The 144,179-nt window shown below is 45.5% G+C and overlaps 3 protein-coding genes across 4 annotated transcripts; 2 read left to right on the top strand and 1 right to left on the bottom strand.

The window, feature by feature from the left end:
- The first annotated feature begins 36,641 nt into the window (after positions 1-36,641).
- Positions 36,642-42,050, top strand: si:ch211-142k18.1 (uncharacterized). Its single transcript, XM_055885772.1, has 4 exons — positions 36,642-37,106; positions 37,281-37,457; positions 38,517-38,618; positions 41,902-42,050. Exons 1-4 carry the CDS (start codon positions 36,682-36,684, stop codon positions 42,041-42,043), a joined length of 846 nt encoding a protein of 281 aa, XP_055741747.1. The 5' UTR covers positions 36,642-36,681; the 3' UTR covers positions 42,044-42,050.
- Positions 42,051-47,517: 5,467 nt separating this feature from the next.
- LOC129825575 (neuronal acetylcholine receptor subunit alpha-2-like) lies at positions 47,518-78,823 on the top strand. 2 transcript variants are annotated; one of them, XM_055885770.1, is made up of 9 exons: positions 47,518-48,320; positions 56,981-57,132; positions 61,129-61,173; positions 61,641-61,750; positions 70,393-70,594; positions 72,566-72,788; positions 76,420-76,788; positions 77,075-77,493; positions 77,676-78,823. In XM_055885770.1, the coding sequence occupies exons 1-9, from the start codon at positions 48,245-48,247 to the stop codon at positions 77,799-77,801; spliced, it is 1,722 nt and encodes a 573-aa protein (XP_055741745.1). In that variant the 5' UTR covers positions 47,518-48,244; the 3' UTR covers positions 77,802-78,823. The 2 variants fall into 2 exon arrangements, with proteins under 2 accessions (XP_055741745.1, XP_055741746.1); XM_055885771.1 differs by having other exon boundaries at positions 47,519-48,311.
- A 39-nt stretch (positions 78,824-78,862) lies between these two features.
- LOC129825574 (protein-tyrosine kinase 2-beta-like) lies at positions 78,863-134,841 on the bottom strand. The gene is made up of 29 exons (XM_055885769.1): positions 134,708-134,841; positions 119,433-119,672; positions 118,713-118,891; positions 117,593-117,680; positions 116,164-116,243; positions 115,964-116,026; positions 115,791-115,845; positions 114,673-114,813; positions 113,520-113,594; positions 111,079-111,180; positions 110,435-110,552; positions 110,242-110,281; positions 109,931-109,968; positions 109,719-109,760; positions 108,150-108,247; positions 107,886-107,967; positions 105,195-105,295; positions 104,033-104,148; positions 98,940-99,040; positions 98,557-98,646; positions 87,359-87,563; positions 87,140-87,248; positions 86,499-86,681; positions 85,777-85,926; positions 85,061-85,096; positions 83,827-83,851; positions 83,513-83,691; positions 81,335-81,415; positions 78,863-80,001 (listed from the first exon to the last, which is right to left on the bottom strand). Exons 2-29 carry the CDS (start codon positions 119,628-119,630, stop codon positions 79,780-79,782), a joined length of 2,997 nt encoding a protein of 998 aa, XP_055741744.1. The 5' UTR covers positions 119,631-119,672; positions 134,708-134,841; the 3' UTR covers positions 78,863-79,779.
- Between the last annotated feature and the right edge of the window lie 9,338 nt (positions 134,842-144,179).

Genomic DNA, 144,179 nt, shown 5'->3' with positions numbered 1-144,179 from the left:
CACTATACACTATGATATAGATACACTATGGTATAGATACACTATGCTATAGATACACTATGATATAGATACACAATACACTATAGTATAGATACACTATGGTATAGATACACTATGATATAGATACACTATACACTATGGTATAGATACACTAAGATATAGATACACTATGGTATAGATACACTATGATATAGATACACTATATACTATGGTATAGATACACTATGATATAGATACACTATGGTATAGATACACTATATACTATGGTATAGATACACTATGATATAGATACACTAAGATATAGATTCAATATGGTATAGATACACTATGATATAGATACACTATATACTATGGTATAGATACACTATGATATAGATACACTAAGATATAGATACAATATGGTATAGATACACTATGATATAGATACACTATACACTATGGTATAGATACACTAAACACTATGGTATAGATACACTATGGTATAGATACACTATGATATAGATACACCATACACTATGGTATAGATACACTATGATATAGATACACTATATACTATGGTATAGATACACTAAACACTATGGTACAGATACACTATGATATAGATACACTATATACTATGGTATAGATACACTAAACACTATGGTATAGATACACTATGATATAGATACACTATATACTATGGTATAGATACACTAAACACTATGGTATAGATACACTATGATATAGATACACTATATACTATGGTATACATACACTATGATATAGATACACTATACACTATGGTATAGATACACTATGATATAGATACACTATATACTATGGTATAGATACACTAAACATTATGGTATAGATACACTATGATATAGATGCACTATGGTATAGATACACTATACGCTATGGTATAGATACACTATGATATAGATACACTATGGTATAGATACACTATACACTATGATATAGATACACTATGCTATAGATACACTATGATATAGATACACTATACACTATGGTATAGATACACAATGTTATAGATACACTATGATATAGATACACTATGATGTAGATACACTATACACTATGGTATAGATACACTATGATATAGATACACTATACACTATGGTATAGATACACTATGATATAGATACACTATACACTATGGTATAGATACACTATGATATAGATACACTATAGACTATGATATAAATACACTATTGTATAGCTATTGTGTTTATGCACTTCTGTTTTCATAATAACACTGCCATATCTATGATTGCCTTTGAAAGTAAGATACACTAAACATTATGGTATAGATACACTATGATATAGATGCACTATGGTATAGATACACTATACGCTATGGTATAGATACACTATGATATAGATACACTATGGTATAGATACACTATACACTATGATATAGATACACTATGCTATAGATACACTATGATATAGATACACTATACACTATGGTATAGATACACTATGTTATAGATACACTATGATATAGATACACTATGATGTAGATACACTATGATATAGATACACTATGATATAGATACACTATACACTATGGTATAGATACACTATGATATAGATACACTATACACTATGGTATAGATACACTATGATATAGATACACTATACACTATGGTATAGATACACTATGATATAGATACACTATAGACTATGATATAAATACACTATTGTATAGCTATTGTGTTTATGCACTTCTGTTTTCATAATAACACTGCCATATCTATGATTGCCTTTGAAAGTAAGATACACTATTGTCCTCCCAATATAGTGCAAGGTGAATTATGTTTGAAAGACCAAATGTAATGTCAAGTTTCAAATTCCATTGTAGAATGAATAGAATGGAGTTGATGGAGATCAGTCCGTTTGCTATGCAGCTCCTTCCTATCGCCAGCGAGAGCATGTGTTAACCTGTCCTACCATATCTTCGGCTGCATAATAAAACATTAACTAACCCTAACCCTAACCCTAACCCTTCCTATCGCCAGCGAGAGCATGTGTTAACCTGTAGTACCATATCTTCGGCTGCATAATAAAACATTAACTAACCCTAACCCTAACCCTAACCCTTCCTATCGCCAGCGAGAGCATGTGTTAACCTGTAGTACCATATCTTCGGCTGCATAATAAAACATTAACTAACCCTAACCCTAACCCTAACCCTTCCTATCGCCAGCGAGAGCATGTGTTAACCTGTAGTACCATATCTTCGGCTGCATAATAAAACATTAACTAACCCTAACCCTAACCCTAACCCTTCCTATCGCCAGCGAGAGCATGTGTTAACCTGTCCTACCATATCTTCGGCTGCATAATAAAACATTAACTAACCCTAACCCTAACCCTAACCCTTCCTATCGCCAGCGAGAGCATGTGTTAACCTGTAGTACCATATCTTCGGCTGCATAATAAAACATTAACTAACCCTAACCCTAACCCTAACCCTTCCTATCGCCAGCGAGAGCATGTGTTAACCTGTAGTACCATATCTTCGGCTGCATAATAAAACATTAACTAACCCTAACCCTAACCCTAACCCTTCCTATCGCCAGCGAGAGCATGTGTTAACCTGTAGTACCATATCTTCGGCTGCATAATAAAACATTAACTAACCCTAACCCTAACCCTAACCCTTCCTATCGCCAGCGAGAGCATGTGTTAACCTGTCCTACCATATCTTCGGCTGCATAATAAAACATATTTCCAACGGAGATGTGTTTTCATTGCCAACTGTAAGACACTATTAATAAGATGGGGAAAAATGACACTCGACTGTATATGCCGGTACCTTCCTGATCCTCTGTGTGATGTAGTGTGTGTGTGTGTGTGTGTGTGTGTGTGTGTGTGTGTGTGTGTGTGTGTGTGTGTGTGTGTGTGTGTGTGTGTGTGTGTGTGTGTGTGTGTGTGTGTGTGTGTGTGTGTGTGTGTGTGTGTGTGTGTGTGTGTGTGTGTGTGTGTGTGTGTGTGTGTGTGTGATGAAGCACCTTGCTCTCAGCCTGTAGAGATGTAGACTAAACATGGCTCAGGGCTCGTTCCACTGTCAGACCTGACATATCCCATCTGGTCCTCATGTACCTAATGGAGGGGGAGGTTTTGCTTCAGCCTGGCCTCAGAGCCATACGGAACATACTTTACGTATTCATGAGAACCTCCGAGATGTATGGTCTGGACGTATGCTATCTACTAACGTCTATTCACTTTAGACAGAAACAAAAAGAGGGAGGTTGGTCGTGGAAGACGGGTGGAAGTAGTCCGTAACCATAGCAATCCAAAGGTTACTCGAGTCGCATCGGGGAAAACTGTAGAATTTAACCCTTGCCCTGATCCTTCTTCTAACCTTAACCCTATTCACCGAACCTGCTGCTATGTAAATTCTCCTAATCTATGTCGTTAGTTCTCCTAACAGCCACCGTAAATTATCCCCGTAATTCCTCCGTCGTTGTTGTGAGCCAACAAGTAACCTGGTCTCAGAGAATGACGTATAACACAAAATGTCGGATCTTCATTTGAGCCAGTTTTCTACAGCAGGTAATGAATCCTGCAGCAACGGGAAATGTGAATTATTATGTGGATTAAAATTATTGGACATTTTTGAAGGGGGTGCTACTTTTTTGCAAAGGAAAATCAAGTGGAAATTAGAAACTTCGGAAGCCTTTTTAAGCCTCAAATACACTATCCCTCCACTCCTCCACTCCTCCATTCCTCCATCCCTCCATCCCTCCACTCAACCACTCCTCCATCTCTCCACTCATCCACCCTCCCCCTCCACTCATCCACCCCTCTACTCCTCCATTCCTCCACTCCTCCACCCCTCTACTCCTACATCCCTCCACCCCTCTACTCCTCCATCCCTCCATCCCTCCATTTCTCCACTCCTCCACCCCTCTACTCCTCCATTCCTCCACTCCTCCACCCCTCTACTCCTACATCCCTCCACCCCGCTACTCCTTCATCCCTCAATCCCTCCATTCCTCCATCCCTCCATCCCTCTACTCCTCCACCCCTCTGCTCCTCCACCCCTCTACTCCTCCACCCCTCTGCTCCTCCATTCCTCCACCCCTCCATCCCTCCACCCCTCCACCCCTCTACTCCTACATCCCTCCACCCCTCCACCCCTCCACCCCTCTACTCCTCTAGCCCTCCACTCCTCCATGCCTCCACTCCTCTACTCCTCCACCCCTCTACTCCTCCACTCCTCCACTCCTCCACCCCTCCAATCCTCCACTCCTCCACCCCTCCATTCCTCCACTCCTCCACCCCTCTACTCCTCCACTCCTCCACCCCTCCACCCCTCCACTCCTCCACCCCTCCATTCCTCCACCCCTCCACTCCTCCACCCCTCCATTCCTCCACCCCTCCACTCCTCCACCCCTCCACTCCTCCACCCCTCCATTCCTCCACCCCTCCACTCCTCCATTCCTCCACTCCTCCAACCCTCCACCCCTCCACTCCTCCACCCCTCTACTCCTCCACCCCTCCACCCCTCCACTCCTCCATTCCTCCACTCCTCCACCCTTCCACCCCTCCACTCCTCCACCCCTCTACTCCTCCACCCCTCCACCCCTCCACTCCTCCATTCCTCCACTCCTCCACTCCTCCACCCCTCCACGCCTCCACCCCTCGATTCCTCTACTCCTCCATTCCTCCACCCCTCCACGCCTCCACCCCTCCATTCCTCTACTCCTCCATTCCTCCACCCCTCCACGCCTCCACCCCTCCATTCCTCTACTCCTCCATTCCTCCACCCCTCTACTCCTCCATTCATCCACCTTTCCACGCCTCCACCCCTCCATTCCTCTACTCCTCCATTCCTCCACCCCTCTACTCCTCCATTCCTCCACCCCTCCACGCCTCCACCCCTCCATTCCTCTACTCCACCATTCCTCCACTCCTCCACTCCTCCACTCCTCCACCCCTCCACTCCTCCATTCCTCCACTCCTCCACCCCTCCACTCCTCCACCCCTCCACCCCTCCACTCCTCCATCCTTCCATTCCTCCACCCTTTCATTCCTCTCCGGTAGTTAATGTTCCAAAGAATACATTTCCCCAAAATGGCAGCAATTATCCCACATTATCCATGCTTTTCCTGGATAGATAGAAATGGGTCTTCTTTGAAAGTGTGTATTTTTATCTTGTGATTTTCTATAAAGATATTATAAAACCACAGCCTGCTTCAAAACTATGCTGCCTTCTCACTTAACTGTGTTCCTCTCTTCTCTCTAAAAAGACATTGCACAGACAGCTGTCTTTCCTTTACAACGTGTACCTCCATCTCACAGGCCAGTTTCCATATAATTGTCAGGTGTAAATGGCTTTTATTATTACTTTAAAAGATAAATACACTAATAATAAGACCTCTTTTTCACATAATCCAGTCCTCACTAATTATTTTCACATGCCTACCTCACTAAGGTATGGGGAATGGATATCCAGCTGGCTGTGTCATAACAAGGGCTTCCCCTTCCCTTTCTAAATCTCTCCCTCTCTCTCTCTCTCTCCCTCCCTCCCTCCCTCCCTCTCTCTCTCTCTCTCTCTCTCCCTCTCTCTCTCTCTCTCCCTCCCACCCTCTCCCTCCCTCTCTCTCTCTTTCTCTCTCTCTCTCTCTCTCCCTCTCTCTCTCTCCCTCCCTCCCTCCCTCCCTCCCTCTCCCTTTATAAATCTCTCTCTCTCTCTCTGATACACCTCTCCCTCCCTCTCCCTCTCTCTCTCTCCCTCCCTCCCTCCCACCCTCTCCCTCCCTCTCTCTCTCTCTCTGATACACCTCTCCCTCCCTCTCTCCCTCTCTCTCTCTCTCTCTCTCTCTCTCTCCCTCCCTCCCTCCCACCCTCTCCCTCCCTCTCTCTCTCTCTCTGATACACCTCTCCCTCCCTCTCTCCCTCTCTCTCTCTCTCTCTCTCTCTCTCTCCCTCCCTCCCTCCCACCCTCTCCCTCCCTCTCTCTCTCTTTCTATACACCTCTCCCTCCCCCTTCCCTTTCTAAATCTCTCTCCCAACACACCTCTCCCCCCTCCCTCCCTCCCTCCCTCCCTCCCTCCCTCCCTCCCTCCCTCCCTCCCTCCCTCCCTCCCTCTCCCTTTATAAATCTCTCTCTCTCTCTCTGATACACCTCTCCCTCCCTCTCCCTCTCTCTCTCTCCCTCTCTCCCTCCCACCCTCTCCCTCCCTCTCTCTCTCTTTCTATACACCTCTCCCTCCCCCTTCCCTTTCTACATCTCTCTCTCTCCCAACACACCTCTCCCTCCCTTCCCTCCCTCCCTCTCTCTCGATCTCGCGTTCTCCCTCCCTCCCTCTCTTTCTCTCCTTCCCTGTCTCTCTCTCCCTCCCTCCCTTCCTTCCCTCCCTCCCTCTCGATCTTGCGCTCTCCCTCCCTCCCTTCCTCTCCTTTTCTCTCTCTCCTTCCCCCTCTCTCTCCTTTCCTCCCTCCCTTTCCTCCTCCTCTCTCATTCTGCCTCACCTGTCCCCCCATCAGATGGCAACTAGATTACTAGGCTTTTCCACCGCATAGAAAGAAATCATTGAGTTTCAGCTCTTTCTCCAAACATCTCCTCCCTTTCCCAGACCCAGACAGGGGCACACACACAGACCGGTGACCGACCACGCTATCTAGCCAACCGTTAAGTGTGTGTGTGAGGAAGTGTGTGTGTGTTTTTTTCTTCTTTGAGTAGAAAGAATGAAGCAAGGAAAATAAGTTAGGGGGGGTTTTGCGCTCTGTGCCCGTGTTTGGTCGCCCAAGATCCCTTTTAAATCATTTCACTTGACGGTGAAACCTGGAAGTGGAAAGTTTATAACTGTGAAAAATCACAGGACTTGGGTGAGTTTCATTTTTCCCTTTCATTTAATTTGAGTCTAGGGTCTTGATTTAAACTGGGAAGTTGCTTTGTTTCTCTGTTTGTTTCAGTTCTTCTGGTTATTTCTTTCACTGTAGTCTACAAAGCAGGAAAACCTACAGATGCCGTATAATCATTTGAACCAGTTTCACGCAGCAGGAAAATAATCCTGCAGCAACAGGACATGTGAATTATTATATGTATTATAATTAATGGATTTTTTTGGAGGGGTTGATATATTTCTCTTTAAGGCAAATCAAGTTTGACATTTAAAAAAAGGAATTTACAAACTTTAGGATACTTTTTAAAACTCAAGTTCTCCTGCAACAGGGTGATCAAATTGTTTGTCAGCCAATCAGCTGTGACCTTGGTGTTTGTCCGCCAATCAGCTGTGAACCTTGGTGTTTGTCAGCCGATCAGCTGTGAACCTTGGTGTTTGTCAGCCGATCAGCTGTGACCTTGCTGGGCCTCATCTCATTCTCGTCTCTTCAGACTGAAACCAGACACACGGCTGCTGCCAGAGAGACAGAGTTTGTTGTCATAGCAACATTAGCTGGATTGAATGACACGTAGGTTTCTGTCTGATGTACACCTACACCTGTTGAGGGGCGGAGTCTCTCTGTTCAGGTGCAACCAAGGTGTGGGTCACAAATGGCAGTGCACTATTTTTGACCGGTGCACTATGTAGGGAATAGGGTGCCATTCTGGATGCAGGTGAGGTCTATCCAGGTGGACCCTATACGAGAGGGCTGAGTGCTTGAACAAAGTATAAAACAGACGATCTCATGTTTTTAATCGCTGATCTGTTTGAACTCGTTCTGTAATTCATTCTCTCTGCAGTCCAAGGTACGTGTTCTTAGAATGCTCTGCTTTACAGGCAGAAAGGGAACCATGTTATTAAAATGCTCTGCTTTACAGGCAGAACAGGAACCATGTTATTAGAATGCTCTGCTTTACAGGCAGAACAGGAACCATGTTATTAAAATGCTCTGCTTTACAGGTAGAACAGGAACCATGTTCTTAGAATGTTCTGCTTTACAGGCAGAACAGGAACCATGTTATTAGAATGCTCTGCTTTACAGGTAGAACAGGAACCATGTTATTAGAATGCTCTGCTTTACAGGCAGAACAGGAACCATGTTCTTAGAATGCTCTGCTTTACAGGCAGAACAGGAACCATGTTATTAGAATGCTCTGCTTTACAGTTAGAATAGGAACCATGTTCTTAGAATGTTCTGCTTTACAGGCAGAACAGGAACCATGTTATTAGAATGCTCTGCTTTACAGGCAGAACAGGAACCATGTTATTAGAATGCTCTGCTTTACAGGTAGAATAGGAACCATGTTCTTAGAATGCTCTGCTTTACAGGTAGAATAGGAACCATGTTCTTAGAATGCTCTGCTTTACAGGCAGAACGGGAACCATGTTCTTAGAATGTTCTGCTTTACAGGTAGAATAGGAACCATGTTATTAGAATGCTCTGCTTTACAGGCAGAACAGGAACCATGTTCTTAGAATGCTCTGCTTTACAGGCAGAACAGGAACCATGTTATTAGAATGCTCTGCTTTACAGGCAGAACAGGAACCATGTTATTAGAATGCTCTGCTTTACAGGCAGAACAGGAACCATGTTATTAAAATGCTCTGCTTTACAGGTAGAACAGGAACCATGTTCTTAGAATGTTCTGCTTTACAGGCAGAACAGGAACCATGTTATTAGAATGCTCTGCTTTACAGGCAGAACAGGAACCATGTTATTAAAATGCTCTGCTTTACAGGTAGAACAGGAACCATGTTCTTAGAATGTTCTGCTTTACAGGCAGAACAGGAACCATGTTATTAGAATGCTCTGCTTTACAGGCAGAAAGGGAACCATGTTATTAGAATGCTCTGCTTTACAGGCAGAACAGGAACCATGTTATTAGAATGCTCTGCTTTACAGGCAGAAAGGGAACCATGTTATTGGAATGCTCTGCTTTACAGGCAGAACAGGAACCATGTTATTAAAATGCTCTGCTTTACAGGCAGAACAGGAACCATGTTCTTAGAATGCTCTGCTTTACAGGCAGAAAGGGAACCATGTTATTAGAATGCTCTGCTTTACAGGCAGAACAGGAACCATGTTATTAAAATGCTCTGCTTTACAGGCAGAACGGGAACCATGTTCTTAGAATGCTCTGCTTTACAGGCAGAAAGGGAACCATGTTATTAGAATGCTCTGCTTTACAGGCAGAACAGGAACCATGTTCTTAGAATGCTCTGCTTTACAGGTAGAACAGGAACCATGTTATTAGAATGCTCTGCTTTACAGGCAGAACAGGAACCATGTTCTTAGAATGCTCTGCTTTACAGGCAGAACAGGAACCATGTTATTAGAATGCTCTGCTTTACAGTTAGAATAGGAACCATGTTCTTAGAATGTTCTGCTTTACAGGCAGAACAGGAACCATGTTATTAGAATGCTCTGCTTTACAGGCAGAACAGGAACCATGTTATTAGAATGCTCTGCTTTACAGGTAGAATAGGAACCATGTTCTTAGAATGCTCTGCTTTACAGGTAGAATAGGAACCATGTTCTTAGAATGCTCTGCTTTACAGGCAGAACGGGAACCATGTTCTTAGAATGTTCTGCTTTACAGGTAGAATAGGAACCATGTTATTAGAATGCTCTGCTTTACAGGCAGAACAGGAACCATGTTCTTAGAATGCTCTGCTTTACAGGCAGAACAGGAACCATGTTATTAGAATGCTCTGCTTTACAGGCAGAACAGGAACCATGTTATTAGAATGCTCTGCTTTACAGGCAGAACAGGAACCATGTTATTAGAATGCTCTGCTTTACAGTTAGAATAGGAACCATGTTCTTAGAATGTTCTGCTTTACAGGCAGAAAGGGAACCATGTTATTAGAATGCTCTGCTTTACAGGCAGAACAGGAACCATGTTCTTAGAATGCTCTGCTTTACAGGTAGAACAGGAACCATGTTCTTAGAATGCTCTGCTTTACAGGTAGAACAGGAACCATGTTATTAGAATGCTCTGCTTTACAGGCAGAACAGGAACCATGTTCTTAGAATGCTCTGCTTTACAGGCAGAACAGGAACCATGTTATTAGAATGCTCTGCTTTACAGTTAGAATAGGAACCATGTTCTTAGAATGTTCTGCTTTACAGGCAGAACAGGAACCATGTTCTTAGAATGCTCTGCTTTACAGGCAGAAAAGGAACCATGTTCTTAGAATGCTCTGCTTTACAGGTAGAACAGGAACCATGTTCTTAGAATGCTCTGCTTTACAGGCAGAACAGGAACCATGTTCTTAGAATGCTCTGCTTTACAGGTAGAACAGGAACCATGTTCTTAGAATGCTCTGCTTTACAGGCAGAACAGGATCCATGTTATTAGAATGCTCTGCTTTACAGGCAGAACAGGAACCATGTTCTTAGAATGCTCTGCTTTACAGGTAGAACAGGAACCATGTTCTTAGAATGCTCTGCTTTACAGGTAGAACAGGAACCATGTTCTTAGAATGCTCTGCTTTACAGGCAGAACAGGAACCATGTTCTTAGAATGCTCTGCTTTACAGGCAGAACAGGATCCATGTTATTAGAATGCTCTGCTTTACAGGCAGAACAGGAACCATGTTCTTAGAATGCTCTGCTTTACAGGTAGAACAGGAACCATGTTCTTAGAATGCTCTGCTTTACAGGTAGAACAGGAACCATGTTCTTAGAATGCTCTGCTTTACAGGCAGAACGGGAACCATGTTCTTAGAATGTTCTGCTTTACAGGCAGAACAGGAACCATGTTCTTAGAATGCTCTGCTTTACAGGCAGAACGGGAACCATGTTCTTAGAATGCTCTGCTTTACAGGCAGAAAAGGAACCATGTTCTTAGAATGCTCTGCTTTACAGGCAGAACAGGAACCATGTTATTAGAATGCTCTGCTTTACAGGTAGAACAGGAACCATGTTCTTAGAATGCTCTGCTTTACAGGCAGAACGGGAACCATGTTCTTAGAATGCGCTGCTTTACAGGCAGAACAGGAACCATGTTATTAGAATGCTCTGCTTTACAGGCAGAACACTTCTCTTACAGTTTTTCCCAATTGGTTAACACACGTCTGCTGAAACTACTTCTCAGGTACACAAAACACAAAAAAAGTTAACCAATTTCCCCAAACCCAAACCTCTATGCCAGGCGGTGTCAGAGGAAGGTCCTAAAAATTGTCAAAGACTCCACCCACCCAAGTCATAGACTGTTCTCTCTGCTACTGCACGGCAAGCGCCAAGTCTAGGTCCAAGAGGCGTCTAAAGAGCTTCTACCCCCAAGCCATAAGAATCCTGAACAGCTAATCAAATGGCTACCCAGGCTATTTGCACCCCCCATACGCTGCTGCCACTCTCTGTTATTATCTATGCATAGCCACTTTAATAACCCTACCTGTATGTACATAATTACCCCAATTACCTTGACACCTGTGCCATCGCATATTGACTCATTGACTCTGTACCGGTACCCCCTGTATATAGCCTCCACATTGACTCGGTACCGGTACCCCCTGTATATAGCCTCCACATTGACACTGTACCGGTACCCCCTGTATATAGCCTCCACATTGACTCTGTATGGTACCCCCTGTATATAGCCTCCACATTGACTCTGTACCGGTACACCCTGTATATAGCCTCCACATTGACTCTGTATGGTATCCCCTGTATATAGCCTCCACATTGACTCTGTACCGGTACCCCCTGTATATAGCCTCCACATTGACTCTGTATGGTACCCCCTGTATATAGCCTCCACATTGACTCTGTATGGTAGCCCCTGTATATAGCCTCCACATTGACTCTGTACCCCCTGTATATAGCCTCCACATTGACTCTGTATGGTACCCCCTGTATATAGCCTCCACATTGACTCTGTACCAGTACCCCCTGTATAGAGCCTCCACATTGACTCTGTACCGGTACCCCCTGTATAGAGCCTCCACATTGACTCTGTACTGGTACCCCCTGTATATAGCCTCCACATTGACTCTGTACCGTAACACCCTGTATATAGCCTCCACATTGACTCTGTACCGGTACCCCCTGTATAGAGCCTCCACATTGACTCTGTACCGGTACCCCCTGTATAGAGCCTCCACATTGACTCTGTACCGGTACCCCCTGTATATAGCCCCGCTATTGTTATTTACTGCTGCTCTTTAATTATTTGTTTTTCTTATATCTTTCTTTTTTTAAATGTATTTTCTTAAAACTGCATTGTTGGTTAAGGGCTCATAAGCTTCTACACCTCCTACTACACCTGTTGTATTCATCATTTCACTGTAAGGTCTACTACACCTGTTGTATTCAGCATTTCACTGTGAGGTCTACTACACCTGTTGTATTCATCATTTCACTGTGAGGTCTACTACACCTGTTGTATTCATCATTTCACTGTGAGGTCTACTACACCTATTGTATTCAGCATTTCACTGTGAGGTCTACTACACCTGTTGTATTCAGCATTTCACTGTGAGGTCTACTACACCTATTGTATTCAGCATTTCACTGTAAGGTCTACTACACCTGTTGTATTCAGCATTTCACTGTGAGGTCTACTACACCTGTTGTATTCAGCATTTCACTGTGAGGTCTACTACACCTGTTGTATTCAGCATTTCACTGTGAGGTCTACTACACCTGTTGTATTCAGCATTACACTGTGAGGTCTACTACACCTGTTGTATTCAGCATTTCACTGTGAGGTCTACTACACCTATTGTATTCAGCATTTCACTGTGAGGTCTACTACACCTGTTGTATTCAGCATTTCACTGTGAGGTCTACTACACCTGTTGTATTCAGCATTTCACTGTGAGGTCTACTACACCTGTTGTATTCAGCATTTCACTGTGAGGTCTACTACACCTGTTGTATTCAGCATTTCACTGTACGGTCTACTACACCAGTTGTATTCAGCATTTCACTGTAAGGTCTACTACACCTGTTGTATTCAGCATTTCACTGTAAGGTCTACTACACCTGTTGTATTCAGCATTTCACTGTAAGGTCTACTACACCTGTTGTATTCAGCATTTCACTGTAAGGTCTACACCTGTTGTATTCAGCATTTCACTGTAAGGTCTACTACACCTGTTGTATTCGGCGCATGTGACAAATACAATTTGATTTGATTTATTATACCATATATTGTATGTGTATACTCAAACAAGAAAGGAACACAAATGCATAAATGTAAGTTTTATATTTCAACATGATTCAATACATGTCAAACAGCATACTGTAAGCACACACAGAGTAAAAATGCAAACATACAGTAAATATATTTTTGAATATTCAAAGGAAGAAAAATAGGCCTATTTGTACTACTGTACTCTATATTCGATCAATTGTACGGAATAGATAAAGTAACTGTCAAAATCAAAATCATAAGTCAAGAAACAAATACTCCTTTTGCGAAAACAAAATCAGTCATGTCTGTTGTTTTGGTCCGGCCACAGATTTTCATCAACATCAGAGGCGATATTCTCCTTGGCCAGACAGCGGGGGAAATATATTCTGGCATGACGCATCAACCCCTGACAGGACTCTGCTGGAATGTCACCACAGGCCTCCTCCATGGCCTGGAGAAGTGCCTTAAATGGGGTTTGCGATCATACACCTTCCACAGCCATGCTGCAAACAACTCCTCAGTAGGGTTGAGAAATGAGGAATATGGTGGGAGATGATAGACAATTGCAAACCTGGGAAGGTCATGGAACTAGTTGCGGAACTGAGCAGCCCGTTGGAAAATAACGTTGTCCCAAACTAGAACATACATTTTCTGCTCAGGATCACCTGGCCCTCTCTGCTCAGGATCACCTGGCCCTCTCTGCTCTGGATCACCTGACCCTCTCTGCTCAGGATCACCTGGCCCTCTCTGCTCAGGATCACCTGACCCTCTCTGCTCTGGATCACCTGACCCTCTCTGCTCAGGATCACCTGGCCCTCTCTGCTCTGGATCACCTGGCCCTCTCTGCTCTGGATCACCTGGTCCTCTCTGCTCAGGATCACCGGGCTCTCTCTGCTCTGGATCACCCGGCCCTCTCTGCTCTGGATCACCTGGCCCTCTCTGCTCTGGATCACCTGGCCCTCTCTGCTCTGGTCACCTGGCCCTCTCTGCTCAGGATCACCGGGCCCTCTCTGCTCTGGTCACCTGGCCCTCTCTGCTCAGGATCACCTGGCCCTCTCTGCTCTGGATCACTTGGCCCTCTCTGCTCAGGATCACCTGGCCCTCTCTGCTCAGGATCACCTGGCCCTCTCTGCTCAGGATCACCTGGCCCTCTCTGCTCAGGATCACCTGGCCCTCTCTGCTCAGGATCACGTGGCCCTCTCTGCTCAGGATCACCCGGCCCTCTCTGCTCAGGATCACCCTCTCTGCTCAGGATCACCTGGCCCTCTCTACTCAGGATTACCCGGCCCTCTCTGCTCAGGATCACCCGGCCATCTCTGCTCAGGATCACCCTCTCTGCTCTGGATCACGCTCTCTGCTCAGGATCACCCTCTCTGCTCAGGATCACCCTCTCTGCTCAGGATCACCCTCTCTGCTCAGGATCACCCTCTCTGCTCAGGATCACCTGACCCTCTCTGCTCAGGCTCACCCTCTCTGCTCTGGATCACCTGACCCTCTCTGCTCTGGATCACGCTCTCTGCTCTGGATCACCCTCTCTGCTCTGGATCACGCTCTCTGCTCAGGATCACCCTCTCTGCTCAGGATCACCTGGCCCTCTCTGCTCAGGATCACCCTCTCTGCTCAGGATCACCTGGCCCTCTCTGCTCTGGATCACGCTCTCTGCTCAGGATCACCTGGCCCTCTCTGCTCTGGATCACGCTCTCTGCTCAGGATCACCCTCTCTGCTCTGGATCACGCTCTCTGCTCTGGATCACCCGCTCTGCTCTGGATCACCTGACCCTCTCTGCTCAGGATCACCCTCTCTGCTCAGGATCACCCTCTCTGCTCAGGATCACCTGACCCTCTCTGCTCAGGATCACCCTCTCTGCTCAGGATCACGCTCTCTGCTCAGGATCACCCTCTCTGCTCTGGATCACCCTCTCTGCTCAGGATCACCCTCTCTGCTCAGGATCACCCTCTCTGCTCAGGATCACCTGGCCCTCTCTGCTCTGGATCACGCTCTCTGCTCTGGATCACGCTCTCTGCTCTGGATCACGCTCTCTGCTCAGGATCACCTGGCCCTCTCTGCTCTGGATCACGCTCTCTGCTCAGGATCACACTCTCTGCTCTGGATCACGCTCTCTGCTCTGGATCACCCGCTCTGCTCTGGATCACCTGGCCCTCTCTGCTCAGGATCACCCTCTCTGCTCAGGATCACCCTCTCTGCTCAGGATCACCTGGCACTCTCTGCTCAGGATCACCCTCTCTGCTCTGGATCACCCTCTCTGCTCTGGATCATGCTCTCTGCTCAGGATCACCCTCTCTGCTCAGGATCACCCTCTCTGCTCTGGATCACCCTCTCTGCTCAGGATCACCCTCTCTGCTCTGGATCACCCTCTCTGCTCTGGATCACCTGGCCCTCTCTGCTCAGGATCACCCTCTCTGCTCTGGATCACGCTCTCTGCTCAGGATCACCCTCTCTGCTCAGGATCCCCCTCTCTGCTCAGGATCACCTGACCCTCTCTGCTCAGGATCACCCTCTCTGCTCAGGATCACCCTCTCTGCTCAGGATCACCTGACCCTCTCTGCTCAGGATCACCCTCTCTGCTCAGGATCACCCTCTCTGCTCAGGATCACCTGACCCTCTCTGCTCAGGATCACCCTCTCTGCTCTGGATCACCCTCTCTGCTCAGGATCACGCTCTCTGCTCAGGATCACCTGACCCTCTCTGCTCTGGATCACCCTCTCTGCTCAGGATCACCCTCTCTGCTCAGGATCACCCTCTCTGCTCTGGATCACGCTCTCTGCTCAGGATCACCCTCTCTGCTCAGGATCACCCTCTCTGCTCAGGATCACCTGACCCTCTCTGCTCAGGATCACCCTCTCTGCTCAGGATCACCCTCTCTGCTCAGGATCACCTGACCCTCTCTGCTCAGGATCACCCTCTCTGCTCAGGATCACGCTCTCTGCTCAGGATCACCTGACCCTCTCTGCTCTGGATCACCCTCTCTGCTCAGGATCACCCTCTCTGCTCTGCCTGAAAAAGACTGTCATGTAAGGTGTTGAGGAAATGAAGGAGATGGGCTGTGTTGTATGGTCCAAGTGTAGCATGGCGGTGGAGGACCCTTTTGTGGCTCATAGCTGCGCATATGGTGTCATTAACCCCACGCTGGCCAGTTACCTCAATGATGGCGCATTGACCAATGATGTTCCTTCCTCTCCTCCTCGTCTTTGCTAAATATAATCCATCCTCATCTATGAATATAAGTTCCTGCGGGATAGGACTTGCATCCAACTCCATGATTCGCTGTGGATATATTGAAGCAACATCTCAAGACATCAGTCAAGACGTTAAAGCTTGGTCGCAAATGGGTCTTCCAAATGGACAATGACACCAAGCATACTTCCAAAGTTGTGGCAAAATGGCTTAAGGACAACAATGTCAAGGTATTGGAGTGGCCATCACAAGGCCCTGACCTCAAATACTAATTGAATGTATGTGATCTTCTGACCCACTGGGAATGTGATGAAAGAAATAAAAGCGGAAACAAATCATTCTCTCTACTATTATTCTGAGATTTCCCATTCTTAAAATAAAGTGGTGATCCTAACTGACCTAAAACAGGGAATTTTTCCTCAGATTAAATGTCAGGAATTGTGAAAAACTGAGTTTAAATGTATTTGGCTAAAGTGTATGTAAACCTCCGACTTCAACTGTAGTAGAGAGGTCCAATGTCTGCAGTAATTACCTATTCACATACCTGTTCTCATTTTGGAACGTCCAGATGATGGATGCTAGGTTGAGGCGGCTCAGATCGGGCAGCACTCTCTTCCCAGCCTCTCTCAAGGTCAAACCATAGTTGATCACATGTGCCACCGTAGTCGTCCGAATTTCATCAGAGTACTCTCCTTGTTCTTGGTCCACCTCTAGCTCTAGCTCTAGCTCTAGCTCTAGCTCTACCTCCACCTCTACCTCTAGCTCCACCTCTACCTCTAGCTCCACCTCTACCTCTACCTCTAGCTCCACCTCTACCTCTACCTCTAGCTCCACTAGCTCCACCTCTAGCTCCACCTCTACCTCTACCTCTAGCTCTAGCTCCAACTCTACCTCTACCTCTACCTCTATCTCAATCAATCAATCAAGTTTATTTTATATAGCCCTTCGTACATCAGCTAATGTCTCGAAGTGTAAACCTTAGAAGTGTAAACCTTAGCCTAAAACCCCAAACAGCTAGAATGCAGGTGTAGAAGCACGGTGGCTAGGAAAAACTCCCTAGAAAGGCCAAAACCTAGGAAGAAACCTAGAGAGGAACCAGGCTATGAGGGGTGGCCAGTCCTCTTCTGGCTGTGCCGGGTGGAGATTATAACAGAACTATGCCAAGATGTTCAAAAATGTTCATAAGTGACAAGCATGGTCAAATAATAATCATGAATAATATTCAGTTGGCTTTTCATAGCCGATCATTAAGAGTTGAAAAACAACAGGTCTGGGACAGGTGGCGGTTCCATAACCGCAGGCAGAACAGCAGCAAGGCCAGGCGGACTGGGGACAGCAAGGAGCCACCACGCCCGGCAGTCCCGACGTATGGTCCCAGGGCTCAGGTCCTCCGAGAGAAAGAAAGAGAGAAGGAGAAAATTAGAGAGAGCCAAGATTTTCAAAATGTTCATAAATGACAAGCATGGTCAAATAATAATCAGGAATAAATCAGTTGGCTTTTCATAGCCGATCATTAAGAGTTGAAAACAGCAGGTCTGGGACAGGTAGGGGTTCCGTAACCGCAGGCAGAACCGTTGAAACTGGAACACCTCTACCTCCACCTCTCTCTGCCAAGTTTTGTTTCCATTGTTCTCCAAACACAGGAGTACTCACCTGTTGTCTTCTTATCCATACCAAAGGTCTGATTGCAAACATTTACGCAATTAGTGTTTGAACATGTGAAGAGTGAAAGTGGTCAATGGGTAATTGAACTTAGCTTGTTGAACAGTGTTGCTTTGCATTTGCACACAATATATTTTAGTTGTGAAGGTTGTGCCAAAGGTAGAGAATTGTGTGTTGTGTTTTGCCAAATGTTTGTTATAGAATTACAATCTGAGTGTAAAGCAAAACGTGTCAGTAGTATTGCAGATTTGGTGTCTGGTTCTGCTAAATGAGTTACAGATTTCATGTATGGTTCTGCTAAAGGAGTTACAGATTTGGTGTCTGGTTCTGCTAAAGGAGTTACAGATTTGGTGTCTGGTTCTGCTAAATGACTTACAGATTTGGTGTATGGTTCTGCTAAATGAGATACAGGTTTGGTGTCTGGTTCTGCTAAATGAGATACAGGTTTGGTGTCTGGTTCTGCTAAATGAGTTACAGATTTACTGTATGGTTCTGCTAAATGAGTTACAGATTTGGTGTATGGTTCTGCTAAATGAGTTACAGATTTGGTGTATGGTTCTGCTAAATGAGATACAGGTTTGGTGTCTGGTTCTGCTAAAGGAGTTACAGATTTGGTGTATGGTTCTGCTAAATGAGTTACAGATTTGGTGTCTGGTTCTGCTAAATGAGTTACAGATTTGGTGTCTGGTTCTGCTAAATGAGTTACAGATTTGGTGTCTGGTTCTGCTAAAGGAGTTACAGATTTGGTGTATGGTTCTGCTAAATGAGTTACAGATTTGGTGTCTGGTTCTGCTAAATGAGTTACAGATTTGGTGTCTGGTTCTGCTAAATGAGTTACAGATTTGGTGTATGGTTCTGCTAAATGACTTACAGATTTGGGTCATTGTGCCTCATTGGCTAGTTTTAGTGTGTAAACCATTGGGGAAAATGGAGTGGACGATGCACTGGCTATATAGTTGTCGGTGGTCAATGTCCTATTTCAAGCCGTCCTATAAAATACATCACACAAGGACAGAACCATTCTTCAAAGCCCAAATATGTTGCCACTCGCCATCCAACAAACTGACAAAGCCCGGCCCAAATGTTTATGGAGAGACAGACAGTCTAACAATGGTCTGTCAAAACAGACATCCTATTTAATAATAATTTAAAGATGGCCTAAGTATGGGGAATGTGGCAGACATTTTACACTGATGAAGGCTGTTTCTCCGTATTGCCTGTCTTAACCAGACTGAGTCTTATTGCCTGTCTTAACCAGACTGAGTCTTATAGCCTGTCTTAACCAGACTGAGTCTTATTGCCTGTCTTAACCAGACTGAGTCTTATTGCCTGTCTTAACCAGACTGAGTCTTATTGCCTGTCTTAACCAGACTGAGTCTTATTGCCTGTCTTAACCAGACTGAGTCTTATTGCCTGTCTTAACCAGACGGAGTCTTATTGCCTGTCTTAACCAGACTGAGTCTTATTGCCTGTCTTAACCAGACTGAGTCTTATTGCCTGTCTTAACCAGACTGAGTCTTATTGCCTGTCTTAACCAGACTGAGTCTTATTGCCTGTCTTAAACAGACTGAGTCTTATTGCCTGTCTTAACCAGACTGAGTCTTATTGCCTGTCTTAACCAGACTGAGTCTTATTGCCTGTCTTAACCAGACTGAGTCTTATAGCCTGTCTTAACCAGACTGAGTCTTATTGCCTGTCTTAACCAGACTGAGTCTTATAGCCTGTCTTAACCAGACTGAGTCTTATTGCCTGTCTTAACCAGACTGGGTCTTATAGCCTGTCTTAACCAGACTGAGTCTTATTGCCTGTCTTAACCAGACTGGGTCTTATAGCCTGTCTTAACCAGACTGAGTCTTATTGCCTGTCTTAACCAGACTGAGTCTTATAGCCTGTCTTAACCAGACTGAGTCGTATAGCCTGTCTTAACCAGACTGAGTCTTATAGCCTGTCTTAACCAGACTGAGTCTTATAGCTTGTCTTAACCAGACTGAGTCTTATTGCCTGTCTTAACCAGACTGTGTCTTATAGCCTGTCTTAACCAGACTGTGTCTTATAGCCTGTCTTAACCAGACTGAGTCTTATTGCCTGTCTTAACCAGACTGAGTCTTATTGCCTGTCTTAACCAGACTGAGTCGTATAGCCTGTCTTAACCAGACTGAGTCTTATAGCCTGTCTTAACCAGACTGAGTCTTATTGCCTGTCTTAACCAGACTGAGTCTTATTGCCTGTCTTAACCAGACTGAGTCTTATTGCCTGTCTTAACCAGACTGAGTCTTATTGCCTGTCTTAACCAGACTGAGTCTTATTGCCTGTCTTAACCAGACTGAGTCTTATAGCCTGTCTTAACCAGACGGAGTCTTATAGCCTGTCTTAACCAGACTGAGTCTTATAGCCTGTCTTAACCAGACTGAGTCTTATTGTCTGTCTTAACCAGACTGAGTCTTATTGCCTGTCTTAACCAGACTGAGTCTTACTGTCTGTCTTAACCAGACTGAGTCTTACAGCCCGTCTTAACCAGACGGAGTCTTACAGCCCGTCTTAACCAGACTGAGTCTTATAGCCTGTCTTAACCAGACTGAGTCTTATTGCCTGTCTTAACCAGACTGAGTCTTATTGCCTGTCTTAACCAGACTGAGTCTTATTGCCTGTCTTAACCAGACTGAGTCTTATTGTCTGTCTTAACCAGACTGAGTCTTACAGCCTGTCTTAACCAGACGGAGTCTTACAGCCTGTCTTAACCAGACGGAGTCTTACAGCCTGTCTTAACCAGACGGAGTCTTACAGCCTGTCTTAACCAGACGGAGTCTTACAGCCTGTCTTAACCAGACGGAGTCTTACAGCCTGTCTTAACCAGACTGAGTCTTACAGCCTGTCTTAACCAGACTGAGTCTTATTGCCTGCCTTAACCAGACTATGTTTGACCAGAGTCCATAGGACCGTGGTCAAAACGAGTGCACAAGGGAATATGGTGAAGTGAAGCAATGGTGAGCACTGAGTTGAGTGGTCATTGGCTCTGTCTTAACACACTGATGTCAATAAAGGGCCAAACCAGGATATGGAAAACAACAAAGTTGTCATCTTGCAACTTGAGAAGAGAAGACATAAGTACAAGTGGTCCTTGGGGCTGGTATGGTCCTCTGGGAGGCTAGTTGGTATGGTCCTCTGGGAGGCTAGTTGGTATGGTCCTCTGGGAGGCTAGTTGGTATGGTCCTCTGGGAGGCTAGTTGGTATGGTCCTCTGGGAGACTAGTTGGTATGGTCCTCTGGGAGGTTAGTTGGTATGGTCCTCTGGGAGGTTAGTTGGTATGGTCCTCTGGGAGGCTAGTTGGTATGGTCCTCTGGGAGGCTAGTTGGTATGGTCCTCTGGGAGGCTAGTTGGTATGGTCCTCTGGGAGGCTAGTTGGTATGGTCCTCTGGGAGGCTAGTTGGTATGGTCCTCTGGGAGGCTAGTTGGTATGGTCCTCTGGGAGGCTAGTTGGTAAGGTCCTCTGGGAGGATGGTTGGTATGGTCCTCTGGGAGGCTAGTTGGTATGGTCCTCTGGGAGGCTAGTTGGTATGGTCCTCTGGGAGGCTAGTTGGTATGGTCCTCTGGGAGACTAGTTGGTGTGGTCCTCTGGGAGGTTAGTTGGTATGGTCCTCTGGGAGGCCAGTTGGTATGGTCCTCTGGGAGGCTAGTTGGTATGGTCCTCTGGGAGGCTAGTTGGTATGGTCCTCTGGGAGGCTAGTTGGTATGGTCCTCTGGGTGGCTAGTTGGTATGGTCTTCTGGGAGGCTAGTTGGTATGGTCCTCTGGGAGGCTAGTTGGTATGGTCCTCTGGGAGGCTAGTTGGTATGGTCCTCTGGGAGACTAGTTGGTATGGTCCTCTGGGAGGTTAGTTGGTATGGCCTTCTGGGAGGCTAGTTGGTATGGTCCTCTGGGAGACTAGTTGGTATGGTCCTCTGGGAGGTTAGTTGGTATGGCCTTCTGGGAGGCTAGTTGGTATGGTCCTCTGGGAGGCTAGTTGGTATGGTCCTCTGGGAGGCTAGTTGGTATGGTCCTCTGGGTGGCTAGTTGGTATGGCCTTCTGGGAGGCTAGTTGGTATGGTCCTCTGGGAGGTTAGTTGGTATGGTCCTCTGGGAGGCTAGTTGGTATGGTCCTCTGGGAGGCCAGTTGGTATGGTCCTCTGGGAGGCCAGTTGGTATGGTCCTCTGGGAGACTAGTTGGTATGGTCCTCTGGGAGGCTAGTTGGTATGGTCTTCTGGGAGGCTAGTTGGCGTGCCTCAACTCAGAGAGACTGTGCTTCACTGTGTAGAGTTAACACTCAACATTTAAGAAACAGACAAGCAGTGGTCCTCGGCTTCAACAGGATCTCACGGTCTCCGTTCAAAATCCGACATTTTATGGAAAAACGTCAAATATTGCAGTCAATCTTTAATGATCTCCCTGCTATCTTACAGTGACACAGAGACTTGAGCTAACAGCATTGCCCTTTGCTCTTGTAAACTGCAGTCGAAGACAGACAGACACAATAAAAATCACATTTAATATGACTCCAGTCCTAAATGGGTCGGATGCTGTCATTTGGCATGGCATTCAGTTGTTCAAATCTGAGGACTGATGTTTGGTTTTTGGAGAGTAGTCACATGCTGTTAAAATGAAAGGTCAGAATTATGGTTTGAATTAGTTTTTCTCCTAACAGTACTGTATTCCAAGTGAACTCTTGTTTTGTGTTGTTGTGGGATTAACAAGATCTCAAACGAAATGGTGAAAATGACTTGAGTCCAACGTTTGTTCACGGGGGGGATAAATGTAGATGTTGTTACGGTTATGCATATGCATTCATTCCGAATGGTTAAATTATTGGTTACATTTTGACTAAATGTAAATTAGTAAAAAAAAAATATATATATGAGTGCCTAGCACTGGGATTGAACCTGCGAGCCTCGGAGAAAGACTTCTTCGTCCACAGCACCCTATCTAGCCGCGAGCCTCGGAGAAAGACTTCTCCGTCCACAGCACCCTATCTAGCCGCGAGCCTCGGAGAAAGACTTCTCCGTCCACAGCACCCTATCTAGCCGCGAGCCTCGGAGAAAGACTTCTCCGTCCACAGCACCCTATCTAGCCGCGAGCCTCGGAGAAAGACTTCTCCGTCCACAGCACCCTATCTAGCCGCGAGCCTCGGAGAAAGACTTCTCCGTCCACAGCACCCTATCTAGCCGCGATCCTCGGAGTAGGACTTCTCCATCCACAGCACCCTATCTAGCCACAAGCCTACTTTATGGTGTTGTGTCTTTGGCTATGCCAGATTAATTGCTATGATAATTGCTATGACATACTACATACTATACTATTCTATAAAAAATAATATTACCTGATTGAACTAATCATGTGAATGTAATTAACTAGAGAGGGACACCATGTCACGATCGTGTGGTGGATTGACGGACCAAAACGCAGCAGTAGGAAAGTAAGCCATATTCCTTTTAATGAATATGATGGCAAAACGAAACAAAAACACTTACACACTAAACAAAACAAGAAAACGATCGTGAAGCTAAATAACGATGTGCACACACAGGCTACAAACGTATCACATAGACAATTACCCACAACCAATGAGAGCCTATGGCTACCCTAAATAAGGCTCCCAATCAGAGACAACCGAAATCAGCTGTCTCTAATTGGGAACTCATTCAGGTAACCATAGACTCTCCTAGACAACTAAACATACATAGACAACGCTAGACACCTGAACTCCACACAAACCCATATACTACACAACAACCCCTTTACCATAAAAAACACCCAAAACCAACAAAACACAAACATTCCCCATGTCACACCCTGACCTAACTAAAATAATAAAGAAAACAAAGAATACTAAGGCCAGGGCGTGACATAACCCCCCCCTTAAGGTGCGAACTCCGGGCGCACCATTACACAGTCTAGGGGAGGGTCTGGGTGGGCTTCCATCCACGGTGGCGGCTCCGGCTCTGGTCGTGGTCCCCACGTCACCACAGTCCCTAACCACCTCCTTAGCTTCTTCAAAATGACCCCTCTCCACATTAACCCCATTGCATTAAGGGGCAGTTCCGGACTAAGGGGCAGCTCCGGACTAAGGGCCAGTACCAGGGTAAGGGGCAGTACCAGGGTCAGGGGCAGTACCAGGGTAAGGGGCAGCACCAGGGTAAGGGGCAGCACCAGGGTAAGGGGCAGCACCAGGGTAAGGGGCAGCTCCGGACTGAGGAATGGCAGCTCCGGACTGAGGAATGGCAGCTCCGGACTGAGGAATGGCAGCTCCGGACTGAGGAATGGCAGCTCCGGACTGAGGAATGGCAGCTCCGGACTGAGGAATGGCAGCTCCGGACTGAGGGACTGCAGCTCCGGACTGAGGGACTGCAGCTCCGGACTGAGGGACTGCAGCTCCGGACTGAGGGACGGCCCATGGCTGGCTGACAGATCTGGCTGCTCATGGCTGGCTGACGGATCTGGCTGCTCATGGCTGGCTAACGGATCTGGCTGCTCATGGCTGGCTGACTGATCTGGCTGCTCATGGCTAGCTGACGGATCTGGCTGCTCATGGCTAGCTGACGGATCTGGCTGCTCATGGCTAGCTGACGGATCTGGCTGCTCATGGCTAGCTGACGGATCTGGCTGCTCATGGCTAGCTGACGGATCTGGCTGCTCATGGCTAGCTGACGGATCTGGCTGCTCATGGCTAGCTGACGGATCTGGCTGCTCATGGCTAGCTGACGGATCTGGCTGCTCATGGCTAGCTGACGGATCTGGCTGCTCATGGCTAGCTGACGGATCTGGCTGCTCATGGCTAGCTGACGGATCTGGCTGCTCATGGCTAGCTGACGGATCTGGCTGCTCATGGCTAGCTGACGGATCTGGCTGCTCATGGCTGGCTGACGGATCTGGCTGCTCATGGCTGGCTGACTGATCTGCTGCTCCTGTCTGGTTGGCGGCTCTGGCAGATCCTGTCTGGTTGGCGGCTCTGGCAGATCCTGTCTGGTTGGCGGCTCTGGCAGATCCTGTCTGACGGACGGCTCTAGCGGCTCCTGTCTGGCTGGCGGCTCTAGCGGCTCCTGTCTGGCGGACGGCTCAGTGGGCTCATGGCAGACGGGCGGCTTTGCAGGCTCATGGCAGACGGGCGGCTTTGCAGGCTCATGGCAGACGGATGGCTCAGATGGCGCTGGGGAGACGGATGGCTCAGATGGCGCTGGGGAGACGGATGGCTCAGATGGCGCTTGGCAGACGGGCAGTTCAGTCATCGCTGTGCAGACGGCAGACTCCTGCCGGCTGAGGCGCACTGTAGGCCTGGTGCGTGGTGCCGGGACTGGTGGCACCGGGCTGGGGACACGCATCTCAGGGCTAGTGCGGGGAGCAGCAACAGGACGCACAGGACTCTGGGGACACACAGGAGGCTTGGTGCGTGGTTTAGACACTGGTGGTAAAGGGCTGGAGACACGCACCATATAGCTAGTGCGTGGAGGAGGCACTGGTGGTACTGGGTTGGGGCGGGGAGGTGGCGCCGGAAATACCGGACCGTGCAGGCGTACTGGCTCCCTTGAACGCCGAGCCTGCCCAACCTTACCTGGTTGTATGCTCCCCGTCGCCTGACCAGTGCGGGGAGGTGGAATCACCCGCACCGGCCTATGTAGGCGAACCGGGGACACCATGCGTAAGGCTGGTGCCATGTACGCCGGCCCGAGGAGACGCACTGGTGACCAGATGCGTTGGGCCGGCTTCATGACATACGGCTCAACGCTCAGTCTAGCCCGGCCGATACGTGGAGCTGAAATGTACCGAACCGGGCTATGCACGCGTACAGGAGACACCGTGTGCTCTACTGCGTAACACGGTGTCTGCCCGTACTCTCGCTCTCCACGGTAAGTACAGGGAGTAGGCGCAGGTTTCCTACCTGACTTCGCCACACTCCCTTTAAGGCCCCCCCCAAGAAATTTTTGGGTTGTACTCACGGGTTTCCAGCCTTGTCTCCGTGCTGCCTCCTCATATCGCCTCCTCTCGGCTTTAGCTGCCTCCAGCTCTTCACGAGGAAGGCGATATTCTCCCGGTTGAGCCCACGGCCCCTTACCATCCAGTATCTCCTCCCATGTCCATGAATCCTGTGTAGGTAGGTCCTGTTGCCGCTTTCCATGCCGCTTGGTCCTATGGTGGGTAATTCTGTCACGATCGTGTGGTGGATTGACGGACCAAAACGCAGCAGTAGGAAAGTAAGCCATATTCCTTTTAATGAATATGATGGCAAAACGAAACAAAAACACTTACACACTAAACAAAACAAGAAAACGATCGTGAAGCTAAATAACGATGTGCACACACAGGCTACAAACGTATCACATAGACAATTACCCACAACCAATGAGAGCCTATGGCTACCCTAAATAAGGCTCCCAATCAGAGACAACCGAAATCAGCTGTCTCTAATTGGGAACTCATTCAGGTAACCATAGACTCTCCTAGACAACTAAACATACATAGACAATGCTAGACACCTGAACTCCACACAAACCCATATACTACACAACAACCCCTTTACCATAAAAAACACCCAAAACCAACAAAACACAAACATTCCCCATGTCACACCCTGACCTAACTAAAATAATAAAGAAAACAAAGAATACTAAGGCCAGGGCGTGACACACCACAAAATAATATTTATAGAGCTGTTAACTTCCGAATAAACTCTTAAAGATATAGTAATATTTTACATCCATAGCAGTCATATTAATCGTCATTTTATTCAGTCTCATCTGAAAGTGGTAAATCCTTGGTTATCTGCAAGAATCCTGGCTAACAAGTTGAATCAGCAATACAAAATTGGGTTTAATTATTTATTTGCTAAATACCTAACTAATCACACAGAATCACACATACACAATTAAATCATAACTTGATCACAAACTGCCGTCATAAAGGCAAACGTCCCTAGCGGGCGGAATAGATATGACAGCTTGTTACACAAAGAAAATGGGCGGGATTTTAGTGAAAGAGCAGGAGACTGGAACATAGGCGAAACTGTGTTATCGTAAATACAGTATCTTATGCATTCTAAATTACCGTCCATTTGAAGAAGGAAAATGCAATAAATATTTACTCTGAGCTGCGCTTCAGTAGGTTGGTGGTAGATGGAAGACCGTCTTGCCAAACCGAGTCCTCTGTCCTTTGAAGAATGTCTCTGGTGGTCACTGGATATGTGGTAACGTCGTTGTGGAGTAGACGGGATACTCTGACTGTCCTTCCTAACCTGCGTTTGTAGCAACTGTTGCCAACTCAACGGCTAGGAGGTATCACTTCTGTAGTGAATACGAGTTCAAAGTTCATACCATTTACGACCAAAGTCCATGTTGGCTTAGTTCTGTAGTTATTATCTGAACCATTCTGACATCGGATCGTCATCCTAAATGTACCCGGAACAGGAAGTTATATTTGTGTCAATGGCTTTTATAGTGGAGGGAGAGTGGTGTGTCTGAAAAGTTTATAACCCATGTCTCTTCACAGGGGCGGGCCCCTGGTTGAGCAGAAGCCAAACTTATGAAAACCCAAATCTCTCATTTGGAAGCTAAAATTACATTTCTTCTTTTCACAAATAATTTCATCTTCAAACATTTGAATTAAACAACAACTCCATGTGAATCCGATACCTCTGACGTTTAGACTTTCCACAGTAGAGTTTATGTCATTCTATCATTGATGAGAATGTGTCAGAGGGCAACCGAACTGACATAATACCTTAAGTACCACCGCATATTTACATTTTACATTTAAGTCATTTAGCAGACACTCTTATCCAGAGCGACTTACAAATTACATATGTTGGTCGGATTACCAGAATATAGTTAATTTCCCCCCACCTTCTGATGTTCCCAGAATCTCTATGTTAACCAAGCAGTTTTCTTATGTCACATCAGTAGGGAAGAGGAACGGGGGAGGGGGGAAAGAGGTATTTATGACTGTCATAAACCTACCCCCAGGCCAACGTCATGACAATGGTAATAATAATAGTGTTCATCGTTGACTCTAGTGGCCAGTTTTCAAGGTGATTCCTGTGCTGGGGATTTGGACCGACATTGGATTTGGCATTGGAACTGGTGCAACCTGGCTGGTGGGATAGGAGACCCCTACACAGTCTAAGTTCAAGCCCTGTTAAACACAATATTACTTATCTGTTCTCAATACCCCAACATGTATTGATATGTCATGTAAATGAAAAGGGCCATATAAATACATTTAAAAAGCAATTTCCCAAATGTAGCAATTACATTTTTTTTTAAAACATAAAACTATTGAAATCAGATCATTTTCTGAAAGGTAAACTGAACCAATTTATTTTCCCTAGAGATTTTAATTGGTTAAGCACGAACAATCTGTGAAATACATTCTCATCATTACATGCATAAACAAGCACCCTCAATATAACTGTATCAGTCCAATGGGCTAGAGATAACATCAGACATATTCCTCACTCCGCATACGTCAATCACACAATCATGGACGCGCACACACACGCACACACACACACACACACACACACACACACACACACACACACACACACACACACACACACACACACACACACACACACACACACACACACACACACACACACACACACACACACACACACACACACACATACACACACAACAATCACTACACTCTTAAAAAAGGTGGTGTGTGTGTCTGAATAAAAGGTGCTATTTAGAAACTTAATGGGTTATTCGGCTGTCCCCATAGGAGCACCCTTTGAAGAACCCTTTTTGATTCCAGGTAGAACCCCTTTTGGGTTCTGTGTAGAACACTTTCCACAGAGGGTTCTACATGGAACCAAAAAGGGTTCCTTCTAGAACCAAAAAGGGATTCTACCTGGAACGAAAAGAGTTATCCTATTGGGGAAAGCCTAATAAACCTTTTGGGACCCTTCTTTACATAGAGTGTAGTAACGAACTGACGTAATAGCCTGGCGCTGTACGGACAGACTCCTGGCGTCTGGCAACTAGCGTGTGTCTGCGTGTGTTTATTGCGTGAGTGTGCGCGAGTGTGTGTTATGTGTGTGTCTGCTGGCAATCTGGGCCACTTGAAAGGTTTCTGTTGAACTACTGTTCCCACAGCTTCAGTAAGGTATGTGAGGTCACCACCATTCAAACTAATCACAAACAACAGACACGGGGAGAGACTGTAGAGAGAGGTTTTAGAGAGAGGGTGTGTGTGTGTGTGTGTGTGTGTGTGTGTGTGTGTGTGTGTGTGTGTGTGTGTGTGTGTGTGTGTGTGTGTGTGTGTGTGTGTGTGTGTGTGTGTGTGTGTGTGTGTGTGTGTGTGTGTGTGTGTGTGTGTGTGTGTTGGAAATAAAACATAAAACTGTTATTATTTCCAAACAGTTATTATTTTAGTGCTGAGAAAGAAAAAAAATAGTAGATGGTGAATATCATTTTTCATACAATATCTGACTATAACTTGACATGCACATTTAAAAATAAAATGGTATCCAATGCCAGGTTGTGAGCATGTTGAGAAACGTGTCAGTCTTTCAGTTTCATTATCCTTATAAAGTACATACGTTGATAGGTAGGACAAATCATCAGAAATAAGGGTGTTGTAAAGCAGTAGGCTACTGTACAAAACGTGGCACAGTGTTGCAGGCCGTTTCTGCCCCATGCAACATTGTACAAGATCACCTTTTCTGTCACGCCTGCTCCCGCTAGAGTGTATTTTCCGTTGGTGACGTCGGGGCCTGTTGCCGCCGTCGATGGAACCGGGGGTGCCTCAGCTGGCTCATCGGGCTTCCACGCCGTAGCTGGCTCATCAGGCTTCCACACCGTAGCTGGCTCATCAGGCTCTTACGCCTCAGCTGGCTCTTCAGGCTTCCACACCATAGCTGGCTCATCAGGCTTCCACACCGTAGCTGGCTCATCAGGCTCTTACACCGTAGCTGGCTCATCAGGCTTCCACACCGTAGCTGGCTCATCAGGCTCTTACGCCTCAGCTGGCTCATCAGGCTCTTACGCCGTAGCTGGCTCATCAGGCTTCCACACCGTAGCTGGCTAATCAGGCTTCCACACCGTAGCTGGCTCATCAGGCTTCCACGCCTCAGCTGGCTCAGGCTTCCACACCGTAGCTGGCTCATCGGGCTTCCACACCGTAGCTGGCTCATCAGGCTCTTACGCCGTAGCTGGCTCATAAGGCTTCCACACCGTAGCTGGCTCATCAGGCTCTTACGCCGTAGCTGGCTCATCAGGCTCTTACGCCGTAGCTGGCTCAGGCTTCCACACCGTAGCTGGCTCATCAGGCTCTTACGCCGTAGCTGGCTCATCGGGCTTCCACACCGTAGCTGGCTCATAAGGCTCTTACACCGTAGCTGGCTCATCAGGCTTCCACACCGTAGCTGGCTCATCAGGCTCTTACGCCTCAGCTGGCTCATCAGGCTTCCACACCGTAGCTGGCTCATCAGGCTTCCACGCCGTAGCAGGCTCTTCGGGCTTCCACACCGTAGCTGGCTCATCAGGCTTCCACGCCGTAGCTGGCTCATCAGGCTTCCACACCGTAGCTGGCTAATCAGGCTTCCACGCCGTAGCAGGCTAATCAGGCTTCCACGCCTCAGCTGGCTCATCAGGCTCTTACACCGTAGCTGGCTCATCAGGCTCTTACACCGTAGCTGGCTCATCGGGCTTCCACGCCTCAGCTGGCTCATCAGGCTCTTACGCCGTAGCTGGCTCATCAGGCTCTTACACCGTAGCTGGCTCATCAGGCTCTTACACCGTAGCTGGCTCATCAGGCTCTTACACCGTAGCTGGCTCATCAGGCTCTTACACCGTAGCTGGCTCATCAGGCTCTTACGCCGTAGCTGGCTCATCAGGCTCTTACACCGTAGCTGGCTCATCAGGCTCTTACACCGTAGCTGGCTCATCAGGCTCTTACGCCGTAGCTGGCTCATCAGGCTCTTACACCGTAGCTGGCTCATCAGGCTCTTACACCGTAGCTGGCTCATCAGGCTCTTACACCGTAGCTGGCTCATCAGGCTCTTACACCGTAGCTGGCTCATCAGGCTCTTACACCGTAGCTGGCTCATCAGACTCTTACACCGTAGCTGGCTCATCAGGCTCTTACACCGTAGCTGGCTCATCAGGCTCTTACACCGTAGCTGGCTCATCAGGCTCTTACACCGTAGCTGGCTCATCAGACTCTTACACCGTAGCTGGCTCATCAGGCTCTTACACCGTAGCTGGCTCATCAGGCTCTTACACCGTAGCTGGCTCATCAGGCTCTTACACCGTAGCTGGCTCATCAGGCTCTTACACCGTAGCTGGCTCATCAGGCTCTTACACCGTAGCTGGCTCATCAGGCTCTTACACCGTAGCTGGCTCATCAGACTCTTACACCGTAGCTGGCTCATCAGGCTCTTACACCGTAGCTGGCTCATCAGACTCTTACACCGTAGCTGGCTCATCAGGCTCTTACACCGTAGCTGGCTCATCAGGCTCTTACACCGTAGCTGGCTCATCAGGCTCTTACACCGTAGCTGGCTCATCAGACTCTTACACCGTAGCTGGCTCATCAGGCTCTTACACCGTAGCTGGCTCATCAGACTCTTACACCGTAGCTGGCTCATCAGGCTCTTACACCGTAGCTGGCTCATCAGGCTCTTACACCGTAGCTGGCTCATCAGGCTCTTACACCGTAGCTGGCTCATCAGACTCTTACACCGTAGCTGGCTCATCAGGCTCTTACACCGTAGCTGGCTCATCAGACTCTTACACCGTAGCTGGCTCATCAGACTCTTACACCGTAGCTGGCTCATCAGGCTCTTACGCCGTAGCTGGCTCATCAGGCTCTTACACCGTAGCTGGCTCATCAGGCTCTTACACCGTAGCTGGCTCATCAGACTCTTACACCGTAGCTGGCTCATCAGGCTCTTACACCGTAGCTGGCTCATCAGACTCTTACACCGTAGCTGGCTCATCAGGCTCTTACACCGTAGCTGGCTCATCAGACTTCTACGACGTAGCTGGCTCATCAGGCTCTTACACCGTAGCTGGCTCATCAGACTTCCACACCGTAGCTGGCTCATCAGGCTTCCACACCGTAGCTGGCTCATCAGGCTCTTACACCGTAGCTGGCTCATCAGGCTCTTACACCGTAGCTGGCTCATCAGGCTCTTACACCGTAGCTGGCTCATCGGGCTCTTACACCGTAGCTGGCTCATCAGGCTTCCACACCGTAGCTGGCTCATCAGACTTCCACACCGTAGCTGGCTCATCAGACTTCCACACCGTAGCTGGCTCATCAGACTTCCACACCGTAGCTGGCTCATCAGACTTCCACACCGTAGCTGGCTCATCAGACTTCCACACCGTAGCTGGCTCATCAGACTTCTACGACGTAGCAGGCTCTTCGGCCTTCCACGCTAGGGGGTTACTGTCACGCCTGCTTCCGCTCTCCCACTCTGGTTCACAAGGAGAAAATGTACATTGTTTAGCAGTTATCAAACTATCTATGTTAACTAAGCACCACATCGTTTTGGTTCAGTAGTCATCTGTTTTGAGCAGTTTGATAAGTGCATTGTTAACAAATGACAAGAACATCATATCAAAAGTAAAGTGAATATTGCATTTTGAAAATTCAGATACTTAGATTGAATATGTATCCAAATTGAAAGAGGGATTTGGTCAGTGAACAAGTGACTTTATGAATTTGATTGTTGTACTCGGTCAATTGAAAATGTGCTTAGAGTTTTGAAACATGAGCCAGTTTGATGACCTGTTTCAATTTTTGTGCTTAGTGTTGTGAAAATGTACCACATACTGAAAATTGCACCAAAGTGATTGAAAAAAAAAAACTACAATAGCATATAAAGACCTCGCAGCCAATAGGACATAAAGACCTCGCAGCCAATAGGACATAAAGACCTCGCAGCCAATAGGACATAAAGACCTCGCAGCCAATAGCACATAAAGACCTCGCAGCCAATAGGACATAAAGACCTCGCAGCCAATAGGACATAAAGACCTCGCAGCCAATAGGACATATACAAATACATTTCTCATACTGCAGGTTATATGCAAGGTTTAACATCAGCTATTCTATTCAGGAAATGAAAGAATCAACTTGTTTCCCGTACTGCGAAATTAAACTTAGCGTGTTACCACCAAAACCAAATGTGCTATGGAAGCGGAAAACGTCTGCAGTTTCTCTCTCTGTCTCTCTCTTTCTCTCTCTGTATCTCTGTATCTCTCTCTCTCTCTCTCTCTCGCTCTCTCTCTCTCTCTCTCTCTCTCTCTCTCTCTCTCTCTCTCTCTCTCTCTCTCTCTCTCTCTCTCTCTCTCTCTCTCTCTCTGTATCTCTCTCTTTCTCTCTCTCTGTCTCTGTCTCTCTCTGTATCTCTCTCGCTCTCTGTATCTCTCTTTCTCTCTCTCTCTGTATCTCTCCTCTCTCTCTCTGTATCTCTCTTTCTCTCTCTCTCTGTATCTCTCCTCTCTCTCTCTGTATCTCTCTCTCTCTCTCTTTGTATCTCTCCTCTCTCTCTCTGTATCTCTCCTCTCTCTCTCTGTATATCTCTCTCTCTCTCTCTCTGTATCTCTGTATCTCTCTCTGTATCTCTCTCTCTCTCTCTCTCTCTCTCTCTCTCTCTCTCTCTCTCTCTCTCTCTCTCTCTCTCTCATATAAGGGCTTTATTGACATGGGAAACATGTTAACATTGCCAAAGCAAGTGAAATAGATAATAAACAAAAGTGAAATAAACAATAAGAAATGTACAGTAAACATTAAACTTACAAAAGTTCCAAAATAATCAAGTAATTATCGTTTTGTTTTCTTGTGATTTGGTTGGGTCTAACTGTGTTTCTGTCCTGGGGCTCTGTGGGGTCTGTTTGTGTTTGTGAACAGAGCCACAGGACCAGCTGGCTTAGCTTCTCCAGGTTAATTTCTCTGTAGGTGATGGCTTTGTTATGGTGTTATGGAAGGTTTGGGGATCGCTTCCTTTTAGGTGGTTGTAGAATTTAAAGGCTCTTTTCTGGATTTTGATAATTAGCGGGTATCGGCCTAATTCTGCTCTGCATGCATTATTTGCACAGAGGACATTTTTGCAGAATTCTGCATGCAGAGTCTCAATTTGGTGTTAGTCCCATTTAGTGAATTCTTGGCTGGTGAGCAGACCCCAGACCCCCTCACAACCTCTCTCTCCTCCCCCCCCCCCCCCCCCCCTCTCTCATTCCTCTGCTATGTATGGCGCTACAGAGACGTCTCCAGATGCTGTGTGGCAAAATATGAAGGTTAGATTGGTGGAAGTGACCAAGGAATGTGTCCAAAATGATACAGTGTTCCCTGTACAGTGCACTACTTTTGACCAGAGCCAGTGCACTATATAGGGAGTAGGGTGCCATTTCAGATGATCCTGTTGTTAGGCACATCTCTCTGTGCAGACATTACTGTTGAAATGGAATCCTCTCAGCCTTATGGAATCCCCTCAGCCTCTTGGAATCCCCTCAGCCTTATGGAATCCCCTCAGCCTTATGGAATCCCCTTAGCCGCATGAAATCCCCTCAGCCTTATGGAATCCCCTTAGCCTTATGGAATCCCCTCAGCCTTATGGAATCGCCTTAGCCTTATGGAATCCCCTCAGCCTTATGGAATCCCCTCAGCCGTATGGAATCGCCTCAGCCTCATGAAATCCCCTCAGCCGTATGGAATCCCCTCAGCCTCATGGAATCCCCTCAGCCTTATGGAATCCCCTCAGCCTCATGGAATCACCTCAGCCTCATGGAACCCCCTCAGCCTTATAGAATCCCCTCAGCCTTATGGAATCCCCTCAGCCTCATGGAATCCCCTCAGCCTCATGGAATCCCCTCAGCCTCATGGAATCCCCTCAGCCTTATGGAATCCCCTCAGCCTCATGGAATCCCCTCAGCCTCATGGAATCCCCTCAGCCTCATGGAAACCCCTCAGCCTTATGGAATCCCCTTAGCCTCATGGAATCCCCTCAGCCTTATGTAATCCCCTTAGCCGTATGGAATCCCCTCAGCCTTATGGAATCCCCTCAGCCTTATGGAATCCCCTCAGCCTCATGAAATCCGCTCAGCCTTATGTAGTCCCCTTAGCCGTATGGAATCCCCTCAGCCTTCTGGAATCCCCTCAGCCTTATGGAATCCCCTCAGCTTTCTGGAATCCCCTCAGCCTTCTGGAATCCCCTCAGCCTTATGGAATCCCCTCAGCCTTATGGAATCCCCTCAGCCTTATGGAATCCCCTCAACCGTATGGAATCCCCTCAGCCTTATGGAATCCCCTCAGCCTTATGGAATCCCCTTAGCCTTATGGAATCCCCTCAGCCTTATGTAATCCCCTCAGCCTCTTGGAATCCCCTCAGCCTTATGGAATCGCCTCAGCCTTATGGAATCCCCTCAGCCTTATGGAATCCCCTCAGCCTTATGGAATCCCCTTAGCCGTATGGAATCCCCTCAGCCTTATGGAATCCCCTCAGCCTTATGGAATCCCCTCAGCCGTATGTAATCCCCTCAGCCTTATGGAATCCCCTTAGCTGTATGGAATCCCCTCAGCCTTATGGAATCGCCTCAGCCTTATGGAATCCCCTCAGCCTCATGGAATCCCCTCAGCCTTATGGAATCCCCTCAGCCTTATGGAATCCCCTCAGCCTCATGGAATCCCCTCAGTCTCATGGAATCCCCTCAGCCTCATGGAAACCCCTCAGCCTTATGGAATCCCCTTAGCCTCATGGAATCCCCTCAGCCTTATGTAATCCCCTTAGCCGTATGGAATCCCCTCAGCCTTATGGAATCCCCTCAGCCTTATGGAATCCCCTCAGCCTCATGAAATCCGCTCAGCCTTATGTAGTCCCCTTAGCCGTATGGAATCCCCTCAGCCTTATGGAATCCCCTCAGCCTTATGGAATCCCCTCAGCCTTCTGGAATCCCCTCAGCCTTCTGGAATCCCCTCAGCCTTATGGAATCCCCTCAGCCTTATGGAATCCCCTCAGCCTTATGGAATCCCCTCAACCGTATGGAATCCCCTCAGCCTTATGGAATCCCCTCAGCCTTATGGAATCCCCTTAGCCTTATGGAATCCCCTCAGCCTTATGTAATCCCCTCAGCCTCTTGGAATCCCCTCAGCCTTATGGAATCGCCTCAGCCTTATGGAATCCCCTCAGCCTTATGGAATCCCCTCAGCCTTATGGAATCCCCTCAGCCGTATGTAATCCCCTCAGCCTTATGGAATCCCCTTAGCTGTATGGAATCCCCTCAGCCTTATGGAATCGCCTCAGCCTTATGGAATCCCCTCAGCCTTATGGAATCCCCTTAGCCTTATGGAGTCCCCTTAGCCTTATGTAATCCCCTCAGCCTTATGGAATCCCCTCAGCCTCATGGAATCCCCTCAGCCTCATGGAATCCTCTCAGCCTTATGGAATCCCCTCAACCTCATGGAATCCCCTCAGCCTTATGGATTCCCCTCAGCCTCATGGAATCACCTCAGCCTCATGGAATCCCCTCAGCCTTATAGAATCCCCTCAGCCTTATACAATCCCCTCAGCCTCATGGAAACCCCTCAGCCTCATGGAAACCCCTCAGCCTTATGTAATCCCCTCAGCCTTATGGATTGGTGTTGATGTGAGACATGACCAGCCTTTCAAAGCATTTCTTGGCTGCAGATGTGAGTGCTATTGGGGGATAGTCATTTAGACAGGTTACTTTGGCGTTCTTGGGTACAGGGACTATGGTGGTCTACTTGAAACATATAGGTATTACAGATTTACTTCAGGGTTGCCATGGGGCGTTGGTGGTGCTGGCTACTGGCCAGTCACTCCACTCTCATCCTCCTCTCTAACTCCAGGGTTGCCATGGGGCGTTGGTGGTGCTGGCTACTGGCCACTCACTCCAATCTCATCCTCCTCTCTAACTCCAGGGTTGCCATGGGGCGTTGGTGGTGCTGGCTACTGGTAACCTTGCTATGGGTTTCCACGATAACAAACCCATGCCTTGGCCAGAGTGGTGACAGTGGCGACTGGGGCTCGGGCTTCGATGTCTCCATGACGACCCTCTGCACCAACAAGAACACGTCCTCCTCCCAGGAGCCAGGAGATTACCCTGCGGGGTCAGAAACAGAGACAAGAGGATCCTGGGTAAAAATACTTCCACCTAAGCCAGTGTTCCACTACAAGCCAGAGCCAGATGAGTGCTCTGTCCACTTCAGGTGTGATACTATTTAAATCTCAACGTCTGTTGTTTACTGTTGTGTTTCCTGTTGTGTTTCTACGTGATTTGTGTACGCTATGTAATGTGTGAGAAAATAATTTCCTCTTGTAGGATAACAACATGTCAATCAATCAATCAATCAATCAATAAATGAATCAATCGATCGCTTCAGCACCAGTCAGGTTTCCGCCAGGCGCCTCAAGGCCCAGAGAGAAGAGTTGGCCTACCTGAAGGCTATACAGCATGGGAACCAGGCGGTGGTGGAGAACCTAGTCCAGTACATAGGAGCAGAGCTGGGGGAGGAGCAGCGCTATGAGGACGTCATCGAGGAAAACATAGCGGGCATCAGGTTGGTGACTAATCCTTTGCATTTTACATGTCATTATATTTTAGTCAGCAGACGCTATTATCTTACTGGCAGTGTATTGAAAAAAGTTAGGTTAAAACAACCACATATCATTGCAAGTAAAACCTACAAAAATAACCATAATCTGCTAAATGAGTACTTTGGAGTGTGGTTCATTTAGATTTCTACACATTTAACAAACGAGGACAGAATCATGATTGAACGATAAGGTGAGTGAGAATACAGTGTGCAATGCCATCAGGGAAGAGGAGCAGAGCTGTGACAGTGTATTATGTCATTATGCTGTGTATTATGTCATTATGTCGTGTATTATGTAATCAGGGAGGAGCACCAGAGCTTTGATGGTGTGTTATGTCATTATGTTGTGTATCGTGTCAGTATGTGGTGTATTATGTAATTGTGATGTGTATTATGCCATTAGGGAGGAGCACCAGAACTGTGATGGTGTATTATGTCATTATGCTGTGTATTATGCCATTATGTTGTGTATTATGTCATCAGGGAGGAGCACCAGAGCTGTAACGGTGTATTATGTCATTATGTTGTGTATTATGTCATCAGGGAGGAGCACCAGAGCTGTGACGGTGTATTATGTCATCAGGGAGGAGCACCAGAGCTGTGACGGTGTATTATGTAATTATGTTATATATTATGTCATTATGTTGTGTATTATGTCATCAGGGAGGAGCACCAGAGCTGTGACGGTGTATTATGTCATTATGTTGTGTATTATGTCATAAGGGAGGAGCACCAGAGCTGTGACGGTGTATTATGTCATTATGTTGTGTATTATGTCATAAGGGAGGAGCACCAGAGCTGTGACGGTGTATTATGTCAGTATGTTGTGTATTATGTCCTAAGGGAGGAGCACCAGAGCTGTAACGGTGTATTATGTCATTATGTTGTGTATTATGTCATCAGGGAGGAGCACCAGAGCTGTGACGGTGTATTATGTCATTATGTTGTGTATTATGTCATAAGGGAGGAGCACCAGAGCTGTGACGGTGTATTATGTCATTATGTTGTGTATTATGTCATAAGGGAGGAGCACCAGAGCTGTAACGGTGTGGTCCAGAAGGTGATGGAGGATCTGGAGGGACAGCTGGAAGGAGATGTACTGGAGGCTCTGACTGAGATACTGAAGTAAGTACATGGATGAAACCAGTTAGTTATTCATCTCAATCTGTCACAGTCTATTATTATAATAAATCCATGAATGTAATGTGTGTCTGAGACTTAAACACCCAAAGAGCAAACATAGGGCAAGGAAAAACCTTGACACAGCCATCCTCCTCCGGTCTGCCACTGAGAGGACCATTCCATAGACTGGACAGGCAGCCAGAGAGGAAGAGAGACATTCACATACTGTATTAGTGTGATCTAATCTACTGCGAGACAGGAACTCCTCCCGGCTCATTGATTAGTTTATACAGAGCTCTATTAACAGTCACCTTAGCAACCACTCTTTTCCCCCGGTCCATTAACGGGCACCTTATTGACTCAGACTCTCTGTTCTTCCCAGACATTCACAACCCTACTGTGTCCTCATCAGAACAAAGATGTGGCCTGGGTCTGAGTGACGTATTTACCTTAATAACCATCATCAAGGCCTCTCTGCGGTTTAATTACTGTAATAAATCCTGTGTTCTCATCAGAACCCATTATCCTACGTCAAACAGCGTGCGTTCATCTGCACTATGTACCGGTACACCGCCATTTCCCTCTTCACCGTGTGTTTTCCAAAACTTTCTCTACGTTTCCTGCCTCCTCTTCTTCTCTCCCTCCTACCCTTCTTCCCTCCCTCCTACCCTTCTTCTCTCCCTCTTACCCTTCTTCTCTCCATCTTACCCTTCTTCCCTCCTTCCCACTCTTCTCCTTCCTACTCTTCTTCCCTCCCTCCTACTCTTCTTCCCTCCCTCCTACTCTTCTCCCTCCTACCCTTCTTCCCTCCCTCCTACTCTTCTTCTTCTCCCTCCTACTCTTCTCCCTCCTGCTTTTCTCCCTCCTGCTTTTCTCCCTCCTGCTTTTCTCCCTCCTACTCTTCTTCCCTCCCTCCTACTTTTCTTCTCTCCTTCCCACTCTTCTCCCTCCTACTCTTCTCTCCCTCCTACTCGTTTTCTCTCCCTCCTACTCTTCTGCCCTCCCTCCTACTCTTCTTCCCTCCCTCCTACTCTTCTTCCCTCCCTCCTACTCTTCTCCCTCCTACCCTTCTTCCCTCCCTCCTACTCTTCTTCTTCTCCCTCCTACTCTTCTCCCTCCTGCTTTTCTCCCTCCTGCTTTTCTCCCTCCTACTCTTCTTCCCTCCCTCCTACTTTTCTTCTCTCCTTCCCACTCTTCTCCCTCCTACTCTTCTCTCCCTCCTACTCGTTTTCTCTCCCTCCTACTCTTCTGCCCTCCCTCCTACTCTTCTTCCCTCCCTCCTACTCTTCTTCTCTCCTTCCCACTCTTCTCCCTCCTACTCTTCTTCTCTCTCTCCTACTCGTTCTCTCCCTCATACTCTTCTTCTCTCCTTCCCACTCTTCTCCCTTCTACTCGTTTTCTCTCCCTCCTACTCTTCTTCCCTCCTACCCTTCTTCCCTCCCTCCTACTCTTCTCCCTGGTACCCTTCTTCCCTCCTTCCTACTCTTCTTCCCTACCTCCTACTCTTCTTCTCTCCCTCCTACTCTTCTCCCTCCTACTCGTTTTCTCTCCCTCCTACGCTTCTTCCCTCCCTCCTACTCTTCTTCTCTCCTTCCCACTCTTCTCCCTCCTACTCTTCTTCTCTCCCTCCTACTCTTCTCTCTCCTACCCTTCTTCCCTCCCTCCTACTCTTCTCCCTGGTACTCTTCTTCCCTCCTTCCTACTCATCTCCCTCCTACCCTTCTTCCCTCCTTCCTACTCTTCTCCCTCCTACTCTTCTTATTTCCTTCCTACTCTTCTCCCTCCTACCCTTCTTCCCTCCTTCCTACTCTTCTCCCCCCTACTCTTCTTATTTCCTTCCTACTCTTCTCCCTCCTACCCTTCTTCCCTCCTTCCTACTCTTCTCACCCCTACTCTTCTTATTTCCTTCCTACTCATCTCCCTCCTACCCTTCTTCCCTCCTTCCTACTCTTCTCCCTCCTACCCTTCTTCCCTCCTTCCTACTCTTCTCCCCCCTACTCTTCTTATTTCCTTCCTACTCTTCTCCCTCCTACCCTTCTTCCCTCCTTCCTACTCTTCTCACCCCTACTCTTCTTATTTCCTTCCTACTCATCTCCCTCCTACCCTTCTTCCCTCCTTCCTACTCTTCTCCCTCCTACCCTTCTTCCCTCCTTCCTACTCTTCTCCCCCTACTCTTCTTCCCTCATTCCTACTCTTCTCCCTCCTAGTCTTCTTCCCTCCTTCCTACTCTTCTCCCCCCTACTCTTCTTCCCTCCTTCCTACTCTTCTCCCTCCTAGTCTTCTTCCCTCCTTCCTACTCTTCTCCCTCCTACTCTTCTTATTTCCTTCCTACTCTTCTCCCTCCTACTCTTCTTCCCTCCTTCCTACTCTTCTTCCCTCCTTCCTACTCTTCTTATATCCATTCTACTCTTCTTCTCTCCCTCCTACTCTTCTCTCTCCTACCCTTCTTCCCTCCTTCCTACTCTTCTCCCCCCTACTCTTCTTCCCTCCTTCCTACTCTTCTCCCTCCTAGTCTTCTTCCCTCCTTTCTACTCTTCTCCCTCCTACTCTTCTTATTTCCTTCCTACTCTTCTCCCTCCTACTCTTCTTCCCTCCTTCCTACTCTTCTTATATCCATTCTACTCTTCTTCTCTCCCTCCTACTCTTCTCCTTCCTACTCTTCTTATATCCATTCTACTCTTCTTCTCTCCCTCCTACTCTTCTCCCTCCTACTCTTCTTCCCTCCTTCCTACTCTTCTTCCCTCCTTCCTACTCTTCTTATATCCATTCTACTCTTCTTCTCTCCCTCCTACTCTTCTCCCTCCTACTCTTCTTCCCTCCTTCCTACTCTTCTTCCCTCCTTCCTACTCTTCTTATATCCATTCTACTCTTCTCCCTCCTACTCTTCTTCCCTCCTTCCTACTCTTCTCCCTCCTACTCCCCTTCTGTCCCTGCTACTCTTCTTCTCTCGATCTTGCTGACACTGTGTTTGTCTTGTGTCCCTTCATGGCAGAATCAAAGAGGTGTCCCTGCCTAACCCCTCCTCCATTCATACCTCTTTCCCTATTTTATCTCCCTCCCTCCATCCTCCCTCCCTCCCTCCATCCTCCCTCCCTCCCTCCATCCTCCCTCCATCCCTCCCTCCCTGCTAACCCTGTTTGTCTTGTCTCATTTCATGACAGAATAAAAGAGGAGTCCCCTGCCTAACCTCCTCTTCTCCGTTCCTACCACCTTTTCTCTCTGTCTTTGAGCTGACACTTCTCTCCCCGCTGACACTGTCTATTTAACTTGTCTCCTTTCATGACAGAATCAAAGAGGAGTCCCTGGCGTTCGAGGGCCTCTTCCAGGCAGCAGCGGACATCGCCATGAGGCTGGATGCCTTGTCTCAGACCCTCCACGCCTCCTTCACCAAACAGCTCAAAGACTCTCTCAAAACTTTACATCGCTAAAGAGACTTACTATCCTCCATCGCGAAGGAGATTGTCTGGTCTCAGATCTGTGTGTGTGGTCTCTCCAGTTCCTATGTTCTGTGCTGTGACTCTTTTGTAGCCTGGTCTCAGATATGTGTGGGCGGTCTCTCCAGTTCCTATGGTCTTTGCTGTGACTCTTTTGTAGCCTGGTCTCAGAAATGTGTGTGCGGTCTCTCCAGTTCCTATGTTCTTTGCTCTGACTCTTTTGTAGCCTGGTCTCAGATATGTGTGTGCAAGAGAGCACAAACAGCTATTGGACCAGGCAACTAAGACCTAGATTAAATCAGATCAAGTGTAAAGCGGCAATAGCCGACACCCACATAGATGATGTTTTGGCGGTGTCGGAGGTGTAACTGCGTAGGAGCTTGTCAAAAATCGGTGAGCAGCAGCTCATGTGATCATTGTCATGAAGTTCAGGACAAGAAAGTATAGGCCATATAGAAATAATTACACTGAAACTAAAAAATCATTCAAATAAGTAATAAAGATGTTTATTAGCCTTATCGAGGTGTAGATTACATCTCAAACTCCAGTGTTCGAAATTTCTCTTAATGCTACTCTGTGCAGCCAATTGCAATGTCCACCTTAGGTATAAATCTGGGAGCTGCTTTTGGATTTGACAGTTCTAATGCATTCCACCTCTGCCGCAGCCAAAACAACCGCTATGCAGATGTCTGCTAGCGCAGATCTGATGGAATCTAGCCCTAAGGAGAACTCTCTACTCTTCTTACCTCCCTCCTACTCTTCTTCCCTCCCTCCTCTTCTTCTCTCCCTGCTACTCTTCTTCTCTCCCTGCTCCTCTTCTTCTCTCCCTCCTACTCTTCTTCTCTCCCTCCTACTCTTCTTCTCTCCCTGCTACTCTTCTTCTCTCCCTGCTACTCTTCTTCTCTCCCTCCTCCTCTTCTTCTCTCCCTCCTCCTCTTCTTCTCTCCCTCCTACTCTTCTTCTCTCCCTGCTACTCTTCTTCTCCCTGCTACTCTTCTTCTCTCCCTCCAACTCTTCTTCTCTCCCTCCTCCTCTTCTTCTCTCCCTCCTACTCTTCTTCTCTCCCTGCTACTCTTCTTCTCTCCCTCCTACTCTTCTTCCCTCCATCCTACTCTTCTTCTCTCCCTGCTACTCTTCTTCTCTCCCTGCTACTCTTCTTCTCTCCCTGCTACTCTTCTTCTCTCCCTCCTACTCTTCTTCTCTCCCTCCTACTCTTCTTCTCTCCCTGCTGCTCTTCTTCTCTCCCTGCTGCTCTTCTTCTCTCCCTCCTACTCTTCTTCTCTCCCTCCTACTCTTCTTCTCTCCCTCCTACTCTTCTTCTCTCCCTCCTACTCTTCTTCCCTCCCTCCTCCTCTTCTTCCCTCCCTCCTCCTCTTCTTCCCTCCCTCGTCCTCTTCTTCCATCCCTCCTCCTCTTCTTCTCTCCCTCCTACTCTTCTTCTCTCCCTCCTACTATTCTTCTCTCCCTCCTACTATTCTTCTCTCCCTCCTACTCTTCTTCTCTCCCTCCTCCTCTTCTTCCCTCCCCCCTACTCTTCTTCTCTCCCTCCTACTCTTCTTCTCTCCCTGCTACTCTTCTTCTCTCCCTCCAACTCTTCTTCTCTCCCTCCTCCTCTTCTTCTCTCCCTCCAACTCTTCTTCTCTCCCTCCTCCTCTTCTTCTCTCCCTCCTACTCTTCTTCTCTCCCTGCTACTCTTCTTCTCTCCCTGCTACTCTTCTTCCCTCCCTCCTCCTCTTCTTCTCTCCCCCTACTCTTCTTCTCTCCCTCCTACTCTTCTTCCCTCCCTCCTCCTCTTCTTCTCTCCCTCCTACTCTTCTTCTCTCCCTCTTACTCTTCTTCTCTCCCTCTTACTCTTCTTCCCTCCCTCTTACTCTTCTTCCCTCCCTCCTCCTCTTCTTCTCTCCCTCCTACTCTTCTTCTCTCCCTGCTACGCTTCTCTTTCCCTCCTTCAAGCTACTAATACAACCTTCAACATTTGTGTCTCTCGTCAAAACCTAAATCTCTCTGGTCTGAACCTAGAGGTGTGTAGTGCTCTACTAAACAGATGCTCTGACAGGAATGTTCTTTCTGCTCAGTGTACTTTAAGTGAACCGTGAGAGGGTTGACAGAGCTATGGAATAATTGGTAGAGGATTTATGCAGAGATTTTGGACCACAGATTTGTAATGAACAGTCAATGTACCATAGCTGTTTAATACAGTAGCACTCATGTGTGACCAAAACGCTAGCGTAGACAAAACGCCATGTCAGTACTTTTTCTGTTTACAATTATTTCAAAAACATTAAGTTGTTCATACTGAGCAGTTCAGCGTATAATTATATCATAGTATGTAATGTATTTCAAACCAGAGTTTCCATCCAGTAAATTGCTGTTATTACTGGATTTAAAAAAACAACAACAAATATGTCAGTTGGAAGTTTTGAAACCAAATATACTTGGTTACGTCCCAAACGGCACTTTATTCCCTGCATGGTGCACTACTGTTGACCAAAGCCCTAAGGGCCCTGTTCAGAAGGGCACTATATCAGGAATAGGGTGGGATTTGTGACACAAGCTCTATTTCTGTCATAGTAGTACAGGCAGTTCTGGTTAGCCAGAGTATTATGGTACATCTGTTTTGGTCTGTCTAGGTACCAGGGTAGTATGGTCTGTCTGTATTGGTCTGTCTATGTACCAGGGTAGTATGGTCTGTCTGTATTGGTCTGTCTAGGTACCAGGGTAGTATGGTCTGTCTGTATTGGTCTGTCTAGGCACCATGGGGTAATGGTGTGTATGGTTATGGGGATAATGGTGTGTATGGTTACATGGGGTAATGCTGTATGATTACAGGGGGTAATGTTGTGCATGGTTACATGGGGTAATGCTGTATGGTTACAGGGGGTAATGCTGTGTATGGTCACAGGGGGTAATGGTGTGTGTGGTTACGGGGGGTAATGGTGTGTATGTTTACATGGGGTAAGGTTGTATGGTTACATGGGGTAATGGTGTGTATGGTTACGGGGGGTAATGGTGTGTATGGTTACATGGGGTAATGCTGTATGGTTACATGGGGTAATGTTGTGTATGGTTACAGTGGGTAATGTTGTATGGTTACAGGGGGTAATGCTGTATGGTAACATGGGCTAATGTTGTATGGTCACAGTGGGTAATGTTGTATGGTTACAGGGGGTAATGCTGTATGGTAACAGGGGATAATGTTGTATGATTACGGGGGTTAATGTTGTATGGTTACAGGGGGTAATGTTGAATGGTTACAGGGGGTAATGCTGTAAAGGAAACATAGTACCACCATGACACGGTGGGGAGGCCATGGTGGTTATTGCGCGAGTTACGTTGACCCCCGTCCCTTTAAGAGGTCAAACAACGACATGAGATAATTCATCTCCAAGTCCGACTCAGTGGGAGTTCCAACTTTAGTCTATATCAGTGTCTGGTCTGTCCCGAGTTCTCGTTCTGTTGTAGAAAGATATATGCACTTGTTATTGCAATCTTTTATGGGAGATGCCATCACCCTTTCTCTTTTAGGGCCGTATGTTTTTAAAGTATGTTTTTACGAAACGATAAAGACAAAACATGTTATGTCAAAATGTAGTATAATTATTTTTTTAAATGTAACTAAATGTAATCTAAAAATGTAATAATCTATGTAATCCCCAAAGGTAATTATTTATCATGAGATATTAACTAGTGATGCTGCATATCCACAGAAAGGTTTCATAGCTCAGCTTTCTGGTACAAATCGTTATAAATTGCTGAGGTGTCGTCACTTTGGAGGACACGAGCTCAAGTACACAGTAGAAATATGATACATATTTTATATTACGTAATTCCTTTTCAACAAAACTAATATGAATAAGTCTTGAAATGACTGAATATGTTTTCTAGATGTATTATAATCAAATTATAAAATCACTAAGTATACGATTTCACCTTCCTTACAACTGTAAAATACTTGTTTGTATGTTAAGTGTTTTGAGAAAATGTGCATATTTTCTAAAGGTCTTCTCTTTTATTTAAAACATCTGCCCCCGTCACCGTGACCATCTCACAGAGCTCTAGTTTGGCTTCCTGAACTCGTTAGTAACTCGCCTTTCATCTCACATTCATAGGACAAATCTGTGAAAAAACAAACGTTTTTTTTTTTGTTTGTTTAAAATCTATGAATTATTTTTTAGATGAATGGCTATAAATCAATCTGTGATGAAACCACTCTCTCCTGGTGCGCTACGGTGTCAGGATTTCAGGCATGTGTTTTGTCAGTTGCTGTGACGTAGGGTTCAGCCAGGAGTTGATGGACAGTCAAAAGAGTGAATGAAGGACATCCCAGCGCCAAGTGGTTTCAGATTTCACATCCTACGTCACACAGGCTCAGAAGATATACTACCGTGTCCGTGGGAAACAAGGACTGTCGTTCACAGCAAGCCATTTCCATCTATGTTGTCTGCAGATCGATTTCTAAGCGAAAATGTTGCTTGGGACCGGTACCAGAACAACGCAGGTCCCCCAAACAGGGGACTTTACGTCCGTATAGGCCATAGGTTTATGTTACAGTTGTTTTATTTAATCCAGATGAAAATAAAGTTGTATCTAAAATACGTTTTTTTGTTTTGTGTGTGTGTAAAATGTTTTTCTCAATGCATTAATTCACCTGTGCTGCCCTCTAGCTGTCTCTTGCAGTAACAACAACTAACTCATAGCCATGAGCACTTCTTCAGGTGTGTCCCAACTCTTTTCCTATCAGTGGTCCATCCACTATCCAGTCACTGAGAAGTTAGTCTTTGGTCCTAGAGACTCTCGAATAGAACATATCATACCTGCATAGCCCAGCATTACACATTCAAGTAGCACTGCGCAAAATAAGTACCAAAAAAAATACTGTTTTTTGTATATTCACATAGAAAAAAGCTCATTAACTTGTATTTAAATGAAAGTTATGCCTAGTCTGCAATGACATTTTAGTTGCCTCCTGTTTTATTCTTTTTTTGACTCGTTCTTTGAAAGTACACACGTGTTTAATGTTGACATGGCCGTGTCGAGGCTTTATGGAGACAGCTCAATCTAGTTCCTCCTGTGTCTCTTACCATATATGGATATATGGACCCCCCCGTGGTCCCGTGTGGCTCAGTTGGTAGGGCATGGCGCTTGCAACGCCAGGGTTATGGGTTCAATTCCCACGGGGGGACCAGGGTTCAATTCCCACGTGGGGGACCAGGATGAATATGTATGAACTTTCCAATTTGTAAGTCGCTCTGGATAAGAGCGTCTGCTAAATGACTTAAATGTAAATATATATGGGCAGCAGGGGAGAGAGTCAGGAAGGAGGGAGAGTAGACTCAGTGTCAGTCAATGACACCGTGCCTCACATTTCTTATTCCCCAGAGGTGCTCGTGAGGTTTGTTCTGGTGAATCAGGAAGAAATAAAATGCTCAAAATGGAAAATTACAATAGAATTGCACTTCTGGATACGTTAACCCGTCATGTAGACGTGAGAATGGAGACCAAGTAGTTGTGTCTGCTTAGAAATGTGTTTAATAGCTGTTCCATGGATAATTGTCTCCATCCGTGCAGACATGAGATGAGCGTGCTTGTGAGAAAATGTGTAATTACCAACCAAAAGTCCAAACTTCGAATACTGTTGTTAAAACATCTCGATATATGGTAACTTTATAAAATAGCATATTCACGGATCGTTTAGGCGCGTCTCTATTTGTATTTGAGCGGCGGCACGGGATGAGGCGGCGCTCTGTTTTTACGCCAAACGCATTTGGATACATACAGCTGCTACACGGAAACGTTGGTGAGGACAGAGACCCAGAGTTGGGGAAACGACGGAGTCAAAAGTTATTCAATCAGTTCAATGAATGATCATCTCTAAAAGAGCTTATCACTAGAAGTGGCGTTAACGTCACTCTCTCCCGCCTATCAAGCGCCTAGTGTGCGATATCTGAAATGAGGCACGGCGTCCGCTTGTCCTGATATGCCTCTCATACGCGAAGATGACACAGGACGAGAGAGCATCTCAAGAATTGACACGGAAGCCGACTTTCTCCCCACGTCATCATTGTTTCAAGATAACCTTTCCGGAGAGGAAATCATCATATAACAAAGGCAATGGTTTTTGACTGAAGAGAGATGTAGATAGAAACTAGATGCTTTTCAGGGAAGTAGAAAGATAGAAAGTCACCGGGGTGAAATATGGAGCGTGGAGTATTCAACCACCTGTTCTCAGCTAGGACCACTGCTATCTGTTGTTTCTTCTTATGTGAGTCAAGTAAGTTTGTTTTATTATTTAGTTTGGGCTTAGACTTATCTCCTGACATTTATTCGCGTTTTTTTTTTTTACCAAGGTGTGTGAATGCCATTGCTATGCCAATCAATGATGCAGCCATTTAAACCTACCATGTCAGTTCCTTCATTGACAATGTGCCTACGTCGATTTCATCAAATGATCTACCATAATAAGAAATGATCTACCATAATAAGAAATGATCTACCATAATAAGAAATGACCTACCATGATAAGAAATGACCTACCATTATAAGAAATGACCTACCATGATAAGAAATGACCTACCATGATAAGAAATGACCTACCATGATAAGAAATGACCTACCATGATAAGAAATGACCTACCATGATAAGAAATGACCTACCATGATAAGAAATGACCTACCATGATAAGAAATGACCTACCATGTTATGTCGTTGTGTGGTTCCATCGTTCCAGAACTAAATTGGAATTCTCCCGCCTTTTCAATCATTTCCTTGTGCTTAAATCGACTGCTACGGCAGGTGCTCTGTGGTCGGGATTTAAACCGACGTGCTCCTCGCCTTCTCTTTACTTTCTAAATGAACCTGAGCCCTGTCCGCCACTCTTGATTTCTCATGAATTAAATAGCTTATTTCTCATTAAAGCTGCGGGCCAACACAACAGTTGAATACCTCCACAAAACACCTACATGTGGCAGCCGCAGACACATTGACGAGAGTTGTGCAGTTGGCTACAGTGGCTTTATGCACTTCGAAGTGGAATGAGAGGATTTTCAGCCAATTTCTCCCAAGAGCACGTTTGGCCCGAGAAGTTGCTGACTCGTTCAGATGGAGCCACTCTAGGGTACTCTCTGAAACAACACACACACACACACAACACTCTAACGTGCTGCCCAAAGGGCTACACGCATTGCCGAAACAATTTGATCAGTGTCCAAGATCCCAAAGATCCAAGCGCTAGGCATGGAACTGAGGTGTCATCTCTTCTTATCTCACTCCGTTGACGAGGCGGGACTTTGATCTGCGGTGTTCGATGGCTTTTTGTCAAACCCGGAGCATCTGGTTCTCCGATAGTCTCTGCAGCGTGCTGGTCTTACTCCAGACGGAAATGACACATGCGCAGTCACAGCGGAGCTTCAAGTACGCGCATAATTGAAGCATGATGTGATGCAAAGAAGATGCCTTGCCAGAATTAGAACACGTGCATTTTAGTAGACTGTGGTAGACCAAATATATATATATATTTTGCAACGTATCCTATCTACAGGTTACAGAAATAGTGACATGGCAGTTTGTACAGGTTCCTGATCTCCAACCTCAGCGAGGTCATTTGTTCATAACGCCATGAATGACTTTAATAGACTTTAATAGTATTACATTCAGCCCACGGGTCACTATTAGAGGTTTGAATTGCCACAACCTCCCCTTCAATGTCTTTTAGTCCTTTCCCATCTAAACTCTCCTGGTGCTTGCCTTCTTCCACTGACCTGACCGACTGACTGACTGACTGGTTGGATGACTGACTGACTGGCTGGTTGACTGACTGGCTGACTGGGTGACTGACTGACTGGTTGGCTGGCTGACTGACTGGTTGACTGACTGGCTGGCTGACTGACTGGTTGGCTGGCTGACTGACTGGTTGACTGACTGGCTGGCTGACTGACTGGTTGGCTGGCTGACTGACTGGTTGGCTGGCTGACTGGCTGGTTGACTGACTGGCTGACTGACTGGTTGACTGACTGACTGGTTGGCTGGCTGACTGACTGGTTGGCTGGCTGACTGACTGAATGAATGACTGGTTGGCTGGCTGACTGAATTACTGGCTGGTTGGCTGACTGGCTGACTGACTGGTTGGCTGGCTGACTGACTGACTGGTTGGCTGACTGAATGACTGGCTGACTGACTGGTTGGCTGGCTGACTGAATGACTGGCTGGTTGGCTGGCTGAATGACAGGCTGGTTGGCTGGTTTGACTGAATGATTGACTGGTTGAGTGGCTGACTGAATGACTGGCTGGCTGGCTGACTGGTTTGACTGACTGGCTGATTTGACTGACTGACTGGTTCTCTGGCTGACTGATTGACTGACTGGTTCTCTGACTGACTGACTGGCTTTCTGACTGATTGACTGGCAGCCTGGCTGTTTTGCTGACTGACTGGCTCTCTGACTGACCGTCTGACTGGCAGGCTGGCTGTTTTGCTGACTGACGGGCTGGCCGACTGGCTTGCTGGCTGGTTGGTTGACTTGCTGGCTTTGGCTGGCTGGTGGGCTGGCTGACTGAATGACACAAAATGTAAAAGGAGAAACTCAGTCAGGGGAAAGGGTTTGTACCAGTTAAAGGGGACTGCTGATATATGTCTCAGTCAGGTGTCACACAGTAAACTGGCAGGTGTCACAGAGTAAACTGGCAGGTGTCACACAGTAAACTGGCAGGTGTCACACAGTAAACTGGCAGGTATCACCCAGTAAACTGGCAGGTGTCACACAGTAAACTGGCAGGTATCACCCAGTAAACTGGCAGGTGTCACGCAGTAAACAGTCAGGTGTCACACAGTAAACTGTCAGGTGTCACAGAGTAAACTGTCAGGTGTCACACAGTAAACTGGCAGGTGTCACCCAGTAAACTGGCAGGTGTCACACAGTAAACTGGCAGGTATCACCCAGTAAACTGGCAGGTGTCACCCAGTAAACTGGCAGGTGTCACACAGTAAACTGGCAGGTGTCACACAGTAAACTGGCAGGTGTCACACAGTAAACTGGCAGGTGTCACACAGTAAACTGGCAGGTGTCACACAGTAAACTGGCAGGTATCACCCAGTAAACTGGCAGGTGTCACACAGTAAACTCGCAGGTGTCACACAGTAAACTGGCAGGTGTCACGCAGTAAACTGGCAGGTGTCACAGAGTAAACTGTCAGGTGTCAAACAGTAAACTGGCAGGTGTCACACAGGAAACAGTCAGGTGTCACAGAGTAAACTGTCAGGTGTCACACAGTAAACTGTCAGGTGTCACACAATAAACTGGCAGGTGTCACCCAGTAAACTGGCAGGTGTCACACAGGAAACTGGCAGGTGTCACACAGTAAACTGTCAGGTGTCACACAGGAAACTGGCAGGTGTCACGCAGTAAACTCGCAGGTGTCACACAGTAAACTGGCAGGTGTCACGCAGTAAACTGGCAGGTGTCACAGAGTAAACTGTCAGGTGTCAAACAGTAAACTGGCAGGTGTCACACAGGAAACAGTCAGGTGTCACAGAGTAAACTGTCAGGTGTCACACAGTAAACTGTCAGGTGTCACACAATAAACTGGCAGGTGTCACCCAGTAAACTGGCAGGTGTCACACAGGAAACTGTCAGGTGTCACACAGTAAACTGTCAGGTGTCACACAGGAAACTGGCAGGTGTCACGCAGTAAACTCGCAGGTGTCACACAGTAAACTGTCAGGTGTCATGCAGCAAACTGGCAGGTGTCACAGAGTAAACTGTCAGGTGTCACACAGTAAACTGTCAGGTGTCACACAGGAAACTGGCAGGTGTCACGCAGTAAACTGGCAGGTGTCACAGAGTAAACTGTCAGGTGTCACACAGTAAACTGTCAGGTGTCACACAGGAAACAGTCAGGTGTCACACAGTAAACTGTCAGGTGTCACAGAGTAAACTGTCAGGTGTCACACAGGAAACAGTCAGGTGTCACACAGGAAACAGTCAGGTTTCACACAGTAAACTGTCAGGTGTCACGCAGTAAACTGGCAGGTGTCACACAGTAAACTGGCAGGTGTCACACAGTAAACTGTCAGGTGTGACGCAGTAAACTGGCAGGTGTCACACAGTAAACTGGCAGGTGTCACACAGTAAACTGGCAGGTATCACCCAGTAAACTGGCAGGTGTCACGCAGTAAACTGGCAGGTGTCACCCAGTAAACTGGCAGGTGTCACACAGTAAACTGTCAGGTGTCACTCAATAAACTGGCAGGTGTCACCCAGTAAACTCGCAGGTGTCACGCAGTAAACTGTCAGGTGTCACGCAGTAAACTGTCAGGTGTCACGCAGTAAACTGTCAGGTGTCACACAGTAAACTGTCAGGTGTCACACAGTAAACTGTCAGGTGTCACACAGGAAACAGTCAGGTGTCACACAGGAAACAGTCAGGTGTCACACAGTAAACTGGCAGGTGTCACACAGTAAACTGGCAGGTGTCAAACAGTAAACTGTCAGGTGTCACGCAGTAAACTGGCAGGTGTCACACAGGAAACTGGCAGGTGTCACGCAGTAAACTCGCAGGTGTCACACAGTAAACTGGCAGGTGTCACGCAGTAAACTGGCAGGTGTCACAGAGTAAACTGTCAGGTGTCACACAGTAAACTGTCAGGTGTCACACAGGAAACTGGCAGGTGTCACGCAGTAAACTGGCAGGTGTCACGCAGTAAACTGGCAGGTGTCACAGAGTAAACTGTCAGGTGTCACCCAGTAAACTGTCAGGTGTCACACAGGAAACAGTCAGGTGTCACACAGTAAACTGTCAGGTGTCACAGAGTAAACTGTCAGGTGTCACACAGGAAACAGTCAGGTGTCACACAGTAAACTGGCAGGTGTCACACAGTAAACTGTCAGGTGTCACGCAGTAAACTGGCAGGTGTCACACAGTAAACTGGCAGGTGTCACACAGTAAACTGTCAGGTGTCACGCAGTAAACTGGCAGGTGTCACACAGTAAACTGGCAGGTGTCACACAGTAAACTGGCAGGTATCACCCAGTAAACTGGCAGGTGTCACACAGTAAACTGGCAGGTATCACCCAGTAAACTGGCAGGTATCACCCAGTAAACTGTCAGGTGTCATGCAGTAAACTGGCAGGTGTCGACCAGTAAACTGTCAGGTGTCACACAGTAAACTGGCAGGTGTCACCCAGTAAACTGGCAGGTGTCACAGAGTAAACTGTCAGGTGTCACACAGGAAACAGTCAGGTGTCACACAGTAAACTGGCAGGTGTCACACAGTAAACTGTCAGGTGTCACGCAGTAAACTGGCAGGTGTCACACAGTAAACTGGCAGGTGTCACACAGTAAACTGTCAGGTGTCACGCAGTAAACTGGCAGGTGTCACACAGTAAACTGGCAGGTGTCACACAGTAAACTGGCAGGTATCACCCAGTAAACTGGCAGGTGTCACACAGTAAACTGGCAGGTATCACCCAGTAAACTGGCAGGTATCACCCAGTAAACTGTCAGGTGTCATGCAGTAAACTGGCAGGTGTCGACCAGTAAACTGTCAGGTGTCACACAGTAAACTGGCAGGTGTCACCCAGTAAACTGGCAGGTGTCACAGAGTAAACTGTCAGGTGTCACACAGTAAACTGTCAGGTGTCACACAGTAAACTGGCAGGTGTCACGCAGTAAACTCGCAGGTGTCACCCAGTAAACTGGCAGGTGTCACACAGTAAACTGTCAGGTGTCACACAATAAACTGGCAGGTGTCACCCAGTAAACTCGCAGGTGTCACAGAGTAAACTGGCAGTAGTCACGCAGTAAACTCGCAGGTGTCACACAGTAAACTGGCAGGTGTCACGCAGTAAACTCGCAGGTGTCACCCAGTAAACTGGCAGGTGTCACACAGTAAACTGTCAGGTGTAACTCAATAAACTGGCAGGTGTCACCCAGTAAACTCGCAGGTGTCACGCAGTAAACTGTCAGGTGTCACGCAGTAAACTGTCAGGTGTCACACAGTAAACTGTCAGGTGTCACACAGTAAACTGTCAGGTGTCACACAGGAAACAGTCAGGTGTCACACAGTAAACTGTCAGGTGTCACACAGTAAACTGGCAGGTGTCACACAGTAAACTGTCAGGTGTCACACAGTAAACTGTCAGGTGTCACGCAGTAAACTGGCAGGTGTCACACAGTAAACTGGCAGGTGTCACACAGTAAACTGTCAGGTGTCACGCAGTAAACTGGCAGGTGTCACACAGTAAACTGGCAGGAGTCACACAGTAAACTGGCAGGTATCACCCAGTAAACTGGTAGGTGTCACACAGTAAACTGGCAGGTATCACCCAGTAAACTGGCAGGTGTCACACAGTAAACTGGCAGGTGTCACACAGTAAACTGGGAGGTGTCACGCAGTAAACTGGCAGGTGTCACACAGTAAACTGGCAGGTGTCACCCAGTAAACTGTCAGGTGTCACGCAGGAAACAGTCAGGTGTCACACAGTAAACTGTCAGGTGTCACAGAGTAAACTGGCAGGTGTCACACAGGAAACTGGCAGGTGTCACACAGGAAACTGGCAGGTGTCACACAGGAAACTGGCAGGTGTCACGCAGTAAACTGGCAGGTGTCACAGAGTAAACTGTCAGGTGTCACACAGTAAACTGTCAGGTGTCACACAGGAAACAGTCAGGTGTCACACAGTAAACTGGCAGGTGTCACAGAGTAAACTGGCAGGTGTCACAGAGTAAACTGGCAGGTGTCACGCAGGAAACTGGCAGGTGTCACGGACTAAACTGGCAGGTCATGAGGATATTCGTTCACATATAGTTCAGATTGAATTGAATAGAGAACAGAAATGGTTTATGTTTTGGTGTCAGTGTAATCCTGAATGACAGCTTACTGGAGCTCAACAATAGGTTGTGTTTGTATGAGATTGACCCCACAACACCTTCTGACTGAGACGGATGGATTAGCTCACATCTCATCCCCGGGATGCGTCCCAAATGGAAGCCTGTGTTCCCCGTAGTGCACTACCGTTGATCAGAGCCCTATGGGAATGGCACTATATAGGGAATAAGGCTCCATTTGGTAAACATACCCTGCTCTGTTAGCTGCTGGAAGTAATGATGCGTGTAATTTACTGTGATTACGTTGATGAAGGTACCAGTGGGAATCCCTAGAATGAGACGGGAGGGGGGGGGAGAGAGAGAAGGAGTTCCTCGTGTTTTTAGTTTTAGTTTTTTTACTCAAACCTCCCGTGGCTCAGACTGAACCGTCCCCCTGCCCAAACTGAACCGTCCCCCCTGCCCAGACTGAACCGTCCCCCCCTGCCCAAACTGAACCGTCCCCCTGCCCAGACTGAACCGTCCCCCTGCTCAAACTGAACTGTCCCCCCTGCCCAGACTGAACCGCCCCCCCCTGCCCAGACTGATCCGCCCCCCCTGCCCAGACTGAACCGTCCCCCTTGCCCAGACTGAACCGCCCCCCCTGCCCAGACTGAACCGCCCCCCCTGCCCAGACTGATCCGTCCCCCCTGCCCAGACTGAACCGTCCCCCTTGCCCAGACTGAACCGTCCCCCTTGCCCAGACTGAACCGTCCCCCCTGCCCAGACTGAACCGTCCCCCTTGCCAAGACTGATCCGTCCCCCCTGCCCAGACTGAACCGTCCCCCTTGCCCAGACTGAACCGTCCCCCCTGTCCAGACTGAACCGTCCCGCGGCCCACTCCTACTCTAGACATTATACAAGACAAGCCCCTCAGACCAAAACATTCAATCAAATGATATGTATAAATGCATAATTATACCTTTGTAACCTGCCTAAATGTAGCCTAAAATATAACCTGCCTAAATGACTACCGACCCGTAGCACTCACATCTGTAGCCATGAAATGCTTTGAAAGGCTGGTCATGGCTCACATCAACACCACTATCCCAGAAACCCTAGACCCACTCCAATTTGCATACCGCACCAACATATCCACAGATGATGCAATCTCAATCGCACCCCACACTGCCCTTTCCCACCTGGACAAATGGAACACTTCTGTGAGAAGGCTGTTCATTGACTACAGCTCAGCGTTCAACACTATAGTGCCCTCACAGCTCATCAATAAGCTAAGGACCCTGGGACTAAACAACTCCCTCTGCAACTAGATCCTAGACTTCCTGACGGGCCGCCCCCAGGTGGTAAGGGTCGGTAACAACACATTTGCCACGCTGATCCTGAAAAGATTTGGCATGGGTCCTCATATCCTCAAAAGGTTTTACAGCTGCACCATCGAGAGCATCCTGACGGGTTGCATCACTGCCTAGTATGGCAACTGCTCGGCCTCCGACCGCAAGGCACTACAGAGGGTAGTGCGTACGGCCCAGTACATCACCGGGGCCAAGCTTCCTGCCACCCAGGACCTCTATGCCAGGCGGTGTCAGAGGAAGGCCCTAAAAATTGTCAGACTCCAGCCACCCAAGTCATAGACTGTTCTTTCTGCTACTGCATGGCAAGCGCCAAGTCTAGGTCCAAGAGGCTTCTAAACAGCTTCTATCCCCAAGCCATAAGACTCCTAAACAGCTTATCAAATGGCTACCCAGACTATTTTTACCCCCCCATGCTGCTGCTACTCTCTGTTAACATAGCCACTTTAATAACGCTACCTACATGTACATATTACCTAAATTACCTCGACACCGGTGCCCCCGCACATTGACAATTTGACTCTGTACCGGTACCCCCTGTATATAGCCCCGCTATTGTTATTTACTGCTGCTCTTTAATTATTTGTTTTTTTTATCTATCACTTTTGTCTTAAAACTGCATTGTTGGTTAAGAGCTTGTAAGTAAGCATTTCACTCTATTTGTATTTGGCGCATGTGACAAATACAATTTTGATTTGATGTATTTGATACAACAACAGGTTTGTTATAACACTCTGAGCGCCATGTCTCTTGTGGCCCCTGTAGTTTTCTGTCTTGAGAAGGCCCATTCACACGCCGAGGACGAGCTGTTTAAGAAGCTCTTCATTGGATACAACAAGTGGTCCAGACCCGTACCCAACATCTCAGATGTCGTTATCGTCAAGTTCGGACTCTCCATAGCACAGCTTATCGATGTGGTAAGTTATATTATAATTATAATAACATAATGATAATAATAATATAATGATAATAATATAATAATAGTATAATTGTCACGACTTCTACCGAAGTCGATGCCTCTCCTTGTTAGGCGGTCGACGTCGCCGGTCTTCTAGCCATCGCCGATCCATTTTTCATTTTCCATTTGTTTTGTCTCATTTTCCCACACACCTGGTTCTCATTGTCCCTCATTATGTGTTGTGTATTTAACCCTCTGTTTCCCTCATGTCTTTGTGTGGTATTGTTTATCTGTTTTCATGTATGCACACGTTAGGCTGGTTGCGCTGGGTTATGTTCAAACCCGATTTGTATTTTCGTGTTTGTTTGTGCCGCGTGCTTTTGGTTCGCCAAATAAAAGGCTCCGTTTTGCCACCAAATATCTGCTCTCCTGCGCCTGACTTCCTACAGCCCTTCACGCATACCTTGACAATAATAATAATAATAATAATAGTATAATAATAATAATAATAATAATAATAATATAGGCCCTTTACCAGTCACTTTCATCCAAAGTGAATAAGGGCGCATAAACATTTTCGTATGGGTGAGCCCAGAGGGAATTGAACCCAAGCGTCATGCTCTACCAGTCCAAATGAACCTCACAGGATCGCAGCAGTGTTGACTGACAGCTTGTTGCAGAAAATATGAATTTATGTAAATTATATTCATTGAATATCCTCACATTGTTCCCCAATGAGCTTACCTTTGGGAATATGCAGTTAGTTAAGTGTAATTGGCCAGACCTGTTTATGAAATTGCAAAACAGGTGTTACTAAATGAACTCTTACAGCTAACTGAAACAAATCCTTCAATCTCCATCAGTCGCCTCACAGGGGTTTTGAAGCAGAGTAAAGGTGTGAAAAACAACATAATCAAACAATCCTTCAGTCAATAACTACAGAGAAGTATTGCACACAAGCATGGCCTCAATTTAAATTGAGAGTGGCATGGGGTTTTGAATATACTGTACATTGTTACACAAACCTTCTCTCACACTCTCCGTCTCTCTCGCTCTCTCTGTCTCTCGTTCTCTCCATCTCTCATTCTCTCTGTCTCTAGTTCTCTCCATCTCTCTGTCTCTCTTCCTCTCTCTCTCATTCTCTCCATCTCTCTTCCTCTGTCTCTCGTGCTCTCTCTCTCTTCCTCTGTTTCTCTCACTCTGTCTCGTTCTCTCCATCTCTCTTCTTCTGTCTCTAGTTCTCTCCATCTCTCTTCCTCTGTCTCTCGTGCTCTCTCTCTCTTCTTCTGTCTCTCGTTCTCTCCATCTCTCGTTCTCTCCATCTCTCCATCTCTCGTTCTCTCCATCTCTCGTTCTCTCGTTCTCTCCATCTCTCGTTCTCTCCATCTCTCGTTCTCTCCATCTCTCGTTCTCTCTGTCTCTAGTTCTCTCTCTCTCCGTCTCTAGTTCTCTCTGTCTCTAGTTCTCTCTATCTCTCGTTCTCTCTATCTCTCGTTCTCTCTGTCTCTAGTTCTCTCTGTCTCTCGTTCTCTCCGTCTCTAGTTCTCTCCACCTCTCCGTCTCTAGTTCTCTCTATCTCTCGTTCTCTCTGTCTCTAGTTCTCTATCTCTCTGTCTCGTTCTCTCCATCTCTCGTTCTCTCTCTCTCTTCTTCTGTCTCTAGTTCTCTCCATCTCTCTTCCTCTGTCTCTCGTGCTCTCTCTCTCTTCTTCTGTCTCTCGTTCTCTCCATCTCTCGTTCTCTCCATCTCTCGTTCTCTCCATCTCTCGTTCTCTCTGTCTCTAGTTCTCTCCATCTCTCGTTCTCTCCGTCTCTAGTTCTCTCCATCTCTCGTTCTCTCCGTCTCTAGTTCTCTCCATCTCTCGTTCTCTCCATCTCTCGTTCTCTCTGTCTCTAGTTCTCTATCTCTCTGTCTCTAGTTCTCTCCATCTCTCGTTCTCTCTGTCTCTAGTTCTCTATCTCTCTATCTCTAGTTCTCTCCACCTCTCCGTCTCTAGTTCTCTCTATCTCTCGTTCTCTCTGTCTCTAGTTCTCTCTGTCTCTGTCTCTAGTTCTCTCCATCTCTCGTTCTCTCTGTCTCTAGTTCTCTATCTCTCTATCTCTAGTTCTCTCCACCTCTCCGTCTCTAGTTCTCTCTATCTCTCGTTCTCTCTGTCTCTAGTTCTCTCTGTCTCTGTCTCTAGTTCTCTCCATCTCTCGTTCTCTCTGTCTCTAGTTCTCTATCTCTCTATCTCTAGTTCTCTCCATCTCTCGTTCTCTCTTTCTCTAGTTCTCTCCATCTCTCCATCTCATTTCCTCTCTCTAGTTCTCTATCTCTCTGTCTCTAGTTCTATACCATCTCTCTTCCTCTGTCTCTTGTTCTCTCCGTCTCTAGTTCTCTCCGTCTCTCGTTCTCTCTATCTCTCGTTCTCTCTGTCTCTAGTTCTCTATCTCTCTGTCTCTCGTTCTCTCCGTCTCTAGTTCTCTCTATCTCTCGTTCTCTCTGTCTCTAGTTCTCTCCATCTCATTTCCTCTCTCTAGTTCTCTATCTCTCTGTCTCTAGTTCTATACCATCTCTCTTCCTCTGTCTCTCGTTCTCTCCGTCTCTAGTTCTCTATCTCTCTGTCTCTAGTTCTATACCATCTCTCTTCCTCTGTCTCTCGTTCTCTCTGTCTCTAGTTCTCTCTATCTCTCGTTCTCTCTGTCTCTAGTTCTCTCTGTCTCTAGTTCTCTCCATCTCATTTCCTCTCTCTAGTTCTCTATCTCTCTGTCTCTAGTTCTATACCATCTCTCTTCCTCTGTCTCTCGTTCTCTCTGTCTCTAGTTCTCTCTATCTCTCGTTCTCTCTGTCTCTAGTTCTCTCCATCTCATTTCCTCTCTCTAGTTCTCTATCTCTCCGTCTCTAGTTCTCTCCATCTCTCCGTCTCTAGTTCTCTCATCCTCTCTCTCTCTTCCTCTGTCTAGTTCTCTCCATCTCTCATCCTCTCTCTCTCTTCCTCTGTCTCGTTCTCTAGATCTCTCCGTCTCTCGTTCTGTCTCTAGTTCTCTCCATCTCTCGTTCTGTCTCTCTAGCTCTAATTCTCTCCATCTCTCATTCTGTCTCTCTAGCTCTAGTTCTCTCCATCCCTCATTCACTCTCTCTAGTTCTCTCCATCTCTCGTTCTCTCTCTAGTTCTCTCCATCTCCCTTCCTCTGTCTCTTGTTCTCTAGATCTCTAATTCTGTCTGTCTAGTTCTCTCCATGTCTCGTTCTCTAGATATCTCCATTTCTCTGTCTCTGTCTCTAGTTCTCTCATCACTCATTCTCTCTCTCTGTCTAGTTCTCTCCATCTCTCGTTCTCTCTCTTCCCCTCTCTAGTTCTCTCCATCTCTCTCTTCCCCTCTCTAGTTCTCTCCATCTCTCGGTTTCTCTCTCTCTCTCTGTCTAGTTCTCTCCATATCCCGTTCTATCTGTCTTTCTCGATCTCTCGATCTCTCTGTCTCTAGTTCTCTCTGTCGCTCTTCCTCTGTCTCTAATTATTGTCCTCGTGCTGTCTCTATTTGTACATTTATAAGGTGTAAGGTTTAACAACATCTCCTATTGCATCATGGTTCCTCTGTGAATACTGCAGCCATCTTACATTTTAAGAAATATATTTATTATTTTGAAAATAGACCTGCAAAAACCAACCTTGTTTAAACCAGATTTAACCTATGACCTAGAGATCTTCACATGTCTAAAATGTTGGACCTGTTCTGAAATGGACTTGAGGCTTTCCCACCCGGACCTGATATGCATAAATAATATTTGGGGCTTTCCCACCCCTCTCTCTCTTTCTCCCCTCTCTCTCTGTCTGTCTTTCTGCTTCTCTCTCTCTTTCTCCCACCCCTCTCTCTCGCTCTTTCTCCCACCCCTCTCTCTCTCTCTTTCTCCCCTCTCTCTCTCTTTCTGCTTCTCTCTCTCTCTCTCTGTCTGTCTTTCTTCTTCTCTCTGTCTGAATTTTTATCTTGATTTCTCTCTATTTTCATTCACCTCTTTTTGTATTTTCCTTTCTGCAGGACGAGAAGAATCAGATGATGACCACCAACGTCTGGCTGAAACAGGTGATTCAGTACATTCAGTATATATAGCATGTGTTTCAGTACATTCAGTATATAGAGCATGTGTGATTCAGTACATTCAGTATATATAGCATGTGTTTTAGTACATTCAGTATATATAGCATGTGTTCAGTCCATTCAGTATATAGAGCATGTGTGATTCAGTACATTCAGTGTATATATAGCATGTGTGTGAGACTGTGAGGTGTTTCAATGTGAATTAATTACGGTTATTAGTTTGTTATGGATTAATAGGCCTTTAATTGACTCTGTCTGATAAGACCTGTGGTACTGAATGTGCTCTCGTCTCCGTGTGTGTGTCTGTGTCTGTGTCTGTGTCTGTGTCTGTGTGTGTGTGTGTGTGTGTGTGTGTGTGTGTGTGTGTGTGTGTGTGTGTCTGTGTCTGTGTCTGTGTCTGTGTCTGTGTCTGTGTCTGTGTCTGTGTCTGTGTCTGTGTGTTCTCCTCTTAGGAGTGGAATGACTACAAGCTACGCTGGAGACCGTCTGACTACGACAACGTCACGTCCATCAGAGTCCCGTCAGAACTCATCTGGGTCCCGGACATCGTCCTCTACAACAAGTGAGTGACAGCAAAACTGTTGTCTTAACGTAACAGCGAGGTCCAGTTCAGGAGACATCCACATCTAGTCCTATTTAAATGGTTACTCAGCACCATCTACAGGTCCAGTTCAGGACACATCCACATCTAGGCCTATTTAAATGGTTACTCGGCACCATCTACTGGATTCATGAATCGTACGCTTCACATCGACAAGTGTTTCTCGGGAAGATATTTCCCAGTACAATGAGCTGATGACTGTGGTCCCTTCTACATGTTCTGGAGCATGACAGCACTGATGATTACAATAGATTACATGTTGATGTCTAACAGTGAGGCATGAGGTACGTGTTGTTAGGGTTTGAATGCAGCTGTAGGTCTACCCCCCCCCCCCCCCCAGTAATATACTGCCGTGTCATCCTGATCCTAGCCCTCCCCAGTAATATACTGCCGTGTTATACTGATCCTAGCCCTCCCCAGTAATATACTGCCGTGTTATCCTGATCCTAGCCCTCCCCAGGAAATATACTGCCGTGTTATCCTGGTCCTAGCCCTCCCCAGTAATATACTGCCGTGTCATCCCGATCCTAGCCCTCCCCAGTAATATACTGTCGTGTTATCCTGATCCTAGCCCTCCCCAGTAATATACTGTCGTGTTATCCTGATCCTAGCCCTCCCCAGTAATATACTGCAGTGTTATCCCGATCCTAGCCCTCCCCAGTAATATACTGCAGTGTTATCCTGATCCTAGCCCTCCCCAGTAATATACTGCCGTGTTATCCTGATCCTAGCCCTCCCCAGTAATATACTGCCGTGTTATCCTGATCCTAGCCCTCCCCAGTAATATACTGCCGTGTTATCCTGATCCTAGCCCTCCCCAGTAATATACTGCCGTGTTATCCTGATCCTAGCCCTCCCCAGTAATATACTGCCGTGTTATCCTGATCCTAGCCCTCCCCAGTAATATACCAGCCCTCCTTATAGTTTTCTCCTCATCTAAATTAATTCTAGTTTCACGGCCAAAAGTGTCAGATTAAAACTCAAGAGTATTTAATGACTGTTCCACTTCCTCAAGCTCTCCTCTGAGATTGTGATCAGTTATTGAAATTAAAAAGCTGTGTGTGTGTGTGTGTGTGTGTGTGTGTGTGTGTGTGTGTGTGTGTGTGTGTGTGTGAATGGAGGAAGATGTAATGATAGACTTAATATTATGTCTCTAGCTACAGCTATTAGTGGTGGGTATTAAAGCCGTGATCAGGGATTTGTAGCGTTTGAGGGGAGGAGATCAATTAGACTGCCATATAAGAGATTGTTCCTGGAGGATCGTAAGTCTTTACCAAACAAAATGGCTTCTAATATGTCTCGGAGTCCTGTGTGTTTGTGTGTAAATAAACAATTTGTGAAGTGTTGATGAGGTTCCTGTCATATTGAAATGTAAAATGTGGCCTTAACACAGATGATATACAGTTTTTTGGAGGGAGCTAAGTTACATAGCAAAGTGTTTGTTTCTTGGGCTTCAGGAATGTGACTGATCAAAGTGCCTCAGGCCTTCAAAAATAAATAATTGAACTGATTGAAAGTAAAGGGATATCGGTGAACAAATGCCATGGTCAAGTCTACGATGGCGCCAGTGCAATAAGTGGATTTTACTCAGATGCTTTTCAAAAGCGCATGTCAGACCGAGAACATAATGCTTCGTTCTTAGGTAGTTCTTTATGAGTTTTAGTTTTTGATCTCTCCTCAGAAGCTACAGTTACAGGGATGGTTAAACACGGCTTGGTTGTTGTAGCAACATCAGGGAAACTGAGCAGAAGGGAGTTGTGCTTCAAATTCAGCAGTTTGACACGTTACGGAAAGAGAGGAAGCTCTGGGGATCTGGGGTCGTCTGGATACTGGACAGACAATACATTGGCGAATGCAAAACCGATCATCTTTTGTGGACAACAGTTCTTGACAGTTCAAAAAAAAAAAAGCAGTTTGCGATTTTCTTCATGCCGGTGAACAAGTGTTTGGGTTGTGTGGTTGCAATATCAACAGTCCCTTATCTCTGGTATATCTTTTACATGCATCACTCAAGACTAAGTTTAAATTGTGTGCAGCGCAATGGACATAGCCTTATGCACAATGTCTCAGAAGGACTTCAGAAAACCAGGGGAGTCTCTCAAGTTGGATTTAATTTACCTTTTGATTACAGGCCATTTGTGTATGCTATTAGCCAGAAAACCTGCTGAGTTGAACAATAAATAGTGGTTAAATGTATCCTCAAGCTGACTACTTTTTATTTCATTGTTAGGCTATTTGATGTGTAATGTTCATAAATAGCAGCTAAATATCAGCCAGATACTATATATATAGCTATAGATAGTAGGCTTCACTGCATAATGAAACAATCCCTACTAAGCTAGTGTTTTGAGGGTGGACTGACTGTATAATTTGGCATTATTAGACTGGTTTTACGCACAACAATTTTCTTTCCAAGCTGGGAGAGAGCTCGAGGATGGCTAATGTCATGCTGGTTCTGGTAGGCTATACAGGACAGTAGTATTTTTTTAATCAATTGGTTGCTGATTACTATGCTGTTGTATCATGTCCACTTTGCCCGAGTCGGACCAGGAGGAGGAAGATGACCCGTTCTGGGAAATGAGCCATCGTCAGAGGAGGACCTCAGGCACCCCTTTATGGACGTGGAGACCCTAGATGGGCCGTTTGAGCAGGTGGCGATGGATCTGGTGGGTCCATTGGTGAAGACAGCGAGGGGACACAAATACATCCTGGTAATCGTGGATTACACCACACGGCCGCAGCGAAAGGTATCGTGTAGCAGCGCTTCCATTTATTAAGCCGGGTGGGTATCCCACGGGAAATCCTGACGGACCAGGCCACCTCAAACATGTCTGAAATATGAAATGAAATATGTCTGCAATCTTTCTCGAATCAAACAGCTGAGGATCAGCGTGTACCATCCACAAAAGGACTAGTTGAACGCTTCAATCAGACCCTAAAGCAGATGCTGAAGAAGGTCATCAAGTGAGATGGGAGGAACTGGGACCAGCTGCTGCCCCACTTGATGTTCCCGGTGCACGAGGTACCCCAAGCGTCCACTGGGTTCCCCCCCTTTGAGCTCCTGTATGGCCGTCGGTCCCCCGGACTGCTGGACCTAGCCAAGGAGGTCTGGGAGGACCAACCGACCCCCTTTCGCATTATGGTGGAACACGTGGAGGAGATGAGGGAGAGGTTAAGGCGATTTGGCCAGTGGTGAGGGAGCACATGGCCCGGGCGCAGCGTGCCCAGGAGCGAGTATACAACCGGGGGACCCAACCACGAGAGTTCCACCCAGGTGAGAAGGTCTTGGATCTGATCCCCAAAACAGAGAACAAATTCCTGGCTACGTGACATGAGCCCTATGACATCGTCAAGGGGGTAGGCGACGTCAATTACAAGGTCTGCCAACCCCTCCAGCTTTACCATGTGAACCTACTGAAGAGATGGCATGCACAAGAGGCGCTGTGCGCAACATGAACCCGGCCATAGTAGAACCCGCCACCCATCAAAGTTTTCATGGGGGAAGATCTCATCCGGACCCAACGACAAGCACTCCCAGAGTTGGTCCAGCGGAATACGGCCGTGTTCGCCGGGGCGCACGGATCTCGTGGAACAACATATCCAAACACGTCTGGGGAAAAAAGTGCATAAACGGCCATACCGGATACCAGAAGCCCGGAGGTCGGCGGCCCAGCGGTAAATGATGACAATACTAGAGATTGGGGTACTAGAGGAGTCCCACAGTGAGTGGTATAGCCCTATAGTGCTAGTACCGAAACCGGACGGAACTGTCCACTTCTGCAATGACTTCCGGGGGCTGAACGAGGTCAGTAAATTCAATGCCTACCCCAAGCCCCAGGTGGATGAACTGATCGACCGATTGGGGAAGGCGAGATAGGTCAGCATCCTGGACCTGACGAAGGGGTACTGGCAGGTGCCGCTGGCAGCGGCCTCCCGGGAGAAGATGGCCTTCTCCACCCCGGGGGGATGGGGGGCTATACTACTACCGCATTCTTCCTCTCGGGCTCCACGGGGCCCCATTGATCTTCCAGCAACTCATGAATAGTGTCCTGCACCCGCACCGTGAGTACGCTGTTGCATATTTGGATGATATAATCGTGCATCTCTGTAGGCTACAGGCGGTGGTGGAAGCACCAAGCGATGCGGGGCTGACCTCGAAACCCCACAAGTGCAAGCTGGGCTACGCCGAGGTAGAGTACCTGGGCTATAGAATCGGGAAACGTGAAGCCCCAAGAAGAAGAAATAATTGCCGTCATCAGGGAATGGCTGGTCCCCCAAACCAAGAGGCAGGTGAAGTCGTTCCTGGGGTTATCAGGCTACCACAGTCGATTTGTACCTAACTTTGCCGCAATAGTTTCTCCCCTCACAGACTTGACAAAGGCACGCCTAACCCACACGGTACGATGGACGGAGGACACAGTGCTGGCGTTACAGGCCCTGATCGACGCGCTATGTTCACATCTGGTACTCATCACCCCGGACTTCTCAAATCACCTCCTGGTCCAGACAGATGCGTCTGACACAGAGGTGGGGCCGTCTTGTCCCAAAGCAGGAAGGTGAGGAACACCCAATCATGTATGTTAGCAGGAAGCTCCTCCCAAGGTAGAACAAATACTTGATTGTCAAGAAGGAGTTCCTCGCCGTGAAGTGAGCACTGCACACCCTCAAGTATTACCTCCTCGGGAGGAAGTTCACCCTGTTCACCGACCATGACCCCCTTGTGTGGATGGCAAGAGGTACGGACACAAACGACCACATCACCCGCTGGTTCCTGATGCCCTCTCCAGGAGGGATGCAAACCTAGCCCTGAGTACGCTTCCCTCCCGGTCAGGGTGGTATCCCGGGAGGTCTACCCTGGTGGTTGGTGACTAAAGGGGAGGTACGTGCCACGACGTTGTCTCACTCTGCTGAGAGTTCCCGGGCTGGGCACCCTGACACTGATGGCGCCAATTAGGGGTAATTAGGGGAGAGTGCCAACCAGCCGTGCAACCCACATAAATGGAGCACCGTGGGACACCGTGGCACACCGCGGCACACCGCGGCACACCACGGCACACTGCGGGGGAGAAAAAGAAAGAGGCCAAGAGTGATTTTACAGAGGGGAACGAAGCTCCCGAAGGCACAGAGCCGAATATGAGAAGGACCGAGCCAACCCATACTTATTTTGTTTATTTTTTTGTTGCCTAGTAAAGTCGTGTTTTCTGACTAGAACCTCCCTGTCTCTGTGTTCATCTCTGTGTGCTCAACTCAACAACCAACAGTTTACCACAACTGAATAAGGCAGTTTGGGATGAAGACTTGATGAGGAAGTTCCTCTCTTGGATATTAACCACATATGTGAATCTCTATCTCTCTCTGGAGCTCAGCCTTAGCTTCTCTTCCTATATATGAATCATTCTCTATCTCTCTCACTGGAGCTAGGCCTTAGCTTCTCTTCCTATATATTAGTCTTTATCTCTCTCTGGAGCTAGGCCTAGCTTTTCTTCCTATATATTAGTCTCTATCTCTCTCTGGAGCTAGGCCTTAGCTTATCTTCCTATATATTAGTCTGTATCTCTCTTTGGAGCTAGGCCTTAGCTTCTCTTCCTATATATTAGTCTCTATCTCTCTCTGGAGCTAGGCCTTAGCTTCTCTTCCTATATATTAGTCTCTATCTCTCTCTGGAGCTAGGCCTTAGCTTCTCTTCCTTTATATTAGTCTCTATCTCTCTCTGGAGCTAGGCCTTAGCTTCTCCTCCTATATATGAATCTCTCTCTGGAGCTAGGCCTTAGCTTCTCTTCCTATATATGAATCTCTATCTCTCTGGAGCTAGGCCTTAGCTTCTCTTCCTATATATTAGTCTTTATCTCTCTCTGGAGCTAGGCCTTAGCTTCTCTTCCTTTATATTAGTCTCTATCTCTCTCTGGAGCTAGGCCTTAGCTTCTCCTCCTATATATGAATCTCTCTCTGGAGCTAGGCCTTAGCTTCTCTTCCTATATATGAATCTCTCTCTGGAGCTAGGCCTTAGCTTCTCTTCCTATATATTAATCTCTCTCTCGAGCTAGGCCTTAGCTTCTCTTCCTTTATATTAGTCTTTATCTCTCTCTGGAGCTAGGCCTTAGCTTCTCTTCCTATATATGAATCTCTATCTCTCTCTGGAGCTAGGCCTTAGCTTCTCTTCCTATATATGAATCTCTCTCTGGAGCTAGGCCTTAGCTTCTCTTCCTTTATATTAGTCTTTATCTCTCTCTGGAGCTAGGCCTTAGCTTCTCTTCCTATATATGAATCTCTCTCTGGAGCTAGGCCTTAGCTTCTCTTCCTATATATGAATCTCTATCTCTCTCTGGAGCTAGGCCTTAGCTTCTCTTCCTATATATGAATCTCTCTCTGGAGCTAGGCCTTAGCTTCTCTTCCTTTATATTCATCTTTCTCTCTCTCTGGGACTAGGCCTTAGCTTCTCTTCCTTTAGATTAATTTAATATAAATATCATCCAGTGGACTCCTAAGTCTATAGGTCTATGCATGCAATGCCCTGATACATTTAGTGCTCAAATCTCTTGACAGCTGAACCGTTAGGTGGACAATTATTGTTTTAGTAATGGATTTAAAAAAAAAAAATTTTTAAGTTGATGCTACACATCGAAACACAAGGAATAGTGTTTTGTAATTTGTTATAGGCTGTTTTTAAGGACACGTAAATGTTGCTCATTTGGCCGACATCCCTGGTTTATTGATGGCGCCGGCTGCGTTAGTGGACCCCATAATGGGTTACAATGAATATGGATGACCGGTACATTTCACGAATGTCAGATCAATTAAAATCTTCCAAGTCACTTGTCCGAAACCCTAATATATAGAATATATTCAGTGTACTGTATATATAGTATAGGCTACAGTAGGCTACAAAATACACTTTCCAGTGACACTGATTCACCCAATGATAAAGATGGAAGCATAGGCTACTCACCGGTGGATGGCCAATGCGCTCGTGCCAATATCTCAAGATATGCTACTTTGAAAAACAGTGCTGTTCGCTCAGAATCGCTCAAACGCTGTTGATGAAAAATGTTTTAACTTCTACAGACAGATCAGTCTTCTCTTTTCAGCAGCAGGCATTTGCTTCCCAAACGGTATGCCTATGTTTTTCACATGATGGTATTTTGAAATTTGTGAAATTTGGTAAACTGTCAGCCAAAACATAGCAGTACCACTTGATATTTTGTTTTTAGACAATAATGTCATCCTCCAGGTTAGATGGACTTCATTATTGTACAATTTGCGTCTCCTCTTTTCATGGGCCTAGATTAGATGGAGACAAGGTCGTCTTTATTGACCTGTTTATCGTTGTCAGCAGTAGCCTATAAGCCTATACTACCCCTGTAATTTTTGTTTGTATAAAACAAATATTCTGCTAATGTCTCCAGTCATATAAATTGCAGTAGAATTGCATGAAATGTGTTTACAAACACCAAACAAAAGGAGAAGAAACATATCTGATATAGCCTATAGCATAAGGCCTACTCTACACCACCAGGCGTTCAGTTATGTCATAAGGCCTACTCTACAGCACCAGGCGTTCAGGCTTGTCATAAGGCCTACTCTACACCACCAGGCATTCAGTCATGTCATAAGGTCTACTCTACACCACCAGGCACTCAGCCATGTCATAAGGCCTACTCTACACCACCAGGCTCTCAGCCATATCATAAGGCCTACTCTACACCACCAGGCACTCAGCCATGTCGTAAGGCCTACTCTACACCACCAGGCTCTCGGCCGCGTCATAAGGCCTACTTTACACCACCAGGCGCTCAGCCATGTCATAAGGCCTACACTACACCACCAGGCGTTCAGCCATGTCATAAGGCCTACTCTACACCACCAGGCGCTCAGCCATGTCATAAGGCCTACTCTACACCACCAGGCGCTCAACCATGTATTGAACACTGCTGTCTTTTTTTGTTGCCAACAGTGATTGAGTTGTATATAATGAACCTACATTATGACTATCCATTAGGAATTGTAGATATCTTACATGAGTCTGTAAATGCAACGACAGATGCATGGTATACTTTATTATAAAGGTGTATTTTTTTAATAGTGAAAATTAGCTTCACCAAAACTGGAAACTCACATGTCGCCAATGGGAGAGGGACAGAGAGGGAGAGACCCGACCCGACTCAACTCAAAACGAAACTCTCTATCGTACAGTATAGCGTGTCCAATGGCAAACGGTCACATCTGAATAGACAAGAGCCTATAGTGAACGTACCGCTTGCAAAACAGATGTGTTTTTTCTCTCCCTTACCCCAATACCATGATCATTTTATATCAATAAAACGTTCAGTTTCACCATCTCACCACCAGGTGGTGCTGCAGCACCACTACTTCCTGCTATGGGCTGTGCATGCCCATAGCAACCTGCACGAACTGACAAATGCCAATCGAGCTAACAACCAGAGGGTTTGCCTGGCAACGATGCCAATGATATACGGGTATTCGGCTGTCTACTCGTACCTACGACCGCAGCACAGCCGTGCTGTACGACGCACCCTCATGTGTACAATTACTTCAGTAACCTATTTTCTGTTCTGTTGTGTTGTGCTCTCCTCTCCTCCCTCCAGTGCGGACGGTGAGTTCGCCGTAACCCACATGACCAAGGCCCACCTGTTCCACAATGGGAAGGTGCGCTGGGTTCCCCCAGCCATCTATAAGTCCTCCTGTTCTATAGACGTCACTTTCTTCCCCTTCGACCAGCAGAACTGTAAGATGAAGTTCGGTTCTTGGACTTACGACAAGGCTAAGATTGACCTGGAACGCATCGAGGTATGGACTTGTTATTATTGTTGTTATTATGTTGTTATTATTATATATCATTTTTTTACCTTTTATTTAACCAGGAAGCGCTAATTGAGATTTGAAATCTCTTTTTTCAAGAGCGCCCTGGCCAAGATAAAATGGAACCAAGTCATTCCAAAAATTACAGACAGACAACATGAAAAACTACAAGTACTCTAGTAAAAACCATAGAATTGACAAGAGTATAACAAAATCATAAAACAGAAAATTAAAAAACATGACAGGTCAGGGAATCAGTTTTAAAATCCTTCATCAGTGATTTAAAAACACCAATCGGGAACAAGCTCTTCCAGTTTAAAAGTATTTTGTAAGGCGTTCCAAGACGATGGCGCAGAGTACATAAAATCCCTTTTTACAAAATTCAGTTCGGACATTTGGAACAGTTAGCAGGATAAAGTCCAGCGAAAGAAGAGAGTACCCACCACATTTATGAACAATACATATGCCCAAATAAAAAGGTAGTAAACCCCAAATGGCTCAGTAAATAAAAGTATACCAGTGACTGAGCCTACGAGTGACTAGAGGTCAGCCAACCCTGGTATGTAAAGTGAAGTGGTGCGTAAGGGTTTTGCAGTTTAAAATAAATCTCAAAGTGCCATGGTAAAGGGTGTCAATTGATCTCAAACACTGAGCGGAAGCATTCATATATAAAATATCCCCATAGTCTAGTAAAGGCATAAATGTAGCTGATTACTAGACTCCTTCTGGCTTCAAAAGAAAGACAGGCCTTATTCCTAAAATAAAATCCCAACTTCAGCTTCAATTATTTTGTAAGTTGTTGAATATGCAATTTAAAAGAGAGGCCGTCATCAATTAAAATTCCAAGATATTTATATGAGGTTACAACCTCAATCTCCTTGCCCTGACAGGTAGTAATAGGTGAAAGGTTCAGAGGTCTATTTCTTGCTTTAGAAAACACAATTAGTTTAGTTTTGTCAGTATTGAGGATAAGCTTCAATTGACACAAGGTATGTTGAACAGTATAAAAAGCAGTTTGCAAGTTCTGGAAAGATTTTGTGAGAGACGAGGCACAACAATAAACAACAGCATCATCAGCATAAAAGTGAAGTTTGCGCATTTTGCTAATATTTGTCTAAGTCAGTCAGTCAGTCAATCAGTCAGTCAGTCAACCAGTCAGTCAGTCAAATAATCAAACAATCACTCAAGCAGGTAATATTATAAAAGTGTTGTACATGATGTGTATGATATGCATAACGTATTGTCTATGTTTCTATGTGTTTATACATTAGCACTAGCCTGGTCCCAGATCTGTTTGTGTTCTTGCTAACTCCATTGTTGTCATTGTCAAGCCCACTAAGCCTGGTCCCAGATCTGTTTGTGTTCTTGCTAACTCCATTGTTGTCATTGTCAAGCCCACTAAGCCTGGTCCCAGATCTGTTTGTGTTCTTGCTAACTCCATTGCTGTCAATGTCAAGCCCACTAAGTCTGGTCCCAGATCTGTTTGTGTTCTTGATAACTCCATTGTTGTCATTGTCAAGCCCACTAAGCCTGGTCCCAGATCTGTTTGTGTTCTTGCTAACTCCATTGTTGTCATTGTCAAGCCCACTAAGCCTGGTCCCAGATCTGTTTGTGTTCTTGCTAACTCCATTGTTGTCATTGTCAAGCCCACTAAGCCTGGTCCCAGATCTGTTTGTGTTCTTGCTAACTCCATTGTTGTCATTGTCAAGCCCACTAAGCCTGGTCCCAGATCTGTTTGTGTTCTTGCTAACTCCATTGCTGTCAATGTCAAGCCACACTGAGAGCCAATCAGAGCCAGCAGTGTGTGACAATTTTCCTCTAAAGGGAGACTATAAAGTGTATCTCTGTCACCTAGACTACAGTAGACCTGAACAACTATATCTACACAGTGCTTATGAAGCTTTTATGTATGCCATGTGAAGCCTTTATAGAGTTGGACGGTTGATCTCTATCCCCTAGAACACTGTGGACCTGAACAACTACTGGGAGAGTGGAGAGTGGGCCATCATCAACGCAGTGGGAACATACAACACCAAGAAGTATGACTGCTGTCATGAGATCTACCCTGATATCACCTACTTCTTCATCATCAGACGGCTGCCTCTCTTCTACACCATCAACCTGATCATCCCCTGTCTGCTCATCTCCTGCCTCACCGTCCTGGTCTTCTATCTCCCCTCAGGTAGATTCCTGGTCTTCTATCTCCCCTCAGGTAGATTCCTAGCCTTCTATCTCCCCTCGGGTAGATTCCTAGTCTTCTATCTCCCCTCAGGTAGATTCCTAGTCTTCTATCTCCCCTCAGGTAGATTCCTAGTCTTCTATCTCCCCTCAGGTAGATTCCTAGTCTTCTATCTCCCCTCAGGTAGATTCCTAGCATTCTATCTCCCATCAGGTAGATTCCTAGCATTCTATCTCCCATCAGGTAGATTCCTAGTCTTCTATCTCCCCTCAGGTAGATTCCTAGTCTTCTATCTCCCCTCAGGTAGATTCCTAGTCTTCTATCTCCCCTCAGGTAGATTCCTAGCATTCTATCTCCCCTCAGGTAGATTCCTAGCATTCTATCTCCCCTCAGGTAGATTCCTAGTCTTCTATCTCCCCTCAGGTAGATTCCTAGTCTTCTATCTCCCCTCAGGTAGATTCCTAGTCTTCTATCTCCCCTCAGGTAGATTCCTAGTCTTCTATCTCCCCTCAGGTAGATTCCTAGTCTTCTATCTCCCCTCAGGTAGATTCCTAGTCTTCTATCTCCCCTCAGGTAGATTCCTAGTCTTCTATCTCCCCTCAGGTAGATTCCTAGTCTTCTATCTCCCCTCAGGTAGATTCCTAGTCTTCTATCTCCCCTCAGGTAGATTCCTAGTCTTCTATCTCCCCTCAGGTAGATTCCTAGCCTTCTATCTCCCCTCAGGTAGATTCCTAGTCTTCTATCTCCCCTCAGGTAGATTCCTAGCCTTCTATCTCCCCTCAGGTAGATTCCTAGTCTTCTATCTCCCCTCAGGTAGATTCCTAGTCTTCTATCTCCCCTCAGGTAGATTCCTAGTCTTATATCTCCCCTCAGGTAGATCCCTAGTCTTCTATCTCCCCTCAGGTAGATTCCTAGTCTTCTATCTCCCCTCAGGTAGATTCCTAGTCTTATATGTCCCCTCAGGTAGATTCCTAGTCTTCTATGTCCCCCATCTCCACTCAGGTAGATTCCTAGCATTCTATCTCCCCTCAGGTAGATTCCTAGTCTTCTATCTCCCCTCAGGTAGATTCCTAGCATTCTATCTCCCATCAGGTACATTCCTAGCATTCTATCTCCCCTCAGGTAGATTCCTAGTCTTCTATCTCCCCTCAGGTAGATTCCTAGCATTCTATCTCACCTCAGGTAGATTCCTAGTCTTCTATCTCCCCTCAGGTAGATTCCTAGCATTCTATCTCCCCTCAGGTAGATTCCTAGTCTTCTATCTCCCCTCAGGTAGATTCCTAGCATTCTATCTCCCCTCAGGTAGATTCCTAGCATTCTATCTCCCCTCAGGTAGATTCCTAGTCTTCTATCTCCCCTCAGGTAGATTCCTAGCATTCTATCTCCCATCAGGTAGATTCCTAGTCTTCTATCTCCCCTCAGGTAGATTCCTAGTCTTCTATCTCCCCTCAGGTAGATTCCTAGCATTCTATCTCACCTCAGGTAGATTCCTAGTCTTCTATCTCCCCTCAGGTAGATTCCTAGTCTTCTATCTCCTCTCAGGTAGATTCCTAGTCTTCTATCTCCCCTCAGGTAGCTTGTTAATGGTGACTCTAGTCGCATTTCAGTCAGTGACTTCACTCGCTCAGACCTTTTGAAGTAGTCGTTATTTCACTTGCTCTGCAAGATGCATGGCATTTGTGGACCGATAGGTAACGATGCTTCATGGGTGACTGTTGTCGATGTGTTCAGAGGGTCCCTGGTTCGAGCCCAGGTTGGGGCAAAGAGAGAGACGGAAGAAATACTGTTACATGAACAATTCAGAATGTAGCCAACATCCCCATCTAGTGGAGGTTTTGGAACATTACAGGTTGTTACAACTAAGATTCTTGACATACTAACATAAACTAATACATGGGCAATATGTAACAGTTACAGTAATTCAGAAACAAATATTGAAAAAGCATTAAGCTTATTTTAAATCTGCTTAAGTAAAAATATATAAAAAAAACTAAAACAAAGGAATTTCTCTATGCTGACTTCATTCACAAATTAAAAGCCAAACGTGTCTTTCATCAACCAAATATGGCTTAGTAAATGCCTTTATCTATACTGCATGCAAAAAGAAAAAGGGCATATGTTAAAAAATATAAAATGAGAAAAAGGGGGTTAAAAAGAAAGCTGATGGGATCCTCCTCTTTTTAATAGAGGCCATCACTCGCGCAATTGCATAGCCTATAGAAATGTTGCGCAACATGAGCTCGCATGAAATGTTTGATTAGATTTTCGATTACATTTGTATTGATGTCAGAGTGATTAGAGGGACAATAGAGTGTGAGTACCAGGCAGTTAGCAAGTTTTGTAGGCTATCAGGAGAAGCCTAATTACCGTGACTATTACCGTGACTTCATGACTCGTGCCTGTCGGTGTGGCGGTAATACGGTTACCACAACAGCCCTAGTGTAGACTATGTTTGCCATGGTAACAAAACTGTATGTTGTTTAGTTACAAAAAGAAATACGTGGGAAATGACTCTGTTCCTTTCATTGAGATTCTGTGGTGAAACTGAAAGACAACTTACAACCAGCCCCAGAAAAACAGAAGTGGTCTGAGCTGAAGGACCAGTGTTGCTGACATATGTGTGTGAATGTGTGTTTGTGAGTTTGTACGTGTTGTTTCTGTGGGCCCATGGTGACCTATTCCTCAATACCCAGAACCAGCTACTGACCAGCTACTCAATTAGCTTCTGGAAACAGTTTAGTTTTGGTTGAACACTGGTGTGTAAATAGAATTTCTGACATTTTAGCTACTGTCCCCATTGCTTACCAGCTAACGTCCCCAGCTCCGATGGGAAAATCTGGTGTAGAGCGAGGTGTCATCCTAAATACCCTCTCCTGCTATTGTGCCCTTGAGAAAGGCACCTACCAACTGTTCCAGGGCTGCTGCATTGTGGCTGACTCGTTGCTTCCAACCTCTTGGGGTGTGTGTGTGTGTGTGTGTGTGTGTGTGTGTGTGTGTGTGTGTGTGTGTGTGTGTGTGTGTGTGTGTGTGTGTGTGTGTGTGTGTGTGTGTGTGTGTGTGTGTGTGTGTGTGTGTGTGTGTGTTTTGGGGGGTTGGGTTGTGTGTAAAAATACATTTCCGTTCTCTGCAAGATGGACCAAAAAGTATTTTTTTCCATCCCCCCTCCTCTTCCACCTCTCCCTCCTCCCCGTCTTCTCCCTCTTCTTTCTTCTTCTCTTCTTCCTCATCCTCCTCCCCATCTTCCCCCTCCTCTCCTTCCTCATCCTCCTCCTCCCCCCTCCTATTCAACCTCCTCCTCCTCTTCCCCCTCGCCCTCTTCCTCCTCATTCTTCTCCTCTCCTTCCTCATCCTCCTCCTCCCCCCCTCCTATTCAACCTCCTCCTCCTCTTCCCCCTCGCCCTCTTCCTCCTCATTCTTTTCCTCTCCTTCCTCATCCTCCTCCTCCCCCCCTCCTATTCAACCTCCTCCTCCTCTTCCCCCTCGCCCTCTTCCTCCTCATTCTTCTCCTCTCCTTCCTCATCCTCCTCCTCCCCCCTCCTATTCAACCTCCTCCTCCTCCTCCTCCTCGCCCTCTTCCTCCTCATTCTTCTCCTCTCCTTCCTCCTCCTCCCCCTCTACCTCCTTCTTGTTCCAGACTGTGGGGAGAAGATCACTCTGTGTATCTCCGTCCTCCTCTCCCTCACCGTCTTCCTGCTCCTCATCACAGAGATCATCCCTTCCACCTCCCTGGTCATCCCTCTGATTGGAGAGTACCTCCTCTTCACCATGATCTTCGTCACTCTCTCCATCGTCATCACCGTGTTTGTCCTCAACGTCCACCACCGCTCCCCGGGGACCCATAAGATGCCTCGCTGGGTCCACTCTGTCTTCCTGGACCTGATCCCCAGGTGGCTGTTCATGAGGCGGCCTGCACCAGATGGAAGGAGACGCAGGTTGTTGTTGCTCCAACAGGGGGCAGCGGTGGCACGGCACCAGGGACGGACCACCACCACTAGACTACCAGGTGGTAATAACAGGACCATGAATAATACGTTAGTAGACTGTTATTTTTAGAGCCGGTTTCCCAGACACAGGTAAAGCCTGGTTCCAGAACTATTAACCATTCTTAATGGTGATTTTCTACTGAAAGTGCTTCTTAGTCCTAAACTAGGCACACATTGATAAACATGTGTCCGGGAAACTGGCCCTCAATATATGTTTTGTTGTACTCCCATGACTGAGGCAACTTTATATGTAGTTTAAATGTATCACATCCAATCATTAATGAATTCCTTAATTCCTTAATTCAGGCCTAGTCCGTCCTCCCTGCCTCAGCACCTCAGCCAGCTGGCTTCGGGACGGAGGAGGTGAGACCACGGAGGATCTCCAGAGACGGACGCCCTGTTATGAGGACCTGGAGCTGGGGACTTTGACCTCGTACTTCTCCTTCCGCCCTCCGTCACCCAGACCCCCGGGCTCCACTCCTCCACCCCAGCAGAACCACCCACCCCCAGGGGCAGGACAGCCCCAGAACCGCCTGGACAGGGGAGGAGGAGGAGGAAGAGGGGTGAACAGAAGGGTAAACCCCACCCAGCGACCGGACAAGATAGATAACTTGGTGTCAGAGTCTAGAGGGATAGAGTTCCCTCTGTCTCCCAGCGTTATACGGGCTCTGGAGGGGCTGCACTACATCGCAGACCACCTGAGGGCAGAGGACGCTGACTTTAGTGTGAGTGATTATGACAACTAAACTATCAGCACGAGTAACAATCATATTGCAGATTGCTGCTATTTCCGTATGTTCGGTCAGGTTGTTTCACCTTCTTTAGTTGACTAAAAAGTCAAAAAAAAAGTTGTATTTTTTTAAAGAAAAGAAAAGTGGTTACCATTCATTCATGTCTCTCCGTCCAGGTGAAGGAAGACTGGAAGTACGTTGCCATGGTGATCGACCGTATCTTCCTGTGGATGTTTATCATCGTGTGTCTCCTGGGTACCATCGGTCTCTTCCTTCCTCCCTGGTTGGCCGGCATGATCTAGGACCTTGGGGTGTCTGTGATACCCGCCCCGGAGTGGGCACCATGGGACTGGGGTGTCTGTGATACCCGCCCCGGAGCGGGCACCATGGGACTGGGGTGTCTGTGATACCCGCCCCGGAGTGGGCACCATGGGACTGGGGTGTCTGTGATACCCGCCCCGGAGCGGGCACCATGGGACTGGGGTGTCTGTGATACCCGCCCCGGAGCCGGCACCATGGGACTGGGGTGTCTGTGATACCCGCCCCGGAGCGGGCACCATGGGACTGGCACTACAATGACAGGCCGGTGGTAGGAGTCGAGACAGATGAAGGACTGTCACTAAGTTAGTAGGATGACTACCAATAAGGGAGTTCCATTAAGTCCACCGGACTATGACGTGACGTGACGTGAACGGGGCAAAAGTGGTGAGAGAGGAGCGTACCTCCTACAGTAATCTGCGCCGCTCCGTCAGGTTGTCAACAAGGCAGCATGGTCCATCGTCCAGGAAACATCTTTTCCATAAAATATATGTTTTGAATTTTCAAACTAGTTTTCATTGGGAAGGCTGATATAAAGCCTTTGTTTATTCAAATAAATACCTTTTTGCATGTGAAAACACAGAATCCTACAACAACGTGCTTAACCCACGGCACTTTTGTGTTGAGCCCGGGAGACAGCCCGGTTCCAAATGGTTCCATCAACGCTAACCCAGTTCAACCGGGCAGGCCTGGGGCATTAGTAGAATCCCCTAAATGTACTGCTTCATATTGGAGAAGCAATGACGTGTGGGTAAATTCTATCCAATATGATTACTTGGCTGTTTTGGAGGAAGTAAGGGGCAGAAAGAAGACTAACTTCTTAGTATGAACTCTGAATCAGTTTGTACTACAGCTCAGCTCAGCTCAGCTCAGCTCAACTCAACTCAACTCAACTCAACTCAACTCAACTCAACTCAACTCAACTCAACCACTCACTCACTCACTCACTCACTCACTCACTCACTCACTCACTCACTCACTCACTCACTCACTCACTCACTCACTCACTCACTCACTCACTCACTCACTCACTCTGCTCCTGCCATAACATTATAAAGCATATTTTATTAACAATGTGTTGCTGTGTAGTAAAGTATAAATAGAAACGGCTGTTTTGGGAATGAATAGGAATAATCAGAACTTTCATAACTTCCTGTATAATTGCACAGAAAGCATATACCTTCCTTTCCAAAGTACAACACTATCACAGTTGAAATTAATCTACAATAAAACCGGTTATAAAAATTGTGATTTAAAAGAAAGGTAATGAGAAGTAGTAGTAGTATATCTATCAAGTCAAACGTCTAGAAACAGCTTTACATATTCCATAAAATAACAAACATGCTTTAAAAAAAAAAAAAAATGTCACACTAAAACAATACAATTGATCTGGCCAGCATTACTAGGATTAACCACAGGAAGATCAACTGGGAAGTAAATTCTCCGTTATCCCTAAGCAGACAGAGAGAATGTGACTATTTAAAAAATGAATTTCTTAAAGAGATTCTCCGATACGTTCCTATACGTTTTACCCAGTAGTTCTGAAGTAGCGCTTTAGGGATTTCGTAGCTAATTGACGTAAAACAGTAATTCATAGATTATGTATGAACTACACATGGGACACATCCAGCCCAAAGAGGGAGATTTAAAAAATACTTAGTAGTCACCAAAGTTCCAGAGCACGTCTTTAATTTAAAGCACTGAGATGATAAACAGATATCACACAAGGAAGTCCTCTTTTCTGTCCATTTGAATCCTGACAGTTCATTTTTAGTCACACTGATGCCAGTCATATTGATGGCACTTATCTCGACTATTGTACCTCTGCAAGTCACTGATGTCCATCCAATCAGTCGCAACATGTTTGGTTCTGACCTGTCCTCCAATGAAGAAGAAAAAAAAAAAACACACTTGGAAATCATCCATCCATCCAGAGGGGATGTCCTGTGGGTATTTACCCCACTATGGAGTCTCCGGTTTGGGCTTGGCCAGGTTGGCCCTGACCCTGGCCTGGTCCACAGCATCCAGAAGGTTCTTCCCATCCATGGCCAGGTTGTGTGCTGCAGTCAGCATCTGTTTCTTACACTCTTCCTTCAGAGAGGTGACGGCATTCTGCTGGGCCAGACGCATCTTACTGATCAACTCTGACATGTCATTGTTCAACAGCTTCTGGGTGCCCTCGATCTGACCAGGGGGGAGGAGAGGAGGGAGAGAGGAGGGAGGGAGGAGAGGAGAGGAGGGAGAGGAGGGAGGGAGGAGAGGAGGGAGGAGAGGAGGGAGAGAGGAGAGGAGGGAGAGAGGGAGGAGAGGGAGGAGAGGAGGGAGAGAGGGAGGAGAGGAGGGAGAGAGGGAGGAGAGGAGGGAGAGAGGGAGTGGGGATGAGGAGACAGGGAATAGTTAGTCAACTCTGACATGTCATTGTTCAACAGCTTCTGGGTGCCCTCGATCTGACCAGGGGGGAGGAGAGGAGAGAGAGAGGAGGGAGGGAGGAGAGGAGGGAGAGGAGGGAGAGAGGGAGGAGAGGGGGGAGAGAGGAGGGAGAGGAGGAGAGGAGGGAGAGAGATAAGGGAGAGAGGAGGAGAGGAGGGAGAGGAGGGAGAGAGGGAGGAGGGAGGAGAGGAGAGGAGGGAGGAGAGGAGAGAGGAGAGGAGGAGAGAGGAGGGAGGAGAGGGAGGAGAGAGGGAGGAGAGGAGGAGAGGAGGAGAGGAGAGGAGGAGAGGAGGAGAGGAGGGAGGAGAGGAGGGAGGAGAGGAGGGAGGAGAGGAGGGAGAGAGGGAGTGGGGATGAGGAGACAGGGAATAGTTAGTCAACTCTGACATGTCATTGTTCAACAGCTTCTGGGTGCCCTCGATCTGACCAGGGGGGAGGAGAGGAGGGAGAGAGGAGGGAGGAGGGAGAGAGGGAGGAGAGGAGGGAGAGAGGGAGGAGAGGAGGGAGAGAGGGAGGAGAGGAGGGAGAGAGCGAGTGGGGATGAGGAGACAGGGAATAGTTAGTCAACTCTGACATGTCATTGTTCAACAGCTTCTGGGTGCCCTCGATCTGACCAGGGGGGAGGAGAGAGTGTTAAGGGAATGGTAGTCTTTCTCTTTTAGCCAACTCCTTTGTCATGGTTCCTAAAGTGAACATCTCAGTAGAACAACAGAATAGAGGGATTGAGAGACTGAAGATGTGCCTTTGAGGGCAGGGGATATCGGCAGGTAGCCTAGTGGTTAGAGGCAGGTAGCCTAGTGGTTAGAGGCAGGTAGCCTAGTGGTTAGAGGCAGGTAGCCTAGTGGTTAGAGGCAGGTAGCCTAGTGGTTAGAGGCAGGTAGCCTAGTGGTTAGAGCGTTGGGCTAGTAACCGAAAGGTTGCAAAATCAAATCCCCGAGCCGACAAGGCAGTTTAACCCACTGTTCCCCGGTAGGCCGTCATTGAAAATAAGAATTTGTTCTTAACTGACTTTCCTAGTTAAATAAAAAGGTAAAATCTAAAAAATAAAATATCGGAGAGAAGGTGTGAGAGATGATTGTTACTGTACCTCCGTCCTGATGGATCCATGCAGGGTAGGTAGAATATCATCCACGCTGTGGATCAGACTCCGCAAGGTCAGCCCTACAGACTGGAGAGAGAGAGAGAGGAGAGTCATTATGTCAAATAAAATAATTCCCGGCAAGTCGAGCTGTTACCGCGGCTACGGATACAAGCCCCGCCCCTCCCGGAAACCTCTTACTTAAAGCTAAGGATCCGGGTCACGTTCTGCCCATGTGTTATTTTACACACATTCATTATTCTAACGTAGCTGCCCCCCCCCCCCCCCCCCCCCCCCTCCCCCCTTCATGTTCCTCTCATTACCCTCTTCTGATCCATGGTGATGTAACCTGTGTCTCTGCCTCATGCTTCTGAACAGATGAAAATAAAAACCCTGCAGGGATTTGAACCGACGTTCCAAAAAACAGCTACGACTTTTAACTCTCTGTCTGTCTGTCTCTCTCTCTCTGTTGTAACAGATATAGTGCAGTTACACAAGCAGGATGCCTGTTTGTGTCGTGTTTTATGTTTGCAATACTGACAACAATGGCAGGTACGAACATGTCGGTTTATGATTTTGTGTAAAAATCCAACCAACTCTCCTACTGAAAATAAAAAGAACATGAAATGCTTCCACGGATACGTGGAATGCAATAGTTTAAACAGTTCTGTGTACAACATTGAAGGCTACACATGTGACCAGACAAAGGAGGGGGGGGGGGAACGGTAGCGGAGTCCTCAGCACTGCAGCTACATAAGTTACGGACTGGGTACTCAGCACAACAGCTATATAGGTAACGGACTGGGTACTCAGCACAGCAGCTATATAGGTAACGGACTGGGTACTCAGCACAGCTGCTACATAGGTAACGGACGGGGTACTCAGCACAGCAGCTATATAGGTAACGGACTGGGTACTCAGCACAGCAGCTACATAAGTAACGGACTGGGTACTCAGCACAGCAGCTATATAGGTAACGGACTGGGTACTCAGCACGGCAGCTACATAGGTAACGGACTGGGTACTCAGCACGGCAGCTATATAGGTAACGGACTGGGTACTCAGCACGGCAGCTACATAGGTAACGGACTGGGTACTCAGCACAGCAGCTATATAGGTAATGGACTGGGTACTCAGCACAACAGCTACATAGGTAACGGACTGGGTACTCAGCACGGCAGCTACATAGGTGACGGACTTGGTACTCAGCACAGCAGCTATATAGGTAACGGACTGGGTACTCAGCATAGCTGCTACATAGGTAACGGACTGGGTACTCAGCCCAGCAGCTACATAGGTAACGGACTGGGTACTCAGCCCAGCAGCTACATAGGTAACGGACTGGGTACTCAGCCCAGCAGCTACATAGGTAATGGACTGGGTACTCAGCCCAGCAGCTACATAGGCAGTGGACTGGGTACTCAGCCCAGCAGCTACATAGGCAGTGGACTGGGTACTCAGCCCAGCAGCTACATAGGCAGTGGACTGGGTACTCAGCCCAGCAGCTACATAGGCAGTGGACTGGGTACTCAGCCCAGCAGCTACATAGGCAGTGGACTGGGTACTCAGCCCAGCAGCTACATAGGCAGTGGACTGGGTACTCAGCCCAGCAGCTACATAGGCAGTGGACTGGGTACTCAGCCCAGCAGCTACATAGGCAGTGGACTGGGTACTCAGCCCAGCAGCTACATAGGCAGTGGACTGGGTACTCAGCCCAGCAGCTACATAGGCAGTGGACTGGGTACTCAGCCCAGCAGCTACATAGGCAGTGGACTGGGTACTCAGCCCAGCAGCTACATAGGCAGTGGACTGGGTACTCAGCCCAGCAGCTACATAGGCAGTGGACTGGGTACTCAGCCCAGCAGCTACATAGGCAGTGGACCGGGTACTCATCCTAGCAGCTACATAGGCAGTGGACTGGGTACTCAGCTATGTAAAAATAAATCCTGCACATGCACAGAAATATCAGTATTTTTGTCCTGGGAAAATTGGGATACAGAAACTCTATGTTATAATGCTTCCGTGTGTCTATTGCCTCTATTCTACAGCAGACCTGGATACAGTCAAATACTTGATTGTGTTTGCCTGGTACAATGGGACTCATTTTCCCAAAAGTGGAACACCAAGCTGAAGTGTCTGATTCAGGTTTTTTCCTACGGCTCGAGTCACCACCTTCCATGTCTTTACCTTCACTATGTTGATGTATTGTTCAGGCTGTAGTGTGCTGACATCGTTCTTGAACTGTACCACCACCTTGACCAGCTCCATGACCGCATGGTACACCTGGTCATCTGACCGGTCCAGCTCTGCTGTGGGGGCGGCCTGGGCTGTGGGGGCGGTGAGACGTGGGGGCTTGTCTGGCGTGACTGGGGTTTCAGAGAGGAGAATAGAGGGGAGAAAGGAGGGGTGTATGAGAAGGACTGGAGGATAGTTTATGCTACTTTTGTTTCACTTCGTCAAATTCCATTTCATACGACTAGATGTTGTGAAGGACCACTCACCATGTTCAGTCTCAGCTTCAGGTGACTATAGACAGAGAGAAAAGCAGAATAACTATAGAAACCTGACAGACTAATCATCACACCTACTACAACTCCAGATCGCACAGCGGGAAAGTCAACTGGGGATTTGTTACCAATTCATTGTAAACTCATGTACAGACAGACGAGTAAACGAACAGACAGACGAGTAAACGAACAGACAGACGAGTAAACGAACAGACAGACAAGTAAACGAACAGACAGACGAGTAAACGAACAGACAGACGAGTAAACGAACAGACAGACGAGTAAACGAACAGACAGACGAGTAAACGAACAGACAGACGAGTAAACGAACAGACAGACGAGTAAACGAACAGACAGACGAGGAAACGAACAGACAGACGAGTAAACGAACAGACAGACGAGTAAACGAACAGACAGACGAGTAAACGAACAGACAGACGAGTAAACGAACAGACAGACGAGTAAACGAACAGACAGACGAGTAAACGAACAGACAGACGAGTAAACGAACAGACAGACGAGTAAACGAACAGACAGACGAGTAAACGAACAGACAGACGAGTAAACGAACAGACAGACGAGTAAACGAAGACAGACGAGTAAACGAAGACAGACGAGTAAACGAACAGACAGACGAGTAAACGAACAGACAGACGAGTAAACGAACAGACAGACGAGTAAACGAACAGACAGACGAGTAAACGAACAGACAGACGAGGAAACGAACATACAGATGAGGAAACGAACAGACAGACGAGTAAACGAAACAGACAGACGAGTAAACGAAGACAGACGAGTAAACGAACAGACAGACGAGTAAACGAACAGACAGACGAGGAAACGAACATACAGATGAGGAAACGAACAGACAGACGAGTAAACGAAACAGACAGACGAGGAAACTAACAGACAGACGAGTAAACAAACAGACAGACGAGGAAACGAACATACAGACGAGGAAACTAACATACAGACGAGGAAACTAACATACAGACGAGGAAACGAACAGACAGACGAGGAAACGAACATACAGACGAGGAAACGAACAGACAGACGAGGAAACGAACAGACAGACGAGTAAACGAAGACAGACGAGTAAACGAACAGACAGACGAGTAAATGACAGACAAGAAAAACATAGGCTATGGTAACACTGCACCTAAAGCCTGCAGGTAGAAAGCTTTAGAACGTGTTATATTCAAGTATGATCTTTAATACAAACACATACCAGTGGGCTGGTGGCGTCCTCCTGTCTCATGGGATCCTGTAAAGGAACAAGTAGGTGCAGGTTCATTTGACATTATATGGACGTGGACCCTCGACTGGCCACTGCCCTTATGGTCCCCAAAGGGACAGTCATTTCAAACACAGACCCACTGAGAGGGAGAGTTACGGGGCTGGTGGGTAGGGTGGAAAGGGGGTTGGTTGACAGGGTGGACCGAAGGTAGTTATGGTGGACAGGGCGTACAGAGAGCTAGTGTTTAGGGCGGGTTGCTAGGTCTAGGGGGGTAAAGGTCGAAGGTATATTCCCCACCAGGAATCATTACTCCTTGGTCAGCCACTTGTTGTTAAACTTGCTGTTAGGGGGTTGTTATGGTGTTGCTAAGGCAGGTTGCTAGGTCTAGAGGGGTAAAGGTCAAAGGTATATTCCCCACCAGGAGTCTCTCCTCCTTGGTCAGCCACTTGTTGTTAGGGTGGTTGCTAGGGTGGGTTGCTAGGTTTAGGGGGTAAAGGTCGAAGGTATATTCCCCACCAGGAGTCTCTCCTCGGTCAGCCACTTGTTGTTAGGGTGGTTGCTAGGGTGGGTTGCTAGGTCTAGGGGGTAAAGGTCGAAGGTATATTCCCCACCAGGAGTCTCTCCTCAGTCAGCCACATGTTGTTAGGGTGGTTGCTAGGGCGGGTTGCTAGGTCTAGGGGTTTAAAGGTCGGAGGTATATTCCCCACCAGGAGTCTCTCCTCCTTGGTCAGCCACTTGTTGTCCTCCATCATCTGTTGTTTCTGTTGTCTCATCGTCTCCTGCATACGCCGTCTCTCCATCTGCCACAACCGCTGGGCGTCCTCCTTACTGGACGGCTCCACAATGAACTCACCCTCCTATTGGAAGGCGGACACACATTCATATAGTAGAGTAGCTAGTGATACAGTAGCCTTGCTTGTTGGCCTTATAGCAGTAACACAGGGATTTAACACAAGCACGGGGACACATGACTTGGATCGTCATCGAGACCGAACATAGAAGGAGTAAATGAAACGGAAACTAGGTTGAAGATACTGTATCCCTGAAAAACAGATGCTTACGGTACCTTAAACCCAGCTGAGGGTGGAAATAGAGTAACTAGAGTCTAGAAGGAAATAGACTAGAACTAGATAACTAGAGTCTAGAAGGAAGTAGACTAGAACTAGATAACTAGAGTCTAGAAGGAAGTAGACTAGAACTAGATAACTAGAGTCTAGAAGGAAGTAGACTAGAACTAGATAACTAGAGTCTAGAAGGAAATAGACTAGAACTAGATAACTAGAGTCTAGAAGGAAGTAGACTAGAACTAGATAACTAGAGTCTAGAAGGAAGTAGACTAGAACTAGATAACTAGAGTAGAAGGAAATAGACTAGAACTAGATAACTAGAGTCGAGAAGGAAATAGAGTATCACCCCCATATAGTCTCACCCCCATACTGCATCGTCGTGGAGGCATCATGGGCACCACCACTGTGTTGCTCCTAGAGTCTACAGCAGTGTAGTATTCACAGGGACTGACCAGGTCTGGAGAGCTGGCACACAGGGCCTCATTCAGCGGAACATGCAGGCCAATATTGTTACCAAAACGACCCCCAGGTTTCATCCTGGAGGGCTGGAAACGCAGGGACAGAAACGTTGACAGGCACCGAGTAATTTATACGCTAATTCTAACAAAGCTATGACACGAAACAATGATGCTGAAGGCGTGTGTGTGTATGTGTGTGTATGTGTGTGTGTGTGTGTGTGTGTGTGTGTGTGTGTGTGTGTGTGGACATGTTTAACAAACAAACATTTGACCAACTGGGGACATTTTGTTAGTCCCCACGAGGTCAAATGCTATTTCTAGGGGGTTTAGGGTTAAGGTTAGATTTAGTGTTAGGGTTAGAATTACATTAAGGGTTAGGAGTTAGGGTTAGTTTTATGGTTAGGAGCTAGGTTTAGGATTAGGGTTAAGATTAGGGTTAGGGAAAATAGGATTTTGAATGGGACTGAATTGTGTCCCCCAGCAAGGTTAGCTGTACAAGACTATGTGTGTGTGTGCGTGTGTGTGTGTCTCATCAAGAAGACTACCTTAGGGGGAGGCTTGTTGAAGTCGAACTTGGTGTCAAAGAACTTGTTGGAGCGTTTTCTGTCCCTCTCTCTCTCTGCCTCCTGCTCCTTCTCCATCTGATGGACGTCACTGTGAAAAGAAAAAGTACATATTGGCAAGCTATTTGTGGTTTACCAACCTTCAACCACATTCAAATCAGATTTCAGAACACAGCCAAGTCAGGCCATGGCAGTCAGTACCTGATCTTAACGACCAGCTCTGTGAAAGAGGGTCTCTCGCGGGGGTTGTAGGACCAGCAGCGTGTCATGAGGGAGTAGAGGGCAGGAGGGCAGTCGTCAGGTTTGGGTAGTCTAATGCCTTGCTCCAGCTGGATGATGACGTCACGGTTCTCCAACCAGAAGAAAGGCTGCTGCCCTCGGCTCAGGATCTCCCACATACACACCGCTATGGAGAGAGAGAGAGAGCAGCTGGTAAAATAATGAGCTCCTAATATCTAAGTATTTTATATCATATTTCAAATGATTTAGAGGAAGAGTACATTGGAGACAAATAAGTGAGTGAAAGATAAAGGAAGTAGGACTAAGAATATAACATCAGAAGAAGAGAATACATCAGAAAACAACTTTTATCCTGATAACTCAACTGGATAGCTAACAAGCTAACAGTTGTTTACCACGTTGCTAGGGAGTTGCTAAGACAGTTTCTAGCTACCTGCTGTTAGCAACAACAAAAAAACTAGCTAACAAATAACTAAAAGGACAATCAAAAATGTCAAAAGTGACAGGAAAACAAGTATATAAACTTACACAAGCAAGATAAAACAGGACAGGACAGAAAAACAAGAAAGGTAAGCTTTGTTTACATATAAAAACGCCTAGCTATAGCCAGCTGTAATCAACTAATATGGATACATTTACAAGATCCAATCTCAGCAACCTTGCAATCCAATATGCAAAAGGTTTTAAAAGTGGACCCAGAGACCCTAACAGTAGCTTTTATGCAACAAAAAGACAAAGAAAATCAAGGTGGCTCTTCTCTTTTTACTGAACGTCCAAATGCTTGACATGCAGTCCTGCGCAAGGCAAACAAACATCTTATGTCTGGAAACAAGACCAAGCCTCTGAGGCCAGTCTAGAGCTGTTTTGAAGAAGAGTATGACATGACAACCTCCCAGCCTGCCACAGCATACCCTGACCTGCCAACCTCCCAGCCTTCCAAAGCATACCCTGACCTGCCTACCTCCCAGCCTGCTACAATCTACCATGCCTTGCCAACCTCCCAGCCTTCCAAAGCATACCATGCCTTGCCAACCTCCCAGCCTTCCAAAGCATACCCTGACCTGCCTACCTCCCAGCCTGCTACAATCTACCATGCCTTGCCAACCTCCCAGCCTGCCACAGCATACCCTGACCTGCCAACCTCCCAGCCTGCCACAATCTACCATGCCTTGCCAACCTCCCAGCCTGCCACAGCATACCATGCCTTGCCAGCCTCCCAGCCTTCCACAGCCTACTCTGACCTGCCAACCTCCCAGCCTGCCACAATCTACCCTGACCTGCCAACCTCCCAGCCTGTCACAATCTATCATGCCTTGCCAACCTCCCAGCCTGCCACAGCATACCCTGACCTGCCAACCTCCCAGCCTGCCACAGCCTACCCTGACCTGCCAACCTCCCAGCCTGCCACAATCTACCATGCCTTGCCAACCTCCCAGCCTGCCACAGCATACCCTGACCTGCCAACCTCCCAGCCTGCCACAATCTACCATGCCTTGCCAACCTCCCAGCCTGCCACAGCATACCCTGACCTGCCAACCTCTCAGCCTGCCACAGCCTACCCTGACCTGCCAACCTCCCAGCCTGCCACAGCATACCCTGACCTGCCAACCTCTCAGCCTGCCACAGCCTACCCTGACCTGCCAACCTCCCAGCCTGCCACAATCTACCATGCCTTGCCAACCTCCCAGCCTGCCACAGCATACCATGCCTTGCCAACCTCCCAGCCTTCCACAGCATACCCTGACCTGCCAACCTCCCAGCCTGCCACAATCTACCATGCCTTGCCAACCTCCCAGCCTGCCACAGCATACCCTGACCTGCCAACCTCCCAGCCTGCCACAGCCTACCCTGACCTGCCAACCTCCCAGCCTGCCACAGCATACCCTGACCTGCCAACCTCCCAGCCTGCCACAGCCTACCCTGACCTGCCAACCTCCCAGCCTGCCACAGCCTACCCTGACCTGCCAACCTCCCAGCCTGCCACAGCCTACCCTGACCTGCCAACCTCTCAGCCTGCCACAGCATACCCTGACCTGCCAACCTCCCAGCCTGCCACAGCCTACCCTGACCTGCCAACCTCTCAGCCTGCCACAGCCTACCCTGACCTGCCAACCTCCCAGCCTGCCACAGCATACCCTGACTTGCCAACCTCCCAGCCTGCCACAGCATACCCTGACCTGCCAACCTCCCAGCCTGCCACAGCCTACCCTGACCTGCCAACCTCCCAGCCTGCCACAATCTACCATGCCTTGCCAACCTCCCAGCCTGCCACAGCATACCCTGACCTGCCAACCTCCCAGCCTGCCACAATCTACCATGCCTTGCCAACCTCCCAGCCTGCCACAGCATACCCTGACCTGCCAACCTCCCAGCCTGCCACAGCCTACCCTGACCTGCCAACCTCCCAGCCTGCCACAATCTACCATGCCTTGCCAACCTCCCAGCCTGCCACAGCATACCCTGACCTGCCAACCTCCCAGCCTGCCACAATCTACCATGCCTTGCCAACCTCCCAGCCTGCCACAGCATACCCTGACCTGCCAACCTCCCAGCCTGCCACAATCTACCATGCCTTGCCAACCTCCCAGCCTGCCACAGCATACCCTGACCTGCCAACCTCCCAGCCTGCCACAATCTACCATGCCTTGCCAACCTCCCAGCCTGCCACAGCATACCCTGACCTGCCAACCTCTCAGCCTGCCACAGCCTACCCTGACCTGCCAACCTCCCAGCCTGCCACAGCCTACCCTGACCTGCCAACCTCTCAGCCTGCCACAGCATACCCTGACCTGCCAACCTCCCAGCCTGCCACAGCCTACCCTGACCTGCCAACCTCCCAGCCTGCCACAGCATACCATGCCTTGCCAACCTCCCAGCAGTCTGACCATGTTCATCTGAGCACACCTCCAGAGCAGACCTCCCAAAACTACAGTTTGATAGACTCTAAATGGGAAGTATCTGGAAGATTGGTGTCTTGGGGAATAGTCTGACAGCTACATTCTGGTGTACCACTACAGACACTACAGCTGCTCTATCAAGCCCAGCTGGGACAAAATCCTGACAACCTTGTCATACATACTGGGACAAAATGACCTCCTCACTAAAGGAAAAAGAGTGTCTGAGGAGGTGAGAAAGGTGTCAGAGAAAGAAAGGTGTCAGAGAAAGAAAGGTGTCAGAGAAAGCACCCTCTTCCCAAGGACAAGCATGATTATATCCACCCTTCTACCAAGGAAAGATCTCCCCTGGCATAGGATCCACAATGTCAACCAAAAAACATCCCTATGGAACTGCGCCTCACGTACCCTTCTATCAAACCCTTCTACCAAGGAAAGATCTCCCCTGGCATAGGATCCACAATGTCAACCAAAAAACATCCCTATGGAACTGCGCCTCACGTACCCTTCTATCAAACCCTTCTACCAAGGAAAGATCTCCCCTGGCATAGGATCCACAATGTCAACCAAAAAAAAATCCCTATGGAACTGCGCCTCACTACTAAATGTCAGCATCTCTCACCACCACAAGCTGACAATCGAGCATTTTGTAAGACAACGTACACATGATGGAGTCACAGTCTTTGCCAAGGACCTGAAGGATGTTAGGCAGTTCCACAATCATGCCAGCCGCTACAACATACAATACATACATTCTAGACGATTCTGTGCTTCCAACTTTGTGGCAACACTTTTGGGGGAACGCACTTAACCTGTTTCAGCATGACAATGCCTCCGTGCACAAAACGAGGTCCATACAGAAATGATTTCGTCGAGATCGATGTGGAAGAACTTGACTGGCCTCCACAGAGCCCTGACCTCAACTCAATCAAATACCTTTGGGATGAATTGGAATGCCGATTGCGAGCAGACCTAGTCGCCCAACATCAGTGCCCGACCTCATTAATGCTCTTGTAGCTGAATGGTAGTAATAGAAACAGCCCTGACCAGGAAGTGAACATCCCTCCTTATACCTGAGTCTCATCACTAGTAATAGAAACAGCCCTGACCAGGAAGTGAATATCCCTCCTTATACCTGAGTCTCATCACTAGTAATAGAAACAGCCCTGACAAGGAAGTGAATATCCCTCCTTATACCTGAGTCTCATCACTAGTAATAGAAACAGCCCTGACCAGGAAGTGAATATCCCTCCTTATACCTGTGTCTCATCACTAGTAATAGAAACAGCCCTGACCAGGAAGTGAATATCCCTCCTTATACCTGAGTCTCATCACTAGTAATAGAAACAGCCCTGACCAGGAAGTGAACATACCTCCTTATACCTGAGTCTCATCACTAGTAATAGAAACAGCCCTGACCAGGAAGTGAACATTCCTCCTTATACCTGAGTCTCATCACTAGTAATAGAAACAGCCCTGACCAGGAAGTGAACATTCCTCCTTATACCTGAGTCTCATCACTAGTAATAGAAACAGCCCTGACCAGGAAGTGAACATACCTCCTTATACCTGAGTCTCATCACTAGTAATAGAAACAGCCCTGACCAGGAAGTGAACATCCCTCCTTATACCTTAGTCTCATCACTAGTAATAGAAACAGCCCTGACCAGGAAGTGAACATTCCTCCTTATACCTGAGTCTCATCACTAGTAATAGAACCAGCCCTGACCAGGAAGTGAACATCCTTCCTTATACCTTAGTCTCATCACTAGTAATAGAAACAGCCCTGACCAGGAAGTGAACATTCCTCCTTATACCTGAGTCTCATCACTAGTAATATATAAATAGCCCTGACCAGGAAGTGAACATACCTCCTTATACATGAGTCTCATCACTAGTAATATATAAATAGCCCTGACCAGGAAGTGAACATACCTCCTTATACCTGAGTCTCATCACTAGTAAAATATAAATAGCCCTGACCAGGTAGATAATTAAAATGGAAAGGAGTTAGTGCATCTCTATCCAGCCTTAGACCTGTATTTTCTTAATGGCACGATTAGAGGAAAATTCTTTGGGAAGGTTCACCTACTGCTCAGCTCTTGGGACCAGTGTTGTTGACTATGCAATAGGGCACCTTCTTTTGGGCACCTTCTCCATTAGTGCATTTACTGTCAGACCGCAGACACCATATTGTCACGCCCTGGCCTTAGTTATCTTTATTTTCTGTAATATTTTGGTTAGGTCAGGGTGTGACAGGGGGGATGTTTGTGTTTTTGTCTTGTCTTGGGTGGTTGTAGTGTCTAGGGGGTTTTGTTAGTGTATGGGTTAGTGTTGAGTGTAGGTTTCTAGGTATGTCTATGGTTGCCTGAATGGTTCTCAATCAGAGACAGCTGTCATTCATTTGTCTCTGATTGGGAGCCATCTTTAAGGCAGCCATAGGCATTGGGCTGTTGTGGGTAATTGTCTATGTCTAACGTTAGTAGCTGTGTGTGCACTTTCGTTTGTAGCTTCACGTTCGTGGTTTATTGTTTTTGTATAGTGTTTGTTTCATCTTCGTCTCTAATAAAAGATGTATTCATATCACTCTGCGTTTTGGTCCGATCCATGCTCCTCCTCAGACGAGGAGGAGAACGAACGTGACACATATTCTGATCACTGTCAGATGAATGTTTTTTTAAAAGACTTCTCCACCCAAAGATCACACAAACAGAGGCCCTGTACACTGATTAATAAAACACAGAGAGTCCTGTAGACTGACTCATCTAACATACAGATGGGCCCCAGACAGTGCAACACACTTCAACACAGTATTGCACTGCCCAGAAATTACAACCTGTATTAATGATTTCCTTTCAAGTACATTCAGCCCAAACCTCCCTGACATATAATTGGTATGTGAACAAATTAAATGAGATCTTTCATAAAGCAGATTTATGCTCAATTTTAAAAAATGCTTCAAATTAGAAACCTCAAAATTTGATGCCAAAATGTAATCTCATAAGGAAAAATATTGATCTTTATCAAATAGAAGACATCACCAATCACAAGATAGAGAATTTCAGAAACAATATTGTGACACATTGAAAAGAATACAAACCAAAACCTAAGATGGAAGAAACGGAAGCATTTTGAGAACACTCTGAAAGAGATTGAAGACTCCATGGATGGAAACCAGTTCCGGGGGAAATGGAATGTTCTAGATGGAAAACAAGAGGAATGATCTAGTCATTCAAAATAACAACACTGGGAAAGATCACTTTTGAAAGTCTCTATGGAATAATACCATCAGAAAACCTTACTTTAAAACCACAAAAATATGCACAAAAAAAACCCTCTGCTCCCAAAATGAAAAACAACCAGAACACAACTGACAACCAAATTACACAGGCTGAACTTTGGAAGAAAACACAAAGCCTTAAACCTGGATAGGCATGTGGCCCTGACCGCATCAGGGATGAAATGCTTAAACACAGTACTCCTGAGCTTCAGGATGCCTTATTAAAACTATTCAACCTGGTTTCGGAGAGTGGCTGCTTCCCTGATATCTGGAACCAGGGCCTCATAACCCTCATACATAAAAAAGGTGACAAATTAGACCCTAATAACTATACTGGGATATGTGTCACCATTAACATTGGGAAACTGTTCTGCTGTATTCTCAATGACCGCTTACAGACCTTCCTCACACAACATAACGCTTTCAGCAACAAAAACAAATAGTCTTTCTACTCGAACAACAGAACATATCCACACATCAAACACACTAATAAATCAGCATGTTCATCAGAACAGCAGAGGAAAGGTGTTTGCATGTTTTGTTGATTGCAAGAATGCTTTTGAACCCATATGACATGATGGACTATATTACATAGTGGCGTCAGTGATCCTGCCGACCAAGGACGGGTCTGAGGAGCTATTTGGCGTCGCAGCTGGACATCAAGCTAGCGAGGTGTTCTTGAACGCAGCCCGCGACGCGGTTAGTCATTGTGGCTGGGACCGCGGATTGTCCCGGGTTTGTGGCTGTTTAGATCCTTGCTGTTTGTTGTTTTCAATCTTCCCTGTGACCTGCCCTGTTTGGAACGGCGAGGAGTAACAGCCTAAAATATGTTGCTAGCTACCATGACAAAGACCAAAGCCAGCGGGAGTACCGTTGAGGACAGGTCCAGTGGTGTCTCTCTATCACCGGTGAAGGATCTTTTAAACGAACAAAAATAGACCTACAAGCAGTTGTTACAACAACAAGAAAATAGTTTCAAGTGTTTTGTCCAAATACTGGTGGATTCTACTAATAAAAGAATGGACGACCTGACCAGAGAGGTGTAGGACCTGAAGAACAGTTTGTAGTTCTCCACGGGTCAGCTCGATGAGTTGAAACAGGTGAACGTCAAGATGGCAGAAATCTGGAAGTCACTGAGAAAGGGCATTAGTTCTGTGTGAATCAAGTTTAAAAAAATATATAGTTACAGTCTTGTCTCATTGATGCAACTCCCGTACGGACTCGGGAGAGGCGACGGTCGAGAGCCATGAGTCCTCCAAAACACGACCCGCACTGCTTCTAGACACAATGCTCGCTTAACCCGGAAGCCAGCCACACCAATGTGTCAGAGGAAACACCCTACACCTGGTGACCGTGTCAACGTGCATTTGCCCGGCACGCCACAGGAGTCGCTAGAGTGCAATGGGACAAGGATATCCCTGCCAGCCAAATCCTCCCCTAACCCAGATGGCGCTGGGCCAATTACGCGCCTCCCCATGGGTCTCCCAGTCGCGGCTGGTTGCGACAGAGCCTGGACTCGAACCAGGATCTCTAGTGGCACAGCTAGCAACTGCGATGCAGTGCCTTAGACCACTGCGCCACTCGGGGGGCCAGAACGGAGTTTTTTGCACAAGGGGTGAGACAAGGGTGCAGTTTAAGTCCAACCCCGTTCAACGTCTATATCAACGAACTAGCAGTGTTGTTGGACCAATCTGCAGCCCCTGGACTCAACCTCAAAGATGAGGTCAGATTCCTGCTCTACCCAGATGACCTTGTCCTACTGTCACTAACAGATCAAGGTCTACCCAGAAGACATTGTCCTACTGTCACTAACAGATCAAGGTCTACCCAGATGACCTTCTCCTACTGTCACCAACAGATCAAGGTCTACCCAGACGACCTTGTCCTACTGTCACTAACAGATCAAGATCTACCCAGATGACATTGTCCTACTGTCACTAACAGATCAAGGTCTACCCAGATGACATTGTCCTACTGTCACTAACAGATCAAGGTCTACCCAGAAGACATTGTCCTTCTGTCACCAACAGATCAAGGTCTACCCAGACGACCTTGTCCTACTGTCACCAACAGATCAAGGTCTACCCAGATGACATTATCCTACTGTCACTAACAGATCAAGGTCCACCCAGAAGACATTGTCCTTCTGTCACCAACAGATCAAGGTCTACCCAGACGACCTTCTCCTACTGTCACCAACAGATCAAGGTCTACCCAGACGACCTTCTCCTACTGTCACCAACAGATCAAGGTCTACCCAGAAGACCTTGTCCTACTGTCACCAACAGATCAAGGTCTACCCAGACGACCTTCTCCTACTGTCACCAACAGATCAAGGTCTACCTAGAAGACATTGTCCTACTGTCACTAACAGATCAAGGTCTACCCAGATGACCTTCTCCTACTGTCACTAACAGATCAAGGTCTACCCAGAAGACATTGTCCTACTGTCACTAACAGATCAAGGTCTACCCAGATGACCTTCTCCTACTGTCACTAACAGATCAAGGTCTACCCAGAAGACATTGTCCTACTGTCACCAACAGATCAAGGTCTACCCAGACGACCTTGTCCTACTGTCACCAACAGATCAAGGTCTACCCAGACGACCTTGTCCTACTGTCACCAACAGATCAAGGTCTACAGGAACAACTTAACATTCTTTATGAATGCAGAATCAACTGGACAATCAACATTGACTTTCAGAAAACCAAAGTTGTGATTTTCCAGAAAAAGGCTAGAAATCAGAGTAGCAGACACTCCTTCAAATTAGGAAATTTCCTGGTTAAACGTGTCCAATGGTACAGCTACCTGGGACAGGAAATACCCTGGTTGGACATGTCCAATGGTACAACTACCTGGGACAGGAAATACCCTGGTTGGACATGTCCAATGGTACAACTACCTGGGACAGGAAATACCCTGGTTAAACATGTCCAATGGTACAACTACATGGGACAGGAAATACCCTGGTTGGACATGTACAATGGTACAACTACCTGGGACTAATAATCAGTGTCTCTGGTGGATTTGGTCTTGCAGAGAATGCACTAAAATAAAAAGCCTGCAAAGCATTTTACTCCATTAAAAGACAATTCTAAAAAAAAAATGAATATTCCTATCCAAATCTGGTGAAAAATATTAAATAGTGTAATTTTACCAATTGTACTATATGGAAGTGAGGTTTAGGGACCAACTTGCAATTATGATTATAAGCATTGGGAGAAAAACCCTATAAAAATCTACATACAGAATTCTGCAGTATTATCCTAAATATCCAAAAGAAAGTACCAAATAATTAATGCAGAGCCGAAGTCAGTCAGTCAAATTGTTACAGAAATGAAAACCTCCTATTTGACAAATTGGGAAAATGAAACAAACACAGAATAAACGAAATTGCTGTTTGGCTTCAAAATATAATACAAATTGGAAGAATATCTCTACTCTGTCAGAGATACAAAACAGAGACAGATCCTGACCCTAGGCTCAGCGATCACTAGTGAAAGAAAGAGAGAGAAAGAGAGAGAGAGATTGAGAGTAAGAGAGAGAGATCTAGAGAGTAAGAGAGAGAGAAGGAAAGAGATCGAGAGAGTAAAAGAGAGAGCGATTAAGAGAGATGGAGGGGGAAGAGAGCGAGAGAGAGTAAGAGAGATGGAGAGAGTAAGAGAGAGATAGAGGGGGAAGAGAGAGAGATGGAGAGAGTAAGAGAGAGATGGAGGGGGAAGAGAGAGAGATGGAGAGAGTAAGAGAGAGATGGAGGGGGAAGAGAGAGAGAGAGAGAGAGAGTAAAAGAGATGGAGGGGGAAGAGAGAGGGCGAGAGAGAGTAAGAGAGATGGAGAGATTAAAAGAGAGATAGAGTAAGAGAGATGGAGGGGGAAGAGAGAGTAAGAGAGATGGAGGGGGAAAAGAGAGTAAGAGAGATGGAGAGAGTAAAAGAGAGATGGAGGGGGAAGAGAGAGAGAGAGTAAAAGAGATGGAGGGGGAAGGGAGAGAGATGTAGAGAGTAAAAGAGAGAGCGAGTAAGAGAGATGGAGAGATTAAAAGAGAGAGTAAGAGATACTGTTATACACACAGAGAGAGAGAGAGAGAGAGAGATAGAGAGATACTGTTATAGACAGAGAGAGAGAGAGGGAGAGAGAGATACTGTTATAGACAGAGAGAGAGAGAGAGAGAGAGAGAGAGAGAGAGAGAGAGAAAGAGAGATGGAGGGGGAAGAGAGCGAGAGAGAGAGAGTAAGAGAGATGGAGGGGGAAGAGAGAGAGAGAGAGAGAGAGAGAGAGAGAGAGAGAGAGAGAGAGAGAGAGAGAGAGAGAGTAAAAGAGATGGAGGGGGAAGAGAGAGAGAGAGAGTAAAAGAGAGATGGAAAGAGTAAAAGAGAGAGAGAGAGAGATGGAGAGATGGAGGGGGAAGAGAGATGGAGAGATTAAAAGAGAGAGAGAGTAAGAGAGATGGAGGGGGAAGAGAGAGTAAGAGAGATGGAGGGGGAAAAGAGAGTAAGAGAGATGGAGAGAGTAAAAGAGAGATGGAGGGGGAAGAGAGATAGAGAGAGTAAAAGGGATGGAGGGGGAAGGGAGAGAGATGGAGAGAGTAAGAGAGAGAGAGAGTAAGAGAGATGGAGAGATTAAAAGAGAGAGTAAGAGATACTGTTATACACACAGAGAGAGAGAGAGAGAGAGAGGGAGAGAGAGATACTGTTATAGACAGAGAGAGAGAGAGAGAGAGAGAGAGAGAGAGAGAGAGAGAGAGAGAGAGAGAGAGAGAGAGAGCGAGAGAGAGAGAGACAGAGAGAGCGAGAGAGAGAGAGATACTGCTATAGAGAGAGAGAGAGAGAGAGAGAGAGATAGAGAGAGAGAGAGAAAGAGAGAAACAGAGAGAGAGAGAGAAACAGAGAGAGAGAGAGAAGGAAACTGCTCAGTGATTTCCCCATGAGAGACAGAAATACTGCAAAAGCAAAAGGACCCCCAAAACATGTCAACAGACTTACCAAACATCCAGACATCACTAGCCGTTGTGAAGCGTCTGAAGTTAATGGATTCTGGAGCCATCCATTTTATAGGTAATCGGCTCACTGAAGCTGTGGAAGTGACGCAGAAAGACAGTGGAAATGTTTTGTATGTACATGTATTTAGCCTGTGTGGGGCCAGTATTTAAGAGAACACAGACAGACCAACAACCACTCCATGGGAGAATCTCAATTACATTTCCTTGATTCCTTGCATCCTCTCGCCTCCTTCTCAAAACCCATTGGATGAGAAGGTCAGAAGTCCCGCCCATCTGACTTTCTCATCCAATGGGTTTAAAAAAAAAATGAGACGTGGTGAGAGGACGCGAGAAATCAAGGAAATGACATTGAGATTCTCCCCATACCCTTGTAATACTCTTCTTCCTCGATGTATCTGGACAGACCAAAGTCTCCCAGCCTAACACAGTCTGCTGTGGCCACCAGCACGTTCCTCACCGCTATGTCCCTGTTGGGACACAATAAACAGGTTAGTTGAAACAGGGAGGTACTACCTGAAGTTGTCCAATAAGAACACAGGGTTTTTGTCATCTGTTGTAAGATGTTTAGCTACGGTGTGCTCTAATGAACACGACCCTGTTCTCTGGGTTAGAGGAATATGGGTGTCAATGTGGCTGTCCTACCTGTGCTTTGTCTCTGTGGGGACACAACATGTTACCATGATGATGTCATGCTGTGTTTCTACCATGTTGTGTTGTCATGCTGTGTTGCTACCATGCTTTGTTGTTGTCATGTTGTGTTGCTACCATGCTGTGTTGTTGTCATGTTGTTGTCATACTGTGTTGCTACCATGCTGTGTTGTTGTCATGTTGTTGTCATGTTGTGTTGAACCATGCTGTGTTGTTGTCATGTTGTTGTCATACTGTGTTGCTACCATGCTTTGTTGTTGTCATGTTGTGTTGCTACCATGCTGTGTTGTTGTCATGTTGTTGTCATACTGTGTTGCTACCATGCTGTGTTGTTGTCATGTTGTGTTGTTGTCATACTGTGTTGCTACCATGCTGTGTTGTTGTCATGTTGTGTTGTTGTCATACTGTGTTGCTACCATGCTGTGTTGTTGTCATGTTGTGTTGTTGTCATACTGTGTTGCTACCATGCTGTGTTGTTGTCATGTTGTTGTCATACTGTGTTGCTACCATGCTGTGTTGTTGTCATGTTGTCATACTGTGTTGCTACCATGCTGTGTTGTCATGTTGTGTTGTTGTCATGTTGTGTTGAACCATGCTGTGTTGTTGTCATGTTGTGTTGTTGTCATACTGTGTTGCTACCATGCTGTGTTGTTGTCATGTTGTTGTCATGTTGTGTTGTTGTCATACTGTGTTGCTACCATGCTGTGTTGTTGTCATGTTGTGTTGTCATGTTGTGTTGTCATGTTGTGTTGTCATGTTGTGTTGTTGTCATGTTGTGTTGTCATGTTGTGTTGCTACCATGCTGTGTTGTCATGCTGTGTTGTTGTCATGTTGTGTTGTCATGTTGTGTTGCTACCATGCTGTGTTGTCATGTTGTGTTGTTGTCATGTTGTGTTGAACCATGCTGTGTTGTTGTCATGTTGTGTTGTTGTCATACTGTGTTGCTACCATGCTGTGTTGTTGTCATGTTGTTGTCATGTTGTGTTGCTACCATGCTGTGTTGTCATGTTGTGTTGTTGTCATGTTGTGTTGTCATGTTGTGTTGCTACCATGCTGTGTTGTCATGTTGTGTTGCTACCATGCTGTGTTGTCATGTTGTGTTGTCATGTTGTGTTGTTGTCATGTTGTGTTGTCATGTTGTGTTGCTACCATGCTGTGTTGTCATGTGTTGCTGCCATGCTGTGTTGTCATGTTGTGTTGCTACCATGCTGTGTTGTCATGTTGTGTTGTTGTCATGTTGTGTTGAACCATGCTGTGTTGTTGTCATGTTGTGTTGTTGTCATACTGTGTTGCTACCATGCTGTGTTGTTGTCATGTTGTGTTGAACCATGCTGTGTTGTCATGTTGTGTTGTTGTCATGTTGTGTTGAACCATGCTGTGTTGTTGTCATGTTGTTGTCATGTTGTGTTGCTACCATGCTGTGTTGTCATGTTGTGTTGTTGTCATGTTGTGTTGAACCATGCTGTGTTGTTGTCATGTTGTTGTCATGTTGTGTTGCTACCATGCTGTGTTGTTGTCATGTTGTTGTCATGTTGTGTTGAACCATGCTGTGTTGTTGTCATGTTGTTGTCATGTTGTGTTGCTACCATGCTGTGTTGTCATGTTGTGTTGCTACCATGTTGTCATGTTGTGTTGCTACCATGTTGTCATGTTGTGTTGCTACCATGCTGTGTTGTCATGTGGTGTTGCTACCATGTTGTCATGTTGTGTTGCTACCATGCTGTGTTGTCATGTTGTGTTGCTACCATGCTGTGTTGTCATGTGGTGTTGCTACCATGCTGTGTTGTCATGTTGTGTTGCTACCATGCTGTGTTGTCATGTTGTGTTGCTACCATGCTGTGTTGTCATGTTGTGTTGCTACCATGCTGTCTTGTCATGTTGTTGTCATGTTGTGTTGTAGTCTTAGGTCTTTATGTAGTGCTGTGGTATCTCTCTTGTCCTTATGTGTATTTTGTCTTACACCTTTACTCTGAGCCCCCGTCGTCGCTTTTTGCCTCTTGATAGGCCGTCATTGTAAATAAGAATTACGTTCTTAATTGACTTGCCTAGTTAAATAAAGGTTGAATAAATATAAACAACAAGAGTTATGGGGCAGAAATACTACTTTACATCATGGACGTCGACACCGAGTGTACACAACATTGACATCTGCTCTTTCCATGACACGGGCTGACCAGGTGAATCCAGGTGAAAAGCTATGATCCCTTATTGATGTCACTTGTTAAATCCACTTCAAATCAGTGTTGATGAAAAGGGAGGAGACGGGTTAAATGATTTTAAAGCCTCGAAGACAATTGAGACATGGATTGTGTGTATGTGTGCCATTCAGAGGGTGAATGGGTAAGATATAGATATATACAGTAAATGCCTTTGAATGGGGTATGGGTAGTAGGGGCCAGGCACATCCCACTCATGAGTTTCTTGTGTGTATCAAGAATGGTCCACCACCCAAAGGACATCCAGCCAACTTGACTGTGGGAAGCATTGGAGTCAACATGGGCCAGCATCCCTGTGGAATGCTATCGACACCTTGTCGGGTGGTAGTGCAACTCAATATTAGGAAGGTGTTCTTAATGTTTTGTATACTCTGTGTCTGTTTTACATATCTAAGAGTGTGATGAAGTGTTTTCTGAAGAGGAATTGTCACACCCTGACCTTAGAGAGCTTTTTATGTCTCTATTTAGGTTTGGTCAGGGTGTGATTTGGGGTGGGCATTCTATGTTCTTTTTTCTATGATTTGTATTTCTGTGTGTTTGGCCGGGGTGTGGTTCTCAATCAGGGACAGCTGTCTATCGTTGTCTCTGATTGAGAACCATACTTAGGTTGCCTTTTTCCCACCTGTATTTGTGGGTAGTTGTCTATGTGTTGTTGCCCGTCAGAACTCATTTTTTGTATAGCCTCACGGTTCGTTTGTTAGTTTGTTTAGTGTTCGTTCTTTTAATAAATTAGTATGTACACATCCCACGCTGCGCCTTGGTCTCCTCTCTTTGACGGCCGTGACAGGAATATGGTGGCCAACATGGAATATGGGTGTCAAGATGGCCGCCCTACCTGTTTGGGAAAAGCTATACGGACAAGCCTGGTGCCCAAATTGATGACGTATGAGAGTCAAGCAGAGATGAATGGATTCGGGTTCAGTCAGTCGTCAGTGATGAGGCCCTTCCCAGCTAGCTTGTTTATGCTGACTAGCTGGCAACAACAGAATCATTGCGCTAGTTAATACTCAATAAAAGAAAGGGATGTTTATTTTGATGGGTGAGGGAGGGAGAAATAACTTGTAGTATTGGTCACCTTCTGGATGCCACCGTGACATGCCAATTAGCTAACATAACGATAAGCCGGTGTGAATGACCAGTACAACGGTGTATCGAGGTACTTCCCACTGGGCTAACGTAGCGATAAGCCGGTGTGAATGACCAGTACAACAGTGTATCGAGGTACTTCCCACTGGGCTAACGTAGCGATAAGCCGGTGTGAATGACCAGTACAACAGTGTATCGAGGTACTTCCCACTGGGCTAACGTAGCGATAAGCCGGTGTGAATGACCAGGACAACGGTGGTGTATCGAGGTACTTCCCACTGGGCTAACGTAGCCAATTTTGATACAGCCCACTTTATTATATTCAGAGTAGGATAGCAGCCCACACAAGAAATAACTTTGTAATATTGGTAGTAACCATCTGGATGTGACTGATGTCTACTGATCAATGGAGATACTTTGTGCTGCAAGCCAGTAGCAGAAGAACATGGCACACAATGTGTCCTTTGTTCCTGTTCCTGCTTGCCGACTAATGCTGAGCACTGCTGTCCTGCAGTAAAGGAGAGGGAAGTAGTTAGAAGTTGAAGCTAATATCAGGGCAGTAAAGGAGAGGGAACTAGTTAGAAGTTGAAGCTAATATCAGGCCAGTAAAGGAGAGTGAACTAGTTAGAAATTGAAGCTAATATCAGGCCAGTAAAGGAGAGGGAACTAGTTAGAAGTTGAAGCTAATATCAGGCCAGTAAAGGAGAGTGAACTAGTTAGAAATTGAAGCTAATATCAGGCCAGTAAAGGAGAGGGAAGTAGCAAGATAGTGTAGCTAATATCAGGTCAGTAAAGGAGAGGGAAGTAGTTAGAAGTTGAAGCTAATATCAGACCAGTAAATGAGAAGGAAGTAGTTAGAAGTTGAAGCTAATATCAGGCCAGTAAAGGAGAGGGAAGTAGTTAGATAGTGTAGCTAATATCAGGCCAGTAAAGGAGAGGGAAGTAGTTAGAAGTTGAAGCTAATATCAGGCCAGTAAAGGAGAGTGAAGTAGTTAGATAGTGTAGCTAATATCAGGTCAGTAAAGGAGAGGGAAGTAGTTAGAAGTTGAAGCTAATATCAGACCAGTAAATGAGAAGGAAGTAGTTAGAAGTTGAAGCTAATATCAGGCCAGTAAAGGAGAGGGAAGTAGTTAGAAGTTGAAGCTAATATCAGGGCAGTAAAGGAGAGGGAACTAGTTAGAAGTTGAAGCTAATATCAGGCCAGTAAAGGAGAGGGAAGTAGTTAGATAGTGTAGCTAATATCAGGCCAGGGTGACAGGATAAAGCACATTTATTGTAGTGATTTTTACAGAAAATGTTAAACTACGGCATTAACATCAACATAAAAATAAATAAACAATTACTCTTCGACAAGTTTCAAATTCTCGTTGAAGTTTCTAGCCACACGCATGAACTAGCTAGCTGGGATGACTGACTCAACTGAATCAGTTTGTCCCCACTCTACTCTCGCTGCGTGACATACGCCATCAATTTTGGGACCCCAGGCGTGTCCGTATAGCCTCCCCCTACCTGTGCACCATGTTGATTCCTTCCAGGTAGACCAGAGCTTTACAAATCTGCAGGCTGAAGAGGACCAGCGTTATGTTGGTCAGCTTGTGCTTGTTCTCTTCTAGGTAGTTGCCCAGCTGGAAGACAGATGGAACAGAATGATAGGGCAGCTACCAGCTAGCAGGCAGGAGAAGCTGGTAGAGAAGCGCCTGGAGAGTCACTGGTTTGAATCCCAGGTCTGACAGGAGAAATTGTGCTATAAGTCAAGTGTATCTGAGTTTCCAAGTTCATTTTGGCTACTGTTGTCTCACTTAGCCATACTGGTAGAGGTCCATGACGATTCACACATCATGGAAAAAAACATAGCATTATGGCTAACAACATAGCATCATGGCTAACAACATAGTGTCATGGCTAACAGCATAGCATAATGGCTAACAACATAGCGTCATGGCTAACAGCATAGCATAATGGCTAACAACATAGCGTCATGGCTAACAGCATAGCATAATGGCTAACAACATAGCGTCATGGCTAACAGCATAGCATAATGGCTAACAACATAGCGTCATGGGTAACAGCATAGCATAATGGCTAACAACATAGCGTCATGGTAACAGCATAGCATAATGACTAACAACTTAGGATGCATTCGTTAATTCACTCTGCAGTGCCAGAGAGAGTCAATTCAGAGTGTTGACAGATTGTCCGTTTGTAAATTCAGAGCTTTTCGCTCTCGGAGCGTTCAGAGCGCACACTGGACACTCTGGCCCGAGGAGTAGGGTTGATCTGAGCATTCTGACCTCACAACAGCAGTCAAGCACCCAAGCTAACTGGCTAAAGTTAGCTAGCTTGCTAGCTACTTCCAGACACAAATGAGAGAACACTTCACTCTGACCATTTTACTCCCTCTAGCAGAGCTGGTTAGGCTGTTTTCATGTTATCCAGAGCGTTGGTGACTGTAACTGGGCTGCTGGCCACAATTTAATTACACGTTTTTTGACGACTTTTACTGACCCCGGCCATATTCAACAGGTGTTGAGCGTTCGTAAATTCATCAGTTATTCTGCACTCTGGCACACTCAGACGAGAGTGCTCTGAAATCAGAGTAGATAGCCAGAGCGAATTTACAAACGCACCCATAGTGTCATGGCTAACAACATAGTATGGCTGTGGTTCTCACCTCTCCATACTGGTATAACTCCATGACAATCCACACAGGGTCTTCCTCTATGACACCGATCAGACTGACGATATGGGGGTGCTTCAAGTTCTTCATGATCACTGGAGAATAGACAGGTTTAACCATTCAACTTTTCCTTACATTTTTATATGAAGGCTACATTAGAATAGGGATACACAGGGGCGCAACTTCCACTGGGTACGGGGGGGACATGTACCCCCCCCCCCCCCCCATTGTAAAATTGCATTTTTGCCCCCCCAGTTTTATCATTGGAATGTGATACAAAACAAGGCTATGGTGTGCTTTGGGACCATGCGGACACCGCCGAGGGGTCGGGTAGGCTGTTTGGAGTGTTTATCCGACTGGATATTATAATAATACTTACTAATAGTATGTATACCACAGCATCGTTGTTTCTGATTGGTCAGAAGGGCATTCTAGAATGTACATTAATAACCAGATATCGGGACAGTTGGGAAAAGATATCGGGACAGTTGGGAAAAGATATCGGGACAGTTGGGAAAAGATATCGGGACAGTTGGGAAAAGATATCGGGACAGTTGGGAAAAGATATCGGGACACCTTGCAATCGTGACGCAATATGCACCTACACATGCAGACTGTACCTCCTACAACGTTACAGAAAGATAAACCAACAACCACTAATACTGAAATAGGATACTCCCACGTGTTTCTAGTGTCACCGGCTATTTTCAGCAACTAGTATTTTTTTAAATTTGCCTGTCATATTGGCAGGTTGACTAGAAACAAACTATTTAGCTCGCTTCTAGCCTAGTGTTTGATATGCTATGCAATCTCCTTGTAATGAACAGTGTCGAGTGTCCTGACGAGAAGGAAAACTTTCCTAGCTGTGCCAGGCAAAATCGGGCATCACCAGCTCATTGCTATGGATGTATCCAAATGAATGACAATAGAAAAGATCTTCAATAAATACAAATGCAGCTACTTTGCTGTTATTCTGGCTGCAGATGTTGTTGGCCACCTAACAAGCAAGGGACAAGAACATTGCCAGAGAGCATGGCTATGGAACATACAGGATGAACAACTTGGTCCATAAATATATCTCTAGCAACCAATTATTTATACCGGTAAACGTGTGCTTTAGTATTGTTTGTGGTATAAGCGGGATAAACATCTCCGTTCTGTACATTACTTTGGAAAAATTAACTCCGCAAACTCAGCTCCGCCTCGTCCCGGTGCATCATCCATTATTTCCAAGGTAATGTACAGAACGGAGATGTTAATCCCTAACGTATTCCCAAATGTAAATGTAACGTATTGTCTCTACAGATCAGGTCTGTTGATGCTTATTCAAGTGATCATGAAGTGTTCAAAAAACAAAGTAAGTAGCATTGCGAGTCTTGTCTTGTGTGAGCCAGGATGGAGCCTATCTCCTGTTTCTGTAGCGCGAAGCAGCTTGATGTAGCCTACAAGTAGACCCCCTGAACCGTACACTAGTCTATCGCAGGGCCACACCCACAATCTCTTCTTAATGCTGTGTGCCAAGAAGTGGGTATACTCTAATTTGGCCAAAACAAATTCCCATATTGCTTGAAGATAGTGGGTATACTCTAATTTTGCCAGAACAAATTCCCATATTGCTTAAAACAAATTCCCATATTGCTTGAAGAAGTGGGTATACTCAAATTTTTCTAAATCAAATTCCCATATTGCCTAAAACAATTTCCCATATTGCTTAAAACAAATTCCCATATTGCTTAAAACAAATTCCCATATTGCTTGAAGAAGTGGGTATACTCAAATTTTGCCAAAACAAATTCCCATATTGCTTGAAGAAGTGGGTATACTCGAATTTTTCCAAAACAAATTCCCATATTGCCTAAAACAAATTCCCATAATGCCTGAAGAAGTGGGTATAGTCAAATTGACAGATTTCCCATATTATGAAAAAAATATTTGATAAAATATTGAATTCGGCCTTTACTACTACAGCCTATAAAATCTAATTCAATAACACATTCATTAATGACAATAAAAGACTGTCAAGAAAAAAGGTTTTGAAGTGTCTGTTCTATATCTTGGACATATAAGAAAGCTCAGGTATTATTTTAGTTATTTTTGGAAACAGATTTAACCCCTTATTTTTGTTGGCACAAAACTACCTCCATAATTCCTTTTATTTGTATGAGTTACCGTGGTTACCTTCAGACTAGTCCTGTGACACTTGTTGGGGTCGTAGAGCAAAACGGAGAACACCATCGTGTCCGGGAGAATCTCATCTTTCCACATTAGTTTTGTAGGCCAAACTGTTTTTGTGAGAAGATTTTCAGGATGTCTCGTGGTCTGACAAACACCGTTGTAGCTCTGCCACCTTCCACCGCAGACGAGGAAGGCCGAGGATGCAGTGGATTGAGATCCAGCCCATTACAAAAATATATATTACTGACCATTTTGATGGGGATATTTTTAATTAGGGTACTTAGATTGACGCACAGGTGCGTCAAAAAACTATTTTTAAACCACATCAGGAGACCACTTTTGAGGTCTGCAAAAAAAATTAAGAAATTACACCACCGGTGCCAAGCAGGGTCCCATTTTTACAGTCTTTGGTATGACTTGGCCGGGGATCCCAACTTTTCAACCTCAGGGCGGACACTCTAACCACAAGGCTAGTGAGTTGGTGAAGTGTGATCAGTATTTTCTCTGTACCTGCTTCACTCATGAACTTCTCCATGATGTCAGGTGAAGAGTCTTTACACGTCTTCACCGCCACGCTTAGCCTCTCCCCATTCTGGTTCACAAACACAGAGACCACACACACACACACACACACACACACACACACACACACACACACACACACACACACACACACACACACACACACACAGTGAGATCAATATTGTGTTTAGTTAAACACATTTGAGGTGTTATAATTGACTGTATGAGTAGGGTGTAAGGAAATAGACTTGCCGATTTCTTGTACATTCCTTCATAGACCTCCCCAAAAAAACCCTCGCCAAGTATCCGTCCCAGAACAATTTCATCTCTGTCGATTCCATACTTCACCACTGGAACCAAGTATACAACAACACCATGAGTAGCTGTCATGGAACTTAAAACTTAGAATATACAGTAGATCATAGAGCATACAGTAGATCATGGAACATACAGTAGATCATAGAACATACAGCAGATCATAGAACAGATCATAGAACATACAGTAGATCATAGAACATACAGTAGATCATAGAACATACAGTAGATCATAGAACATACAGCAGATCATGGAACACACAGTAGATCATGGAACATACAGTAGATCATAGAACACACAGTAGATCATAGAACATACAGTAGATCATAGAACATAGAGTAGATCATAGAACATACAGTAGATCATAGAACATACAGTAGATCATAGAACATACAGTAGATCATAGAACATACAGTAGATCATGGAAGGCAAATCTGAGGAAAACGCTAACGAAGTTCTAGCAACACATTGCTTGTAGTACTCGAGCATCAAAAACTCTCGACCACTGTTACACTCCCTTCCGGGATGGCTACAAGGCCCTCCCCCGACCTCCCTTCGGCAAATCAGATCACAACTCCATCCTGCTCCTCCCTTCCTATTGGCAGAAACTCAAACAGGAAGTACCCGTGCTAAGGTCTATTCAACACAGGTCTGAACAATCGGAATATATGCTCCCAAGGACTGTGGGCTCTCGTTCTCTGTGGCCGACGTGAGTAAGTCCTTTAAGCGTGTTAACCTTCGCAAGGCTGCCGGCACAGACGGCATCCCTTGCCGCGTCCTCAAAGCATGCGCAGACCAGCTGGCTGAAGTGTTCACGGACATATTCAATCTCTCCCTATCTCAGTCTGCTATCCCCACTTGCTTCAAGATGTCCACCATTGTTCCTGTACCCAAGAAAGCAAAGTTAACTGAACTAATTGACTATCATGAAGTGCTTTGAGAGGCAAGTTAATCACATCACCTCCCCCTTACCAGCCACCCTAGACACACTTCAATTTGCATACCATCTCAATAGATCCACAGACAATGCAATCACCATCGCACTGCACACTGCCCTAACCCATCTGGACAAGAGGAATACCTATGTGAGAATGCTGTTCATCGACTACAGCTCAGCGTTCAACACCTTAGTGCCTTCCAAGCTCATTATCAAGCTCGGGGCCCTGGATCTGAACCCCGCCCTGTGCAACTGGGTCCTGGACTTCCTGACGGGCCGCACCCAGGTGGTGAGGGTAGGTAACAACATCTCCACTACGCTGATCCTCAACACAGGGGCCCCACAAGGGTGCGTGCTCAGCCCCCCCCCCCCCCCCTGCATGCCTCTAACTAAATCATCAAGTTTGCAGACGACACAACAGTAGTAGGACTGATTACCAACAATGGCGAGATAGCCAACAGGGAGGAGGTGAGGGCTCTGGCAGAGTGGTGCCAGGAAAATAACCTCTCCGTCAACATCAAACAAAACGAAGGAGCTGATTATGGACTTCAGGAAACGTACTACTTACCAGACCGCGGTCGTTCATCAATCTCAGTGTAGATTTCAGATCCTGAACGATTGGATATTTAATGATGTCAATTTGTGGTCAAAACAGATGGGTCAAACTTGAGACATTGCCCCAACCCCACAGCCACTGCACTGATTTGAACAATGATTAATAATGAATCATGATACTTCGTCAAACAAAGATGAAAGCAGTCTTGGTAGATAATAACTCACCCGTGCTATATCTGAAGCAACCTGTGTTTGCCATTTGACTACAGAGTGGGAGGAGAGACAGTCAGAGGAGGCGAGGAGAGGAATCATCAATCCTGGGTTTATAGTTCCTCAATGCACCAGGCGCACACCGTTACAATAACACGACCTGTCTCGTTGGTAAATCTATCCCGAAAGACTCACTTTTCACTTGAGCTTATATCCGATGTTCCAACAACTACTCTCTCAATATGTACAGTTCAGTTTCAGCATAGTGATTTGTTATAGAAATGACACAAAACACCAAAATATTAAGCTTTGTTCAATCCACTCACTTTGTTGGTAGATCTGGAAGGGAACTTCGTAGATTGGCGTCTATGGGGTCATGGTAGAAACACGGTGTTACTTCACATTGCTTCAAAAGACTTAACGAGAAATGAGGAAACCAAGTTAGACCATTGTGATGCACTCTTTCAGTGTTTCCCCTAACCATTATATAGACGGGGTGAACGTCCTGATCCCCTTTACCTTTGTTTGGTCTGACGATGAACGACTCGTCAGTGGCGTGCTCCAAACGACAGTAACCATCAATAAGGTCCACCATGTTCTCTGCCATCGCAAACTTAGTCACGTTGATAGACAGAGGCTGACGAAGATGATACAAACCATTCACATTACTGACAATTACAAATCACATTACAAACACTATATAGCATTATGCTGTCATAAGGGTCATAGACCTATAGGCTTTCAGGGCAAACTATTATTTAAGATGCAGGCCTTTAACTCAGCTATCACGTCAATAAAAATGTTGCGTGTTTTTTGTTGTTGTTGTTGATATACACACAGATCTCAAGTTATGACTCAGGGCCTCAGGGTATTCACAAAGTCTCTCAGAGTAGAAGTACTGATCCTAGATCAGGTTTAAATAACTATGTATTATGATCTAAAGGCAATACTGATCCTAGATCAGGTTTAAATGACTATGTATTATGATCTAAAGGCAATACTGATCCTAGATCAGGTTTAAATGACTATGTATTATGATCTAAAGGCAATACTGATCCTAGATTAGTACTCTGAGACCATTAATGAATAATGGGTCCAGGCCTCACTGTGTCCTGATTTAAGCAGTGCTAATAAAGTTTATTTCTATATTTTTAAATGTGTACCTGTCTGGCTCCGTCTATGTCAAGATTGAGGAGGGCTTTGTTGTCACTCTGAGATAAACACTTGATGCTCTTGATCTGTTTGAAGTTCGCTAGACACACAGGCTGGGGGGGTATAAGAGAGAAACAATTAGCTGATACACTTAAAAGCCTCAGGTGTAGGGTGAAGTTGCCTCGTAGACACTGACCTTGGGTCAGTTTAGCATTTTCCCCACTAATGGTTAGGGTAAGTATTGGGGAAGGGGAAGCTGATCCTAGATCTGTCCCTAAGGGAAACGTCACCCTGGAGCCCACCCAGGCTGGGGATGGGACAGATGGGGATGAGGAAGAGATGTATTACCTCTCCAAAGAGAGACACCCTTGCAGCAGGTCTCAACGAGGAATGTTCCTTCTTTAGTTTTTTTGTAGAAGGATATAAATGTGTAGGCTGAAAATACCCTCATATATATATATATATACACAGTTGAAGTTTACATACACCTTAGCCAAATACATTTAAACGCAGTTTTTCACAATTCCTGACATTTAATCCTAGTAAAAAGTATCTGTCTTAGGTCAGTTAGGATCCCCACTTTATTTTAAGAATGTAAAATGTCAGAATAATAGTAGAGAGAATGATTTATTTCAGATTTCATTTCTTTCATCACATTCCCAGTGGGTCAGAAGTTTATATACATTCAATTAGTGTTTGGTAGCATTGCCTTTAAATTGTTTAACTTGAGTCAAACGTTGCGGGTAACCTTCCACAAGCTTCCCACAATAAGTTGGGTGAATTTTGGCCCATTCCTCCTGACAGAGCTGGTGTAACTGAGTCAGGTTTGTAGGCCTCCTTGCTCGCACACGCTTTTTCAGTTCTGCCCACAAATCTTCTATTGGATTGAGGTCAGGGCTTTGTGATGGCCACTCCAATACCTTGACATTGTTGTACTTAAGCCATTTTGCCAAAACTTTGGAAGTATGCTTGGGGTCATTGTCCATTTGGAAGACCCATTTGCAACCAATATTTAACTTCCTGACTGATGTCTTGAGATGTTGCTTCAATATTTCCACACAATTTCCCTTCCTCATGATGTCATCTAGTTTGTGAAGTGCACCAGTCCCTCCTGCAGCAAAGCAGCCCCACAACATGATGCTGCCAACCCCGTGCTTCACAGTTGGAATGGTGTTCTTCGGCTTGCAAGCCTCTCCCTTTTCCCTCCAAACATAACGATGGTCATTATGGCCAAACAGATGAAACCAAGATCTTTGGCCTGAATGCCAAGCATCATGTCTGGAGGAAACCTGGCACCATCCCTACGGTGAAGCATGGTGGTGGCAGCATCATGCTGTGAGGATGTTTTTCAGCGGCAGGGACTGGGAGACCAGTCAGGATCCAGGCAAAGATGAACGGAGCAAAGTACAGAGAGATCCTTGATGAAAACCTGCTCCAGAGCGTTCAGGACTTCAGACTGGGGCGAAGGTTCACCTTCCAACAGGACAGTGACCCTAAGAACACAGCCAAGACAACGCAGGAGTGGCTTCAGGACAAGTCTCTGAACGTCTTTGAGGGGCCCAGCCAGAGCCCGGACTTGAACCCGATCGAACATCTCTGGAGAGACCTGAAAATAGCTTTGCAGCAACGCTCCCCATCTAACCTGACAGAGTTTGAGAGGATCTGCAGAGAGGAATTGGAGAAACTCCCCAAATACAGGTGTGCCAAGCTTGTAGCATCATACCTAAGAAGACTTGAGGCTGTAATCGCTGCCAAAGGTGCAATTACAAAGTACTGATTAAAGGGTCTGAATACTAATGTAAATGTGATGTTTCTGTTTTTTTATTTTTAATACATTTATGGGGTATTGTGTGTAGATTGATGAGGGAAAAAACAATTTAATCCATTTTAGAATAAGAATGTAACATAACAAAATGTAGAAAAAGTCAAGGGGTCTGAATATTTTCCGAAAGCCCTTTAAACAGTTAACATCCTGCTTACCACTGAGTCTTTATGGGTGCGTTGGCGAATGCCATGTATACAGCTAACATCCTGCTTACCACTGAGTCTTTATGGGTGCGTTGGCGAATGCCATGTATACAGTTAACATCCTGCTTACCGCTGAGTCTTTATGGGTGCGTTGGCGAATGCCATGTATACAGTTAACATCCTGCTTACCACTGAGTCTTTATGGGTGCGTTGGCGAATGCCATGTATACAGTTAACATCCTGCTTACCGCTGAGTCTTTATGGGTGCGTTGGCGAATGCCATGTATACAGTTAACATCCTGCTTACCACTGAATCTTTATGGGTGCGTTGGCGAATGCCATGTATACAGTTAACATCCTGCTTACCACTGAATCTTTATGGGTGCGTTGGCGAATGCCATGTATACAGTTAACATCCTGCTTACCGCTGAGTCTTTATGGGTGCGTTGGCGAAAGCCCTTTAAACAGTTAACATCCTGCTTACCGCTGAGTCTTTATGGGTGCGTTGGCGAATGCCCCTGGCTCCAATCACCAGCTCTACTGACAGACTCCAGCCTTGCTGTGGACAAACAGTGAATGAAAGTTAACTTTCATTTCTTGACAAACTTCAGACTGTAATTGTAGATTCTTGTAACCCCACTAAAAAAACATCAGCAGTTACGAACGAATTAGGAAAGTCCACACTTGGGTATTTGCAGTGCATTTGAGCTCAGGTGTTTGCAGTGCATTTGAGGTCAGGTGTTTGCAGTGCATTTGAGGTCAGGTGTTTGCAGTGCATTTGAGGTCAGGTGTTGGCAGTGCATTTGAGGTCAGGTGTTCGCAGTGCATTTGTAGTCAGGTGTTTGCAGTGCATTTGAGGTCAGGTGTTGGCAGTGCATTTGAGGTCAGGTGTTTGCAGTGCATTTGAGGTCAGGTGTTTGCAGTGCATTTGAGGTCAGGTGTTTACAGTGTATTTGAGGTCAGGTGTTTGCAGTGCATTTGAGGTCAGGTGTTTGCAGTGCATTTGTAGTCAGGTGTTTGCAGTGCATTTGAGGTCAGGTGTTGGCAGTGCATTTGAGGTCAGGTGTTTGCAGTGCATTTGAGGTCAGGTGTTTGCAGTGCATTTGAGGTCAGGTGTTGGCAGTGCATTTTAGGTCAGGTGTTTACAGTGCATTTGAGGTCAGGTGTTCGCAGTGTATTTGAGGTCAGGTGTTTGCAGTGCATTTTAGGTCAGGTGTTCGCAGTGCATTTGAGGTCAGGTGTTTGCAGTGCATTTGAGGTCAGGTGTTGGCAGTGCATTTTAGGTCAGGTGTTTACAGTGCATTTGAGGTCAGGTGTTCGCAGTGTATTTGAGGTCAGGTGTTTGCAGTGCATTTTAGGTCAGGTGTTTACAGTGTATTTGAGGTCAGGTGTTTACAGTGCATTTGAGGTCAGGTGTTTACAGTGCATTTGAGGTCAGGTGTTTGCAGTGCATTTGAGGTCAGGTGTTCGCAGTGTATTTGAGGTCAGGTGTTTACAGTGCATTTGAGGTCAGGTATTTGCAGTGTATTTGAGGTCAGGTGTTTGCAGTGCATTTTAGGTCAGGTGTTCGCAGTGTATTTGAGGTCAGGTGTTTGCAGTGCATCCTTGTTGTCTGTAAAGCCAGCAGCAACACTCACCACCAGTTCACAAGGGTAGACCTCTTCACCAATGGTGATGAAGTCGGTGAGTGTCTGGAAGAAGCTAACCATACACTCATCCTCCTTCAGAGTAGCGTACTGTTGGAACGTCTGCTGAATCATCTTACGAAGATGACGAGACTGGGACAGAACATCACAACATCATATTAATCAAACTAACTCTTTTCTGTTAGTAATAGTGACCCTAACCCTCCTCTTTCAGAGTAACGTACTGCTGGATCAGATTACGAAGATGACGAGACTGGGACAGACCATCACAACATCATATTAATCAAACTAACTGTTTCTGTTAGTAATAGTGAGCCTAACCCTCCTCTTTCAGAGTAACGTACTGCTGGATCAGATTACGAAGATGACGAGACTGGGACAGACCATCACAACATCATATTAATCAAACTAACTATTTTCTGTTAGTAATAGTGACCCTAACCCTCCTCTTTCAGAGTAACGTACTACTGGATCAGATTACGAAGATGACGAGACTGGGACAGACCATCACAACATCATATTAATCAAACTAACTATTTTCTGTTAGTAATAGTGACCCTAACCCTCCTCTTTCAGAGTAACGTACTGCTGGATCAGATTACGAAGATGACGAGACTGGGACAGACCATCACAACATCATATTAATCAAACTAACTATTTTCTGTTAGTAATAGTGACCCTAACCCTCCTCTTTCAGAGTAACGTACTACTGGATCAGATTACGAAGATGACGAGACTGGGACAGAACATCACAACATCATATTAATCAAACTAACTATTTTCTGTTAGTAATAGTGAGCCTAACCCTCCTCTTTCAGAGTAACGTACTACTGGAACAGGTTACGAAGATGACGAGAACTGGGACAGACCACAGCAACATTGGATAACACCTTCATAGGCCTATTTTACTAGGACGTCACATGGTAGACAAATACATGTTTGAATGGAGGGTAAAAAACACCGCTAGCGTAGAAATGATCAGAAATGATCCTTGTTGACGTAAAAGTGAAGTAGGCTCATTTACAACCTAATTTATGCTCGTAGAAACTTCCAATAATATTTTAAACGATCCTGTGGATATCAACAACAAAAAAAATGTATAAATGTACCTTCATGCTGTCGATGAGCTCCTGTGGGAAGAACAGGTTCAGCCCCACGTCCTTCCTTCGTTGGAGAGACCAGTTAGAATCAAACAATCAATCAATCAAATGCGATTTTCTTATAAGGTTAAAAAAAGGTTAGTAGGGGGGGGGGGGAAAACACGACAAAAGTACATACTTACTCTAACACTTCAAAGTTGGACTTTTTCTCCAGACCTTTAGCGTTCATGTCTTTATAAAACCTCCTGAAGGCGAAGCAGCAAGAGACAGCACAACATGACACGCAATAACGAAGCTCTACGGACAAAAGCCAACCGTGAAGTTGACGATGTCTACACATCGACAATAGAATATCCAAAAAATAGGGAAATCCCAACCTCACCTAATCTCCAGACAGCCCAGCTGCAGGGCCATTCCGTCGCTGACTTTACTGGCATGGTACTGCATGTAGTCTCTACGCACCTAACACAGGCAAATACCGAGAGAACACATTCATTCTTAGCTGTATGTAGTCACTACGCCATCTACAGTATCCACACAAGCACCAGACATCAGCGAGTTATCTTGGATGACGTAGTTCTGGAAAGCATTAATGTGTTCTTTACAGAGAGTATACTATGTTTCTCCCCATAGAGTATTAATGTGTTCTCTACATAGACAGAGTATTAATGTGTTCTCTACATAGTCAGAGTAGTAATGTGTTCTCTACATAGTCAGAGTAGTAATGTGTTCTCTACATAGTCAGAGTAGTAATGTGTTCTCTACATAGACAGAGTATTAATGTGTTCTCTACATAGACAGATTATTAATGTGTTCTCCACATAGTCAGAGTATTAATGTGTTCTCTACATAGACAGAGTATTAATGTGTTCTCTACATAGACAGATTATTAATGTGTTCTCCACATAGTCAGAGTATTAATGTGTTCTCTACATAGACAGAGTATTAATGTGTTCTCTACATAGTCAGAGTAGTAATGTGTTCTCTACATAGTCAGAGTAGTAATGTGTTCTCTACATAGTCAGAGTAGTAATGGGTTCTCTACATAGTCAGAGTATTAATGTGTTCTCTACATAGACAGATTATTAATGTGTTCTCCACATAGTCAGAGTATTAATGTGTTCTCTACATAGACAGAGTATTAATGTGTTCTCTACATAGACAGATTATTAATGTGTTCTCCACATAGTCAGAGTATTAATGTGTTCTCTACATAGACAGAGTATTAATGTGTTCTCCACATAGTCAGAGTAGTAATGTGTTCTCTACATAGTCAGAGTAGTAATGTGTTCTCTACATAGTCAGAGTATTAATGTGTTCTCTACATAGTCAGAGTAGTAATGTGTTCTCTACATAGTCAGAGTAGTAATGTGTTCTCTACATAGACAGAGTATTAATGTGGTCTCTCCATAGTCAGAGTAGTAATGTGTTCTCTACATAGTCAGAGTAGTAATGTGTTCTCTACATAGTCAGAGTAGTAATGTGTAATGTGTTCTCTACATAGAGTAGTAATGTGTTCTCTACATAGTCAGAGTAGTAATGTGTAATGTGTTCTCAACATAGTCAGAGTAGTAATGTGTTCTCTACATAGTCAGAGTAGTAATGTGTTCTCTACATAGTCAGAGTAGTAATGTGTTCTCTACATAGTCAGAGTAGTAATGTGTTCTCTACATAGAGTAGTAATGTGTTCTCTACATAGTCAGAGTAGTAATGTGTTCTCTACATAGTCAGAGTAGTAATGTGTTCTCTACATAGTCAGAGTAGTAATGGGTTCTCTACATAGTCAGAGTAGTGATTGCTGCCTACTGTACCTGTTGATAGAAATACAGAAATGTGGTTCTGTCTTGTTTAAACTTTTCCAGGAAGTTGACTGGAATGTAGCGGACTCTCAGATCATACCTGGGGAGAGATGAACATACCACTCCTTTAGAGCAGGAGGCGTCAACAGATGAACATACCACTGCTTTAGAGAAGGAGGCTTCAACAGATGAGCATACCACTCCTTTAGAGCAGGAGGCGTCAACAGATGACCATACCACTGCTTTAGAGCAGGAGGCGTCAACAGATGAACATACCACTGCTTTAGAGCAGGAGGCGTCAACAGATGAACATACTACTGCTTTAGAGCAGGAGGCTCCTCCTCCACCCTCCTCTCTCCCCCACCTCCTCCTCTCCCCCCACCTCCTCCTTCACCCTCCTCTCCCCCCCACCACACTTCCTGCTCCTCCACCCTCCCTTCCTCTCCCCCAACTCCTCCTCCCCCCCTCCTCCCCCCCACTTCCTGCTTCTCCTCCACCCCTCCTCTCTCCCCCAACTCCCCCCCCCCTCCTCTCCCCCCCACTTTCTGCTCCTCCACCCTCCTCTTTCCCCCAACTCCTCCTCCCCCCCTCCTCTCCCCCCCCACTTTCTGCTCCTCCACCCTCCTCTTTCCCCCAACTCCTCCTCCACCCCTCCTCTCTCCCCCACTGTCTGCTCCTCCACCCTCCTCTTTCCCCCAACTCCTCCTCCACCCCTCCTCTGTCCCCCATCTCCTCCTCTCTCCCCCATCTCCTCCTCTCTCCCCCATCTCCTCCTCCACCCCTCCTCTCTCCCCCATCTCCTCCTCCACCCCTCCTCTGTCCCCATCTCCTCCTCTCTCCCCCATCTCCTCCTCTCTCCCCCATCTCCTCCTCCACCCCTCCTCTCTCCCCCATCTCCTCCTCCACCCCTCCTCCTCCACCCCTCCTCTCTCCCCCATCTCCTCCTCCACCCCTCCTCTCTCCCCCATCTCCTCCTTCACCCTCCTCTCCCCCCCACTTTCTGCTCCTCCACCCTCCTCTTTCCCCCAACTCCTCCTCTCTCCCCCATCTCCTCCTTCACCCTCCTCTCCCCCCCACTTTCTGCTCCTCCACCCTCCTCTCTCCCCCATCTCCTCCTCCACCCTCCTCTCACCTCCACTCTGCCTCCAGGTGATGACTCTCATAGCGTTGCTCCACCTCCCCCACGGTCAGGTCTGGATGGAGCCAGTGGAGCTCGTCTGACTTCAGGTGTTTCAGCAACAAACCATAGCAGCCTTTATACTGGATGCTAGGACCCAGCCTACCACTGGTCAGGATAGACTGCACTATAGCCTGGAGGAGAGAGACCAGTACAGAGACAGTCACAGTTAAAAGGATACCACTGGTCAGGATAGACTGCACTATAGCCTGGAGGAGAGAGACCAGTACGGAGACAGTCACAGCTTGAATTTGGGTGCCAAATCTGCGAAGCTATATAGTTGGTTTAAAGTAGTGTATTCTTACAATTTTACAACTAAATAACTAAGTAAATTCTGTGCGCATATTGAAACAGAATTCACAATAAATAAAATTATACGTCTTATTAAAAATATAAATAAATACAATAATAATATAATAAGATAAACATTCATGATGTGTTCCAAATGGCACCCTATTCCCTGTAGTGGAAAACTTCTCAAAGGGTAGTGCATTATATAGGGAATGAGGTGCCTTTTGGAACGCAGTCTCAATATCAATTCAATTCAAGGGGCTTTATTGGCATGGGAAACATGTGTTAACATTGCCAAAGCAAGTGAGGTAGATAACATACAAAAGTGAAATAAACAATAAAAATGAACAGTAAACATTACACATACAGAAGACAATCCCTCACCCTGATCTGCCAGGAGCTGTCACACTTGACCAGCTTGAAGTTCTTCCCCAGGGTGTTGTTGGTGCAGAAACAAACTTTAAGGATCTTAGTAGGTCCTCCATCCCCGCTGAAGGGGCTCTGTTGTGGGCCGTCGTTGTGGCCGGGGCTGGGTAGCTTCCAGGACAGGGTGGTAGTGTCTCCCTGCATCACCTCGTACATTATCAGGGCAGAGAGGAGGACAACGTCATACTGTCATCATACCTGGGGAGAGGGCGAGAGAGGAGGCAGAGTGAGAGAGACAGAGGGAGAGAGAGACCGAACGAGAGAGGGGGAGAGAGGGGAGAGACCGAGAGAGAGAGAGGGAGAGAGAGAAGGAGAGGGAGTGATGGGGAGAGAGAGAGAGAGAGAGAGAGAGAGAGAGAGAGAGAGAGAGAGAGAGAGAAAGAGAGACCGAGAGAGAGAGAGAGGGGGGATAGAGGGGGAGAGAGAGGGGGGAGAGAGGGGGAGAGAGAGAGGGGGAGAGAGGGGGAGTAAGACCGAGAGAGAGAGAGAGAGAGAGAGAGGGGGAGAGAGAGAGAGACAGAAGGAGGGGGAGAGAGAGAGAGAAAGAGGGGGAGAGAGAGAGAGCTGTCTTAGGCAACTCGCAGTACATTGCAATTTATTGCCCTGGACACATCTGCAGTCCTCATACCTCCTTGCAGCATGCCTAAGGCATGTTCACGCAGATGAGCAGGGACCCTGGGCATCTTTCTTTTGGTGTTTTTCAGAGTCAGTAGAAAGGCCTCTTTAGTGTCCTAAGTTTTCATAACTGTGACCTTAATTGCCTACCGTCTGTAAGCTGTTAGTGTCTTCATGACCGTTCCTCAGGTGCATGTTCATTCATTGTTTATGGTTCATTGAACAAGCATGGAAAACAGTGTTTAAACCCTTTACAATGAAGATCTGTGAAGTTATTTGGATTTTTACAAATTATCTTTGAAAGACAGAGTTCCTAAAAAAGGGAAGTTTCTTTTTTGAGTTTATGTGTACAGTAAGATATTAAGATATTGAACGTAACAAACTATAACCCATATGAAACAACTCTGTCAGGGAAAAACACCCCAATGAAACCATGCAACCTTTAACTACCATTATACCAGCAGTAAGGACATAACTAACATTACACTAGCAGTAAGGACATAACTAACATTACACTAGCAGTAAGGACATAACTAACATTACACTGGCAGTAAGGACATAACTAACATTACACTGGCAGTAAGGACATAACTAACATTACACTAGCAGTAAGGACATAACTAACATTACACTAGCAGTAAGGACATAACTAACATTACACTAGCAGTAAGGACATAACTAACATTACACTAGCAGTAAGGACAGAACTAACAACTAACATTACACTAGCAGTAAGGACATAACTAACATTACACTAGCAGTAAGGACATAACTAACATTACACTGGCAGTAAGGACAGAACTAACATTACACTAGCAGTAAGGACATAACTAACATTACACTAGCAGTAAGGACATAACTAACATTACACTAGCAGTAAGGACATAACTAACATTACACTGGCAGTAAGGACATAACTAACATTACACTAGCAGTAAGGACATAACTAACATTACACTAGCAGTAAGGACATAACTAACATTACACTAGCAGTAAGGACATAACTAACATTACACTGGCAGTAAGGACATAACTAACATTACACTAGCAGTAAGGGCATAACTAACATTACACTAGTAGTAAGGACATAACTAACATTACACTAGCAGTAAGGACATAACTAACATTACACTAGCAGTAAGGACATAACTAACATTACACTAGCAGTAAGGACATAACTAACATTACACTAGCAGTAAGGACATAACTAACAACTAACATTACACTAGCAGTAAGGACATAACTAACATTACACTAGCAGTAAGGACATAACTAACATTACACTGGCAGTAAGGACAGAACTAACATTACACTGGCAGTAAGGACATAACTAACATTACACTGGCAGTAAGGACATAACTAACATTACACTAGCAGTAAGGACAGAACTAACATTACACTGGCAGTAAGGACATAACTAACATTACACTAGCAGTAAGGCCATAACTAACAACTAACATTACACTAGCAGTAAGGACAGAACTAACAACTAACATTACACTAGCAGTAAGGACATAACTAACATTACACTAGCAGTAAGGACAGAACTAACAACTAACATTACACTAGCAGTAAGGACATAACTAACATTACACTAGCAGTAAGGACATAACTAACATTACACTAGCAGTAAGGGCATAACTAACATTACACTAGCAGTAAGGACATAACTAACAACTAACATTACACCAGCAGTAAGGACATAACTAACATTACACTGGCAGTAAGGACATAACTAACATTACACTAGCAGTAAGGACAGAACTAACAACTAACATTACACTAGCAGTAAGGACATAACTAACATTACACTGGCAGTAAGGACATAACTAACATTACACTAGCAGTAAGGACAGAACTAACATTACACTGGCAGTAAGGACATAACTAACAACTAACATTACACTGGCAGTAAGGACATAACTAACATTACACTGGCAGTAAGGACATAACTAACAACTAACATTACACTGGCAGTAAGGACATAACTAACATTACACTAGCAGTAAGGGCATAACTAACATTACACTGGCAGTAAGGACATAACTAACAACTAACATTACACTAGCAGTAAGGACATAACTAACATTACACTGGCAGTAAGGACAGAACTAACATTACACTAGCAGTAAGGACAGAACTAACATTACACTGGCAGTAAGGACATAACTAACATTACACTAGCAGTAAGGACATAACTAACATTACACTGGCAGTAAGGGCAGAACTAACATTACACTAGCAGTAAGGACAGAACTAACATTACACTGGCAGTAAGGACAGAACTAACAACTAACATTACACTAGCAGTAAGGACATAACTAACATTACACTAGCAGTAAGGACATAACTAACATTACACTGGCAGTAAGGACAGAACTAACATTACACTAGCAGTAAGGACAGAACTAACATTACACTGGCAGTAAGGACATAACTAACATTACACTAGCAGTAAGGACATAACTAACATTACACTAGCAGTAAGGACAGAACTAACATTACACTAGCAGTAAGGACATAACTAACATTACACTAGCAGTAAGGCCATAACTAACATTACACTGGCAGTAAGGCCATAACTAACATTACACTAGCAGTAAGGACAGAACTAACAACTAACATTACACTAGCAGTAAGGACATAACTAACATTACACTAGCAGTAAGGACAGAACTAACAACTAACATTACACTGGCAGTAAGGACATAACTAACATTACACTAGCAGTAAGGACATAACTAACATTACACTAGCAGTAAGGACATAACTAACATTACACTAGCAGTAAGGACATAACTAACATTACACTGGCAGTAAGGACATAACTAACATTACACTGGCAGTAAGGCCATAACTAACAACTAACATTACACTAGCAGTAAGGACAGAACTAACAACTAACATTACACTAGCAGTAAGGACATAACTAACATTACACTAGCAGTAAGGACATAACTAACATTACACTAGCAGTAAGGCCATAACTAACATTACACTGGCAGTAAGGCCATAACTAACATTACACTAGCAGTAAGGACATAACTAACATTACACTAGCAGTAAGGACAGAACTAACAACTAACATTACACTAGCAGTAAGGACATAACTAACATTACACTAGCAGTAAGGACAGAACTAACAACTAACATTACACTAGCAGTAAGGACATAACTAACATTACACTGGCAGTAAGGCCATAACTAACATTACACTGGCAGTAAGGCCATAACTAACATTACACTAGCAGTAAGGACATAACTAACATTACACTGGCAGTAAGGGCATAACTAACATTACACTAGCAGTAAGGACATAACTAACATTACACTAGCAGTAAGGACATAACTAACAACTAACATTACACTAGCAGTAAGGACATAACTAACATTACACTGGCAGTAAGGACATAACTAACATTACACTGGCAGTAAGGACAGAACTAACAACTAACATTACACTAGCAGTAAGGACATAACTAACATTACACTGGCAGTAAGGACATAACTAACATTACACTAGCAGTAAGGACAGAACTAACATTACACTGGCAGTAAGGACAGAACTAACAACTAACATTACACTAGCAGTAAGGACATAACTAACATTACACTGGCAGTAAGGACATAACTAACATTACACTGGCAGTAAGGACAGAACTAACAACTAACATTACACTAGCAGTAAGGACATAACTAACATTACACTAGCAGTAAGGACATAACTAACAACTAACATTACACTAGCAGTAAGGACAGAACTAACATTACACTAGCAGTAAGGACAGAACTAACATTACACTAGCAGTAAGGACATAACTAACATTACACTGGCAGTAAGGACAGAACTAACATTAAAATGGCAGTAAGGACATAACCAACATTACACTGGCAGTAAGGACAGAACTAACATTACACTAGCAGTAAGGACAGAACTAACATTACACTGGCAGTAAGGACACAACTAACATTATACTGGCAGTAAGGACATAACTAACATTACACTGGCAGTAAGGACAGAACTAACATTACACTAGCAGTAAGGACAGAACTAACATTACACTAGCAGTAAGGACAGAACTAACATTACACTAGCAGTAAGGACATAACTAACATTACACTGGCAGTAAGGACAGAACTAACATTACACTGGCAGTAAGGACAGAACTAACATTACACTGGCAGTAAGGACATAACTAACATTACACTGGCAGTAAGGACAGAACTAACAACTAACATTACACTAGCAGTAAGGACATAACTAACATTACACTGGCAGTAAGGACAGAACTAACAACTAACATTACACTAGCAGTAAGGACATAACTAACATTACACTGGCAGTAAGGACATAACTAACATTACACTGGCAGTAAGGACAGAACTAACAACTAACATTACACTAGCAGTAAGGACATAACTAACATTACACTGGCAGTAAGGACAGAACTAACAACTAACATTACACTAGCAGTAAGGACATAACTAACATTACACTGGCAGTTAGGACATAACTAACATTACACTAGCAGTAAGGACATAACTAACATTACACTAGCAGTAAGGACAGAACTAACATTACACTAGCAGTAAGGACAGAACTAACATTACACTAGCAGTAAGGACATAACTAACATTAAACTGGCAGTAAGGACAGAACTAACATTACACTGGCAGTAAGGACACAAGGGTTAAGGCAAGTTACACAACAAGCAGTCTTTCGGTCCATTTTCTCTGCAGTGTGTTTTAGTAGAGAGGCACAAACCTGTGTTCAAATAACTTTAGAAATATTTCAAATAACGTTAGCGTTTGCTCTAGTCTGCCTGGAATTACCACATGGGCGGGGTTTGCACTTTTGCGATTATTCTATTGGTTCGTTTGTGCCAGGCAATCTAAATCAAGCCCAGATAAAGTATTTGAAATCATTTTGAATAGTACTTGAACCCAGGTCTGGTGAGGCAAGCTGTGGTCTACATAGATTACAGCACATTTTGTACTAACCAATTAACTACCAACGGGCTGGGTTCAACAAACCACTGATGATTGATTGCAAGCGGTCATTGTGGTTGTAGGACTAACAGAGGGTACACAGCTACGCACGTGGACATGCTCCTCCAACAAACAGTATCTCTACACTGAGTACACCAAACATTAGGAACACCTTCCTAATATTGAGTTGCAGCCCCCTTTGTCCCCAGAACAGCTTCAATTCGTCGGGGCATGGACTCTACAAGGTGTCGAAAGCGTTCCACAGGGATGCTGGCCCATGTTGACTCCAACGCTTCCCACAGTTGAGTCAAGTTGGCTGGATGTCCTTTGGGTGGTAGACCATTCTCAAATCAAATCAATTTGTATTTGTCACATGAGCCTAATACAACAGGTGTAGACCTTACAGCGAAATACTTACTTAAAAAGCCCTTAACAATGTAGAGTAAGACAATATTTGCTAAATAAACGAAAGTAAAAAAGTAAATAACAATAGCGAGGCTATAGAAGGAGTACTTGTATATAGTCAATGTGCAGGGGTTCAGGTTAGTCGAGGTAATTGAGGTCATATGTACATATACTGTAGGTATGGGTAAAGTGACTATGCACAGACAATAAACAGCGAATAGCAGCAGCGTAAAAAAAGGGGGTCAATGAAAATAGTCCTTGATACACAAGAGAAACTGTTGAGCGTAAAAAAAAACAAGCAGCGTTGCAGTTCCTGACACAAACCTGTGCACCTCGCACCTACTACCATACCCCATTCAAAGGCACTTAAATATTTAAGAGTCCTGGGAGATACTCCCCACAGCATGGCCAGCACCTAGCAACACCAGCTGGGTGTGTGGGAAGGAGAGAGGGATGGGTTTGAAGGCTAGAGAGGGACTTATCCTATGATTGAGAGTGCTCAACGCTCAGGGACTACTACATAACAGGCACCTCATTAGTTCCTGTTCAGTCATTTTCATGTAATAGTACATGGTTCACAGCATTTTGAGAATGAATACTTTAAATTCTGTGAACTCTGACATGTTAGTATGGTCAGTTCCTAATAAAGTTTTACAGTTTGTTTTGAGAATGAATACTTTCAATTCTGTGAACTCTGACATGTTAGTATGGTCAGTTCTTAATAAAGTTTTACAGTTTGTTTTGAGAATGAATACTTTCAATTCTGTGAACTCTGACATGTTAGTATGGTCAGTTGCTAATAAAGTTTTACAGTTTGTTTTGAGAATGAATACTTTCAATTCTGTGAACTCTGACATGTTAGTATAGTCAGTTGCTAATAAAGTTTTACAGTTTGTTTTGAGAATGAATACTTTCAATTCTGTGAACTCTGACATGTTAGTATGGTCAGTTCCTAATAAAGTTTTACAGTTTGTTTTGAGAATGAATACTTTCAATTCTGTGAACTCTGACATGTTAGAGTTTATGACATGTTAGAGTTTATATTTGATCTCTGGAGGGTTTAATCTTTAACAGGCACATATTGGGAGACCTCGACAGGGTTGAAAGTATGTGTGTGTGTGTGTGTGTGTGTGTGTGTGTGTGTGTGTGTGTGTGTGTGTGTGTGTGTGTGTGTGTGTGTGTGTGTGTGTGTGTGTGTGTGTGTGTGTGTGTGGACAGCCTACAGGGAAACAGCCCTGACAAACTGTTACCGGGCAGAAAGAAAGGATCAAAACAGACAGAGAAAGATATAACATGTCATCTAGTTTTACTGTGGGAGAACATTACCAAACAGACAGAGCAAAATATATGTTTAAATGCACTATGCCTTTAACACAGCAAAGGTGTTGGCAACCTGGTGCCTTCAATGCAACTAGTTAGGGACCATCAACAAAGTGCATCATCAACGATCCCAACATTCAAATTTCAATAGCTCTCACACCTTGTGACTTTGCAACCTCATTTCAACAGTCCATTATTCTTTATTATAAATATATATATATATATATATATATATATAATTTTGTGTATGTATATAATTTTGTGTATGTATATATATATATATATATATATATATATATATATATACATACACAAAATTACTTAAACTTCAATAGCTCCTTGACCATGTGACCTAGACACCTCAAACCAACGTTGGATTGTTCAGAGGGTAGGACATCACACAAAATGTTTTACATTCTTTTACCTTAATTTATTAGTTACATGTTTTACTTGGAATTTCAATAGCTCCTTGATCTAATTGAACAGCCAGATTGCAGTGGTAATGAAGCTGCCCCTGCCAGTGGATGCTGCTGAGGGGAGGACGGCTCATAATAATGTCTGGAATGGAGTCGATGGAATGGTATCAAACACATCAAACACATGGTTTCTACGCGTTTGATACCATTCCATCGACTCCATTCCAGACATTATTATGAGCCGTCCTCCTCTCAGCAGCCTCCACTGGCAGGGGCAGCTTCATTACCACTGCAATCTGGCTGTTCCCCTCAGCAGCCTCCACTGGCCACTGCCTCAGTTGGTCATGAATTGTGTTGTCTGTACTGTATCTCAGACCAGAGGGCAGGCTCTGGAAGAATCCCCTGCTATTTGTTTGGCCTTCTTCCTTGTCTGTGTGTCATACAACCTCTAAAGGCCTGCGCTCTGGTGCCCTCAGACAGCAGACCCCATGCTGACTACCTTCCTCAGCTCACTACACACTGACAGGACTCTACACACTGGCAGGACTCTACACACTGACAGGACTCTACACACTGACAGGACTCTACACACTGGCAGGACTCTGACAGGACTCTACACTCTGACAGGACTCTACACACTGACAGGACTCTACACACTGACAGGACTCTACACACTGACAGGACTCTACACACTGACAGGACTCTACACACTGACAGGACTCTACACACTGACAGGACTCTACACACTGACAGGACTCTACACAAATGCACACACACTCACAAAGAATCATCATTCACACTGCTGTTATTCTGTTTATCATAAATGACATCTACCTCCATTACTCAAGTATCCCTGCACATTGTTAATATGGTACTGAACTGACCCTGTATATAGTATGATTAGCCCTATACGTATCTACCTCCATTACTCCAGTATCCCTGCACATTGTTAATATGGTACTGAACTGACCCTGTATAGTCACCTTACCCCTATACATACAGTTGAAGTCAGAAGTTTACATACACCTTAGCCAAATACATTTAAACTCAGTTTTTCACAATTCCTGACATTTAATCCTAGTAAAAATTCCCTCTCTTAGGTCAGTTAGGATCACCACTTCATTTTAATAATGTGAAATGTCAGAATAATAGTAGAGAGAATGATTTATTTCAGCTTTTATTTCATTCATCACATTCCCAGTGGGTCAGAAGTTTACATACACTCAATTAGTATTTGGTAGCATTGCCTTTAAATTGTTTAACTTGGGTCAAACGTTTCGGGTAGCCTCCACAAGCTTCCCACAATATAAGTTGTGTGAATTTTGGCCCATTCCTCCTGACAGAGCTGGTGTAACTGAGTCAGGTTTGTAGGCCATCTTGCTCGCACACGCTTTTTCAGTTCTGCCCACAAAACTTCTATAGGATTGCGGTCAGGGCTTTGTGATGGCCACTCAAATACCTTGACTTTGTTGTCCTTAAGTCATTTTGCCACAACTTTGGAAGTATGCCTGGGATCATTGTCCATTTGGAAGACCCATTTGCGACCAAGCTTTAACTTCCTGACTGATGCTTGAGATGTGGATATATTGAAGCAACATAATTTTCCTACCTCATGATGCCATCTATTTTGTGAAGTGCACCAGTCCCTCCTGCAGCAAAGCACCCCCACAACAAGATGCTGCAACCCCTTGCTTCACGGTTGGGATGGTGTTCTTCGGCTTGCAAGCGTCCCCCTTTTTCCTCGAAACAAAATGATGATCGTTATGGCCAAACAATTCTATTTTTGTTTCATCAGATCAGAGGACATTTCTCCAAAAAGTACAATCTTTGTCCCCATGTGCAGTTGCAAACTGTAGTCTGGCTTTTTTAATGGCGGTTTTGGAGCAGTGGCTTCTTCCTTGCTGAGCAGTCTTTCAGGTTATGTCGAGATAGGACTCGTTTTATTGTGGATATAGATCATTTTGACCGGTTTCCTCCAGCCTCTTCACAAGGTCCTTTGCTGTTGTTCTGGGATTGATTTGCAGTTTTCGCACCAAAGTACGTTCATCTCTAGGAGACAGAACGTGTCTCCTTCCTGAGCGGTATGACGGCTGCGTGGTCCCATGGTGTTTATACTTGCGTACTATTGTAGGTACAGATGAACGTGGTACCTTCAGGCATTTGGAAATGGCTCCCAAGGATGAACCAGACTTGTGGAGTTCTACAAAAAAAAATCTGAGGTCTTGGCTGATTTCTTTTGATTTTCCCATGATGTCAAGCAAAGAGGCACTGAGTTTGAAGGTAGGCCTTGAAATACATCCACAGGTACACCTCCAATTGACTCAAATTATGTCAATTAGCCTATAAGATGCTTCTAAAGCCATGACATAATTTTTTGGAATTTTCCAAGCTGTTTAAAGGCACAGTCAACTTAGTGTATGTAAACTTCTGACCCACTAGAATTGTGATACAGTGAATTATAAGTGAAATAATCTGTCTGTAAACAATTGTTGGAAAAATTACTTGTGTCATTCACAAAGTAGATGTCCTAACCGACTTGCCAAAACTATAGTTTGTTAACAAGAAATTTGTGGAGTGGTTGAAAAACAAGTTTTCATGATTCCAACTTAAGTGTATGTAAACTTCCAACTTCAATTGTATCTACCTCCATCAGTACCCCTGCACATTGTTAACATGGTAGTGGAACTGACCATGTACATAGTATGATTAACCCTATACGTATCTACCTCTATCCCTCCAGTATCCCTGCACATTGTTAGTATGGTACTGACCATGTATATAGTCACCTTACCCCTATAAATATCTACCTCCATCACTCCAGTATCTCTGCACATTGGTAATATGGTACTGACCCTGTATATAGTCACCTTAACCCTATACATATCTACCTCCATCACTCCAGTATCCCTGTACATTGTTAATATGGAACTGACCCTGTATATAGCTACTGACCCTGTATATAGTTACTGACCCTGGAACTGTCCCTGTATATAGCTACTGACCCTGGAACTGTCCCTGTATATAGCTACTGACCCTGGAACTGTCCCTGTATATAGCTACTGACCCTGGAACTGTCCCTGTATATAGCTACTGACCCTGGAACTGACCCTGTATATAGCTACTGACCCTGGAACTGACCCTGTATATAGCTACTGACCCTGGAACTGACCCTGTATATAGCTACTGACCCTGGAACTGACCCTGGAACTGTCCCTGTATATAGCTACTGACCCTGGAACTGACCCTGTATATAGCTACTGACCCTGGAACTGTCCCTGTATATAGCTACTGACCCTGGAACTGTCCCTGTATATAACTACTGACCCTGGAACTGTGCCTGTATATAGCTACTGACCCTGGAACTGTCCCTGTATATAGCTACTGACCCTGGACCTGTTACTGTATATAGTTACTGATCCTGTATATAGCTTCTTACTTTCTCATGTTCTTCATTCTTATTCATATTTCTTGTGTGTTTTTTATTCTACCTTGTTATTTTTAGTGCTACATTAATAATAATTACTACATTGTTGGGAAAATAGAGTAGATTATTGTTGTACTCAAAGGAGTAGAAGACAGACTACTTCTACTTGTCCCCATAGGGGAACCACATTTGGTGCTAGGTAGAAACCGTCTACTTGTCCCCATAGAGGGACCACATTTGGTGCTAGGTATAAACCGTCTACTTGTCCCCATAGAGGGACCACATTTGGTGCTAGGTATAAACCGTCTACTTGTCCCCATAGAGGGACCACATTTGGTGCTAGGTATAAACCGTCTACTTGTCCCCATAGAGGGACCACATTTGGTGCTAGGTATAAACCTTCTACTTGTCCCCATAGAGGAACCACATTTGGTGCTACGTATAAACCCTCTACTTGTCCCCATAGAGGGACCACATTTGGTGCTACGTATAAACCTTCCACTTGTCCCCATAGGGGAACTACATTTGGTGCTAGGTAGAAACCTGCTACTTGTCCCCATAGAGGGACCACATTTGGCGCTAGGTAGGAACCTTAGCAGAGGGTTTCACCTAGAATGAGAAATGTACAACAGTATACAACAATAACATACATCAATCACTGTGTGTGTGTGTGTGTGTGTGTGTGTGTGTGTGTGTGTGTGTGTGTGTGTGTGTGTGTGTGTGTGTGTGTGTGTGTGTGAGAGAGAGAGAGAGAGAGAGAAACAGAGAGATAGATGAGTATGTCTAAGATCACACAGTACACCAGATAGGACAGACTGACCCCCCCCCCCACACACACACACACCCGGCACATAGGCTATTGCAGCATAGATACTGCAGACTGAGACAGGGGAGGTTGGGCAACACTGTAGACCTGTCCAAAAGTACTACCAGACAGGGCCAATCAGGAATGATAAACACCACCCACTGTGTCAAAGCACAACCCCCACACCACTCAACCAAAATCCACAGACCACTAACATACTACCTTGAGACAAGGTTGCGTATAGCCCACGGATATGTCCCCCACCACACTTGCCCACTAGGGGGAGCAAAACCGGACAGGAAGACCCAAGGGAGTGGAGTATAGTGAACAAAGCCTGGCATAGGGAGGAGCCACCCTTGCCGTCTCTGACTGCCAGAGACTCGGCCTCCCTAATAGGGTCAGAGAGTCCCAGGAGTGAGTGGGGAACCGGGCCACTGGTTCCCTTGCTGTCTCTACAAGGACCAGTGCCTTGCCGTTCACCTAATGCACAGCTGAGCCATAGGACCTCATGAAGAGATGAGTCTTCAGCAAAGACTTAAAGTTTGAAACCGAGTCTCTGTTTATCTCACATGGATCGGCAAGACTATTCCATAAAAGAGGAGCTCTATGGGAGAAAGTCCTTCCTCCAGCTTTTTCCTTTGAAATTCTAGGGACAATAAGGAGGCCTTGCGTCTTGTGACCGTAGCGTACATGTAGGTACATAATGTACGGCAGGAACAAATCAAGTCCATGTAATGCTTTGTAGCTTAACAGTAAAAACTTGAAAATCAGCCCTAGCCTTAACAGGAAGCCAGAGGTTAGCACTGGAGTAATATGATAAAAAATATATATATTCTAGTCAAAACATCTAACAAGAAATGGGAGACTAGGGGGGCTAAATGGAGGGTAACATAGGTTAAGAGATGGTTATAAATATGCAAATGATGTGATGGACGTTCGAGGAGTTTCAGAAGAGTCCAGCTGAGCTGAAGGCACTGAAGACAAGGTCCCCAATGGCCAGGAGTCTGGTCTTAGTAGTTATAAGGACGCTGGAGTCAGATGAGTAGAGGGAGCGACAGGGAATTTAGATGTGCAAACAGGTCAGAACGATAAGGAAGAGCCAGGACATGGAGAGATGTGTAGCTGAGCAGTGGAGTCGGTAGAGAGGTGGATGTGATGGTTTCCCTGGTTTTACGTGTGGATGTAGGGAAGTGTTCGGTTTCCAGTGGTGTGAAATAAAGGATCCAAGGACAGAGCGAACAACGATGGTCTTTTAAAGGTTTTTATAGCACTCAGACAATGTGCACAATGAGAAGTAGCATACAGCCTGCCAGTACTGCAACAGTCCGCAGCCTTACTTCATACCATAACATCAGATAAGGACCCAGAGGAGAGAGAACACCATTTTTTCCCTCCCCCCTGCCAGCCCATCAGAATGCCTGCAAACAGATTGAGCCATAAAGGTAAGATAACACCAAAATGGTGAATCGTTCAGCGTGGGCACTGAAGCTACAGAATTCTGAACATATTGAAGAGGATTGACAGAGAGGCTATAGAGATGAACATTGCAATTTCACCAACTATTTAACACAATACTATTCAGAATGCCGAAGAACCTGGCGCTCTTTAACTTTGCAGAACAGAAAGTCTTATTGTCGTGTGAAAATGAGGAAGTCATAAAGTTGGGCTCTAATATTGTCCTTTATGGGTGTGCAATGTATGTCCCTGACCTGTGAACAATACAAAGTTGGTTTTAAGGTGACTAAAAGAGCCAGGACATGGACATGTGATCAAGGACCAATTGGAATTCTAAGTCAAACATTTAACGAATAAATTCAAGTGAAAGAAAATGTAACAATATTTCAGAAAACCAAAAGGATGTGCGATGTACATCCCTACCCTCCAACGTTGGTTCGAGGAGTCTAGGTCACATGGTCAAGGAGAAATTGAATTGTAAGTGCTTTTTTTTATCAATAAAATAATTTTTATTAAATGGAATCATTTGAGAAAACTAAAGCATGTGTCTTTCTATATAAGGAATAATGGACTGTTGAAATCAGGTTAAGTCACATGGTTGAAGAACTATTGAAATGTGACATTTTCAAATATTTGTATAAAATCGCATAGGCACTTTATAGGAAAACCATGTGCGATGTGTGTCCCTATTCTGTGAACAACACAATGTAGGTCACATGGCCAAGGACTTATTGAAATAAGTATTTTTAAAAATATGTATATGTTACAATTGTTGGTATCATTTTTTGAGAAAACCAAAGGGTGTGCAACTTGCCTCTCTGTGTAAGAAATAATGGACAGTTGAAATTAGGTTGCTAAGTCACTTGGTGTACCGGCTATTGGATTTTGAATATTGTGATCATGCACTTTGTTGACGGTACCTTACTAGTTGCATTGACCTTGAGCGGGCTGCCTACAAGGTTGCCTTGTGATTATGAAGCTCGGGTCGGACTCGGGAAAATAAGACCTGTGCAATGTTGTACACATGTTTTCCTTCATAAAGAGCCTAAACTGAGGTATATAGATCAAATCGTTCCCGAGCAATAGAAGTTTGAAGTTTCTGAATGTCTGGCCAATATCGAATCTCAAACCAACTTTTTCCGCGGTAATCCACCTCACTTGTCAAAGTGAACCAAAACACAGATAGATACACCCTGCATACTTGCCTATTCTATAAGAGAGCCAGTATAGCAAGAACAATTGTTTTGGAGTAGGTAGGGTTACATACTGCAGCGTCATACACCCAGGCGCTGGAAATACGTGTCAACAATTTCACCTGCACAGACTTGCAGTGTTAATTGAGATTCTTCCAACTGAACTCAGGTAGCAAATGCAATGGAAGCAATTCCACACATTATGCATATGTAGTTCAAGTTAAAATGCTTGAATCCAAAAAGGTATCTCATATATCTATAACGGTAAAGGACTCGTGCCATTATTAAGACGTGTAAATCAATCTTTTACATGAAGCACATGTTGTCCTTAGTCTTCATGTTTTGAACATTTCATTCAGAGACACGACATGACATATTTGTAAACTGCTAGAAATAATATGACGTTCACGGTATAATTTTACTGACTTCAAACGACTCTTGAATAGTTTTGTTTTGCGTGAACCGTAAACAATAATGAATAACTCAGATCACTTGAAATACCTTGACGCAGCTAACGTCGCGTTGAGTCTCCTACACCTGAAGGTAAAAAGCCTACATTTGACAGTTGGGAAAACACTTCTTACATTGAGTTTTACGAATTTGCCTCTTACCTAATTTGAGAACTTGTCACCCCACGAGCATCTGCACGGAAATGTTGATATTCTATTTCTGGTAGATGCGCTATAGGCCAAGTCCTTTGGGTAGTACCAGGTATTCCCCCGAAGAAAACGTTATGTGAAGCAGAAAGGTGTTTGCTCAAGCCACTCCCTTGTCGGTAGGATACTTCCTTATTTCTGTGGTATTACAATTTATATTGTGTTTTGTGCAAGTAATAGCTATGTTATAAACCACATTTGTGAATATATATATATTTTTTTTTTTAGTTGGGTTCAAAACGTTTATATTCTCTATAGGCCTACACACTATAGTGTCTTAGAGTGGGCATGCATTAACTATTCAAAACCAATAAAGTATAGTGGAATAAAAGTGTTTGCCAGAGAAATAGTTATGTATGGTGTAGAAACACGAGATACATTACCACACGTTACCACGTCTCCTGTAGACCTACTCAGGATAGGTTGAATGTCTTTAGGAGTCAAGAGTTTTTGTATAGTATAGCAATATAGAGTATAGCAATCCACCCTTGGGTCACCTAATAACTACTAAAGAACACTAGAGGGCGCCATAGTTCTGTTTCTTAGACAGACAGCTGGTTCCTAAACAGGGCCTGCCCCTCACCTTTTGGGGCCACTAAGACTTATTTACGTTGTAGTCATTTAGTAGATGATCTTATCCAGAGTGACTTACAGGAGTAATTAGGGTTAAGTGCCTTGCTCAAGGGCACATCGAGAGATTTTTTACCTAGTCGGCTCAGGGATTCTAACCAGCGACCTTTCGGTTACTGGCCCAACGGTAGGCTACCCGCCACACTTATGTCACGTTAATGATATCTGAGTGAGAACGACTAACAAAATCAAGCAATTTTCACACATTTCATTTAATTCTACAAATTTTCCCATGGGGCAGAGATATTTTTTTTAAATCAGTTTTCCAGCTAATTTCCATAACATTCTACCCATTTCGCCATGCCCTATGCCATGTTAATGTGCTCTGAGTGAGAGTGACTAACAAAATGAATGGGGGCCCCACTGGAGGTCCGGGACCCTGGGCATGTGCCCTGCGTGACCGGTCGGTATTCGACCATGTGACCGGTCGGTATTCGACCATGTGGCCGGTCGGTATTCGACCATGTGACCGGTCGGTATTCGACCATGTGACCGGTCGGTATTCGACCATGACCGGTCGGTATTCGACCATGATAGCTGGGTAGACTCATTTACCAATCTAAACAGTGTTAGCTGACCTGGCTAATTGAGTGATGGTCAATGACTGACATAACAAGAGAAAGATTTGCTGATACACAGCTCACATTTTTTACTTTCACCTTTTGTATTCTACTATTCTACCTCTCAACGGTAAATTAGAGACCCCGACTGGGGCCGGCCCTGTTCCTACACCCAGTGGACATCACCTCTCTGGTTGGTTGGGGTGTTGCCCATTATAGAGACTGTAGAAGGAACAGCATTATACAGAGGGGGGACATGAGGTGTAGAAGGAACAGCATTATACAGAGGGGGGACATGAGGTGTAGAAGGAACAGCATTATACAGAGGGGGGACATGAGGTGTAGAAGGAACAGCATTATACAGAGGGGGGACATGAGGTGTAGAAGGAACAGCATTATACAGAGGGGGGACATGAGGTGTAGAAGGAACAGCATATACAGAGGGTGGACATGAGGTGTAGAAGGAACAGCATATACAGAGGGGGGACATGAGGTGTAGAAGGAACAGCATATACAGAGGGGGACATGAGGTGTAGAAGGAACAGCATTATACAGAGGGAGGACATGAGGTGTAGAAGGAACAGCATTATACAGAGGGGGGATATGAGGTGTAGAAGGAACAGCATTATACAGAGGGGGGACATGAGGTGTAGAAGGAACAGCATTATACAGAGGGGGGACATGAGGTATAGAAGGAACAGCATATACAGAGGGGGACATGAGGTGTAGAAGGAACAGCATTATACAGAGGGGGGACATGAGGTGTAGAAGGAACCGCATTATACAGAGGGGGGACATGAGGTGTAGAAGGAACAGCATTATACAGAGGGGGGACATGAGGTGTAGAAGGAACAGCATTATACAGAGGGGGACATGAGGTGTAGAAGGAACAGCATTATACAGAGGGTGGACATGAGGTGTAGAAGGAACAGCATTATACAGAGGGGGGACATGAGGTGTAGAAGGAACAGCATATACAGAGGGGGGACATGAGGTGTAGAAGGAACAGCATATACAGAGGGGGGACATGAGGTGTAGAAGGGACAGCATATACAGAGGGTGGACATGAGGTGTAGAAGGAACAGCATATACAGAGGGTGGACATGAGGTGTAAAAGGAACAGCATATACAGAGGGGGGACATGAGGTGTAGAAGGAACAGCATATACAGAGGGTGGATATGAGGTGTAGAAGGAACAGCACATACAGAGGGTGGACATGAGGTGTAGAAGGAACAGCATATACAGAGGGGGTACATGAGGTGTAGAAGGAACAGCATATACAGAGGGTGGATATGAGGTGTAGAAGGAACAGCATATACAGAGGGTGGACATGAGGTGTAGAAGGAACAGCATTATACAAAGGGTGGACATGAGGTGTAGAGGGAACAGCATATACAAAACATCTCAACACAACATGCCGACCTGGTTCGGGGCATCATTTTCAAGCTACTCCACCTCACTCAGCCATCCAAACTCTCCCATACCAGTCACTCCACTCCAGCCAGTATGTGAGGGAGTTCAGAATAGCTGTGAGTGTGTGGATTCTAGACTAGAGAGAGTGGGCTATGGGGTTGGCATATCTGTGGTTGTATACTAGCCATACCACTCCAGTCCAGCTAGTAGGTCGCCAGGGAAGGGATCATGGCATAACTATGGTTGTGTACTAGACAGTGACAGCTGCTATGGGGGTTCATGTCTGGGGCAGGAGCGGGCATGAACAAGCCTCACCCTCTCACCACCCAACCTGAGCCAACAACATTACACCAACACTCCCACGCACTAACTATATCAACAACACAGTACCACAGTGTCAAAGGCAGGCAGGCAGGCAGGCAGGCAGGCATCCACAACAGGTGCCACACCACACACACACACACATGTAACAGTATAACTTTAGTACCGTCCCCTCGCCCCGACACGAGCGCGAACCAGGGACCCTCTGCACACATCGACAACAGTCACCCACGAAGCACGGTCGTTACCCATCGCTCCACAAAAGCCACGGCCCTTGCAGAGCAAGGGGCAACCCTACTTAAAGTCTCAGAGCAAGTGACGTAACTGATTGAAATGCTACTAGCGCGTACCCGCTAACTAGCTAGCCATTTCACATCCGTTACACTCACCCCCCTTTCAACCTCCTCCTTTTCCGCAGCAACCAGTGATCCGGGTCAACAGCATCAATGTAACAGTATAACTTTAGTACGTCCCCTCGCCCCGACACCGGCGCGAACCAGGGACCCTCTGCACACATCAACAACGGTTGCCCACGAAGCACGGTCGTTACCCATCGCTCCACAAAAGCCGCGGCCCTTGCAGAGCAAGGGGCAACCCTACTTAAAGTCTCAGAGCAAGTGACGTAACTGATTGAAATGCTACTAGCGCGTACCCGCTAACTAGCTAGCCATTTCACATCCGTTACACACACACACACACACACACACACACACACACGCACGATAGTCTGACTGGGGCTGTGCCAATAGCAGTTTATCTGGCTACTGTATCTGGGCACAGAGGTGGCATGGGACCCCCATATCCGTTTAAATGATCTACCAACTATCCCTTTAAGTGAACGACCAACTATCCCTTTCTATTCTCTACCAACTATCTCTTTAAATGATCTACCAACTATCCCTTTAAATTATCTACCAACTATCCCTTTAAATGATCTACCAACAATCCCTTTCCGTTCTCTACCAACTATCCCTTTCTATTCTCTACCTACAATCCCTTTCTATTCTCTACTAACACTCCCTTTAAATGATCTACCAACTATCCTTTTCTATTCTCTACTAACTCTCCCTTTAAATGGTCTACCAACTCTCCCTTTAAATGGTCTACCAACTATCCCTTTAAATGGTCTACCAACTATCCCTTTAAATTATCTGCCAACTATCCCTTTAAATGATCTACCAACTATCCCTTTCTATTCTCTACCAACTATTCCTTTAAATGATCTACCAACTATCCCTTTAAATGATCTACCAACTATCCCTTTAAATGATCTATTATCTATCCCTTTAAATGATCTACCAACTATTCCTTTAAATGATCTACCAACTATCCCTTTAAATGATCTACCAACTATTCCTTTAAATGATCTACCAACTATACATTTCAATTCTCTTACAGTTTTTTACAATCACTTTGGCATTAATTTTGGAAACTTGATGTCATTTTTCAAAACTCTAGACACAAAACTCACAACCAATGATCAAAATGCACATTTTTCAAAACTCTAACACTTTTTCCAATTGCTTGGATACAATACACATAAAGCTAAGATCATTTTTTCATTGAACTAAAATCACCTGTTCAAAATGACACAACTTAACATCAAAGTATTACCATTTCAAAATGCCATTCACACATTACATCTGAGATGACTGTCTATTCATTTCATTACAATGATCTAACTATCAATTGATACAACTGCTCAAAATGATAAGTAACTGTTGCATTACTCTTAATGCAGAGTTTTATGAAAACTGACAAACAATATTCCATGTTTAGATCATGAAAGGTTCAGGATAACGAGATCCATTGACACCAATTACCGTGGAACATGAACCAATTGGACTACATTATCTATGGATGTAATATTTCATCATCATTCTTTATCAGACACTGTTTCTATGGTCCCATGTTCCACTTTTCCAGACCATGTTTTCAGATTTGACATTACTGTACACTCATCAGCCACTTTATTAGGTACACCTATCTAGTACTGGGTAGGACCCCCTTTTGCCTCCACAACAGCCTGAATTATTCATGGTGTTGTACGTTAAGAGATGCCCTTCTGCACACCACTGTTTTAAACAGCTGTTATTTGAGCATTTGTGGCCTTTCTGTTAGCTTGAATGAGTCTGGACATTCTCCTCTGACCTCTCTCATTAACAAGGTGTTTCTGCCCACAGAACTGCTGCTCACTGAATGTGTTTTGTTTATCGCACCGTTCGCTGTAAACTCTAGAGACTGTAGTGCCTTAAAATCCCAGGAAGGCAGCTGTTTCTGAGATGCTGGAATCACCATGTGTGGCATCAACAATCATACCACGGTCAAAGTTGCTGAGATTACACATCTTGCCCGTTCGAATGTTTGGTTGAACAACAACTAAAGCTCTCTACTCTATATATTGAGTTGCAGGGAGCCACGTGATTCGCTGTTCGAATGTAACCTTCCTTGATGAGCTAAATCCGGTCTGTAGAGCTGATGGCATGACCTATGTCATTGTGTGGGATAATGTCAGGTTCCACCATGCTCAAATGGTGCAAGCATGGTTTCAGACCCAACCACAATTTACCACCCTGTGCTTACTCCCATACTCTCCTTTCCTTAACCCGATTGAGGAATTTCTCTCCACAAGGTGGAAGGTATATGATAGGCGCCCTCACGAACAAGCCGCCCTTCTCAAGGTCATGGATGACGCATGCAATGACATCACGGCAGACCAGTGTCAGGCCTGGATTCACCCGAAGATTCTTCCCAAGATGTTTGGCTAATGAAAACATCCATTGTGATGTGAATGAGAACCTGTGGGCCAAATCCACAAGACAGGGTTGATGGGAATATAGAAGTACAGTAATCAACCTTTTGTTCTGCTTTTTACAGTAAGCCAGGTGAGGAACACTGCAGTTTATGTTTTACATTAAGCCAGGTGAGGAACACTGCAGTTTATGTTTTACATTAAGCCAGGTGAGGAACACTGCAGTTTATGTTTTACATTAAGCCAGGTGAGGAACACTGCAGTTTATGTTTTACAGTAAGCCAGGTGAGGAACACTGCAGTTTATGTTTTACATTAAGCCAGGTGAGGAACACTGCAGTTTATGTTTTACAGTAAGCCAGGTGAGGAACACTGCAGTTTATGTTTTACAGTAAGCCAGGTGAGGAACACTGCAGTTTATGTTTTACATTAAGCCAGGTGAGGAACACTGCAGTTTATGTTTTACAGTAAGCCAGGTGAGGAACACTGCAGTTTATGTTTTACATTAAGCCAGGTGAGGAACACTGCAGTTTATGTTTTACATTAAGCCAGGTGAGGAACACTGCAGTTTATGTTTTACAGTAAGCCAGGTGAGGAACACTGCAGTTTATGTTTTACATTAAGCCAGGTGAGGAACACTGCAGTTTATGTTTTACATTAAGCCAGGTGAGGAACACTGCAGTTTATGTTTTACAGTAAGCCAGGTGAGGAACACTGCAGTTGATGTTTTACAGTAAGCCAGGTGAGGAACACTGCAGTTGACGTTTTACAGTAAGCCAGGTGAGGAACACTGCAGTCGACCTTTAACTGTTGTTTATTTTTTTGTTGCTAAATATTTTTGCTTTGATTCAAAGAAACCTATGTTGTGATTTTATTGTATTTCATCAATAAATGTCAAAAAGGACCACGAGGTTCTGAAAATAGTGCCAAAGTGATTATTAAAAACTGTAAAAGGACTCACAAGCCCGGAAGTAGCCAATAGCTGAGTAATTATGAGACTTGGAAACTGTGGCAAGGCAAGAATGACACAAAGGAACAGGATGATGATCTCTGAGGTCAGTGTTGCCGTTTTGCCAGCAGGGGGCATAATAACACTAATACGTTGAGAGAATGAACGCTACTGCGCTCTCACAGCGATCACAATTATTTTGTCTCATACTTTTTTCCAGAATAGTCTACACAAGAAAATGTATGTTTTCAATTCTTACTGTTATTCAACGTCAGTTGTTATAGTCCTTCCTACCTCGCTGGAAGATGTGGTATGGTGTGCTACAAGGTCTCACGAGTGGCGCAGTGGTCTGAAGCATTGCATCTCAGTGCAAGTAGGCGTAACTACAGTACCTGGTTTGAATCCAGGCTGTATCACAGGTGACCGTGATTGGGAGTCAAATAGGGCGGCACACAATTGGCCCAGTGTCGGCCGGGATAGGCCGTCATTTTAAATAAGAATTTGTTCTTTAACTGACTGGCCGAGTTAAATCCAGGTTTCGTAAGTAAACGGTCCATTCATACACCTCTCTCTGTAAGGTGTGGTAAGATAATGACAGTAGGTTGAATATATTAACACTGTTGCTGAACACTGGAATTTCTTCACCAGTAGTTATTTTTAGCAACTCCTCTTTTAGGAGTGATGACACCCTCTCCTTTTTACCACAGACCCTTACCTTCAGGGAAACTCCCAGAATGCTTTGATCTAACAGCTCCAATAGAAAGTCCCCTTTCCCTCTCAATTCACAGGGCTATATTGGCTTTATTTATAAACATTTTTAAAGCAAGTGAAAAAGATAATAAATAAAAGATTAACAGTAAACATTATACTCACAAAACGTTACAAAAGAAAAGAGACAGTTAAAATGATTATATTATGACTATATACAGTGTTATGATGATGTGATTTCACCCAATAGATATGTGAGTTTATCTGAGGGGAAAAATGTGTCTTTAATATGGTCATACATTTGGCAGGAGGTTAGGAAGTGCAGCTCAGTTTCCACCTCATTTTGTGGGCATTACACCTACGACGGCCTTTCTCAATAGCAAGGCTATGCTCACTGAGTCTACATAGTCAAAGCTTTCCTTAAGTTTGGGTCAGTCACAGTGGTCAGGTATTCTGCCACTGTGTACTCTCTGTTTAGGGCCAAATAGCATTCTAGTTTGCTCTGTTTTTTGATTAATTCTTTCAAATGTGTTAAGTAATTATCTTTTTTTTTTGTTTTCTCATGATTTGGTTGGGTCTAATTGTGTTGCTGTCCTGGGGCTCTGTGGCATGCAGAGCAGAATTAGGCAGACACACTAATTATCAAAATCCAGAAAAGAGCCATTAAATTCTACAACCACCTAAAAGGAAGCAACTCCCAAACCTTCTATAACAAAGAAATGAACCTGGAGAAGAGTCCCCTAAGCAAGCTGGTCCTGGGGCTCTGGTGTTTGAAGTTGTACACAGAGGATGTTTTTGCAGAATACTGCATGCAGAGTTTCAATTTGGTGTTTGTCCCATTTTGTGAATTCTTGGTTGGTGAGCGGACCCCAGACCTCACAACCATGAAGGTCAATGGGTTCTATAACTGATTCAAGTATTTTTTGCCAGATCCTAATTGATATGTTTAATTTTATGTTCCTTTTGATGGCGTAGAAGGCCCTTCTTGCCTTGTCTCTCAGATTGTTCACAGTTTTTTGGAAGTTACCTGTGGCGCTGATGTTCAGGCCGAGGTAGGTATAATTTTTAGTGTGCTCTAGATAGAATTTGTTTTCGTTGTCCTGGCAACTGGACCTTTTTTGGAACACTATTATTTTTGACACTACCCCTCCTAATCCAACCACAGTCCCTCTCTCTCTACCCCTCCTAACCCGACCACAGACCCCCTCTCTCTACCACTCCTAACCCAACCACTATCCCCATCTCTCTACCCCTCAAAATCCGACCACTATCCCCCTCTCTCTACCACTCGTAACCCGACCACTATCCCCCTCTCTCTACCCCAACACTACCCCTCCTAACCCTACCACTATCTCTCCCTCTACACCATCCCTACCCCTCCTAATCCGACCACTATCTCCCATCTCTTCTTAATGGTGGCTGAAATATGTATCTTTCCCTTGATGATCACTGAGTCGACAGAGAGAGTCCTTCAACATCAGTGACCTCTTTATTCTCCAATGTTGATCATTATGACATCATTGGTCTGCTATTCCATAATGGTAATAGTAGTTTGCTCACCACTGACCTCTGACCTGTGGCATAGATAGGACACCTGCAGTACTGAAAGAAAGGCCGTGAGACTGTGAGCACCCGGCTGCAACGGAGGAGAGTGCTGACACTGGGAACTCCCGTGGGTCCTATGATGTGGAGAGGAGGGGAGGTGTGTGTGTGTGTGTGTGTGTGTGTGTGTGTGTGTGTGTGTGTGTGTGTGTGTGTGTGTGTGTGTGTGTGTGTGTGTGTGTGTGTGTGTGTGTGTGTGTGTGTGTGTGTGTGTGTGTGTGTGTGTGTGTGTGTGTGTGCGCGCGCGCGGTTGTGTGTGTGTGTGTGTGTGTGTGTGTGTGTGTGTGTGTGTGTGTGTGACAAATTGTGTAAATGGTCAGAGTTAATCCCATTTTAACACCACACACACACACACACACACACACACACACACACACACACACACACTAAGGTGTGAAGTGGCCAGCACGGTGAGTGGATTATAGACCCGTCCTGCATTACAATAGAGGTGAGAAGTAGTGTGGGGGGGGGGGGGGGGGGGGTTGAAATGCA

The sequence above is a fragment of the Salvelinus fontinalis genome, chromosome 27 (assembly GCF_029448725.1).
Source record: "Salvelinus fontinalis isolate EN_2023a chromosome 27, ASM2944872v1, whole genome shotgun sequence".
In the NCBI taxonomy this organism is placed as follows: domain Eukaryota; kingdom Metazoa; phylum Chordata; class Actinopteri; order Salmoniformes; family Salmonidae; genus Salvelinus; species Salvelinus fontinalis.
The sequence above is the reverse complement of the archived record's forward strand: the minus strand, read 5'-3'. Positions and strand labels throughout refer to the sequence as shown.

Bases quoted from the DNA above. Each gene is read 5' to 3' on its own strand.
- si:ch211-142k18.1 (XM_055885772.1), top strand. From the start codon at position 36,682: ATGGGGCGTTGGTGGTGCTGGCTACTGGCCAGTCACTCCACTCTCATC. The intron at 37,107-37,280 runs GTGTGATACTAT...CGATCGCTTCAG, and splicing joins GAGTGCTCTGTCCACTTCAG to CACCAGTCAGGTTTCCGCCA. The intron at 37,458-38,516 runs GTTGGTGACTAA...TTATGTCATAAG, and splicing joins GAAAACATAGCGGGCATCAG to GGAGGAGCACCAGAGCTGTA.
- LOC129825575 (XM_055885770.1), top strand. From the start codon at position 48,245: ATGGAGCGTGGAGTATTCAACCACCTGTTCTCAGCTAGGACCACTGCT. The intron at 61,751-70,392 runs GTGAGTGACAGC...TCCTCCCTCCAG, and splicing joins GACATCGTCCTCTACAACAA to TGCGGACGGTGAGTTCGCCG. The intron at 77,494-77,675 runs GTGAGTGATTAT...CTCTCCGTCCAG, and splicing joins CAGAGGACGCTGACTTTAGT to GTGAAGGAAGACTGGAAGTA.
- LOC129825574 (XM_055885769.1), bottom strand. From the start codon at position 119,630: ATGTACGAGGTGATGCAGGGAGACACTACCACCCTGTCCTGGAAGCTA. The intron at 109,761-109,930 runs GTGAGTTATTAT...CCAATCGTTCAG, and splicing joins TTGCTTCAGATATAGCACGG to GATCTGAAATCTACACTGAG. The intron at 81,416-83,512 runs GTAAAGACATGG...CTCTCTCTCCAG, and splicing joins AATACATCAACATAGTGAAG to TCTGTAGGGCTGACCTTGCG.